Consider the following 144,179-nt stretch of genomic DNA (forward strand, 5'->3'; position numbering starts at 1 on the left):
GGACCAAATTTCTTCCTTCTGCACTGTAGATTCTATGATTCTATGACTGCAACGGTTCAAGAAGGCAGCTCACCATCACCTTCTAATGGACAACTAGGAATGTGCAATAAATACTGGCGACTCCCACAACCCGTAAATAAATTTTAAAACACATATCCCCATTAAAACGGACGCTAAGGATTCTCTTCCCTGCTCTCTGTTGATTTATTATGTGCAATAACAGAGGTGGAGACCATAAGTTGGACTTCTTTTTCAGATGTAAGTATCTCTGACAAGGTCAGCATTTGTTGACCATTTCCTAATTGCCCTTGAACTGAGGGACTTGCTCGGCCATTTCAGAGGGCAGTTCAGAGTCAACATCATCGCTGTGGGGATGGAGCCACTGTGTAAAATTGAGCAGGGTATCAAAGACTATCCATCATCCCTGATGGACGGGCCCAGCGAAAGATTTGACCCCCCCCCCCCCCCCCCATGAGTTTGTATTTCAGCCAATCATGTGCAAGTGGGTTTCGCCTCACTTGCCTTAAAAACAGCTTTTGAAACAAAGAGAGAAGGTTCTGGGTTCAAGTCGCTCTCTCTGAGATTGGAGCACAGAATCCAGGCTGACATTCCCAGTACAGCACAAAGGAGTGCTGCACTGTCAGAGGCGCATGTGGTGATATACTTCACTGTAAATACACAAGAGGTTAATGTAAATACATTAGAACTAATGGCCTCCTTCTGCACTGTAGATTCTATGATCCCCATTAAAATGATGCTTAGAATTCTCTTCCCTGCTCTCTGTTGATTTATTATGTGCAGTAATAGAGGTGGAGACCATCAGTTGGACTTCTTTTTCAGATGTAAGTATCTCTGACAAGGTCAGCATTTGTTAACCATTTCCTAATTGCCCTTGAACTGAGGAACTTGCTCGGCCATTTCAGAGGGCAGTTCAGAGTCCACCTTATCGCTGAGGGGATGGAGCCACATGTTGGCCAGACCAGGTGGAGACGGCAGATTTCCTTCCTGAAAGGAGCTCGGTGAAAGATGGGTTTTTACAACAATCGATGATGGTGTCAGCCGTGCTGATGATGAAATTATTTAAATTTTTGGTTACTTGAGGTTTATAGAATTAACATAACTAAAATGATTGATCAATGTTCATGGGATAATTTTCTATTTCAAATGGGCTATGATGGGAGGCTGAAATTTCTCTGAATATATCGAGATTCTATTAATGAAAAGATACAAACTAATACCACTTTTTTTTGTTTGAAATAGAATCGCTGAAGAACATCCTACTTAGTGAACTGAAAACTACCTACGGCCTTTTTTCCACTATTAATCAGGAGATGAAATACCTTCAGTATCAAATTCCAAAATAATGTTATGCAGTGAAATTCTTGGTGACCTATTTAGTTGCTTGTAAATGAGAGTCACTCTTTATACACTGTAATAACAACCCTTTTGTCAATCTCTGCCTAAAAGCTCTGTCTGCAATGTTACACATTCCTATACTGTTTCAATCCCTAATAAATGTACTGAATGCAACTTGTGAAAGCCGCATTATTAACTTGCATTGTAAACATACTCATTGTGTTTAAGGCTGTTCATCAAATGTCCCATTTGTCATTGCCTTTAGACCAGAAACTTGGTTGAATTATATCTCTGGTCTATCAAGTGGTATATAATTTTTTCCTATCACTGCTATAGATTATAAGGAAAGGCCTTATCTCAAAAGGACTGCAATCTATAGAATCATAGAATTTACAGTGCAGAACGTGGCCATTCGGCCCAACAAGTCTGCACCGGCCCTTGGAAAGAGCACCCTACTTAAGCCCACACCTCCATCTTATCCCCATAACCCAGTAACCCCACCTAACCTTTTTGGGAACTAAAGGCAATTTAGCATGTTCAATCCACCTAACCTGCACATCTTTGGACTGTGGGAGGAAACCAGAGCACCCGGAGGAAACCCACGCAGACACGGAGAGAGCGTGCCGACTCCACAGAGACAGTGACCCAAGCCGGGAATCAAACCCAGGTCCCTGGCACTGTGAAGCAATAGTGCTAACCACTGTGCTACCGTGCCGCCCTAACGACCCATCGCTCATTGAATCTAGACGGAGAAATCTTTGTCTGTTCGTTCTGCTTCAAAATATTTTAAACAGTATGACTAGAAAAGCACTGAGACACACACACATTGGAATGAGAGGGTTCCAGTGAACAGAATGTGGAAAGAACTTTAACCACGTACACAGCCTGAAATAACATCACACCATTCACCGCGAGGTATATGAGGAAAGATTGAACAGTTTTGGCCTATACTCTCGACCGTTTAGAAGAATGTGGGGAGATCTAATTAAGGTATACAAGATGCGAAAAGATATGGATACAGTAGACGTGGAGCGGATGTTTCCTCTATTGGGCATTCTAAAATGAGAGGTTATAATCTGAGATTTAACAAATTTCAAACAGATTTGAGGAATAAACTACTTCTCCCAAAGGTCTATGAATCTGTGGAATTTGCTACCCCAGAGTGCGTTGGATGCTGGGAATGAGTAAATTTAAGGAGGAGTTAGACAGATTTCTAATTGGTAATGTGTTGAATGGTTGTGGCGAACGGGCAGGACGGGGGAGTTGAATGGCAAGAACAAGCTAGAGATGCTGAATGGCCTCCTCCTGTGCTCTTTACCTTGGGCTCGATTCTCCGTTCTGAGGACTAAGTACTCCCCCTGGAGTTGAATCGCAGGAACTGCATGTTCCCACTGGGAGAAACGACCAGGATAAATTCAGGTCAGGCAGATGGGCCAGCACATTGCCCACGTGCAGCCCGAGCCATTGTTTTTCCTCAATGCCACCTGATTCGCTGGGCTCGGGATGCACATCAATAGCAGAACAAGCTGGAGCTGCTTGTAGGCACTGCACTCACCACAGTCTGTCATTCCAGCCAAGGAGATGGCTGCACAATGACCTTTCCCAAGCTTCCGGAAGTTGGAGATTGACCGAAAGCTGGATGTTATTGAGGAGAGGATGGACAGAGGGAGGGAGGTAGAAGATGGGAAATTATAGGCCGGTTAGGCTGACTGCGGTCGTTGGTAAGATTTTAGAATCCGTTATTAAAGATGGGATTGTGGAGTACTTGGAAGTGCATAATAAAATAGGACCGAGTCAGCATGGCTTCGTCAAGGGGAAGTCATGTCTGACAAATCTGTTAGAGATCTTTGAGAAGTTTTGTGAGGGCCACAAAGAATCCAGCATGAGTTGAAGTATAGAAAGAAATAACATTACTTTACAACAACATATATATACACAACAGCAGCAGCAGCAATTTCCCCTGCTGCTCACTCTCCTCGAGCCGGTTCCAAACTGGCCAGCTCTATTTATGCAGGGAATCTGCTAATGATTTCTCCGCTCCCCATTGGGAAGCTCATACTCCCAAAGGACTGTGGGATTGTCATTAGTCCCCAGCCAGTGGTAAGCAGGCAGGTTATAACAAGGAGGTATCAAGGAAGTTAGACAAAGGAGAACCAGTGGACGTGATTTATTTAGATTTCCAGAAGGCTTTTGACAAGGTGCCGCATAGGAGACTGTTAAATAAGTTAAGACCCCATGGCGTTAAGGGTAAGATCCTGGCATGGATAGAGGGTTGGCTGACTGGCAGAAGGCAGAGTGGGGATAAAGGGGTCTTTTTGAGGATGGCAGCCGGTGACTAGTTGTGTGCCTCAGGGGTCTGTGCTGGGACCACAACTTTTCACAATATACATTAATGATCTGGAGGAAGGAACTGAAGGCACTGTTGCTAACTTTGCAGATGATACAAAGATCTGCAGAGGGAAAGGTAGTATTGAGGAAGCAGGCAGGCTGCAGAAGGACTTGGACAGGTTAGGAGAGTGGGCAAAGAAGTAGCAGATTGAATACAATAAGGAAAAGTGTGAGAATGTGCACTTTGGATGGAGATGTGGATGCTTAGGGCGCGATTCTCCGCAAATGTGGAGAGTCGTGAAGGCTGCCGTGAAACCGGCCATGTTTCACAGCAGCCTCCGCGCCCCCTCCCGGGACCCGATTCAGCTCCCCGATCGGGGCTAGCCCCGTGAACTCCGGCATCGCGGGCTTAACATCTTTAAACCAGAAATCCAACATTTTAATTTGCTTCCAGGCAGTAACATTTTGATTGCCTGTTGGAGTAATAGCCGATAGGTCACTTCTAATCTCTATATTGTTGGGTCAGTACGGCAATGTAGTGATTCCCATTATTATGGCCATCTATGTGGAATTTCTCACGACATGTTCACCTTCCCTTCTCTAGATCTTAAATTGGGCGATTATTGCTGTGAATCGGGCGATTATTGCTATGAAACAGGAAATCTACAAATAAATTGTTAAAGCTGCTCCTTGTTCCACTTGCAGTTACTTGCAAAACACAAACGATCCATGCTACATCTGGCAAAGTGGGTTAATTAATCTGAACATATCTGACAATTCCAAACTTAAAGTTTTTAATTCCCAATGAAAAATAAAACTACATCTTCAGCTGTTAACTAGCAAGGAATCATTCTCTGCTGGTTTGAAAAAGGGTGGAGTCAGAGGTCTCAACCGGACGTCACCACCCTTCTTTTGTTTCAACAAGAAACATGATCAGTGAGGCATCTCATTGGACTGCAAATGTTCTCTACAGCTCGAGTTTGGGAACCCCCGCCGGGTCGGAGAATCGCCCGGGGCCGGCGTCAATCCCGCCCCCGCCGTGTCCCGAATTCTCCACCACCAGAGATTCAGTGGGGGCGGGAATCGCGCCAGTCGGCGGGTCCCTCCGCGGCGATTCTCCGGCCCACGATGGGCCAAAGTCTCGCTACTGTCAACCCTCTCCCGCCGGTGTGGGTCAAACCACCTACCTTACCGGCGGGAGCAGGCGGTGCGGGCGGGCGCCGGGATCCTGGGAGGGAGCGCGGGCCGATCTGACCCCGGGGGGGTGCCCCCACGGTGGCCTGGCCCGCGATCGTAGCCCACGGTCGGCGGGCAGGCCTGTGCCGTGGGGCACTCTTTTTCTTCCACCTTCGCCATGGTCTTCACCATGGCAGAGGAGGAAGAGACCCCCTCCCTGGGCATACGCCAGGATGACGTCAGCAACCACTGATGCTCCAGCGCATGCGCAGACTTACGCCAGCCGGCGAAGTCCTATCGGCCCCGGCTGGCATGGCGCCAAAGGCCGTTTGCGCCAGCCGGCGGAGCATGAACCACTCTGGCGCGGGCCTAGCCCCTGAATGTGAGGGCTTGGCCCCTAAATGTGCAGAGACATCCGCACCTTTGGGGCGGCCCGACGCCGGAAGGGGTCACGCCACTCCAACATGCCGGGATCCCCCGCCCCGCCGGGTAGGGGAGAATCCCGGCCAAGAAATGAATAATATAGCATCTGGTCAAATTTTGTTTGTTTTGAATGATTTGTAAGTTACAATGACACGGGTGAAGCCAGTTGAGTACCCACACTTACAGGAGGGAACACAATAAGGCACACAGCAGTAGGACATCAAATGCCCAGACAATCTCAGACTCAAGGTCGAGAAACCAATGTTATTTGTTAATAAGCAGCAAATTTAACTGACCAAGTTGTGTATTCGTAGTCAGGTTCCTTAAGACCAGAAGACATTGGAGCAGAATTGGGCCATTCGGCCCATCGAGTCTGCTTCGCCATTCAATTATGGCTGATATTTTTTTCATCCCCATTCTCCTGCCTCTCTAACCATAACCCCTGATCCCCTTATTAATCAAGAACCTATCTATCTCTGTCTTACAGACATTCAGTGATTTGGCCTCCACAGCCTCATGAGGCAGAGTTCCACAGATTCTCTACTTTCTGGCTGAAGAAATTCCTCCTCATCTCTGTTTTGAACGATTATCTCTTTAGTCTGAGATGGTGTCCTCTGCTTCCAGTTTTTCCTACAAGTGGAAACATCCTCTCCACGTCCATTCTGTCCAGGCCTCGCAGTATCCTGTAAATTTCAATAATATCCCCTCATCCTTCTAAACTCCAATGTACAGACGAGCACAGAACTGTTCCTCATACAACAAGCTCTTCATTCCAGGGATCATTCTTGTGAACTTCCTCTGGACCCTTTCCAAGGCCTGCATATCTTTCCTTAGATACTGGGCACAAACCTGCACGCAATACTCCAAATGGGGTCTGACCAGAGGCTTATACAGCCTCAGAAGTACATCCCTGGTCTTGTATTCTAGCCCTCTCGACATGAATGCTAACATTGCATTTGCCTTCCTAACTGCCGACTGAACCTGCACGTTGACCTGAAGAGAATCGTGAACAAGGACTCCCAAGTCACTTTGTGCTTTGGATTTTCTAAGCATTTCCCCATTTAGAAGACAGTCTATGCCTCCATTTCTCCTTCCAAATGCATAACCTCTCACTTTTCCACATTGCATTCGATCTGCCATTTCTTTGCCCACTCTCCTAACCTGTCCAAGTCCTTCTGCAACCCACCTGCTTCCTCAATACTACCGATCCCTCTACAGATCTCTGCATCATCTGCAAACTTAGCAACAGTGCCTTCAATTCCTTTCTCCAGATCATTAATATATATTGTAAAAAGTTGTGCTCCCAGCACCGACCCCAGAGGCACACCACTAGTCACCGGCTACCATTCTGAAAAAGGCTCCTTTCTCAACATTCTCTGCCTTCTGCCAGTCAGCCAATCCTCTACCCATGTCAGTATCTTACCCTTAACACCATGGGCTCTTCACTTATTTAACAGTCTCCTATGCGGCACCTTGTCAAAGGTCTTCTGGAAATATAACTAAATCACGTCCACTGATTTTACTTTGTCTAACTTCCTTCTTATTTCCTCAAAGAACTCTAATAGATTTGTCAGACATTCCGGGCGCGATTCTCCCAACGGGAGACTGAGTGCCGACGCCGGAGAGAAACCCAGAGTGTTTCACTCCAGCGTCGGAGGCCGCTCCTCGCACTCTATTCCCCCCCCCCCTCCCCCGGGGCTAGGAGCGGCGGTTCGTGAATCCCGAACGCCCGGCCTTGACGCTTGCGTCAAAGCGGCGCACCAGGAATGACGCGGCCGGCTGCGCCGAAGTGACGTCAGCCACTCATGCACAGGTTGGCCGGCTCCAACCCGCGCATGCGCGGTTGCCGTCTTCCCCTCCGCTGCCTCCGCAAGACATGGCGGCTTGATCTTGCGGGGCGGCGGAGGGAAAAGAGTGCGTCTCTTAGAGACACCAGCCCGACGATCGGTGGGCACCGATCGCGGGCCAGTCACCTCATGAGCACGCCCGTGGTGCCCGATCCTCCCTCCGCCCCCCACAGGCCCCACACTTACCTGTTGCGCGCTGTTCACGACGGCAGCGACCAGGTGTGGTTTACGCCGGCGTGAACCGGTCAGGTTCGTCATGCCGCTCGGCTCATCCGGGCCGGAGAATTGCCGGTCGCCGTGAAAAACGGCGAGCGACGATTCTCCGAGCGGCCTGTCGAAAAACGCAACACGCCATTTTTGGGGGGTGTGGGAGAATCATGGGGGGTCCCAGGGTGGCGTGTCGTGATTCGCACGGCCCTCCCGTGATCCTCCCATGCGGCGTGGGGAGCGGAGAATCCCGGCCTACCTGCCCTTGATGAAGCCGTGCTGACTCAGTCCTATTTTACCATGCACTTCCAAGTACTCCACGTTCTCATCCTTAATAACGGACTATAAAATCTTACCAATGACCGAAGTCAGGCTAACCAGCCTATAATTTGCTGACTCCTGCCTCCTTCCCTTCTTAAACAGTGATGTTATATTAACCACTTTCCAGTCCTCTGGGATCCTTCCTGCCTCCAGTGATTCTTGAAAGATCACCACCAATGCCTCCAGAATCTCCTCGCCCTGGGGTGTAGTCCATCCGGTCCAGGTGACTTCAGACCTTTCAGTTTCCCCAGAACCTTCTCCTTAGTAATGGTCACTGTGCTCACCTCTGCCCCCTGGTTCTCCTGGAGTTCTGGCATCCCACTGGTGTCTTCCACCCTGAAGACTGATACAAAGTAACTGTTCAGTTCATCTGCCATTTCTTTGTTACTTATTATTACTTATCCAGCCACATTTTCCAGTGGTCCAATGTCTATTTGTGTCTCTCTCTTACCTTTTATATGTTGAAAAAAACTCTTCCCACCTTTCTTTATATTACTAGCTAACTTGCGCTCATACTTCATCTTCTCCCCCCTTATTGCTTTTTTAGTTGTCCCACGCTCGCTTTAAAGGGCTGTCCAATCCTCTGGCTTCCCACTAATCCTTGCCACTTTGTATGCTATTTCTTTAGCCTTTATGCCGTCCTTGACATCCCTCATCAGCCATGGATGCCTTGTCCTCCCCTTTGCATGTTTCCTCCTCTTTGGGATGAATTTCTGCTGTGCTTCCCGAATAACCCCCAAAAACCCCTGCCATTGCTGTTCCACTGTCTTCCCTGCTAGGCTCCTTTTCCAATAAACTCTGGCCAGCTCCTCCCTCATGTCTTTGTAGTTACCCTTATTTAATTGTAATACTGTTACATCTGATTGCAGCTTCTCCCTCTCAAACTGCAGAGTAAATTCTATCATATTGTGGTGACTGCTCCCTAAGGATTCCTTCACCTTAAGTTCCCTACTCAAGTCTGCCTCATTATACATCACCAAATCCAGAATTTTTTTTTATAAATTTTTTTTATTGTGTTTTCATATTTTATATATGACAAATTACAAATTATTAGAGAGAAAAAAGAAAGAAAACACAAAAATTTAGCATGAATATTTACAGGTAAGCATCTTCATAACAACAATTGTGGCCGCCCCCTTTAGCCAACATACATATTTTACATTCCCCAATATGGCCGAGGCACATGTTTATAGGCATTTATTTATAGTTTGGTTTTGGGCCTTGGCTTGCCAGCAAACCCCCATAACGAGCCCGTAACCCCCCCCCCCCTCCCCCCCCCCCCTCCGGCTACCCTCCCCCGATTCCCGTCCATTTTCCCCTGATTCTTGGCCACCCGACTATTCTTCCTCTTGTACGTTGGCCACAAACAGGTCCCGGAACAGTTGCATGAATGGCTCCCACGTTCTGTGGAAGCCGTCTTCCGACCCTCGGATGGCGAATTTGATTTTCTCCATTTGGAGAGATTCCGAGAGGTCGGACAGCCAGTCTGCAGCTCTGGGCGGTGCTGCTGACCGCCAGCCAAACAGGATTCTACGGCGGGCGATCAGGGAGGCAAAGGCAAGGGCGTCCGCCCTCCTCCCCAGGAATAGATCTGGCTGGTCTGAAACCCCGAAGACCGCCACTATCGGGCATGGCTCCACCCTCACCCCCACCACTTTGGACATAGCCTCGAAGAAGGCTGTCCAGTACTCCACAAGTCTGGGGCAAGACCAGAACATATGGGCGTGGTTGGCCGGGCCTCTTTGGCACCGCTCGCATCTGTCCTCCACCTCCGGGAAGAACCTACTCATACGGGTTCTCGTTAAGTGGGCTCTATGTACCACTTTTAGTTGCGTCAGGCTGAGCCTTGCGCACGTGGAGGTGGAGTTGACCCTATGCAGTGCTTCGCTCCAGAGTCCCCACCCTATCTCCATCCCCAGGTCGTCCTCCCATTTCCTTCTTGTTGCGTCCAGTACGGTGTCGTCCCTATCTACCAGTCGGCCATACATGTCACTACAGTTCCCTTTCTCTAGGATACTTGCGTCCAGTAGGTCTTCCAGTAGTGTCTGTCGTGGCGGTTGTGGGTACGTCCTCGTCTCCTTTCGTAGGAAGTTTTTGAGCTGCAGGTACCGTAGCTCGTTCCCCCCAGCTAGCTGAAATTTCTCCGTCAGTTCGTCCAGTGTTGCGATCCTGTCGTCCGTGTATAGGTCCCTGACTGTCAGTGTGCCCCCGTCCTGCCTCCACCTTTTGAAGGTGGCGTCAGTCAGTGCTGGTTTGAACCTATGGTTGCTGCAGATGGGAGCCTTGTCCGACATTTTGTACAGGCCAAATTGCTGCCGCAGTTGGTTCCAGGATTGGAGGGTGGCTGTCACTACTGGGCTGCTGGAGTGTTTTTTGGGTGGGGATGGGAGTGCTGCCGTGGCGAGGGCCCGGAGGGAGGTTCCCATGCAGGAGGCCTCCTCCGCTCGCACCCACTCGGCTTCTGGCTCCTGGTCCATCCCCTTACTCGCTCGGCTGTTGCCGCCCAGTGGTAGAATTGTAGATTCGGGAGGGCTAGCCCCCCCTGGATTTTGTTTTTTGTAGGACCTTCTTTGGGATCCTAGCATTTTTACCCCCCCATACGAACGCCATGATAAGTTTGTCCAGCGCTTTGAAAAAGGCCTTGGGGATGTAGATCGGAATGGATCTAAACAGGAAGAGGAACCTGGGCAGTACGTTCATTTTGATTGTCTGGACTCTCCCCACGAGGGAGAGCGGGAGTGTGTTCCATCTTTGCAGGTCCTTTTTAACTTCCTCCGTCAGGCTGGTGAGGTTCCATTTGTGGATCCCTTTCCAGACATGGGCTATTTGGATCCCCAGGTAGCAGAATTTATGTCGGGCTTGTTTGAACGGCAGCCCCTTTAGTGCTGCCCCCCCCCCCCCCCCCCCTTGCGGGTGTACTGGGAAGATCTCGCTTTTGCTCATGTTGAGTTTGTAGCCCGAGAAGGCTCCAAACTCTTTCAGGAGCGCGATGATTCCGTCCAGGCTGCTTTGTGGGTCCGAGATATAGAGGAGCAGATCATCGGCATAGAGTGAGACTCTGTGCTCTCTACCTCCCCTTCGGATCCCCCTCCAATTTTTTGCTGCCCTGAGCGCGATTGCTAGCGGTTCGACTGCTAGTGCGAACAGCAGCGGGGACAGTGGGCATCCTTGTCTGGTGCCCCTGTGCAGCTGGAAGTATTGGGAGTTGGTATTGTTGGTCCGTACACTCGCCATGCGAGCGTTGTATAGGAGCTTTACCCAAGCGGTGAACCCTGTTCCCAGCCCGAACCGCTCCAGTACCTCTATGAGGTATTTCCATTCGACTCTGTCGAAGGCCTTTTCTGCGTCCAGGGAGACGATCACCTCTTGTGTTCTCTCCCCGGAGGGGGTCATTATCACATTCAGCAGGCGCCTGATGTTCGCGGTAAGCTGTCTACCTTTGACAAAGCCCGTCTGGTCCACTGTGACCACCTCAGGTACACAGTCTTTTAGCCTTTTGGCTAGGATTTTGGCCAGTATTTTGGCGTCTGCGTTCAGCAGAGATATGGGTCTGTATGACCCACATTCCGTTGGGTCTTTGTCTTTCTTAGTTATCAGCGAGATTGAGGCCTGTGCTAACGTGGGTGGCAGTGTGCCCCTAGCTAGCGAGTCTGTGAACATCTCCCGCAGGTGCGGGGCCAGCGCTGTCGCGAATTTTTTGTAGAAGTCCGCCGGGAATCCGTCCGGTCCCGGCGCCTTCCCCGTCTGCATGGAGCTAATGCTCTCCATGATCTCTCCCAGTGCTAGTGGTGCTTCCAGATCCCGTTTTCTGCCCTCTCCCACGACTGGTATGTCCAGTCCATCAAGAAACCGGTTCATCCCAGCCTTCCCCGTTGGGGGCTCTGAGGTGTACAGCTCTTGGTAGAAGGCCTTGAAGGTTTCATTAATCCTCTCTGGTTCTGTTTCCCACGTGCCTCTGGTACCTCTGATTTGCGCAATTTCTCTGCTGGCTGCCTGCTTTCTCAGCTGGTGTGCCAACAGGCGGCTGGCTTTGTCTCCGTGTTCGTACAGGGCCCCGCGTGCCTGGCGGAGTTGGTGTACTGCTTTCCTGGTGGAGAGCAGGTCAAAGTTCCTTTGTAATTCTTTTCTCTCCGCCAGGAGCTCTACGGTCGGGGCCTCGGAGTATTTACGGTCTACCTCCAGTATGGAGTCGACCAGCTTCTGCCTAGCCACCCTTTCCTCCCTATCTCTTTGTGCTTTGTAGGCAATGATTTCCCCTCTTAGTACGGCCTTAAGCGCTTCCCAGAACGTGGAGGATGAGGCCTCCCCGTTTTGGTTGTTCTCCGTGTACTCCGCTATGGCCCGCGCTATCCTTTCGCTGAAGGCCTTGTCAGCTAGTAAGGCACCGTCCAACCTCCATGTGGGGCGCTGGGCCCTTCCCATCTCCAGCCCCACGTCCATGTAGTGTGGGGCGTGGTCTGATATCACAATTGCGGAGTATTCCACCTTGTCTATCCCTGGAAGCACCGTTTTCCCCACCACAAAGAAGTCAATTCTGGTGTACACGTTGTGTACTGGGGAGAAGAAAGAGAATTCTTTCTCCCCCGGGTGGGCGAATCTCCAGGAGTCCACTGCTCCCATCTGCTCCATATAGTGACTGAGTTCCCTTGCCATGTTTGAGGTTTTCCCCGTTCTGGGGTTTGATCTGTCCGTCTTTGGATCCTGTACACAGTTGAAGTCCCCCCCCATGATTGGTCAGTGCGTCGCTATGTCCGGGATTTCTGCCATGGTCTTTTGGATGAAGCTCGTGTCGTCCCAGTTGGGCGCGTACACGTTGACTAGAACTACCGGCGCCCCATCCAGGGCCCCGCTGACCATGACATACCGCCCCCCTGGGTCTGTAACCGTCTTTGTCGCCCTAAACATTGTCCTCTTGCCAATCAGGATCGCCACCCCCCTGGCCCTTGTCCCATAACAGGAATGATAGGTTTGTCCCACCCAGCCCTTTCTTACCCGCAGTTGGTCCTGCCCCCTCAGGTGCGTCTCTTGGAGGAAGACTATGTCGGCCCTCATGTTTCTGAGGTGGGTGAGGACTCTGGATCTCTTCACTGGGCTGTTAAGTCCCCTTACGTTCCAGGTGACTATCCTGGTGGGGGGCTTCTGCCCCCTCGCTCCTGTGGGATTAACCATATTTGTCCGGTGGACGCGCCCCTGCCCTCTGGGGTTTCCCTTTGTTAGGGGGCCGTCCAGGATGGCCGCTATCACTGCTCTCCCCATGCGGTCGGGTCTCTGCGCTCCGGGGTTTCCCCTTGTCCTGGGGGCACCCGCCATGGCCGCCCACTGTGTGCCCGCCACGCGGGTAGTCCCCTGCACTCTGGGGGGCCTCTTCGCTCACAGACCGTACTGGGTGGGTGCTTGCAGCGGTTCCCTGTTTCGGGCCCTTGGTTGTGGCACTTTGTGGCCCTGTTCCTTTTCTGGCCTCTTTTGTCCCTTTGTCCCTGCATTTCCCCTCCCTGGTCTCTCGCACCCCGAGTGCCCCCCCCCCCCGCTCTCTCCCTTTTCCCCCCTCCCCTGCGTACCCCTCCTTTGCCCCTCTATCCCCTATTCCTGTCCCCATTTGCTCTCCCGTCTTTGATGGGTGATCCCCCCCCTCCCCTGCCTGGCGCCTTCCCCCCTGTTGGGGGTGCGCTGCGGCCCTGCTTTGTTGCGTGCCCCCGTCGCTAGCTTTCCTGCTAGCGCAGTGGCTCCCCTCTCGGAGGTTGCTGTCTCGCTTCTCCTCTCCCTTCTCCAATACTCCCGTTCCCTCGTGCTGGGGCGTGGCCTCCCACCTGGAGCGGTCCCTTGGGCAGTGGGTTGTTTTTTGTTCTTTGTGTTCCTGCCGGGGGGGAAGGGGCTGGCTTTGCCTCGCCCCTCCCCACCCCCCCGTCGGCATGTCGTTTCTCCTTGCCATGGGCCCCTCGTCCCTACCTCCCATGGCGTTTTTCCAGCCCGTGCTCCTCGACGAACCTATTCGCCTCAGCAGGGGCTGTAAATAAATATTCCTTGTTTTGGTATGTGACCCAGAGTTTTGCTGGGTACAGCATACCAAAACGTACTTTGTTCTTGTAGAGAGCTGCTTTCGCTCTGTTGAACTCCGCCCGTCTCTTAGCTATGTCCGATCCAAGATCCTCGTAGACTCGGATGGCGTGCCCGTTCCATTTGCAGGCTCTATTTTCCTTGGCCCAGCGCAGGATTGTCTCCCTATCCCGGTACCGGTGCAGTTTGGCTATGACTGCTCTCGGTTGTTCCCCTGTCTTGGGCTTTGGGCGCAGTAACCGATGGGCTCTGTCCACTTCCGGTGGGGTGGGAAAAGTGTCCCCCCCCCACTAAGGAGCCCAGCATCGCAGCCACGAATGCTGTGGGGTTTCCGCCCTCGATCCCCTCTGGCAGGCCCATTATCCTAAAATTTTGCCTTCACGAGCTGTTCTCCTGGTCGTCTACCCTGCCCTTCAGGCTCCCCTGTGTTGCACCCAGTCTCGCCACTTCCCTCTCCAGGGCCGTGACCCGGTCGCTCATGTCGGTCGCTGCTTTCTCCAGCTCTTTAATGGTTGCCTCATGGGCTACCAGTTTCTCCCCTTGGGCATCCACTTTCTCCTCCAATCTGGTCAGAGCCTGCTGCACCCCTGACATGGCCCTGGTCACTGCTGCCTGTGCTGCGGCCTCTCCGTCCGCTTTCAACTCTGCCTTGATTGCCTGCAGCTGCTCCCTCACCACCTCGGCAAAGGCTGCCTTCCAATTCACGCCCCCCTCTAACCCCAGGGGAGAGGGTACCTGTCTGTCCAGCTCTTTTTAATGCGGCGATACATCCTTCCCGCCGCTTCGTGTGCTGATTCGTTCGCCCGAGCTGGCTTGCCCTTTGCCCCGTCTACTTCTGGTGCCCCCTTTCTCTTGGCTCCCTTCTGGCATTTCTTTCTCCCCCTTCCCTTTCATCTTTTCTTCTCCCCTTGTTTTTCTTTTCCCCCCTTTTCCGCACCCTATTTTTATTTTATTTATTATTATTCTTTTTTAAAATTTATTTTTCCCCCCCCCTTCTTTCCTTAACCACTCTATTTTATTTATTTATTTCTTAATTATTTTCTATCCTCCTCCCCGCTTTTATGCAACTCCTCTCCGATGGGCTTACTTTTGCTGGGAGCGAGTGTAAAAAGAGAGAGAATAGTATATACTCCCCCCTTTCTCTTTACCAGTTTTCTTTTGGGTTTTTTTTTTAAAACAGAAATATAAGTCTTTTTTTTTGTTTCCTCTCCCCCTTCCTTTCTCCTCACTCACCCAGGAGAGAGAGAGCGGCTTTTGCCCAGTCCCTTTGTTCTTGCCACGTGGTGGTCGCTGCCGTTGGGGGGGGGGGGGGCGGTGGTCGCTGCCGGTTGGGGGGGGGGTTGGTCGCTGCCGGTTGGGGGGGGGGGGGGGGTCGCTGCCGGTTGGGGGGGGGGGGTCGTCCCCGCTGCTGCACTTTGCACCCCGCGACCTCCTGGTCGCTGCCTCCGGCTTGGCCACCCCTTCGGTCCTGCACCGCTCCTGGCCTGCGTTGGGGGGGGGGAGGGAGGGAGGGAGGGCCTGCCGCTGCCGCACCGCTCCTGGCCTGCGTTGGGGAGGGGGGGGGGGGAGGGCCTGCCGCTGCCGCACCGCTCCTGGCCTGCGTTGGGGAGGGGGGGGGAGGGCCTGCCGCTGCCGCACCGCTCCTGGCCTGCGTTGGGGGGGGGGAGGGCCTGCCGCTGCCGCACCGCTCCTGGCCTGCGTTGGGGAGGGGGGGGGAGGGCCTGCCGCTGCCGCACCGCTCCTGGCCTGCGTTGGGGGGGGGGAGGGCCTGCCGCTGCCGCACCGCTCCTGGCCTGCGTTGGGGGGGGGGGGGAGAGCCTGCCGCTGCCGCACCGCTCCTGGCCTGCGTTGGGGGGGGGGAGGGCCTGCCGCTGCCGCACCGCTCCTGGCCTGCGTGGGGGGGGGGGGGAACGGTTGGACCTGCCGCCGTCAAGCCCCGCCGCTGCCGCCAAGCCCCGCTGTCGCCGCCGCTGCCGCCATCAAGCCCCGCCGCTGCCGCCAAGCCCCGCTGTCGCCGCCGCTGCCGCCATCAAGCCCCGCCGCTGCCGCCAAGCCCCGCTGTCGCCGTCGCTGCCGCCGAGCCCCTCTGCCGTCGCCGCTGCCGCCACCAAGCCCCGTCGCCGTCGCCGCCGCCGCCGCCACCAAGCCCCGCCGCTGCCGCCAAGCCCCGCTGTCGCCGAGCCCCTCTGCCGTCGCCGCCGCCGCCACCAAGCCCCGCCGCCGTCGCCGCCGATGATCCTCCGCCGACCGGCCTGCCCGGGGGGGTCCCTTCCCTGCTCTCTGCCGCTTGCGGGAGCCCCTCTCCCTGCGACCGCTTCGCTCGCCGGCCGGAAGTCGAAATACCAAATCCAGAATTGACTGTTCCCTAGTTGGCTCTGTCACAAGCTGCTCCAAAAAAACATCTCATAGACATTCCACAAATTACCCTTCTTGGGATCCACTAGCAACCTGATTTTCCCAGGCCACCTGCATATTGAAGTCCCCCATGATTATTGTAATATTGCCTATTTTACATGCCTTTTCTATCTCCTGATGTATTTTCTGCCCCACATCCTGATGACTGCTCGAGGGCCTGTACATAACTCCCATCAGGGTCTTTTTACCTTTGCGATTCCTCAACTCTACCCACAGAGATTCTATGCCTTCTTATCCAATATCATTCCTTGCTATCGATTTACTTCATTCCTTATTCACAATGCAACCCTTTGCCCATCTGCCTTTCCTTTCGATAGGACACATATCCTTGTACATTTAGATCCCAGCCCTGATCCCCTTGCAGCCACGTCTCTGTGATGCCCACAACATTGTACCGGACAATTTCAATATTCACAACAAACTTATTTACCTTGTTCCATATACTGCGCACATTTAGTTCCGGTGTAACAGAATCAGGCCCACAACCTCAAGCAAATAGAAATGATAAGGTTGTAAGGTTTGAGAATAATAGGACGGCTTTGGCCCGTACAGGAGAATGGCGACGGATAAAACCTACCACCGGGTGAAGACCTGGACCTTTTCCTTTAAATTTTCAGATGCCAACCTACCCCAAGCACAGTTGCTGTGTGGATTTGTGTGGCCATCCGGAGCCCTGGAATGGCTGTGGATACCCAAGAATGAGGATCTGCCACTGGATTTGTAACAAATCAGGAAGAGCGTAATTACATGAACTCTGGGGCTTTGTATAATTTCATCGAGAGGATATATATCCCAGCGGCCAAAGACTGGACATATTCAATGCATTGCTTCAGGTACACCTGGGTATAGACAGGATGTGCAGACACTGTCCTACTGATACACGGGTCAGCTGTGTCAGACGGGTGGAGGCAAGGAAAACTGATGGGTGTATTTTTGGAATAATTTCCTCCCCCTTCGACGCCACATCGCATAGTGACATCCCCCCCAACCCGGGGAATTGCCATGCCCTCCGACCATTAATAATAATACTAATAATCTTTATTGTCACAAATAGGCTTACATTTACACTGCAATGAAGTTACTGTGAAAAGCCCCTAGTCACCACATTCCGGCGCCTGTTCAGGTACACAGCGGGAGAATTCAGAATGTCCAATTCCCCTAGCAGCGCGTCTTTCGGGACTTGTGGGAGACAACCGGAGCACCCGGAGGAAATCCACGCAGACACGGGGAGAACGTGCAGACTCCGCATAGACAGTGACTCAAACCGGGAATCCAACCTGGGATCCTGGCGCAGTGAAGCCATAGAGCTACCCACTGTGCTACCGTGCTGCCTGGACTGTACTTTTTAATGAAGGTGAAATGGTTTATGATAATGTTGAACATGAAATTGTGTCTATTTTATCAATTTCTGGGAATACAAATGCTAAATTATCGTGCAGAGCAGGCAATAAATATGTATAGTGTATGCAGTAAGGTTGTGATGCAGCAGGCTGCCGATGCCATGGATGCCACTAGATGGAGGACAGGAGCAGCTTCATAGAACAAAGAAGGGAATAGTTAATGATGCTGTTCCCGGATTTAACACCGAGACCTCCGTAAAAGAGTGTTAAATAAAAGGGTGGAATTACTTCAAGGGGTGATGAAAGAACTTTTAGAGTAGGCAGAGAAAATTGAGGAGGATCAGGCCAATCTGGGAGAGGAGGGTATGGGAATACAATTCGAATGAATCGCAATATTAGAAGCTCGTGCCAAAACAATTAATCACCTCATCAATAGGGAAAAGGAAGATGCCGGAAAGCTCAGGCAGTGACTGTTCTGTCAGGCATATGGCATATGGATTGTGGGATAGATAGGACTCAACCTCGATCAGACCTGAATGGGGGAGGTGCCAGACTGGATAGACAGCCCACACCAGGCTCAGTTAGCCTAACGAAAGGGGACACTGGATAATTACATTCTGAAGGGGCTCACCAGGGTATACCCAGTGATCCTAGACTGCGAAATGGACAAAATGACCCGCAGTGCCCAATCCCACAATCAAACCTTTGCTGTATGCCTTTACGACCAGTCACCATAAGACAAGCTCGCGTCATTCAGGTAAGGTGCAGATGTACCGGAATCATTAAAGCCACCGATCAACTCCATGTCCACCTACAGGATTATGAGGAAACAGAGCAGGCCCCCATCTCACATTTCGCTGAAGTGTTGAGGGAACGAAGACTCAGGGTGGGTCAGTCTGTTAATTGCAGATAAAAATTAAAATACTGGAATAGGATACCGAAATGGAATTTCAAAACCAGAGTTTGTGGCAGAAGATGGGGGATTGGGGGGGTGAATCATAGAATTGTCATAGAATTTGCAGTGCAGAAGGAGGCCATTCGGCCCATCAAGTCTGCACCGGCCCTTACAAAGAGCACCCTACTGAAGCCCACGTATCTACCCTATCCCCGTAACCCCCACTTAACATTTTTTGGACACTAAGGGCAATTTAGCATGGCCAATCCACCTCACCCCTCACATCTTTGGACTGTGGGAGGAAACCGGAGCACCCGGAGGAAACACACACAGACACGGGGAGAAAGAGAAAACTCCACACAGACAGTGACCCAGTGGGGAATCAAACCTGGGATCCTGGCGCTGTGAAGCAACAGTGCTAACCACTGTGCTACCGTGCTGCCCTGAATGTCCACATCTTCCCCTGGATTCGGGTAGTATCACACAGACAGGATGGGTACAGTTGATCCTGGCACTAACATGGGGCATAATTTCCTGTCGAGCGTGGAGACAATATGTACGACAAAAGGGAATAAAAACCAGAGCTAAAGCAAATTGGTTAAATTTGTCTGTCAAAACGACAGGTTAATTTGGACCATATTAATTTGATCTAAACATTTAGAAGGCCTGACATCACATGACTGGGAAGCACGTTTGAGGTAGGGATTGCAGGGCGATATCAAACACAAATAAGTGAGGGACAGAATGGGGTTGTTCAGGAAATTTGGGGTATTTCCGGGTATAAATTAAATTTAGGGAACAGTCAATATTTTGTGGTATCTCCTCCAGGTGCAGGGGTGGGAGGTGGAGGGTTACCATTTTAGTTAGTTGAGGGTGCAGGTGGCACAGGACAGGGCACGACTTTGTAAACTTAATTTCACAAGCCTGGAGGGAAGTGTGGTGGAGATTTGGGGCGAGGGCATCGTCTCCCCTTGTCGCTGGCATGTCAGGTGCAGGCAGTAAAAATGAACATTCTGCCATGGTTCCTGCTTCTGTCCCAGTGTCTGCCGGTCTTTATGACAAAGTCATTCTTTCGAGGGGTGGACAGGCTGGTCTCGTCGTTTGTGTGGGCAGGAAAGGTAACCAGGATAAGGAAGGCAGCGCTCCAAAGGGGGCAACAGTCAGGGGGGGGTTTGGCCCTTCTGAACTTGTTGCTCTATTACTGGGCGGCAAATGCGGAGAAGGTGAGGGGCTGGAGTAGTGAGACAGAGACTTTGTGGGTGTGATAGAGGCAGGTTCGTGTAAAGGGTCAGGGTTGTGGGTGAAGTACTCGGGTAGTCCTGTGGTGGGAGCCACAGTGAAGATTTGGGGGCAATTCCGACAGCACTTCAAGTCGAGGGAAGGTTCGAGGCCGATAAGAGGGAATCATGGGTTTGAGCCAGGGAGGAGGGACATGCGTTTCCGGGCATGGGAGGAGAAAGGGATGAAAGAGATGAAGGTTCTGTTTTTAGAGGGGCGGTTGGCAAGCTTGCAGGGTTCGGGCTGAAGTTTGGCTCCACTCCAGCATGTGGAGGTCTTCAGCTAGATGCAGATTCGGAATTTAACAAGAAAGGTGCGTGAGGTGTTCCCTGTTCTTCTGCCAAAAGTGCCACCGGATTTTTAACACACCTGAGATGTCAGAGAGAGAGAGACAGCTCCTCTGATGGTGCAGCACTCCCTCAGCGCCAATGTTTTCTCCAATCTCTCTTTCTTGCCTGCAGCCTCTTTGTTGCTGTGTGAGGAACATTTCTGATTGCTGCACCCAGGTAGCTGAGAACAAGCGTTACTCAGCAATTCACTGGACACCAGCAGACATACAGGAGATCCAAAAGAAATCTATTGACTCTCAGTGGATGATGCAAAGATTAAATACCCTTCAGATTTAGATTTAGATTTATTGTCATGTGTAACGAGGTGCAGTGAAAAGTATTGTTCTGCATAGAGTCCAGGAAGATCGTTTTTCATAGGACATATGATAAATACAGTGTAAACACATAAACATTGGGTGAAGCATACAAAGTGCAGTGCTGCAACAGTGAAAAAAACCTGGGTCTAAATCCAGCTCAAATTTCCTGACGAAAGGTCGCCCTCTGCTGATAGTTAGAGTCAAACTGAGACAGGTCTTTCTGCCATTCTCTTTTTTGGATTTGGATTTGTTTATTGTCACATGTACCAAGGTATGGTGAAAAGTATTGTTCTGCGAGAAACTCAAACAGATCATTTAGTACATGAAAATAAAAGAAAAGAAAAAGAAAATAGATAATAGGGCACCACAAGGTACACAATGTAACTATTTAGACACCAGCGTCGGGTGAAGCATACAGGGGTGTAGTATTAATCAGGTCAGTCCATAAGAGGGTCGTTTAGGAGTCTGGTAACAGCAGGGAAGAAGTTGTTTTTGAGTCTGTTTGCGTGTTCTCAGACTTTTGTATCTCCTGCCCGATGGAAGAAGTTGGAAGAGTGAGTAAGCTGGGTTGGAGGGGCCTTTGATTATGCTGCCCGCTTCTCCACGCAGTGGGAAGTGTAGACAGAGTCAATGAATGGGAGGCAGGTTCCTGTGATGCACTGGGCTGTGTTCACGACTCTCTGAAGTTTCTTGCGGTTTTGGGCCGAGCAGTTGCCATACCAGGCTGTGATGCAGCCCGATAGGATACTTTCTATGGTGCATCTGTAAAAGTTGGTAATAGTCAGTGTGGACATGCCGAATTTCCTTAGATTCATGAGGAAGTATAGGCACTGCTGTGTTTTCTTGGTGGTAGTGTCGATGTGGGTGGACCAGGACAGATTTTTGGTGATGTGCACCCCTAGGAATTTGAAACTGTTAACCATCTCCACCTCGGCCCCGTTGAAGCTGACAGGGGTGTGTACAGTACTTTGCTTCCTGAAGTCAATGACCAGCTCATTCGTTTTGCTGGCATTGAGGGAGAGATTGTTGTCACTGCGCCACTCCACTAGGTTCTCCATCTCCCTCCTGTATTCTGGCTCATCGTTGTTCGAGATCTGACCCACTATGGTCATCAGCAAACTTGTAGATGGAGTTGGAACCAAATTTCGCCATGTAGTTGTGAGTGTACAGGGAGTATATGTGTAAACATTCAGCCCATACTGTTTATACTTCAGCTCTGTGGAAGGATGACTGGTGCAGAAACATGTTTAGCTGCTGAAGTGATGGGGATCTTTCTAAGCTGCAGAGTTAAAGCAGTTGTTGAGTGGTGTAGAGAAAGCGTACTCTCTCCATAATTAGATGGTGGTCTCTGAGGACAGAGGTCAATTTGGATGGCTCTACCAAGGAGCTAGCAGGGCCACAATGTACCGAACGGCCTCCTTCTGCACCTTCATCACTCAATAATCCACCTGACCTGGCCATATTCAATAGAAGGAGCATTTAAATAGCATCTAATCCATGATACCTACTCCCTGTGTTTGTTCAGCAGTGAAGTTTGGAGGGAGCTTTACCCTGTATATAATCCATGTTGTTACCCTAACCTCAGCCTCATCAATAATGCCTTGCTAAGAAACAATAAGGTATTGACGATGGAGTTTCACTCTGTATCTAATCCATTCAGACTGTGAATGGATAATGCTCATTGCTGACACTTTGTGGAAAAAGCTTCTGCTCCCAGCATGAACACTCAAACCCCACCCAAAATCTGGAGATAACCAGAGAATATTAGACGTCTGTCAAACCAGTCATAATAATCTTCAGGTTTTGAGGTCCGATGGCGGCCATGGAGTGAGTGGACTCAAATTTGGCAGCTCCCCTCTCCAAGCGAATTTGGATCTTTTCGCCGTTGACAGGGTGGAAGTCTGGATGGAAAAAGATTCAGGAGTGACAGGAAAGAGTGAGACTCTACTGGTGTGGCTGCTGAATGGATCCATGGAGCAGAAGTGGGTCGAGAAGAAGGGATCTGGTGGAGCAGGAGAATCTTTGTGCGCCGCAGGTCAAGATGGCAGAGTGCAAAGGGCTTGTCCTGCCCAGTGGGCGACAGAGCAACTGTGGGCTTATTGAACGAGAACTTCAGCCAGTAGAGGAGGGAAGTCCATTAGGACCTAGTCTGGGTGGCAGAGCCGCTGAAAGTGGGGACTGACCGTGTGGAGCAGAGGCTAGGGTCCCAGGGCCAGGCGATCCAGAAGGTGGAGGAGACAGTGGGGGTGCATGTGGAGCAACTCGCCTCGTTGGTGGCCAAGATGTTGAAAAGGTTGATGGGGGAGGGGGCCTTCGACCAACCCCTGGATGTCAACCAAGCACGCAAGGCGCTGATGAGGAGGCCACAGGTGGGCGAGCCACCAAGGGCAATGGTGGTGCACCGTTTCCTGGACAAGGAAATGATTTTGAGATGGGCGAGGCAGACGAGGAGGCGCACCTGGGAAGGGAACGAGCTGCGGGTGTACCAAGACCTGGGCGCAGAACTAGCGAAGAGGAGGGCCGGGTTTAACCACGTCAAGGTTGACTTCTTTAAGAAAGGGGTGAAATTTGGGGTGATGTACCCGGCCTGCCTCTGGGTCACCTTCCAGAATCGGGAATATTAATTTGGAACTCCAGAAGAAGCGACGGAATTTTTGAGGGACAATGGGCTGGCAGGAGAGGGAGGATATTGAACATTTGAGGAGGTGATTTTCTCCTTTGAAATGTTTTGTTGAGCTTGGTGGCGAGATGATTGGGGAGAGTCAGGGGTGAGTGCACCTTTTTTTCCTGTTCCTTACCTTGTTTCTTAGAGATGCGAGGGGGGGAGGGGAATCAGCGGAAGTGTGGGAGGATTGGAATTCTTGGGCGGAGGGGGCTGCCAGGCTAGCTGGGTGGGCTTGTTAACAGGAGCGCGGGGGGAGGGGGGGGGGGGGTTGGTCAGGTAGTTCCTGCAGGGGGTGGGGGGTTGTTATGTTGATGGGAGGGGGGCTGCTGACAAGGGAGTGGTTGTTATGGTGTAACAGGAAAGGGAGTGATGACAGTGGACATCTGAGTGTGGGACAGGAGGGTCGCGGGACATGGGCCAGGGGCTGATCCAAAAAGGGATATGGTTGATCGGCAGGTCTGGGGGGTGATGGGGTACCCCCCCCAACCAGGCTGGACACGTGGAATGCGAGAGGGCTGAATGGGTCAGTCAAACGGTCAGGCCTGTTCACGCGCTTGAGGAGCTTGAAGGCAGACGTGGCTTTTTTACAAGAGGCGCATTTAAAGACAGGGGATCTGACAATGCTGAGGAAAAGATGGGTAGGGTAAGGTTCCCACTCGGGACTAGACATAAAGTTAAAGGGGGTGGCGGTGTTGGTGAATAAATAGGTGACATTCATGGTGGGGAGCATTGCGGCAGATTCAGAAGGTATGTGATGGTGAGTGGGAAGCTGGAGGGGATGCCATTGGGGTTCTGGTGCCCCAAACTAGGAGTTTGAGACAGATGCTGGAGGAGATTCATGATCTGGACTAGCATTGGTTGATGATGGATGTGGATTTTAACAGTCATTGAGCCAAGCTTGGACCGATTGTACCCGAGGTCGTGGTAGGTGACGGCGGTGGCTAAGGAGCTGAAGGGGATTATGGAGCACATGGGGCAAGGGCGGGGGGTGAGGGGGGCATTGTGTGTGGGGGGGGGGGCGGGAGGGGGGGTAGGATGGACACCTGGAGGTTTGGGAGGCCAAGAGCGAAGCAGTTTTTGTACGATTATCATGTGCACCAGGTGTACTCCCGGATTGGCTTTTTTGTGCTGGACAAGACGTTGGTGGCGGGGGTGGTCGATTCGGAGTATTCGCCGATTGTAGTTTCAGACCACACGCCGCACTGGGTGGATTTGTGTGGACTGTGACCCCCCGCAGGGTCGGAGAATCGGCCGGGGCCGGTGAAAATTCCCCCCCCCCGCCGTGGCTGGAATTCTCCGCCACCCAGGAATTGGCGGGGGCGGGAATCGCGCCGCGCCGATCGGCGAGCCCCCTGCGGCGATTCTCCGGCCCGCCATGGGCCGAAGTCCCACCGCTGAGAGGCTTCTCCCGCCGCCTTGGTTTGAACCACCTCTGGTGGTGGCGGGATCGGTGGCGCGAACGTGCCCCTTGGGTTCCTGGGGGGGGCCACGGGGCAATCGGACCCCGGGGGGTGCCCCCACAGTGGCCAGGCCCGCGATCATGGCCCACCGATTGGCGGGCGGGCCAGTGCCATGGGGCACTCTTTTTCTTCCGCGCCGCCACGGCCTCCACCATGGCGGAGGTGGAAGAGAACCCCCCTACCGCGCATGCGCCGGTGGTGACGTCAGCGCTAGCTAACTCACCGGCGCTTGCGCGAACCGGCGAAGGCCTTTCGGCCAGCCCCAACGCCGGATGCGGGCATCAAAGGCTGTTGGCGCCGGTTTTGGCGCCACTCTGCTACGCCGGGACCCCCCGCCCCACCGGGTAGGAGAGAATCCCGTCCCTGATAAGTGATGTTAAATGGAAATGGAGGAGCTGGGGAGGGGTAGTTGGAGGCCGGGATATGGGAGGAAGCTCTGCGGAGGGTGAATGCATCCTTGTAATGTGCAAGGCTCAGCCTTATCCAGTTTAAGATAGTTCAGAGGGGGCACATGACGGCGGCCAGGATGGGTAGGTTTTTTGAGAGGGTAGAGGGTCCACATGTTCTGGACAGGGGCTCTTTTAGCACACTGGGCTAAATCGCTGTCTTTTAAAGCAGACCAAGGCAGGCCAGCAGCACCGTTCAATTCCTGTACCAGCCTCCCGAACAGGCGCCGGAATGTGACGACCAGGGGCTTTTCACAATAACTTCATTGAAGTCTACTTGTGACAATAAGCAATTTTCATTTCATTTCATTTTTCACATGTCCAAAACTGAAGTGGTCTGGCATGGGTTTGCGAGTGTAATACAAAGAACAAACAAAGAACAAAGAAGAATACAGCACAGGAACAGGCCCTTCGGCCCTCCAATCCTGCGTTAACCACATGTCCTATCTAGACCAACCGCCTGTATCCTTCTATACCCAGTCTGTTCATGTGCATATCCTGATAAGTCTTAAAGGTCACTGATGTATCTGCCTCAACCACCTCACTTGGCAGTACATTCCAGGCCACTACCGCCCTCTGTGTAAAAAACATCCCCCACACATCTCCGCTGAACCTTTCTCCCCTCACCTTGAACTTGTGCCCCCTTATAATTGTAATTTCCACCCTGGGAAAACGTATCCAACTGTTCACCCTATTTATACCCTTCATAACTTTATAAACTTCTATCAGATCGCCCCTCAGCGTCTGTCTCTCGAGGGAGAACAATCCCAGTTTATTCAATATCTCCTCATAGCTAATACCCTCTATACCAGGCAACATCCAGGTAAACCTTTTCTGTATTCTCGCTAAAGCTTCCACGTCCTTCTGGTAGTGCGGTGACTAGAATTGGATACAATATTCCAAATGTGGCCTAACCAACATTCTATATAACTGTAACATAATTTTCAAGCTTTTATACTCGATACCCCGTCCTGTGAAGGCAAGCATGCCATATGTTTTCTTTACCACCATTTCCACCTGTGCTGCCACTTTTAAGGATCTGTGGACCTGCACGCCCACATCTCTCTGTGTCTCTGTGCTCCTGATGATTCTGCCATTTATTATATAGTTCCCACCAGAATTGGATCTACCAAAACGCATCTCCTCGCATTTTTCCGGGTTAAATTCCATCTGCCAATTTTCCGCCAAATTTTGAAGCCTATCTTCTCTGACAATCTTCATCACTGTCCGCAACTCTGAAAATCTTAATATCATCCGCAAACTTGCTAATCAGACCCTCTACGTTTTCTTCCAAGTCGTTTATATATATTACAAACAGCAGAGGTCCCAGTACTAATCTCTGCGGAACACCATTAGTTACAGACCATCATTCGGAAAAACACACTTCCACTTCTACCCTCTGTCTTCTATGCCCAAGTAGGAAGTTTTACAACACCAGGTTAAAGTCCAACAGGTTTGTTTCGAATCAGGTGGAAGGAGCAGTGCTCCGAAAGCTGGAGATTCGAAACAAACCTGTTGGACTTTAACCTTCTTGCCTTTTCTTACCCTTTATGTGAACCACAAGCTGTTTCTTATATTGACCAAATGACCACACAGCCAGTATATTAGCTCAATAACAGTTTATTAGTAACACAAGACTTGTATCTCTATGCAATATATACACGTGGCTACGTACTAAACTACACCTAACGACTAAGATGAGCTTTGCTTAACTTCGAGTGGCTGGCACTGAGCAAGATAAGGCCTTTATCCGGGTCCATGTGGTCGCTTGGAAGTTGTTGGGTTCGTCTCAGCTGGGCTCGTCCTTCAGGGATGGTCGCAGGTCCTTGAACTTGGTTGTTCTGCTGCAGTTGGTCGCTCACAGGTCGGTCCCAAAAGAGACAGATCTCGAGCGCGCAGGGCTTTTTATCCTTTGTCTCTTTCTAGCCCTTTTGGGCGGTCCTTACTCCAGGTCCAATGGATCGATAAGGTTTTCAATCACCCTCATCGATCTCAGCCAATTAGGGGGCGGGTACCTCGATAGCTGGGCGGGTCCCAGCTATCATTGTCCCAGGCATGTGGGCCTTTCCAAATAAGGGAGGGTGGCGCCAGTTAGTCTGCTACTGGTGTTACTCCTTGATTCAAACTCTATTGTCCTGGGAGAAATGGTGATCGACTCTTAATGGATACAAGTTTCAGCCAAGTCTGGTTTCTTTGCGTAATACACAGAGGCTGTGTACCTGTCTGTGTCCCAAATTGACCACAATTCCCATGGTCCTTTGCAGATGGCCATTTTACATGGCTACAACCTGGTGTGTAAGACTTCGTACTCTGCTCACCCCAGTCCAATGCTGGCATCTCCACACCATGGCTTCTATGGCCAAGCCTGAATCCAGTTCTGAATCCATCCATCTAGTTCACCCCTGATCCCATGAGATTTAATCATTTGCACCAGCCTGCCATGAGGGACCTTATCAAATTCTTTACTAAAGTACATGCAGGCAACAACCCTTTCCTCATCAATCGTTTTTGTCACCTCCTCAAAAAACTCAATTAAACTATTGAGATATGACTTCCCTCATACAAAACGATACTATCTGTCGCTAATAAGACGATTCCCTTCCAAATGAGCATAGATACTTGGCTGGATTCTCCGACCATCTGCACCGGAATCGCGCCCGGCGCGGGGGCGGTGAATAGCCATTCATGCCAGTAATCTGGCACGACGGTGCTTCCACGATACTCCGCGGAACCAGCAGGCGCGAGCGGGGGCCGTTGAAAGCAGACCCCGCGGCAATTCTCCGAGTGCCCGCCAAGTCCCGCCGGCGTGGTTCACATGTGCTCCCACCTGGTGGGACCTCGCCGTTCTGGCTGTGGGGGCTGTCCTGGTGGGGGGGGGCAGGGGGATCCGACTCCAGGGGGGCGTCCACGGTGGCGAGGCCCACGATCAGGGGCTACCGATCGGCGGCCGTGCCCATTCCGGGGGGGGGGCCTATATTCCTCTGCACTGGGCCCCAATAGGGCTCCGCCATGGTGTGTGGGGGCAAGTGCGAAGATGGCCACCGCGCGCATGCACGGACCCGTGACTGGTCGCCGTATGTCTGCGCGGCCGTGGGGTTGTAACAGCAGGGCCCCGCTGGCAGCCAGAGCTGTGGGACGCATGCCGGGGCTCTGCTCGCTCCCATGAAAATGGAGAATCAACACGGACCTTCGAGGAAAAAGTCCAGAGGGATTCTCGCCCGTTTTCCAGCAGGCATGGGGACCACAATCTCACCCACAATCTCTGGGCATTTCTTCCAACAATTTCACTATCACTGACGTCATGCTCACTGGTCTATAATCACCCGGAATAACCTTGCAAACCTTCTTAAATAACGGTACAACATTGGCTATCCTCCAATCCTCTGGGATATCACCTGTGGCCAATGAGGACACAAAGATTTCTGTTAGAGGCCCAGTGATTTGTCTACCCTAATGCTCTTTAACACACCTAACACTTCCTCCCTCTTATTAACGACCTGCTCTAAAGTGTTCACACATCCCTCTGAGACACCACCAATCAACGTGTCCCTCTTCTTTGTGAATACCGATGCAAGATACTTATTAAGAATCTCACCTGCTTCCTTTGGTTCTATACAAATTTCCCTTCTTTGTCCTTGAGTGGACCAACTCTTTCTCTAGCTACCCTCTTGTTCCTAATATACAGATATAATTCCTTGGGATTCTCCTTAATCTTGCCTGCCAAAGACATTTTATGAACCCTTTTTGCCCTCCTAACTCCCTACTTGAGCTCTTTTGGAATTTCCTTGTATTAGAACATAGAACATAGAACAGTACAGCACAGAACAGGCCCTTCAGCCCTCGATATTGTGCCGAGCAATGATCACCCTACTCAAACCCACGTATCCACCCTATACTCGTAACCCAACAACCCCCCCTTAACCTTACTTTTTAAGGACACTACGGGCAATTTAGTATGGCCAATCCACCTAACCCGCACATCTTTGGACTGTGGGAGGAAACCGGAGCACCCGGAGGAAACCCACGCACACATGGGGAGGACGGCAGACTCCGCACAGACAGTGACCCAGCCGGGAATCGAACCTGGGACCCTGGAGCTGTGAAGCATTTATGCTAACCACCATGCTACCGTGCTGCCCTCAAGTGCTTCATCTGTTTTTAAAGGAAGCACTATTCCTCAAGTGCTTCATCTGTTTTTAGTTGCCTGCACCTCACAAATACATCTTTTTTTCTTTTTGACTAAACTCGCAATTTCCCTGGTCGTCCATGGTTCCTGAATCCTGCCTTTCCTGCCTTTCCTTTTCATCGGCACATCCCTGTCCTGCACTCCCATCAACTGCTCATTAAAAGACTCCCTCACGCCAAATGGGGATTTACCCTCAAACAGCCTCTCCCAAATAACAGCCTCCAAATCCTGCCTAATATGGTTGTAGTTAGCCTCCCCCCAATTTAACACCTTAACCCCAGGACAACACTCGTCCTTTTCCAGGGGTATCCGAAAGCTTACGGAATTGTGGTCACTGTTCACCACATGTTCTCCCACAACAACGTTGATGACCTGGCCGGGCTCGTTCCCTAGTACTCGGTCCAGTATATCCCCCTCTCTAGTCGAACTATCCACATATTGTTCCAAAAAACTTTCTTGGGCACACTTAACAAATTCTTCACCATCCAGACCCCAAGCCCTGAGGGATTTCCAGGCAAATATGAGGAAAATTAAAGTCTCCCACTAAAACAACGCTATTATTTCTACATCAATCCAGAATCTGCTTACATATCTGTTCCTCAACTTCCCGTGGGCTGTTGGGAGGCCTGTAGTACACCCCCATCATAGTGACTGCCCCCTTCCCATTTCTGAGCTCTACCACAGTGTCTCGTTACTTGATTCATCCATGGTGTCTTCCCTCTGCACAGCTGTAATATGTGCTCGAACCAATATTGCAACTTCCAACACCTCTTTTACCTTCCTACCTGTCTTGCCTAAAACACCTATATCATGTTGGATGTCCCCTGGATAAAGGGAAACCCCGGAGCGCAGTGGGTCAACCTCCTGGGGAGGACAGTGACAGCGGCCATTTTGGATGGCACCCTAACATAGGGAAACCCCGGAGGACAGGGTTACGTTCACCAGGTAACTATTGATCACCCACAGGAGTGCGGGGGGACAAACCAAAAACACCCGGATAGTCACCTGGAATGTTAGGGGACTTAACGGCCCAGTGAAAAGATCCAGAGTCTTCACCCACCTGAAAAACATGAAAGCAGACATAGTCTTCCTCTAAGAGACGCACCTGAGGGAAAAAGACCAACTGCTGGTAAGGAAGGGCTGGGTGGGTCAAACCCGCCATGCCTGCTATGGGACGAGGGCCGGGGAGGGGGGTAACCATTTTGTTAAATAAGAGGATGAAGTTCAGAAAGACAAAGACAGTTACGGACCCAGGGGGGCCGTATATCCGAATTCACCAAAACAGGAACGACCTCCAACGTGGCAAAAGAACTCGGTCTATTTATGGAACAGATGGGACAGTGGACCCATGGCAATTCTTATATCCGAAGAGGAGGCAGAGAGCAAAGTCTCACTCTATGTGAATGATCTGTTCCTCCACATATTGGTCAAGTAAATCATCCATATCCACTCCAGGAATTCCTCCTCTACGGCATTGTGGCTAATTTGATTTGCCCAATCTATGTGCAGATTAAAATCACCCATGATCACCGATATTCCCTTCGTGTATGCATCTCTAATTTCATGTTTAATGCCATTCCCAACATCACCACTGCAGTTTGGGGGTCTATATATGACACCCACTAATGTTTTTTGCTCCTTGGTATTTCACAACTCTACCCATACAGACTTCACATTGTCAGAGCTAATATCCTTTCTCAATACTGTGGAAATTTCCTCTTAACTAGCAGGGCCACACCACCACCTTTTCTTTTATGCCTGTCCTTCCTAAATACTGAGAAACCTGAGACATTCAGTTCCAATCCCTGGTCACCCTACAGCCATGTCTCTGTAATCCCAGTTATATCGTACCCATTTAAATCTATCTGTGTGATTAGTTCATCCATTTTATTGCAAATGCTCCGTGCATTAAGGTACAGAGCCTTTTAGTTTGTCTTTTTCACAATTTTTGTCTTGCTCCCAATATTTTTCTATTTCGCTCTGTTTGAATTTCGTCCTTGGTTTCTCCACTTATCGTTTTTCTACCTTTTGTTTTTGTCCTTGCTCCCTCTTTCTCTGGTTCCTTGCATAGGTCCCCCCCCCCCCCCCCGGGCATATTAGTTTAAACCCTCCCCAACTGCTCTAGCAAATAGCACCCCCCCCCCCCCCCCCCCCCCCCCCCCGAGGACATCAGACCCAGTCCTGCCCAGGTGTAACCCATCCAGTTTATACAGGCCCCACCTCCCCCAGAACCGGTCCCAATGCCCCAGGAATCTGAAACCCTCCCCCTGACACCACCTCTTCATCCCACTTGGAGAATTCCATAATTCCACATTCCAGTTGGGAAGCTGCATTGAAATGAAATGAAAATCGCTTATTGTCACGAGTAGCCTTCAAATGAAGTTACTGTGAAAAGCCCCTAGTCGCCACATTCCAGCGCCTGTTCGGGGAGGCTGTTACGGGAATCGAACCGTGCTGCTGGCTTGCCATGGTCTGCTTTCAAAGCCAGTGATTAGCCCTGTGAGCTAAACAGCCCCTTTGGCAACGTATTGGCAACATATGTGGATCAGAGAATTGTATTGCATCCCTGTGTCCATCGTGCTGGGCCCTGCTCTTCCAAGTGGACAGTGTGAGAACTCTAGAAGTGACCTGGATGTCAGTAAGGTGTTCTAAAGGGAGTGTTGGAAGGATGACCGAGATGGGTCAGAACATGCAGGAGACAGCGAAGAACCTCTCCACTGGTAGGAGATGCCAGGACCAGAGGACCCAGATTTAAAACAATTTGCACACAAGCAAATCAGAGGAGAGATAGAGAATGGTACATTTCGATAGCAAGTTGTTGTGATCCAGAATGTACTGACTGTAAGGCTGGTAGAAGTCGATTCGATAGTAACTTTTAACGGGAATTGAGTAAATACTTGAAAAGGAAAGAAAATGCAGAGCTATGGGGAGAGACTCGAGGTTTTGGGGCTATTTGAATAACTTTGACAAATGGACTGAATGGCTCCGATGTGGTGTGTTTTTCTGAGTGACTTTCCTCATCTGTACTTCTGATCTTGGCAAAACTTCTTCTGAGGCGCTGTCGAGAAATAAATTCTTCATTAGCAGAGTGGCATGAAAGATGGTTTCACTCACTACCATTAAAATTCAGTGACTGATGCCTTTCTAAAAGTTTATTAAAGGTCTTTAAACACGTCACAAAATAGTTCAGTTGATAGGGCTTTGTTGCGTTGGAATACATAATTAGTATGAAATTTGCAGTATGCTTTCAAACATATTCCGTCTGCTCTGCAATTCTAAGAAAAACGGAAGGCCAATCTGAAATGTAATTAAATAATCAAAGAGCAGAACAGTCATCAAATGAGGACCTGCTGCTACGTTAATGGTGAAAACTGTCTCGGTTTCATCCAAGTTCTCTATCTCTAGAGGCGCTGCTGTGGGACAAGAACGGCGTCAGTTACTGTCACACTGACTGAAAATGGGGCAAAGGCAGGGTGTGGGCACATTGGCGCAGTGGTTAGCACCTCTGCCTCATGGCGGGGAGGACCCGGGTTCGATCCTGGCCTTGAGTCACTGTCTGTGTGGAGTTTGCACATTCTCCCGGTGTCTGCGTGGGTCTCACCCCCACAACGCAAAAATGTGCAGGGCAGGTGGATTTTTAATTGGAAAAAAAATAATTGGGTACACTAAATTTACTTTTTAAAAAGAAAATGGGGGAAAGGAGCAAATTGTAACGGGTGGGAAACACCAGAAGGGAGCTACCACCAGAGACTCAATGTTAACCATCTCCCCTCCTCTATTTCATGTCAGCTTTGCTCCAATCACGCGGAATGTCTTGTCACAGCCCCGGCCAGACGCTGTGAGGTCTCCAAAAGCTGGTCTGCCCAGTCCCAGTCGGTTGCATCCGAGCACCGAATCAAACAAGGTCGTAAACAAAACAGGGAAATCTGTGCCGAGAGAGAAGCAGAATGAACGTTTCATGGCAATGGTCCTTCCTGTCTGAATAAGTCCCATTTACAACAGTCAATCATTCTTTTTGAGGAGGTATGCACTGTCCCGCGAGTACGTTGTTTCAAATTGCTTGTGTGCAAAGAAGTGCCTCCCCTGTGTGTGTGTGTGTGAGTGAGTGAGGGCTGTGAACAGCCAGTCTCGCCCTTCTCGCCTCTCCTCTGTGCTTTATTCCTGGAAAGGGTCCGTTTTGTGGAAGACAACGTTTACTTTGCTTCACTCGCTCAAGTATTTGTCCAGCGAAATGTTTACTCCCCCAGTTTATTAGCAGATGTTAGGAAACATCGGTGACAGGGCGAATTAAGTGAAATTAGAGAAATCATCTGGCTGTCTGGTTTAAATCAAACCTCCCAAGACTGATGTGCAGGCTTCCCGTGAGTTGCAGGGTAATTCATTTATTTTCTGCCTAAACGGATTGAGACTGTGATGTTATCCATTCTGGGAGCTGAATAATATCCGAGTTATAATCTCCTGATTAACTTTTTGTACAGGCTGGCGTCCAGCAATACAATGGATCCAGGTCCTTTCATACTGCTCATGAATCCAAGTACACGAGTATTTTGCTTTGCTCACTTACCTACCCCGCTGTGTGTGCGTGTCTTTCTCTCTGTGTTAGGAGCCTCCTCCCGCCATCTCTGTGAAGTGATATTCCTGACACTTGCAAATAAACTCAGGGTAACGTGAATAAAGATCATCTGGAGATATACTGTATTTTTTTTTAAGTTTCATTGGAAAAAGTAAAGCATAATTTACAGAATGTATCTTCCCGTTGCCCCGTGTGTCCTTTATGAAGTTATCCTGTATGATAATATTGCAATTATTAAATTCTTGTTGCTGTTTATGGCCGATCAGTTTAGCCCTGGTGGGGTTGGGGAAGCTTTTCGAACCAATCAATCGTCACTTAAAAGGAAAACGAACCAGGGTTTGTTTAGGCTAAATGACGTGTACCTAACTTGTTTTGAGTTTTTAACAATATGGTTAACAGATAGGGTTGTTGAGGGTGATGCAGTTGATGGAGGGTTGTTGAGGGTGATGCAGTTGATGGAGGGTTGTTGAGGGTGATGCAGTTGATGGAGGGTTGCTGAGGGTGATGCAGTTGATGGAGGTTGTTGAGGGTGATGCAGTTGATGGAGGGTTGCTGAGGGTGATGCAGTTGATGGAGGGTTGTTGAGGGTGATGCAGTTGATGGAGGGTTGCTGAGGGTGATGCAGTTGATGGAGGGTTGTTGAGGGTGATGCAGTTGATGGAGGGTTGTTGAGGGTGATGCAGTTGATGGAGGGTTGTTGAGGGTGATGCAGTTGATGGAGGGTTGTTGAGGGTGATGCAGTTGATGGAGGGTTGCTGAGGGTGATGCAGTTGATGGAGGGTTGTTGAGGGTGATGCAGTTGATGGAGGGTTGCTGAGGGTGATGCAGTTGATGGAGGGTTGTTGAGGGTGATGCAGTTGATGGAGGGTTGCTGAGGGTGATGCAGTTGATGGAGGGTTGTTGAGGGTGATGCAGTTGATGGAGGGTTGCTGAGGGTGATACAGTTGATGGAGGTTGTTGAGGGTGATGCAGTTGATGGAGGGTTGCTGAGGGTGATGCAGTTGATGGAGGGTTGTTGAGGTTGATGCAGTTGATGGAGGGTTGTTGAGGGTGATGCAGTTGATGGAGGGTTGCTGAGGGTGATGCAGTTGATGGAGGGTTGTTGAGGGTGATGCAGTTGATGGAGGGTTGGTGAGGGTGATGCAGTTGATGGAGGGTTGCTGAGGGTGATGCAGTTGATGGAGGGTTGTTGTGGGTGATGCAGTTGATGGAGGGTTGTTGAGGGTGATGCAGTTGATGGAGGGTTGTTGAGGGTGATGCAGTTGATGGAGGGTTGTTGAGGGTGATGCAGTTGATGGAGGGTTGCTGAGGGTGATGCAGTTGATGGAGGTTGTTGAGGGTGATGCAGTTGATGGAGGGTTGCTGAGGGTGATGCAGTTGATGGAGGGTTGTTGAGGGTGATACAGTTGATGGAGGGTTGTTGAGGGTGATACAGTTGATGGGGGGTTGTTGAGGGTGATGCAGTTGATGGAGGGTTGTTGAGGGTGATACAGTTGATGGAGGGTTGTTGAGGGTGATGCAGTTGATGGAGGGTTGTTGTGGGTGATGCAGTTGATGGAGGGTTGTTGTGGGTGATGCAGTTGATGGAGGGTTTTTGAGGGTGATGCAGTTGATGGAGGGTTGTTGAGGGTGATGCAGTTGATGGAGGGTTGTTGAGGGTGATGCAGTTGATGGAGGGTTGCTGAGGGTGATGCAGTTGATGGAGGGTTGCTGAGGGTGATGCAGTTGATGGAGGGTTGTTGAGGGTGATGCAGTTGATGGAGGGTTGTTGAGGGTGATGCAGTTGATGGAGGGTTGCTGAGGGTGATGCAGTTGATGGAGGGTTGTTGAGGGTGATGCAGTTGATGGAGGGTTGTTGAGGGTGATGCAGTTGATGGAGGGTTGCTGAGGGTGATGCAGTTGATGGAGGTTGTTGAGGGTGATGCAGTTGATGGAGGGTTGCTGAGGGTGATGCAGTTGATGGAGGGTTGTTGAGGGTGATGCAGTTGATGGAGGGTTGCTGAGGGTGATGCAGTTGATGGAGGGTTGTTGAGGGTGATGCAGTTGATGGAGGGTTGTTGAGGGTGATGCAGTTGATGGAGGGTTGTTGAGGGTGATGCAGTTGATGGAGGGTTGTTGAGGGTGATGCAGTTGATGGAGGGTTGCTGAGGGTGATGCAGTTGATGGAGGGTTGTTGAGGGTGATGCAGTTGATGGAGGGTTGCTGAGGGTGATGCAGTTGATGGAGGGTTGTTGAGGGTGATGCAGTTGATGGAGGGTTGCTGAGGGTGATGCAGTTGATGGAGGGTTGTTGAGGGTGATGCAGTTGATGGAGGGTTGCTGAGGGTGATACAGTTGATGGAGGTTGTTGAGGGTGATGCAGTTGATGGAGGGTTGCTGAGGGTGATGCAGTTGATGGAGGGTTGTTGAGGTTGATGCAGTTGATGGAGGGTTGTTGAGGGTGATGCAGTTGATGGAGGGTTGCTGAGGGTGATGCAGTTGATGGAGGGTTGTTGAGGGTGATGCAGTTGATGGAGGGTTGGTGAGGGTGATGCAGTTGATGGAGGGTTGCTGAGGGTGATGCAGTTGATGGAGGGTTGTTGTGGGTGATGCAGTTGATGGAGGGTTGTTGAGGGTGATGCAGTTGATGGAGGGTTGTTGAGGGTGATGCAGTTGATGGAGGGTTGTTGAGGGTGATGCAGTTGATGGAGGGTTGCTGAGGGTGATGCAGTTGATGGAGGTTGTTGAGGGTGATGCAGTTGATGGAGGGTTGCTGAGGGTGATGCAGTTGATGGAGGGTTGTTGAGGGTGATACAGTTGATGGAGGGTTGTTGAGGGTGATACAGTTGATGGGGGGTTGTTGAGGGTGATGCAGTTGATGGAGGGTTGTTGAGGGTGATACAGTTGATGGAGGGTTGTTGAGGGTGATGCAGTTGATGGAGGGTTGTTGTGGGTGATGCAGTTGATGGAGGGTTGTTGTGGGTGATGCAGTTGATGGAGGGTTTTTGAGGGTGATGCAGTTGATGGAGGGTTGTTGAGGGTGATGCAGTTGATGGAGGGTTGTTGAGGGTGATGCAGTTGATGGAGGGTTGCTGAGGGTGATGCAGTTGATGGAGGGTTGCTGAGGGTGATGCAGTTGATGGAGGGTTGTTGAGGGTGATGCAGTTGATGGAGGGTTGTTGAGGGTGATGCAGTTGATGGAGGGTTGCTGAGGGTGATGCAGTTGATGGAGGGTTGCTGAGGGGGATGCAGTTGATGGAGGGTTGCTGAGGGTGATGCAGTTGATGGAGGGTTGTTGAGGGTGATGCAGTTGATGGAGGGTTGCTGAGGGTGATGCAGTTGATGGAGGGTTGCTGAGGGTGATGCAGTTGATGGAGGGTTGCTGATGGTGATGCAGTTGATGGAGGGTTGTTGAGGGTGATGCAGTTGATGGAGGGTTGTTGAGGGTGATGCAGTTGATGGAGGGTTGTTGAGGGTGATGCAGTTGATGGAGGGTTGTTGAGGGTGATGCAGTTGATGGAGGGTTGCTGAGGGTGATGCAGTTGATGGAGGTTGTTGAGGGTGATGCAGTTGATGGAGGGTTGCTGAGGGTGATGCAGTTGATGGAGGGTTGTTGAGGGTGATGCAGTTGATGGAGGGTTGCTGAGGGTGATGCAGTTGATGGAGGGTTGTTGAGGGTGATGCAGTTGATGGAGGGTTGTTGAGGGTGATGCAGTTGATGGAGGGTTGCTGAGGGTGATGCAGTTGATGGAGGGTTGCTGAGGGGGATGCAGTTGATGGAGGGTTGCTGAGGGTGATGCAGTTGATGGAGGGTTGTTGAGGGTGATGCAGTTGATGGAGGGTTGCTGAGGGTGATGCAGTTGATGGAGGGTTGCTGAGGGTGATGCAGTTGATGGAGGGTTGCTGATGGTGATGCAGTTGATGGAGGGTTGTTGAGGGTGATGCAGTTGATGGAGGGTTGCTGAGGGTGATGCAGTTGATGGAGGGTTGTTGAGGGTGATGCAGTTGATGGAGGGTTGTTGAGGGTGATGCAGTTGATGGAGGGTTGCTGAGGGTGATGCAGTTGATGGAGGTTGTTGAGGGTGATGCAGTTGATGGAGGTTTGCTGAGGGTGATGCAGTTGATGGAGGGTTGTTGAGGGTGATACAGTTGATGGAGGGTTGTTGAGGGTGATGCAGTTGATGGAGGGTTGTTGAGGGTGATGCAGTTGATGGAGGGTTGTTGAGGGTGATGCAGTTGATGGAGGGTTGCTGAGGGTGATGCAGTTGATGGAGGGTTATTGAGGGTGATGCAGTTGATGTGATGTGCATGGGCTTCCAAAAGGCATTTGATAAAGTGCCACATAACAAACTTATGAACAAAGCTATAGGATGGAATGAAGGGACAGGAGGGACTTGGATGTGAGATTGCCTGAAAGGAAACACAGAAGGGTTGTTTTTCAGACAGGATGAAGGTTTGTGGTGGAATTCCCCAGGGGCCAATGTAAAGACCCTTACCCCGAATTGCAATAAAAGATGTAGACCGTGGTGCGCAAGGCACAATTTCAAAATTAGTGAATGACTTAAAACTTGGCAGTTATGTCCAGATGATAGTGATAAAATTTCAAAAGGACATAGACTGGCTGGTATACTGGACAGGCACGTGGCAGATTACATTTCATGCAGACAAGTGTGAAGTCATTCAGTGGTTGGGAAGACCAGGGAGAGGCAAGTGAAATCATTAGGTACAAGTCGAAAGGGCAGAAGCAGAGACACCTGGGGCATATGTGCACAAGTGATTGGAATTAGCAGGACTGGTTGAGAGCACAATTTATTCTTGGGCTTTATAACTAAAGGGGTAAAAAGCAATTGAGTTCTCGTGAACTTGTACAAATCTTTGGTGTGTGAAGGGGAAGCAGAGAGAGTAAAATGAAAGGGGACAAGCAAAAGAGGAGAGGAGTGAAAGAGAAGGGGGAGAGGGTTACATGGGCACACTGTGTAGTAGGCTGCAAGCCATAATTTGCAGAGGAAAGTTATATCTGTGTTGTTGTGAATGTGTGTCAGCATATAAATATGTTTTGTAATTGATTACATTTGAGTGTGTGACTATTATATGTTCAAGCAAAAGAATGTGGAAATTGAGCAGATTTTTGGTGTTTTCGACATCACCTTAAGTCATTGTCCTCCCTCCTGCACTCCTGACATTTCCCACTCGATAAACTCATTAATGGTCACCTTTTACTGTCATGCAGGTCTTGATTCAATCGCCTCTAAAAGTACATCATCTTGTCAGAATTATGGTGGAGTTTCAATCCAGATAACGTGCTCAAATCTGGTTTGGGACCAAAACATCTTTTGATTCAAGAGGTCCAAAGCTTCACTTACGAAATGTGCAGGATGAAAATTATTTACTGTCCCCAGCAGTTGCAAAAGCTGGTAAGTCATAACCATATCATGATCAAAATGTGCAATTGCGCATTAGGAAGGAATGATGACCTTAAGACGTCCCAAGCTCATCACTGCAGTTACAGCAATCTGAGCGAATGCAATGCACAGTCAGTTCCAGTCCCACATAAGTGAATTAATAAATAAGTCATGTTTCCCTGAGATTGTTAACCCTCGACTGCTCCAATGAGTTACGATGCCAGATTTATAAGTAAAACATTAACAAACTGTTTATTAACAATAAGAGGAAAAACCATATATATATGAATAACAGGACAACGGTCAATAGTCTATCATTCTACCTAAACCCAAAGCCTTGTCCACCCATTCACCCAGACACACATGAGACTGACATGGTATGGGTACGAGAGGATTTTAATAGATGAAAATTAAAGGAAAAGGTTTTAGATGACTGTTTGCTGCTTCCATTCTTCGACCACTGGATGGGGTTGCCATAGTTCCAGGTCTGTGCAATTCTGCTCTTGTGCCACCAGGTGGAGCCTCTGCCTCCTGAGATACTACTGGGATTTAAGTCGGAAACTTTGCAGGACTTTGGTTTGACTGATTTTTGTGCTCACATTCGGGCTGTATTGTGAAGGATGTTCTTGCTTTAAGCTTCAATTTGAGCTCTTCCAAGCTCCTGAGACAAGTTAGAATGTTACCGACCTGAGGAATAAAATCCAGAAATCTCTTTTACAGTTTGCTGCCTGTGTCTTTTAAAACAAGAGAGGCGTCACTGTCACAGTGAGAATAAAGCCTTCAAGCTGCATCATGGTTGAACTCATCTGAGAACTGAGAACAAAATGGAGCTCCAGATGACCCGCTTTTCTTCTGGAAGATTCGTAAAGGCTCTGCTAAACACAAGCAACAACAAAAGGAGATAGTTAAGAATTTCAGCTTCACTGATTGGCTGCTTGCCAAGCATATCAAACTGACATCATGATCTCTGTCGCAGAACCTAAAGGGGAAGTCCAGACTAGTCATCTAACCAGAGGGATTTCAGTCTGTCCAAAGTCTGTAATTAAATCAGAAATTCCAAATGGTGCAGCTACAAACCAGAAGGCAGGCAGCAGGGCAGCACTATCCACACAGTGTAGTTGCTGTCGCAGTGCACAGGAGTACAGCAGTCACAGAATTGTCCCACAAACAGAAATATTACATTAATTATCATCTGGGACATATTTGAATGTTGGCACATGTTCTGGTTGTCTACAGCAGTGGTTCAGGAATTCCCTTTCACATTTTGCCATCACTGATTGAAAGGGATGAGGTTGAGGGTAAATCAAGTCAAAATGTCTGATTGCAAGGGTGTTTACTAAAACAATTGAAGTATATTGGTAAATCCATTATATGGTAAATCCAATGGGAACATGACAGGGGTGCCCATTGTCCCTGCTCCTATTCACCCGGCTATCAAACCACTGACAATCACCCCCAGAATGGTGAAAAATTGGAAGGGGATCCAAAGAGCAGGCAGAGAGCACAGAATCTCACTCTATGTGGATGACCTGCTTCTCTATGTCCCAGACCCCAAAGCAACATGGTGAGACACTGAAGCTCCTGAAGGATTTTGGAGCCTTCTGGGACTTCAAATTGTACTTGAGCAAAAGAGAAATTTTCCCAGGGAAGCCACAGAGGAGAGGGACAGAGCTGAGGGACTGCTGTTTAAACAAACCAAAAACAAATTCCGCTACCTTTACATTAACATACTTTTAGTTTGAATGGTGAGTTACATGTGTCATACCCATGAGTAGTATTTTACAGAAGGTAATCGGGGTGCGGTTCTCGTTTATACAAGAGGAGAAAAAGAGATGCTGGAAATCTGAAATATAAACAGAAAAATTTTACAAATACTCAGCAAGTCTGGCAGATGCTGGTTTTATTCCAAATCTTTTTATTGCGATATTTTAAACTGTTATAATGTCTGCCACTCATTCACATATATCAATTCCATATAATTATAATAATCTTTACTGGTGTCACAAGTAGACTTACATTAACACTGCAATGAAGTTAGTACATGAACCTTTCAATTAGATTCGAGCTAAGCCATCAGGTGACCATTATTCTCCATGTAAACCATTCACATTGGAGTCAGCTGTACCCCTCCCATGCAGCAATTATTGTCAGAAAATGGATGAGGCAACCATTGCAAATTCCCGGAGGTTAAATTCAGTCTGTTATGAAGTTTAGTTTAGATGGTCACTAACCCTGAGACGTCATGCCTAACATCATGAGGACTGTAGTGCTTGAAGAAGAAAGCTCATCGCCACCCTTCTAAAGGGCAATTAGGGATTGGTAATAACTGACAGCCACACCTCCATCTTGAAAGTTGTTTTTTTTAAATCATGCTGGGTATCTAATATTCTAAAGAGAAGAATTGCTGTGAGTTTGTCGTCTGGAAATAAATTCTCAAAAATCCACATTTTATTAGATGTCATCTGAATTCCGCAATTAGATTCCTGAAATGACTCAATCCCGGGTGTGCAAAATTCTCAATAGGATCTGCGTATTATCCACCCGTTTAAAACAATAATGGTCCAGAACAAGTTGAACTAATGCTGTAAATAACTAGATCAATGAGTACATGATTGGGACTTAATAAACATAAGCAAATATGTGACTAACATTTAATCTCTGTGCCAACAGCAGGAATAAATGTTGACATTTCCCCATGATATGTTTCTAGGTGTCTTTCTTTCAATGTCACTGATACCAAAAAATCTCGCGTTTAATTCCAAGTGTGTCATATGTGCTCCCAGTGGGGGGAAAGGGGAAAATTAAAGACCTATCTTTCAATTTTTATTTATTACCGGAACATTATTCAATGTGGGTCATCAGTATTTAGGTCCATTTCGGTTTGATGACCTCGGGTGACTCAAGTAATAATGGCAACACAAGGCTGCTTCTGTCTGCTTCCCTTGCGTAAGCGAAATCTGAAGCCAATTCTTAAGAGAAAAGGAAACATCTTGTTGTATTCGATTGTTAGCATAAAATAAACACTACATACAAAGCGAATCTTCTGTGTGTAACTTGTGGGTGAACATGTTGGTAAAAGAGCAAAAGGCATGTTGGACGAATTGGCAGTGGTTATATCACAAACTCTCAAGTGTGGTGGGGGCCCTGAGTTCACATCCACATGGAGTATGTGATCTATCAAAGCTGCTATTGCGAGTGGGAATCAAGGCGGCTTGTTATTATTGACCCAAACCTCTCACATTAACTGTAGCAGATTGTAAACTGATTAGAATTCTTCATCAGATTGATACTTCCTATTCATTCCCAGGTATCCATTGTTCAAATGTACTTTTGGTAGGTCAGCGCCTGCAAGTCACGCACCCAGTCATCAATGAATTTTATTGAATTACAGTTACAAACAACTCTCGGGTATCCAAAGTGTGCGACGCAAAGTCCATTCATTTCATTTTCAGCATGTTCGGATGGATCAGCTGTTCGACCTTCAATTCATCTGAATCCCTCAGTTCAATTCCAACCTCGAACTCGCTCTTACGTGTGAATTATTCTGCACACAAATTATCTGAACTCCTTGAACAGCTTAATGTCGTCTAATCCTTCCACTATTAATAAAGCATGAGGAACAATATATGTCTTGCACCTTTCAAATCCCAAGTCTAAGTTTGTTTTTAATATTTAAAGAACAGGAACCCCCACTCGATTGCAGCCTGGAACTCGCAACTCAAGTGTTAATTATATTGGATACAAACCCTTTCAACGCTTTGGGTAGATTCTAGTCTGTTTTGCACTCTCCATATCCATTATTACACAGGTAACTTGGTGAATCTCTCTATTAGATTACATTGGGTAACCCACACAAGATATCGACCTGTCTTTACTAAACACAGAAATTGAATACTTTAGACCATTGACAAACCATCTAATTGTACCGCAGATAAATTACACCGAAGCGATTTTCAATCGAGGTTAGTTATCCCGTTAATCAGCTTTATCTTTATTTAATGGTACAAAAAAGTATAATTTGAAGGATAATGTCATCCTTGATAAGGTCATAGTGCATCCATCTAATATATTCCACCCAATCTGAGACAGACAATAAATGGTCGAGGTCATATCATTTGCATCGAATACTTTTAAACTGAAGGAGGGGGAAGAGATACAATTATCAACTCTAAATATGCATAAATTCAACAGGCCGGGACATGTTCCATTCCTGGGATTATTTTATTTGAGTACTTTTACCTGTAATTTAATGAAACCGCTGTGCAGACGAGTTACTCATGTGTAAATGCATTCAGAGAAGGGATGGAGGATTTACATTCGATGAAGACACTGGAGAATCTGGGATTGTTCTTCTTAAATCAGAGATTAATATGAGGTTCAATAGTGGCCTTCAAATTCCGGAGGATTTTTTATGAGAGTGGAGAAGCTGTTTTCAGTAACAGAGGAGTGGGTAACAAACAAACACAGATTGCAGAGTATTTGTAAAGGAGCCAGGGGTGAGCCGAGTTTTCTATTCTGTGAGTGAGTGAGAGTGGTGATGAATGCAGTGGCTTGAAAGGCGTGTGTAGATGAAGATTGGTCATTGTATTTCCTGGGTGAGGTAGGCAGCAGCAGCGAGATCTGGCTGTAGTGTTGGCCACACGCTACAGGCACCTCCTTCACCTAATTGTTAAACCGCTTCTGACCACTCGCTTCCATTCCCCAGGCAATGCCGATGACGTCTTTGTGCATGTATTTATGTCCTTTTTTGGAACTGAAACCGGGCTCTATGTTGATGAGCGACTGGTCCTGGAGTATAAAAGCAGAAGTTGCTGGGTGAGTGTCAGAGTTGCAGCCGAGGGGCTTGGGGAGAACCAACGGATCTGGAATTCCCAAACAGAGACAGTGAGAGATACTAATACACTCAGAGCCAGTCAGACAGAGAGAGAGGGAGAGAGAGATATTGGGAAACAGATTCTCAGAGCGTTTCTCCACTTCAGCACCAAGGACAGCGGCTCACGCCAACTCAACGTCAAGCTTCACACACCCATCTGGTAAGGTTTTCAAATCAATTATTTGTTATTGAACCTGTTCTGGGAGGATGCAAAACGCATGGTGTTAAACAGTGCATTTTCTCATGTATTTCCATGCTATAGGACGATGGTATAGTTGTTTGTAATGATTTGCCTGGATAATAAGTTAGAATTTCTCATAGTTGGCATCCTGGTCCAGTTTTGACATTAAACCGGTTTGCAGGAAAGATTGCAGTGTGGAATATTTTCCTGCCTCATAGATCCTGCAGTTTCCTTCTTGGTATTGGGTGTGAATCCAGATCAGTAACCCTTCAGCAGGGTGAGGGACCAGTTAAAGACTGTTGTGAATGGATTTATTGAGTAATGCGTTACTATCTTGGATTTCAGGATCTCACACGATGGTGATCAGGTTCAGCTCCCATTTCGTGACACTTTTCATTCTACTTAATGTCCTCTACCAACGAGGATCGGGATTCCCGTCGCTTGGAACATACTCAAATTTGAGGTAAGCTCCTCCCCCCTTTCCCTGGAGACTGCGCAATATTTTGGGAACAGGACACCCCTCTGGTAACAGATCAGGACATGTTATGAGAAGTCCCAAACCAATATATATACATTTGTAATGCGGTTTCAGCTGTCATAACACCAACACACACATACAATATTGTGTATGGGGGTCTATCAGCAATCTGTTAAATACACTGGTATTTTGCATTTGCGATACACAAATATGGTCCACAGAATCCCTCAGGAAACTGAGACCAGTTCAACTTCATTGTTTAACAAGAGCTGGTGGAATGTGAAGGCGGGGGGAGGAGGAGATCACAATTTCAGATGACTGGGGTTGAATTTTAAGCCACCGCATTAGGCACAATGAGAGGATTAATAATGAATGTGCACAGGTTGAGGGAGTGAGCTGCCCCATGAAGTGATTGAGGTAAAGACCATGGACGGTCTTGGAAAACGTTGAGGAGGGAGCATGGGACAGCATGACATAGGGACCGGGCTGGGAAGAGGGGCACACACATTGACCAGTTGGAACATAAAGCCTGTTGCTGTGTTATAAACTCTACACCATTCTGTCTGAACCCAAACTCACTGCAGGTGACACAGCCAACTCCTGTGTGAACTGGGATCAATTTGCCAAGCATGTGGAATGAGGAACGACTGTGAGGTGGTATCCCCATATATAACGTTATCCATGGAAAACACTGGATCGTAACGTTTATGAACTCCTTCACTGTAGCGGGGAGGCGGGGGAGGACATGGCTCGTCCAAAGATGTGCGGGTTACGTGGATTGGTTATGCTAAATAGCCCCTTGATGTTCAGGGATGTGCAGGCTGGTTTATGGGATAGGGTGGGTTGGTGGGGAGTGTGGACCTGAGTAAGGAACTCCTTCGGAGAGTCGTGCAGACTCGATGGGCCGAATGGATATCTTCTGCCCTGTACGTTTCGAAGATTCTCTGATATGGGCTGGGTGGTGTGTGTACACTGATGCAGATTGAGGAAACACAGTGAAAAATCCATTGGACACATAGCGACAGAGAACAATTGTTCTTCATTGTGTACACACACTCTTTAATATCAGTTGATTTGGCTTTGTGTTGTGATGCTGCTTATTTGGTTTAATACAACATATACTGCGCCCTTTGAGGTTATATGGATAGTGTGTGTGTGAGGATAGTGTGGGTTTGACTGGTTTGTGTTCTACATGGCTATACTCGACTTCCAGTTGAAATTATGTTGTCCATGGCACCATAAAAGCTGACCATGGTTAGATTGATTCTGTTTACTTTTAACTCCTAGACTGGGAAATGTTGGGTTGGATGGACAGTCCGATGAGGATCAGTCACAATCACCAGGAAAAGCCGATAGTGACATTTACCAAAGCCCCTTCTCTGACAGTGACCAGCTCTATTACCAATTGTCTCAGGCCATCCCAAGGTGAGTGACTCCCATCACCATCATGACCAGCAGCCTCCAAAAATACAGCTTATTCAATAAAATGCAGCTTATTCAGCTGGTCTAGTATTAAAATCTACATAAGACCATAGTGGTGTAGTGATATTGTCAAGAAACCAATAGTCCAGAGATCCAGGTTAATGGGCGGAGGATCGGGTTTGAACACTGCAGCTATGAAATTTGAATTAAATAAAAATCTGGAATTAAAGGGCCCAATGATGACCATGATACCATTGAGGATTGTTGTAAAAACCCATTTGGTTCACTAATGCCTTTTGGGGAAGAGAATCTGCTGTCCTTACCTAGCCTGGCCAACATCTGACTCTAGATCCACAGAAGCGTGGTTGATTTAAAATTGCCTAGTAAGGCACTCAGCTGAAGGGCAATTAGGGACAGACAACAAATGCTGGCCTTGCCAGTGTCACTCACATCCCATGAAAAAATGGTGATAGGAGGCGAAGGAGTCCATCGAGCCTCTTTCACCTTCCTCACTCTTCAATACGTTTATGGCTGATCTGAGTGTGCCAGTAACTTTGTTTTCCTGTCTAAACCCTTGGCGCCCTTGTCAATAAAAACCTGCCTTATTCAGCCTTGAATATTCAGCCTTGAGAGAAAAATCCTCATCCCCTCTTCAATGGAAGACCCTTATTTTAAACATAGAAAATAGGAGCAGGAGTAAGCCATTCGGCCCTTCGACCCTGCTCCGCCATTCATTATGATGATGGTTGATCATCCAGCTCAGCAACCTCTTTCTACCTCCCCCCCCCCCCCCCCAATATCCTTTGATCCCGTCAGCCCCAAGTGCTCCATCTAACTGCTTCTTGAAAACCTACCATGTTTTGGCCTCAGTTGCTTTCTGCAGCAGACAATCCCACAGCTCTCCGTTCTCTGGGTAAAGAAATTTCTCCTCATCTCAGTCCTAAATTGTTTACCCTGTATCCTCAGACTGTGATCCCTGGTTCTGGACTCCTCCACCATCAGGAACCTTGGCTGGTCCTGTTAGAATTGTATAGGTTTCTATGAGATCCCCCCCCCCCCCTCGTTCTTTTAATTCCAGTGAATATAATCCTAACCAACTCAGTCTCTCCTCATTCATGTGTCTGGCCATCCCAGGAATCAGTCTGGTAAACCTTTGCTGCACTTCCTCCAAAGCAAGAACATCCTTCGTCTGTTAAGGAGACCAAAACGGCACACAATGTTTCTGATATGGGCTTACCAAGGCCCTGTATAATTGCAGCAAGACATCCCTGTTCCTGTATCTGAATCCTCTCACTATCATCAGCGACTGATGTACAAGGACACCCAGGTCTCAAAGCACATTCCCCTCTCCCAATTTATGATCATTCAGATAACAATCTTCCTTCCCATTTTTGCCATCAAAGTGGATAACCTCACATTTATCCAGATTATACTGCATCTTCCATAATTTGCCCACTCAATCAACTTGTCCAAATCACACTGAAGGATCTCTGCATCCTCCTCCCAGCTCACCATCCCACTCACAGATTACCATCCCACTCACAGCTCACCATCCCACTCACAGCTCACCATCCCACTCACAGCTCACCCTCCCACTCACAGCTCACCCTCCCACTCACAGCTCACCCTCCCACTCACAGCTCACCCTCCCACTCACAGCTCACCATCCCACTCAGCTCACCATCCCACTCACAGCTCACCCTCCCACTCACAGCTCACCCTCCCACTCACAGCTCACCATCCCACTCACAGCTCACCCTCCCACCCCCTGGGGACCAGGGTTCGAATCCCCCCAGGGCAGGTGATGAAATATGAATGAAATTTTTAAAATCTGGAATTAAAAGCCTAATGATTAAATCCTTGCTGTAAAAACCCATCCAGTTCACTGATGTCCTTTAGGGAAGGAAATCTGCCATCAATACTTGGTCTAGACTACATGTGACTCCAGACGCACAGCAATGTGGTTTACACTTAAATCCTTCAGGAATGGGCAATAAATCCTGAGCATTCCCGTGACCCAAGAACAAATAAAAAAAATATACACTAATCTCTTCTGTGGGACTTTGTTAAAGGCCTTCTTAATACCCAAATATACCACATCCACTCGTTCCCCCTCATCAACTCTACTAGCTACATCCTCGAAGATTGTAGTAGCTTTGACAAGCATGATTTCCCTTTCATACATCCACGCTGACTCTGTCCAATTCTGCCACTGTTTTCCAAGTGCTCTGCTATAAAATCTTTGTAAGAAGTCTTACAACACCAGGTTAAAGTCCAACAGGTTTGTTTCAAACACGAGCTTTCGGAGCACGGCTCCTTCTTCAGGTGAAGAAGGAGCCGTGCTCCGAAAGCTCGTGTTTGAAACAAACCTGTTGGACTTTAACCTGGTGTTGTAAGACTTCTTACTGTGCTCACCCCAGTCCAACGCCGGCATCTCCACATCATAAAATCTTTGATAATGGATTCTAGAATATTCCCCACCACCTCCGGAAGGCTTACAGATCTATACTTCCCTGTCTTCTCTCTATCTCCCTTTTTAAATAGTAGGGTTGCATTTTCTACTCTCCTATCTGTAAGAATGTGAAAACGTTGTCTGAGCTAAAGGTCTGGATAAATCCGTGCCGCCCGCCGCAAAATCACCATGGACAAAACGTGGACAATGGAAAGGTTTATTGGCCTCGGGCGGGTTGCCAGGGAGACACGGCCGCAGAATCCCACCCAATATTTCTCCTCAATATTGAATTAATTTCCTCTTTAACCAGTAATGCAACCCCACTACCTTATCCCATTTGTCAGTGCTTCTTAAATACTGAATACCCCTGGATGTTCAATTCCGACCCCTGGTCACCTTGCAGCCAAGTTTCTGTAATCCCAACTATATCCTACCTGTTTGCACAATTAGTTCATTCATTTTATTGTCCATGCTCTGCAAACTAAGGAACAAAGCCATAAGGCTTGTCTTTTTAACATTTCTTCCGCTGTCACATCATTCGGCGTAGTAGCCCTTGTTACTCTCCCCATCACTTTTCTTATTCCCCATTTTGTATTTTGTTCTTGTCCGCATTTCTCCCTCCTTTCACTCCTTACATAGGTTCCCATCCCACTTTCGTTTAAACTGTAACAGTGTTTCAACCCTACCACACCATGAGAGAAAACATTCTCTCAGCCTCTATATCGAGCCCTCTCAGAATCTCTCCTGTTTCAGTAAGGTCACACCTCATTCTTCGAAGCTCTGAGCGTAGACCCAACATGCTCCATCTTTCCTCATTAGACAGCCCCTGCATCCCAGGTCCACCTAAGATAAAACACCTCATGCCCATATTATTGATTGTCTGACTGCTCGGATGCTGCACGAGAAAGCAGGTTGACAGTGTTTTTTTCTTAATTCTTTCTTGGGATGTGTCTGTGGGCATCACTGGCTAGCAAGGCCAGCATTTGTAGCCCCCACATCCTAAATTGGCCCTGAACTGAATGTTTTGTCAGCCACTTCGGAGAGCAGTTAGACGTCATTAACATTACTGTGGATCTGTAGTCATGTGTAGGCCAGATCAGGCACAGAGGGCAGATTCCCTTCCCCGAAGGCCCACTGGGGTTGTCTGATAATCAATGATAATTTTATAGTTTCTAAGCTAGCTTTTAATTCCAGATTTATGAATCAAATTTAACTTTGATCAGTTACCCTGGTGGAATTTGAAACCGTGTCCTCAGATCATTAACTAGCCTGGGTCTCTGGATTACTAGCCCACAAACTACGTCACCATTTTCCCCTGAGTTTTTGTTTTTGGTTATGAATGTTTTAATAAACAGCCAGGTTAAAGGGGGGGGGGGGGGGGGGGGGGGGGGGGGGGGGGGGGAGAGGTTAATGTATGGGAGCGAGACTAGGAAATACCTTGTTTCAGAAGTAAGAATTCTATTAGGTTTGTTGGACATGACCTTCCCTGCACAAAACCGTGCTGCCGATCACTAATAAGTCTATTTTCTTCCAAATGTGAATAGATCCTATCCCTCAGTATCAGTTGGCTGGACAACAGGAGACAGAGAGTAGTGGTGGAAGGGAGTGTTTCAAAATGGAGATGGAGTTCAATCCAGGCAAATGCGAGCTGGTGCATTTTGGAAGATCTAACTCAAGAGCAGACTATATGGTCAATGGAAGAGTCCTGGGGAAAATTGGTGTCCAGAGAGATCTGGGAGTTCATGTCCATTGTACCCTGAAGGTGGCAACGCAGGTTGATAGAGTGGTCAAGAAGGCATACAGCATGCTGGCCTTCATCGGACAGGGTATTGAGTACAAGAGTCAGCAGGTCATGTTACAATTGTATCGGACTTTGGTTAGGCCACATTTGGAATACTGCGTGCAGTTCTGGTCGCCACATTACCAGAAGGATGTGGATGCTTTAGAGAGGGTGCAGAGGAGGTTCACCAGGATGTTACCTGGTATGGAGGGTGCTAGCTATGAAGAAAGGTTGAGTAGATTAGGATTGTTTTCATTGGAAAGACGGAGGTTGAGGGGAGATCTGATTGAGGTCTACAAAATTATGAGAGGTATGGACAGGGTGGATAGCAACAAGCATTTTCCAAGAGTGCGGGTGTCAATTACAAGGGGTCACGATTTCAAGGTGAGAGGGGGAAAGTTTAAGGGAGATGTGCGTGGAAAGTTTTTTACGCAGAGGGTGGTGGGTGCCTGGAATGCTTTGCCAGCAGAGTTGGTAGAGGCGGGTACGATAGCATCATTTAAGATGCATCTGGACAGATATATGAATGGGTGGGGAACAGAGAGAAGTAGACCTTGGAAAATAGGCAACAGGTTTAGATAAAGGATCTGGATCGGCGCAGGCTGGGAGGGTCGAAGGGCCTGTTCCTGTGTGGTAATTTTCTTTTTTGTTTGTTCTTGTTCACCCCGCACCCAACCCACTCATTCATCTGAACTCCAGCAAGAACAATCCCAACCTAGTCAATCTCTCCTCAGACATCAGCGCTGCCATCCCTGGAATCAGTCTTGTAAACATTCGCTGCACTCCCTTGAGAGCAAGAACATTCGTCCTCAGAGAAGGAGACCAAAACTGCACACATTGCTCTAGGTGTGGCTTCACCAAGGTCCTGTATAATTGCAACAACACATCCCTGCTCCTGTACTTGAAATCTCTCGCAATGAAGGCGAACATACCATTTGCATTGACGTTTACCTTTTGATTTTGACTTTAACCTGGTGCTGTGAGATTTCTTACTGTGCCCGCCCCAGTCCAGGTGTGCCAACCCCAGTCCAGCTGTGCCCACCCCAGTCCAGTGTCGGCATCTCCACATCATTGTTTCAGAGGCTGAGTCAATCGTCACTCATAAACTTTCAGACTTCCATAATTGTCAATTCCTTTTGTAAATGTCCCAAGCCCCATTGATTCAAGCTGTTGTATGTTTATTCCTTTCATCCAGAACAACAAGACACGCAGATGGACTTTTCACCAGTGAGTACAGCAAACTGCTGGACCAATTATCTGCTCGAAAATATCTGGAATCACTGATAGGAAAGAGAGTCAGGTATGTGGACACACTGCGGGCACGGGGCAGCGACTCAGAATTGAGGGCGGGGAGCCACATAAGGCACTATCATTTGACCAATTGGGTTTGTTCAACACTTTCCGTCTGTGCATATCAAAGTAACAGCCAGACCATTAACCACAACTCACAGTGGAAAGTCCAAAGTTTAAAAGTATCGAGTAGAGGGAATGCACTGCATTTTAACATCCGGAATATAGTGGAAAATCAGGTTCTTTCCTTTTCCAGTAGGTTCGGACCCGGCTGCTCTTTGGCAGCTATCCCAGACTGCGAAAAAGGAAATGTGTCTCTGTAAATAAGGGACTGCTAAACACTGTTCAGTTATTGTCCCCTCCACTAAATCCTGTGTTTTTAAATCCTGTGTTTATCCTCATGCAATATTGCAGGACGGCCAGTGCAGAGTGGAAGCCTTCCTCTTTTCCCATTGTAATGGTTTAATGTCTTCTTTAATTTCTTTATAAAGAATTGTTTTTGCTCAACATGTTCAAGGGGAAAGTTAACAGAGGAGGTCAAAATTGAGGGGATTTGTGTAAATATAGGGGAAGAAACTATTGGAGAGAGTGCTTGCTAATTAGAAAACTAAGAGGCAATTTTCATTCTTTATCCACTGGAGTTTAAAATAATGAGAAGATGTATTTGAAACATAGAGGATGCTGAGGGGGTTTGACAGGGTGAATGCTGAGAGGATGTTTCCCCTTGTTGGGGAGATGAGAACAATTTAAAAAGGAGGACGGGTTATTTCTGGGCTTCATTGTAGTATAATGATTAGCACTGTTGCTCACAGCACCAGGGCCCCAGCTCGATTCCCAGCTTGGGTCACAGTCTGTGCGGAGTCTGTACATTCTCCCTGTGTCTGCGTGGGTTTCCTCTGGCTGCTCCAGTTTCCTCCCACATGTCCCGAAAGATATGCTGTTAGGTGAATTGGGCATTCTGAATTCTCCCTGTGTCCCCAAACAGGCGCTGGAATTTGGCGACTAGGGGCTTTTCACAGTAACTTTATTGCAGTGTTAATGTAAGCCTACTTGTGACAATAATAACGATTATTATTTTTTAACACCATTATTCTTTCTCGGTGATGAGGGGTGGGGGGAAGGGGGGGGTCATGAGTCTATGGAATTCTTCTCCCCAGAGTCTGGTGGAGGCAGGGTCACATGGTATGTTTAAGGCTGAATTAGATAGAGTCTTGATTGACAAGAGAGCTGAAGGGTATGGGGGGTGGGGTGAGGGGAGGGGGGCGGAGATGGAGGCAGATAAGGAGGTACAGCTGAGGCCACAACCTTATCTTATCAAATGGCTGAACAAGTTCAAGTGGTTGAATAGCAGGAGTTACGGGTTATTTTCTTTTATACAAAATGTATTCCTGATCTGGGTCATACTGTGTGAAAGGGTACATCGGTACATAGATACATAGAAGATATGAGCAGGAGGAGGCCTTTTAGCCCTTCTAGCCTGCTCCGCCATTCTCGATCATGGCTGATCATGATCATGGCTGATAAAAAAGCTATAAAGAAGAGTAAGATAGAGTATGAGAGTAAACTTGCTCAGAATATAGAAACAGACAGCAAAAGTTTTTACAAATATATAAAGCAAAAAAGAGTGGCTAAGATAAATATTGGTCCTTTAGAGGATGAGAAGGGAGTTTTAATAATGGGAGATGAGAAAATGGCTGAGGAACTGAACAGGTATTTTGGGTCGGTCTTCACAGTGGAAGACACAACTAACATGCCAGTGACTGATAGAAATGAGGTTATGACAGGTGGTGACCTTGAGAGGATTGTTATCACTAAGGAGGTAGTGATGGGCAAGCTAATGGGGCTAAAGGTAGACAAGCCTCCTGGCCCTGATGGAATGCATCCCAGAGTGCTAAAAGAGATGGCTAGGGAAATTGCAGATGCACTAATGATGATTTACCAAAATTCACTAGACTCTGGGGTGGTCCTGGTGGATTGGAAATTAGCAAACGTGACACTACTGTTTAAAAAAAGGAGGTAGGCAGAGAGCAGGAAATTATAGGCCAGTGAGCTTAACTTCGGTAGTAGGGAAGATGCCGGAATCTATCATCAAGGAAGAAATAGCGAGGCATCTGGATAGAAATTGTCCCATTGGGCAGACGCAGCATGGGTTCATAAAGGGCAGGTTGTGCCTAAATAATTTAGTGGAATTCTTTGAGGACATTACCAGTGCAGTAGATAACGGGGAGCCAATGGATGTGGTATATCTGGATTTCCAGAAAGCTTTTGACAGGGTGCCACACAAAAGGCTGCTGCATAAGATAAAGATGCATGGCATTAAGGGTAAAGTAGTAGCATGGATAGAGGATTGGTTAATTAATAGAAAGCAAAGAGTGGGGATTAATGGATGCTTCTCTGGTTGGCGATCAGTAGCTAGTGGTGTCCCTCAGGGATCCGTGTTGGGCCCACAATTGTTCACAATCTACATAGATGATTTAGAGTTGAGGACCAAGGGCAATGTGTCCAAGTTTGCAGATGACACTAAGATGAGTGGTAAAGCGAAAAGTGCAGAGGATACTGGAAGTCTGCAGAGGGATTTGGATAGGTTAAGTGAATGGGCTAGGGTCTGGCAAATGGAATGCAATGATGACAAATGTGAGGTTATCCATTTTGGTAGGAATAACAGCAAACGGTATTATATTTAAACAATAAAATATTAAAGCATGCTGCTGTGCAGAGAGACCTGGGTGTGCTAGTGCATGAGTCACAGAATGTTGGTTTATAGTGCAACAGGTGATTAAGAAGGCAAATGGAATTTTGTCCTTTATTGCTAGAGGGATGGAGTTTAAGTCTGGGGAGGTTATGCTGCAATTGTATAAGGTGTTAGTGAGGCCACACCTGGAGTATTGTGTTCAGTTTTCATCTCCTTACTTGAGAAAGGACGTACTGGCACTGGAGGGTGTACAGAGGAGATTCACGAGGTTAATCCCAGAGCTGAAGGGGTTGGATTACGAGAAGAGGTTGAGTTGACTGGGACTGTACTCGTTGGAATTTAGAAGGATGAGGGGGGATCTTATAGAAACATTTAAAATTATGAAGGGAATAGATAGGATAGATGAGGGCAGGTTGTTTCCACTGGTGGGTGAAAGCAGAACTAGGGGGCATAGCCTCAAAATAAGGGGAAGTAGATTTAGGACTGAATTTAGGAGGAACTCTTCACCCAAAGGGTTGTGAATCTATGGAATTCCTTGCCCAGTGAAGCAGTTGAGGCTCCTTCATTAAATGTTTTTAAGGTAAAGATAGATAGTTTTTTGAAGAATAAAGGGATTAAGGGTTATGGTGTTCGGGCCGGAAAGTGGAGCTGAGTCCACAAAAGATCAGCCATGATCTCATTGAATGGCGGAGCAGGCTCGAGGGGCCAGATGGCCTACTCCTGCTCCTAGTTCTTATGTTCTTATGATCATCCAACTCAATAGCCTAATCCTGCTTTCTCCCCATAGCCTTTGATCCCATTCTCCCCAAGTGCTATATCCAGCCGCCTCTTGAATATAGTTAAAGTTTTAGCATCAACTACTTCCCGTGGTAATGAATTCCACAGGCTCACCACTCTTTGTATGAAGAAATGTCTCCTTATCTCTGTCCGAAATGGCTATTCCTGAATCCTCAGACTGTGACCCCTGATTCTGGGAACATCCATCATTGGCAACATCTTCCCTGCATCTACCCTGTCTAGTTCTGTTAGAATTTTATAAGTCTCTATGAGATCCCCACTCATTCTTCTGAACTCCAGCGAGAACAATCCCAACCTAGTCAATCTCTCCTCATATGACAGACCCACCTTCCCTGGAGTCAGTCTGGTAAACCTTCGCTGCACTCCCTCGAGAGCAAGAACATCCTTCCTCAGAGAAGGAGACCAAAACTGCACACAATACTCCAAGTGTGGCCTCACCAAGGCTCCTGTACAATTGCAGTAACACATCCCTGCTTCTATACCCGAAACCTCTTGCAATGAAGGCCAACATACCTTTAACCTTCTTTACCGCCTGTTGCACCTGCATGCTTATCTTCAGCTAATGGTGCACAAGGACATACAGGTCCCGCTGCACACTCCCCTCTCCCAATTTACTACCATTCAGGTAGTAATCTGCCTTCCTGGTTTTGCTTCCAAAGTGAATAACCTCACACTTATCCAAATTATACTGCATCTGCCATTGATTTGCCCATTCGCCTAACCTGTCCAGATATTGCTGTGGGATCTCTCCATCCTCATCACAATTCACCTTCCCACCTAATTTGGTATCATCTGCAAACTTTGAGATGAATGAAGCAGATTAAATAGCAATTTTCAATAAGGTTGGGGGAGAGGGGAAGAGTTACAGGGGTATGGGGATGGGGTGGGACTAACTTCATGGCTCTCCCAAAGAGCTGGCATTTATACAATGGGCCAAATGGTCTCCTCCTGTGTTCTATGACCAGGGGCGGTGGTGTAGGAATCTTCAATATACTTCCTGTTAGTATGGTTAGCTGAAATGGAAGGGTTGGAACACATTAATGGTTTCTCAGAGCATTTGAGATTTGAGAGGTGCAAAGTATATGATCTGTCTCCAGGGTGGGGGAGGTTTCAGTGGGGGCTTTGAATCTTTAACTCTGCATGGCCTGGCTAAGTTAGACTGAAGATGTTATTTTTGGTGACCAATAGTGCCTCGAATGAAAACATTCCAGTCAAACGTCACTCTGATGCTGTTTTCACGGACAACTACAGCCGGATTCGGAAACAGATGGCGGTGAAAAAATACATCAACAGTTTATTGGCTGGCAAGAGAAGGTACTGTAACTAAATCTGGACCAATGGCAGGGTATTTAAGGCCTCGTAAGATTAGTTTAATACTGCTACTATTGCATTTCCATGCAAATTACCTTCTGAGTGCACAGCAGCATAGTAGGTGTACCCACACCTCGAGGACCGCAGCGGGTTCAAGAAGACAGCTCACCACCACATTCCAAAGGGCAAATAGGGATGGGCAATAAATGCTGGCCTAACCAGCAACGCCCACATCCCACAAACTAATTTTTTTTAAATCTAAAATTGCATTGAAATGCAACACTCAAACCCAAGCAGTTCACGTGGGATGTTATCCTCCCACAAACCATATCCAACCCCATACTCCTTAACCTTTAACTGTTCCCATAGTCTCTGCTTCTATCACTTACTCTGGTGCTACATTCTGCAGCGAGGCAATACAAGCTTCATCTCTGTCCAAAGCTTCTTGATTTTAATCAGATATCAGGCATGACTCCATCAGTGGCGACTATGTTTCTATGTAACCTGTATTGCCTGAGTCAGAAGACCGAATTTCAGACCCACTCCAGCTCTTGAGCTGACACTTCAGTGCAACAACTTATACTTATATGGCACCTTTCGTGTAGCACAGTGCTGAAGAGAAGCTGTGTTGCCAGAGAAGCCTTTTGGAATTAAGATCTTGTTTGCTCTTGGGAGGATGTAAAAAAAAATAAAAAAATCTCATGACCCGATCCAAGATGATTCGGGGAGCTCTCTGAATGTCTTGGCCAATATTCCTCCTTCAACCAACATCCATTTATCTCATTGCTGATGAGAATCGGTTGCCATGTATTTCCCTTCATTACAATTCGCTTCAAAAATACTTTTAAATCAATTCATGGGACATGTGCATTGCAGGCTGGGCCAGCATTGATTGCTCAACTCTTAATTGCCCTTGAAGGGGCAGCAACCACGTTGCTGTGCATCTGGAATCACATGTAGGCCAGGCAAGGAAAGGATGGCAGATTTCCTTCCCTGAAGGATATTAGTGACCACATAGGCTTTTACGACAATCGACAATGGTTCTATGGTCGTTATTAGACTTTTTAAATTCCAATTTCACCATCTGCAGTGGCGAGATTTGAACCCATTACTCTGGGTTTCTGGTTTAGTAGCCCAGTGACAAAACCACTATGCCACCGCCTCCCCATAAATTGTCTGTGAAGTGTTTTGAGAGTTTGTGAAAAATGTTACATATGAATACATGTTCTTTCTAGTCATTTGTATGTACAGATCAATTGCAATATGCTTTCTTATGATTCCTGTACCGACCAATAACATTTAAAAAACCTTCCAGTTAATAGTTGAATGGATAGGGTGGCACAGTGGGGCAATGGTTAGCACTGCTGCCTCACAGCACTGAGGTGCCAGGTTCAATCCCGGCCTGGGTCACTGTCCATGTGGTGTTTGCACATTCTCCCAGTGTCTGCATGGGTCTCACGCCCACAACCCAAAAAGATGTGCAGTGTCGGTGGATTAGCCATGCTAAAATAGCCCCTTAATTGGAAAGAAATAATTGGATACTCTAAATTTATTTTTAACAAATAGTTGAAAGGATGACAGATGATTTCATGTTTAAAAACCTTGACTGTAACGTACAAATTAAATGATTTAATGCAACATTGACCAAACATTATTTTGTAGACAACTTGTACGTTAAACTATACAACAGACATTTTGCCATTTCATTTTAACATAACTGAAAAACCCATTTTCAGAGGTATAATTTACACTGTCTCTTAAATTGTCATTCAATTTTCTCTGCACGCAGTGATTCTTCACTCCCCAGGACTTGCTTCTGCTTGGTTCCTTTTCCAGCCTGGTAGCTTTTAACCCAGAAATGCCTTTCACAGTGAATTTTTTTTTCATGGTGACCGGCTAAGTGAATCTTCCAGCCTGATTTCAAATACTCATGGGTTTGGTCTTTTCAGGCACAGCATGAACTCCGAATCACATTCCTGCATGGTAAACCATAGGACCTGCTGCCCTTTTCCCCCTCTCCCAAATCTTGGTGGGAAGACCATGCCGCTGAGTTTTTCAGGAGCATCATAAAAGCCAGCCCCCACCACCCCCCTCCTTTCAAAATCCACCTCCATGGCCATGTGAACCACATGGGAATTGTTTCCAAGTAGAAATGCTGATCAACTATTCTTGAAACACAACTCTCTTTTATCTTGTAAGTAAATGGACATTTTACGAGCCAACATTCTCAACACTTTCTCAGGACTTTGGAGGCAGCAGTCTAATCACTGTAAACACAGATGCTGCTGTCATTGTTTCAAAGTTCCTTCTTTCCAGCAAAATAACCCAGGCCTCCCTTTAATCTTCAATAATCTTGTCACCCAGGCCTGTTGTCAGCTAGACTTTAGAACAAGTCACATGACTCCTTCATTTTGCCCTAAATTAAAGAGACAGCCCCATAAACCTCATCATTTTCACATTTATAAGAATACTGAAGACACTGAAGCCTTGAGGTCCAGGTGGCCCTCCTCAGACCAACTCCGTTCCCAAAATATGCAGAAGAAATCATAGCTAAATAGTGCGTGTTCCAGCAGCATTTTTGCTACTTTTCAGAAGTGGCTTATTGATTGAGTAAAAATTTGAATATTATTTTGTCATTTGATAGTGCAGTGAATCGGATCAATTTCTGTATTGCATTTTTTCATCTGGATTTCCATTTTGAGTTGATTTCGGCATCGTGTTGTTTCACTGTGCTTCAAGAGTTAAAAATAACTAATCCAGTCATGCAAATTATCAGCAGCATCATTATTCAAGTGTGGTCAACCTCTTTCTAATCTGTCAACAGCCAAGAGGACCTAAACCCGGCCAATCTCTCAGACACACCGCCAATTGTTGACAATTATGACAGTGTGACGGTTGATGAAGTGTTGAGCCAGCTTCCTGCATTGGTAGGTATAGATGAATCCATCAGGCTGTGTGACTTGGAGGGCATTTTTAGCAGGTCAGCTGCCATGAACTATTGGTCACATACCCATTTTCATAAAATGATCAATTTAATACAGACAGTACAGGATGGCAAAGGAAGTAGTCTGGTTGGAACATAGAACATTACAGCGCAGTACAGACCCTTCGGCCCTCGATGTTGCGCCGACCTGTGAAACTCCTCTAAAGCCCATCTACACTATTCCCTTATCATCCATATGTCTATCCAATGACCATTTGAATGCACTGAGTGTTGGCGAGTCCACTACTGTTACAGGCAGGGCATTCCACGCCCTTACTCTCTGAGTAAAGAACCTACCTCTGACATCTGTCCTGTATCTATCTCCCCTCAATTTAAAGCAATGTCCCCTCGTGCTAGACATCACCGTCCGAGGAAAAAGACTCTCAGTGTCCACCCTATCTAATCCTCTGATCATCTTGTATGCCTCAATTAAGTCACCTCTTAATCTTCTCTCTAACGAAAACAACCTTAAGTCCCTCAGCCTTCCCTCAAAGATCTTCCCTCCATACCAGGCAGCATTCTGGTAAATCTCCTCTGCACCCTTTCCAATGCTTCCACATCCTTACTATAATGCAGCGACCAGAATTGCACACAGTACTCCAAATGCGGCCGCACCAGAGTTTTGTACAGCTGCAACATGACCTCACGGCTCTGAAACTTTATCCCTCTACCAATAAAAGCTAACACACCGTATGCCTTCTTAACAATCCTCTCAACTTGAGTGGCAACTTTCAGGGATCTATGTACATGGACACCGAGATCTCTCTGCTCATCCACACTACCAAGAATCTTCCCATTAGCCCAGTACTCTGTCTTCCTGCTATTCCTTCCAAAACGAATCACCTCACACTTTTCTGCATTAAATTCCATTTGCCACCTCTCAGCCCAGCGCTGCAGCTTCTTAATGTCCGTCTGTAACTTGTAGCCTCCTTCCGCACTGTCCACAATTCCACCGACTTTAGTGTAACCTGTAAATGTAATCACCCATCCTTCTACACCCTCCTCCAGGTCATTTATAAAAATGACAAACAGCAGTGGTCCCAAATCAGATCCTTGTAGTACACCACTAGTAACTGGACTCCAGTCTGAACATTTCCCATCACCCTTTGTCTTCTTACAGCTAGCCAATTTCTGATCCAAACTGCTAAATCACCCTGAAACCTATGCCTCCGTATTTTCTGCAATAGCCTACCGTGGGGAACCTTATCAAACGCTTTACTGGATTGGATTGGATTGGATTGGATTTGTTTATTGTCACGTGTACTGAGGTACAGTGAAAAGTATTTTTCTGAAATATTTTACTATTTTACTGAAATCCATATACACCACATCAACAGCTTTACCCTCATCCACCTGTTTGGTCACCTTCCAAAAAGAACTCAATAAGGTTTGTGAGGCACAACCTACCCTTCACAAAACTAGACTATCTCTAATCAAATTATTCATTTCCTGATGATTATACATCCTATCTCTTATAAACCTTTCCAATACTTTGCCCACAGCAGAAGTAAGGCTCACTGGTCTATAGTTACCGGGGTTGTCTCTACTCCCCTTCTTGAACAAGGGGACAACATTTGCTATCCTCCAGTCTTCTGGCACTATTCCTGTAGACAAAGGTGACTTAAAGATCAAAGCCAAAGGCTCAGCAATCTCCTCCGTATCTTCCCAGAGAAACCGAGGATAAATCCCATCCGGCCCAGGGGACTTATCTATTTTCATACTTTCCAGAATTGCTAACACCTCCTCCTTATGAACCTCAAGCCCTTCGAGGTTAGATATTTTGTAACTTCAACAAAGTAGTTAATGGTTAGATCTGAATAGACTTGTAAAGGGAAAAAATGATTTAAAACCTGTCTGATTACCTTAATGATCTGACTTGTTCACTGATGTTCTTTGAAGAAGGAAATGGACCATCCATGCGCAGGCTGCTTTCTGGTTGCATAAATGTAATTGGCTCACTGCAGTGGGTTAGCAAATTTTCAAAACACGGGTTCAAGAAGAAGGTCCAGCAGCATTGTCTGAAGACAGTGGGAGATGGGAAGCAAATACTAACCTTGCCAGCAATACCTGGATCCCAAGAATCGACCAAAAAGATAACCGTTCCATTCATTCAAATTGATTTGCAATGTGTGACAGTGTATCTGGAAGGTAGAGCTCTCTGTTCCTGAGGCTGAAACTGTGAAAATAACAATACTTTACTACAGATGTTAGAGGCCTATTGTAGATGTAAGGGCAAATTCACCGACCTTGTGTGTCCAGCTGTGAGTTATTTGAAAAGGAATGAGTCCCAGTTAGGGACATAGTAGTTCATCATTTACTTGTTGATATATGCGCTCTGAATGCAGTTCTTTGCTGTGAATAAAGCCATATAGAGCTGCCTCTGGAATGGCAGAGTCCACTTTATTGCTGTGGGGATGGAGCCACATGTTGGCCAAACCAGGTGGAGACGGCAGATTTCCTTCCTGAAAGGAGCTCGGTGAAAGATGGGTTTTTACAACAATCGATGATGGTCTCAGCCATGCTGAAGATGAAATTATTTAAAATTTTTGTTACTTGAGTTTTATAGAATTCATATAACTAAAATGACTGATCAATGTTCATGGGATAATTTTCTATTTCAAATGGGCTATGATGGGAGGCTGAAATTTCTCTGCATATATCCAGACTCTACGACTGAAAAGATACTCACAAACTAATACCACTTTTTTTTGTTTGAAATAGAATCGCTGAAGAACATCCTACTTAGTGAACTGAAAACTACCTACGGCCTTTTTTCCACTATTAATCAGGAGTGAAATACCTTCAGTGTCAAATTCCAAAAATAATATATTATGCAGTGAAAGTCTTGATGACCTAGTTAGTTGCTTGTCAATGAGAGTCACTCTTTATACACTGTAAATAACATCCCTTTTGTCAATCTCTGCCTAAAAGCTCTGTCTGCAATGTTACACATTCCTATACTGTCTCAACCCCTAATAAATGTACTGAATGCAACATGTGAAAGCCACATTATTAACTTGCATTGTAAACATTCTCATTGTGTTCAAGGCTTTTCATCAAATGTCCCATTTGTCATTGCCTTTAGACCAGAAACATGGCTGAATTATTTCTCTGGTCTATCAAGTTGTATATAATTTTTCCTATCACTGCAAAAGATTATAAGGCACGGCGTTATCTCAAAAGAACTACAATCTATAGAATTATAGAATTTACAGTGCAGAACGTGGCCATTCGGCCCAACGAGTCTGCATCAGCCCTTGGAAAGAGCACCCTACTTAAGTCCACACCTCCACCTTATCCTCGTAACCCAGTAACCCCACCTAACCTTTTTGGGCACTAAGGGAGAATTTAGCATGTTCAATCCACCTAACCGGCACATCTTTGGACTGTGGAAGGAAACCAGAGCACCCAGAGGAAACCCACGCAGACACGGAGAGAGCATGCCGACTCCACAGAGACAGTGACCCAAGCCGGGAATCAAACCCAGGTCCCTGGCACTGTGAAGCAACAGTGCTAACCACTGTGCTACCATGCCGCCCTAACGACCCATCGCTCATTGAATCTAGACGGAGAAATCTTTGACTGTCGGTCTGCTTCAAAATATTTTAAACAGTATGACTAGAAAAGCACTGAGACACACACACATTGGAATGAGAGGGTTCCAGCGAACAGACTGTGGAAAGAACTTTAACCACTTCCACAGCCTGAAATAACATCACACCATTCACCGCGAGGTATATGAGGAAAGATTGAATAGTTTCGACCTATACTCACGACCGTTTAGAAGAATGTGGGGAGATCTAATTAAGGTATACAAGATGCTAAAAGATATGGGTACAGTAGACATGGAGCGGATGCTTCCTCTTGTGGGCATTCTAAAATTAGAGGTAATAATTTTAGAATTAGCAAATTTAAAACAGATTTGAGGAATAAACTACTTCTCCCAAAGGTCTGTGAATCTGTGGAATTTCCTACCCCAGAGGCGTTGGATGCTGGGAAGTGAGTAAATTTAAGGAGGAGTTAGACAGATTTCTAATTGGTAATGGGTTGAAGGGTTGTGGAGAATGGGCAGGACGGGGGAGTTGAGACCAGGATGGGATCAGTCATGATCATATTGAGGGTGTTAGGCTCAGGAGGCGAAATTACCTACTCCCACTCCTTGGTCATGTGTTTTGGGGAGGAGATGCTCTAGCTGATTTTGCAATCCAGCTCTTGGTCTGATACATTGCAGGGAGCAGATGAGGAACATATCAGCCAATCAGGGGCTGGTTTAGCTCACTCAGCTAAATCGCTGGCTTTTAAAGCAGACCAAGCAGGCCAGCAGCACGGTTCAATTCCTGTACCAGCCTTCCCGGACAGGCGCCGGAATATGGCGACTAGGGGCTTTTCACAGTAACTTCATTGAAGCCTACTCGTGACAATAAGCGATTTTCATTTTTCATTTCATTTTCATGATAGAATGGCTGAGCAGACTCGATGGGCTGAATGGCCTTATTCTGCTCCTATATCTTCTGATCATCTGACTTAGTGAAGTGTTTAAGGTGACCAGAGTATCTGAAAGGATGGGGAGATGTAAACCATTATCTCAGGTGGAGGAGACCAGAACAAAGGGGCACAGAATGAAAATTCGGGGCAGGCTGTACTTGCTTCACATTGTAGAAGCCTGGAAAACATTTCTCCGAAAACCAGAGATTGGGGTCAAATGAAAATTACAAAACTGAGATTGCTCGATTTTTATTAGGCAAGGCTATTGAGGATTACAGAATGAAGTTGGGGAAATTGAGTTTACAATACAGATCGATTTGCTGTGATCCAGTTGAATGGCAAGAACAAGTTAGAGATGCTGAATGGCCTCCTCCTGTACTATTTACCTTGGGCTACATTCTCCATTCTGAGGACTAAGTACTCCACCCGGAGTTGAATCGCAGGAACTGCGTGTTCCCACTGGGAGAAACGACCAGGATAAATTCAGGTCAGGGAGATGGGCCAGCACATTGCCCACGTGCAGCCCGAGCCATTGTTTTTCCTCACTGCCATCTGATTCGCTGGGCTCGGAATGCACATCAATAGCAGAACAAGCTGGAGCTGCTTGTAGGCACTGCACTCGCCACAGACTGTCATTCCAGCCAAGGAGATGGCTGCACAAAGACCTTTCCCAAGCTTCCGGAAGTTGGAGATTGACCGAAAGCTGGATGTTATTGAGGGGAGGATGGACAGAGGGAGGGAGGTAGAAGATGGGAAATTATAGGCCGGTTAGGCTGACTGCGGTCGTTGGTAAGATTTTAGAAACCATTATTAAAGATGAGATTGTGGAGTACTTGGAAGTACTTGGGAGTTCTTTGAGGAGTTTTGTGAGGGTCACGAAGAATCCAGCACGAGTTGAAGTATAGAAAGAAATAACATTTCTTTGCAACAACATATACACAACAGCAGCAGCAGCAGCAACTTCCCTTGCTGCTCACTCTCCTCGAGCCGGTTCCAAACTGGCCAGCTTTAATTATGTAGGGAATCTGCTAATGATTTCTCCGCCCCTCATTGGGGAAGCTCATACTCCCAAAGGACTGTGGGATGCTATTAGTCGCCAGCCAGTGGTAAGCAGGCAGTTTATAACATCCTTCCCCCCCCAAAGTCCAAGGTATCCATCGGAGGCCCTGGCGAAGGAGGGTGTCGGACTCGTTTTGCCGCAGGCCGGACACCATTTGCACAAGGCGCTGGATGGGGCGGCGTGTAACGAGACGGAGAACGACGCTTCCGTGATGAACGGCGTAATGGTTGTTCATCCACGGCCCGTGGACACAACGATTCCCCCTCTGAGGCGTCCTATGTCTCCATCTCTGAGTAGGAGTCTGCTACCTCCGTCATCTCGGTGTATTTATCTCCACACGGTTCTGCAACGACCTGCGCAGACTTTGAGTGAGGCACCGGAGGAAGATTGTGAGGAATACCTTCCATTGTGTCTGGTCTCTGTGGCTGTAGAAATTAGCTCCTGGGGCAGGGAATCTTTGGAAGGGATGGTATTTTGTACCGAACGTGGTCTACATGCTTGCGCTGGTGACAACCATGGGCTTGCACCTGGTAAGAGATAGGGCCCGTTTGGCGAAAGATTACGCCAGGGACCCACTGGGCACCACCAGCAAAATTCCAAACGAACACTGGGTCACCGGGCACAAACTGCCAAATCGGCCGATGCCGAGAAAAACCATGTCCCTGCTGTTCTTGTGTGCGGCGCACTTTTACGCCAAAGATCATGCTAAGGCGGGTGCGAAGTCTCCGGCCCATTATGAGTTCTGCGGGAGCTACCCCAGTCACCGCTTGTGGTGTGGTCCTATATGAAAACAAAAAACGAGCCAGTCGTGCCCATCGACCCGGAAGACTGCTTCTTTCGGCCTCGTTTGAATGTCAGCACTGCGCGCTCCGCCAACCCATTGGAAGCCGGGTGGTATGGAGCGGTGCGGATATGGCGTTTGCCGTTCATCTTCATGAACCTCGCAAACTCCTCACTTGTGAACGGAGTGCCATTGTCCGTGACCAGCACCTCGGGGAGGCCATGTATACTGAATGACAAACGCATCTTATCGATTGTTGCGCAGGACGTTGTGCCTACCATCTTGTGCACCTCTAGCCATTTAGACTGGGCATCGATTAATAGAAGGAACATGGATCCTTGAAAAGGGCCGGCGAAATCCACATGCAAGCGCGCCCAAGGCTGCCCTGGCCATTCCCAGTGATGTAGGGGCAGGCGGAAGCTTCTGATACTCCTGGCAAATGGAGCAGTTTTGGTCCACCTTCTCAATGTCGGTGTCAAGGCCTGGCCACCAGATATAACTCCGGCCCAACATTTTCATTTTGGTCACACCTGGATGCCCATTGTGCAAGTCTCTCAGTATCAGCTCCTGTCCTTTTTCCGGGACAATCACATGCGTCCCCCACAAAAGGATGCCGTCTTCCACGCTGAATTCTGACAGCTTGGAGGAAAATGCCCGCAACTCGCCTGGGAGCTGTGTATGCTGCCCACCATACAGGACTATGTGCTGAACCTTTGACAGGACTGGCTCCGTCTGGGTCCACTCACGGATCTGTGATGCCGTGACAGGCAAGGTGTCCATAAAACTTAGGGTTGCAACCACCTCACCGATCGTGGGGGTCGGCATGGGGCCAGTCGATAAAGGCAATTGGCTCAGTGCGTCGGCATTCCCTATCTGGGTTCCTGGTTTGTGCTCCAGAGAATACTCGTATGCAGCGAGCAACAAAGCCCAGCGCTGGATCCGTGCGGAAGCAATGGGCGGTATTGGCTTATCTTCTCTGAAAAGTCCCAGCAGAGGCTTATGATCAGTCATGATAGTGAAGTGGCGGCCATAATCGTACTGGTGGAAGCGTTTCACCGCAAAGACCACTGCCAGGCCCTCCTTCTTGATCTGCGTTACTTTTTTTCCGCTGCAGTCAATGTGCGGGAGGCGAAAGCTATCGGCCGCTCAGCCCCGTTCTCCGTTTTGTGGGACAGGACGGCCCCAATACCATACGGGGATGCATCACATGTGACGAGCAAAGGCTTTCCAGGATCATAGTGGGTTAGTATCCCAGACAAAGACAATTGTTGTTTTACCCGCCGGAAAGCGGTTTCTTGTGGCTGACCCCAATCCCAGGTGTGATTCTTCTTTTGCTGAAGGTGCAACGGGGCCAGCGTAGTTGCCAGATGGGGAGGAACTTCCCGTAATAGATTACGAGGCCGAGAAATGAACGAAGATGCGAAGTGTCAGTCGGGGCGGGGGCCTGTCGGGGGCGCGCACCTTCTCTACGATGGGGTGCAAACCTTCGCTGTCCACCCAATAACCCAGGTAGACTACTTCCTTCGCCTGAAAGACGCACTTTGTGCAACGTAAACAAAATCCAGCCTCTGAAAAGCGCCGAAGGACAGCCTCCAAATTTTCCAAATGTTCCTGCTCTGATGTCCCTGTAATCAAAACATCATCCAAGTAAACAGCAACACGCGGTAAACCTCTCAAAATGCCCTCAATAACGTGTTGAAAAATTGTGCAGGCAGAGGATACTCCAAAGGGCAAACGTGTTTATTCATAATGGCCCCAGTGTGTATTAATTGTTACATATGGCCAGGAGGCAGGGTCCAGCTCCAACTGTAGGTAGGCATGACTCGTATCTAACTTTGTGAACGAGAGTCCGCCTGCAAGCTTCACGTAGAGATCCTCTATGAGAGGCATTGGGTATCGGTCGAGTCGGGAAGCCGTATTCACTGTACGTTTATAGTTGCCGCACAAGAAAACTGTGGTATCTGGCTTAATTACAGGTACAATTGGTGCTGCCCAATCAGCGAAACGGACAGGCCTGATAATGCCCAAAGTCACCAAACAAGTGAGCTCCCCTTCTACCTTCTCGAGCAAGGCATAAGGCACCGGGCGCGCCCGGAAATAGCGCGGCATTGCTCCTGGTTCGACTTGGATACGTGCTACAGCCCCTTTTATTTTCCCCAAACCAGGCTGGAATACATCTGGGTATCGTCCTAGCACCTCAGTTAACCCTCCAGAAACTGTTTGGAGGATGTGCTGCCTCTGCAGCCGCAAGTGGCGCAACCAGTCCCGACCCAACAGGCTGGGCCCATGGCCGCGCACCACAATAAGTGGGAAACGTCCCTCCTGGCGTCCATAAACAACAGGGGTCATCGTAGTTCCTGCAATGTCCAATGGTTGCCCCATGTAGGTGGCCAACATGGCCTGTGTGTTGGTTAATGTAAGGGTCTGTATACCCTGCTTGATGCGGTCGAATGTCCTCTGGGTGATCACGGAGACCGCTGCGCCAGTGTCCAACTCCATCTCAAGCGGCTGATCATTGGCCCGTACTGTCAACTTAATGGGGGCCACACAGGGAGCTGCCACACAATGCAGCTGCAGGCAGTCATCCTCCGTCTCCACGTCCTCGGGAGTAGTCGCCGCAGGTTCATCCAAATGAAAGGTACGGCCTCTCGGCTGGCCCCAGTTTCTGTTGGAATGACGGCGCCTCTGGCGTCCCCAGGACCGGCATCCGTCACGCGGTCGGCGCCCACACGTCTGACACGGACATGGCTCCTCATCCATTGGTTCTGGAGAAGGCTCCCTTCGGGGAGGAATGACCGATGGCCACTGGCATCGATCCGGACGTCGCCTCGTCCAAGATACAGCAGGGGTGCAGGAGGACGCTTTCGGACGGAAGGGGTTGCGCCCCAAGGCATGCAACTCCATTCCCTGTAGCTCCTGCACTCCCCGTTCTGCGCTCTCTCGGGGCAATACTATTTGAATGGCCTGTTGAAAAGTCAATGTTGGTTCGGCTAACAACTTCCTCTGGGTGGCCGCATTGTTAATACCTCAAACCAAACGGGCGCGTAACATTTCTGACAAGGTCTCACCATAGTCACAGTACTCCGCAATCCTGCGTAGCCTGGATAGAAAGTCGGCATGGGATTCTCCTGGGGTCCTCTCAGCGGTATTAAACCAGTAACGTTGGACTATCGTGGATGGGATTGGGTTAAAATGTTGCCCCACTAAGTTCACAAGTTCATCAAATGTTTTGGTGTCTGACGCAGCTGGGTACATAAGGCTCCTAATCACCCCAAACGTATGCGGGCCGCAGGGGTTGAGCAAAATGACCACCTGGCACTCGTTTTCGGTGATGTTGTTTGCCCGGATATAGTAATGCATCTATTGTGCGTACTGGTTCCAGCTTTCCAGCGCAGCATCAAAAACATCCAAACATCCACACACAGGCATGGTGTGATAGAAAACAACTTCCAACCTGTATCCAACAAAAATCCATGGAGGTGGCTTCAGCAGTGTAGACAGCTATTCACTTTAAACCTCGTCGCCAGTTTTGTGAGGGCCACGAAGAATCCAGCACGAGTTGAAGGATAGAAAGAAATAACATTTATTTACAACAACATACACAACAGCAGCAGTAACTTCCCTTGCTGCTCACTCTCCTCTAGCCGGTTCCAAACTGGCCAGCTTTATTTATGCAGGGAATCTGCTAATGATTTCTCTGCCCCCTCATTGGGGAAGCTCATACTCCCAAAGGACTGTGGGATTGCCATTAGTCCCCAGCCAGTGGTAAGCAGGCAGGTTATAACAAGGAGGTATCGAGGAAGTTAGACAAAGGAGAACCAATGGACGTGATTTATTTAGATTTCCAGAAGGCCTTTGACAAGGTGCCGCATAGGAGACTGTTAAATAAGTTAAGACCCCATGGCGTTAAGGGTAAGATCCTGGCATGGATAGAGGATTGGCTGACTGGCAGAAGGCAGAGTGGGGATAAAGGGGTCTTTTTGAGGATGGCAGCCGGTGACTAGTGGTGTGCCTCAGGGGTCGGAGCTGGGACCACAACTTTTCACAATATACATTAATGACCTGGAAGAAGGAACTGAAGGCACTGTTGCTAAGTTTGCAGATGATACAAAGATCTGTAGAGGGACAGGTAGTATTGAGGAAGCAAGGGGGCTGCAGAAGGACTTGGACAGGTTAGGAGAGTGGGCAAAGAAGTGGCAGATTGAATACAATATGGAAAAGTGTGAGGATGTGCACTTTGGATGGAGATGTGGAGGCATAGACTGTCTTCTAAATAGGAAGATGCTTAGGAAATCAGAAGCACAAAGGGACTTGGGAGTCCTTGTACATGATTCTCTTAAGGTTAATGTGCAGGTTCAGTCGGCAGTTAGGATGGCAAATGCAATGTTAGCATTCATGTCTCGAGGGCTAGAATACAAGACCTGGGATGTACTTCTCAGGTTGTATCAGGCTCTGGCCAGACCCCATTTATGTATTGTGAGCAGTTTTTGGCCCCGTATCTAAGGAAGGATGTGCTGGCCTTGGAAAGGGTCCAGAGGAGGTTCACAAGAATGATCCCTGGAATGAAGAGCTTGTTGTATGAAGATTGGTTGAGGTCTGTGGGTCTGTACTCGTTGGAGCTTAGAAGGATGAGAGGGATCATCCTTCTCATTATTGAAACTTACAGGCCTGGATAGAGTGGATGTGGAGAGAATGTTTCCACTTGTAGGAAAAACTAGAAGCAGAGGACACCATCTCAGACTAAAGAGATGATCCTTTAAAACAGAGATGAGGAGGAATTTCTTCAGCCAGAAGGTGGTGAATCTGTGGAACTCTTTGCCGCAGAAGGCTGTGGAGGCCAAATCACTGAGTGTCTATAAGACAGAGATAGATAGGTTCTTGAATAATGAGGGGATCAGGGGTTATGGGGAGAAGGCAGGAGAATGGGGATGAGAAAAATATCAGCCATGTTTGAATGGCGGAGCAGACTCAATGAACGAGTGGCCTAATTCTGCTCCTATATCTTATGGTCTCTTCCCCAGGGTGGGGTGGAGGCTCACGCGTGCCCTTATCAGCAGTTCCTGGGGTGAGGTGGCGAGGGTGTCAGTGCTGCCAGCATCATCAGGTGGACAGGCAATGCTGAAAGGAGATGGACCATGTCCTTAGGGCAGCGCAGGTGAGTCATCACCTCTGTGCCCTTGGCATCGCTCCCGTCCCTCACTCCTCACATCACCCCGCAATCACCTGGAGGACAACAATACCCCACCTGCGTGTATTTCCCTTACAACCCACCCACCCTCCACGTATCCTCAACACCTGCATTGGCCTCTTCAGCCAGGAGCCTTGCACACACATGCCATCAGTTACACGCAACCCCGTAAAACGTACCTCCCAGTGTCTCACTGTGTCCTTTCCAGGATAAGGCGGCCCATAAACACCAGAAACAGCAGAAAACTGGAGGGAACATCCCAGATACTTGGCCCACACTCCCTCAGAGGAAAAGGCCCCACAAGAGGCGGGAGAGGCCGAGGAGAGGGCAGTGGCTGTGATGGAGCTCGGCACCAATATTTACAGATTTGTGCTCCAGCCCCAATCACTAAACTGTGTCCTGAACCCATGTCAACATAACTCGTGTCTAACTTTCTGACCTTACGGGCCCTAACACCACATCTAGCTGGATCCCTATATGGTACAGTAGGAGTGGAGGCTGCCTACTGTCATTTCCACCCTGTCACCTGGGTCCCTGTTGGTCTTCTTGGGTGACCGGGCCTGGATGGGCCTGGCTGATGCTCAGGTGTCCCAGGTAATGTGGTGCTGCGCTGTTCTGCCCGCTGCCCACTAGATGTACCAGGGACAGGAGGAGTAGTCCATGGTGCTGCAATGTTCTGGCACCTCCACTGCGGGAGTCACCCGCACGGGTCCCCTCACCTCCTCATCCCTTGGGGAGCCTGATGACCAGTGGGCTACTCCATGGGATGGGGGTGCGAGCGGAGTTATCCCCTGAGGCCCCCCGCCACCCAGTGCTGCCAGTCCTGGAGGCCCGCTCTGGTCTCGACCAAGGTCTGCATACTTGTGGCCATGGAACACATGGAGTGGACTGTGCCACATCACCCATTGACTGTGTCACCACATTTCGGACCTGTGTCACATCAGCCAGTGACTGTGCCATCTCCCTCTGGGAGTGGGCCACCTCCCTCTGTGCCTGGGCCACGCTGGCCAGCACCTGGGCAATGCCGGCAGCGTTCCCAGTCATAACCGGTTGTGACTGGGCCGCACTCAGGAGTGCCACTGAAATTTCCAGGTGGCTCTGGCACGTGGCTGCCTGTGAGTCAACAACCCTGTCCTGGACCTCAGCCAGCACCTGCACAGAATGCCCCAGGTCTTGGACATGCTGATCCATGGTCAAAACCCTCACCCCCATTGCGTCAACCGCGGCCGCCACCCATGCGGCGTTGGTGTGGTTGGCATGCAATTCAGCACCATATCCTGCCCCTGCATGCAGTTGAACTCCTCCAACTGTACTTACTGGAGGCTCACCGACAACCCCTCATGTGGTCCCTGCTCTGCAACTGCATCTCCATTATAGATGGGACTATCCTTTCCAGAACCCCGAAACCCATCTGGGCGGCAGCTAGTTCCTGGGGTCGGCCCACCCTCCGACCCTCTGCCCCCTCCGGTGTTCCTCCCTCCACCTGTTGTACCGGATCAGCTGTGTGGTGAACACCAGATAGTGTCCCAGGAGCCTCTTCACTAAAGTGCCCGACCAAGGTGAGTGTCTCTGGGATGGTGGAGGGTGTTGGAGAGACAGCTGTGATGGGAAATCTGTGTCATCCCTGGACACGAGCTCCGGGGTGAGCTGGGTCTCTTATCGAGGGCCGCGTCCGAGCTGCTCTCATCATCGCTGCTTGGCTCACGGGGGTGGGGCTCCAGCTGTGGTACTGGCTGGGGGTGGGGATACCAGATGGACCCGAGCCAACACCAGCAGGCCCTGCAAGAAACAAGGCAAGATGCAGGAATATATTGCGGGCCGGGGATGGTGTGAGGGTGAGGGTGGTGGTGAGATAGAGGTGGTGGTGAGCGTGGGGGTAGTGGTAAGGATGGTGTGAGAGTGACCGGGGTAGTGGTGAGGGTGGACACAGTGGTAAGGGTGGTGTGGGGTGAGGGTAGGGGTGGTGGTGAGGGTGGGGGCAGTGGTGAGGGTGGTGGTGAGGGTGGTGTGGGGGTGAGGGTGGTGTGGGGGTGAGGGTGGTGTGGGGGTGAGGGTGGTTGTGAGGGTGGGGGTGGTGGTGAGGGTGGGGGTGGTGGTGAGAGTGGTGTGGGGGTGAGGGTGGTGTGGGGGTGAGGGTGGTAGTGAGGGTGAGGGGGTGGTGAGGGTGGTGTGGGGGTGAGGGTGGTAGTGAGGGTGGGGTTTGGTGTTGACACACGCATCACGGGGAAGCGTAACTCAGCGTGGTTTCACTTCCTGAGTTCAGGTTCAGTCGACCAGGCTAGATGGAATTGAGGTTCAAAAGGAGGAGGTGTTAGCAATTTTGGAAAATGTTAAAATAGATAAGTCCCCTGGGCCAGATGGGATTTATCCTAGGATTCTCTGGGAAGCCAGGGAGGAGATTGCAGAGCCTTTGTCCTTGATCTTTATGTCATCTTTGTCGACAGGGATAGTGCCCGAAGACTGGAGGATAGCAAATGTTGTCCCCTTGTTCAAGAAGGGGAGTAGAGACAACCCTGGTAATTATAGACCTGTGAGCCTTACTTCGGTTGTGGGTAAAATGTTGGAAAAGTTTATAAGAGATAGGGTTTATAATCATCTTGAAAAGAACAAGTTGATTAGCGATAGTCAACACGGTTTTGTGAAGGGTAGGTCAAGCCACACAAACCTTATTGAGTTTTTTGAGAAGGTGACCAAACAGGTGGATGAGGGTAAAGCGGTTGATGTGGTGTATATGGATTTCAGTAAGGCGTTTGATAATGTTCCCCATGGTAGGCTATGGCAGAAAATAAGGAAGTATGGGATTGACGGTGATTTAGCGGTTTGGATCAGTAATTGGCTAGCTGAAAGAAGACAGAGGGTGGTGGTTGATGGCAAATGTTCATCCTGGAGTTCAGTTACTAGTGGTGTACCGCAAGGATCTGTTTTGGGGCCACTGCTGTTTGTCATTTTTATAAATGACCTGGAAGAGGGTGTAGAAGGATGGGTTAGTAAATTTGCAGATGACACGAAGGTCGGTGGAGTTGTGGATAGTGCTGAAGGATGTTATAGGATACAGAGGGACATAGATAAGCTGCAGAGCTGGGCTGAGAGGTGGCAGATGGAGTTTAATGCGGAAAAGTGTGAGGTGGTTCACTTTGGAAGGAGTAACAGGAATGCAGAGTACTGGGCTAATGGCAAGATTCTTGGTAGTGTAGATGAACAGAGATCTCGGCATCCAGGTACATAAACCCCTGAAAGTTGCCACCCAGGTTAATAGGGCTGTTAAGAAGGCATATGGTGTGCTAGCCTTTATCAGCAGGGGGATTGAGTTTCGGAGCCACAAGGTCATGCTGCAGCTGTACATAACTCTGGTGCGGCCGCACCTGGAGTACTGCGTGCAGTTCTGGTCACCACATTATAGGAAGGATGTGGAAGCTTTGGAAAGGGTTCAGAGGAGATTTACTAGGATGTTGCCTGGTATGGAGGGAAGGTCTTATGAGGAAAGCCTCAGGGACTTGAGGTTGTTTTCGTTAGAGAGGAGAAGGCTGAGAGGTGACTTAATAGAGACATATCAGATAGTCCGAGGGTTAGATAGGGTGGACAGTGAGAGTCTTTTTCCTCGGATGGTGATGACCAACACGAGGGGACATAGCTTTAAATTGAGGGGTGATAGATATAGGACAGATGTCAGAGGCAGTTTCTTTACTCAGAGAGTAGTAGGGGTGTGGAACGCCCTGCCTGCAACAGTAGTAGACTCGCCAACTTTAAGGGCATTTAAGTGGTCACTGGATAGACATATGGATGAAAATGGAATAGTGTAGGTCAGATAGGCTTCAGATGGTTTCACAGGACGGCGCAACATCGAGGGCCGAAGGGCCCATACTGCGCTGTAGTGATCTATGTTCTATGTTCTATGTTCCTCATCTCCGGTCGATCTCCAACCCGGCGACCTCCCTTTCATTCATTTAAATTGTGCCATTCATGAGCTCAGGGAATCCCAACCAGCTTTCCAGCCAATAACGCACTTTTGAAGTGTGGTCACTGGTGTAATATAGGAAATGCAGAATCCAGATCAAGCACAGCAAGCTCCCAAAGAACACAGCCTATGGACTGTGATGCAGTCACTGATCAGTGTCTGGTTTTAATCTTGGCAGTGAGAAATGTACCCGGGAAACTCGTTCACCGTCAACATCCACCGAGAGCATCAAAACAGGCCGACTGCATTTTGGTGAATATCTTATCAGAGGAATGGCAATGCTGACCATTCCGATTTCAATCACTACCGCACTCCAACATTAACTAAGATTTCATGCTCAAAACCTTGAACTGGGTTTGGTTTGGTCATGAGAGTATTGTCAACTATACCAGCAGGTATAAGAACCACACTGAGTCAGTACCATCATGCTCACAGTTAACTTCCACAATAAAGGATATTCACTGAGTGGAAAGCAACATTTTAGCCACACAAATGCCAGACAAAGATCACTTCCAGCAAGAGAGAGTCGAACCACCCCTATTGCCGTAATAATGTACAAATCCTGGGGGTTGTCACAATTCACCAGAAATCATCGACACCAGGCACAGCTGCAGTTACTATAGGCAGAGGCTGTGAATTCTGCGGTGAGTAACTCACCCCCTGACTCCCAACAGATTGTCCACCATCTACAAGGCACAAGTCAGGAGTGTGATGGAATACTGCCCACTGCCTGGGTGAGTGCAGCTCAAACAACATTCAAAAACCTTGGGGCGAAATTCTCCGCAACGGCCGATGCGGGAGTGAAACCCGGAGTGTTTCACTCCAGCATCGGAGACCGCTCCTCACCCCCTATTCTCCGCCACACCCCCCCCCCCCCTCACCCCCCCCCGGTGGGGCTAGGAGCGGCATTGCGGGAACCTCGGCTGCCGGGCCATGACGCTTCCGTCAAAGCGGCGCGTCGAGAATGACGTGGCCGGCGGTGCCTAAGTGACCTCAGCCGCGCATGCGCAGGTTGGCCGGCTCCAACCAGCGCAAGCGCGGTTGCCGTCTTCCCCTCCGCTGCCCCGCAAGACGTGGCGGCTTGATCTTGCGGGGCGGTGAAGGGGAAAGTGTGCGTCACTTAGAGATGCCGGCCCGACGATCGGTGGGCACCGATCGCGGGCCAGTCCCCTCCTGAGCACGTCCGTGGTGCTCGATCCCCTCTCCGACCCCCACCCACAGCCCCCACACTTACCTGTCGAGTGTTGTTCATGTTGGCAGCGACCAGTTGTGGTTGCCGCCGGCAAAAAAAAACACAGTAATGATATGTATAATGCCAGTGTAGTAAAGGGTTTGCATCTGAAACTATGTGTAAATCAAACACTAGATGGCGTTACTAATTCATTGCAGACAGTCAGCATCTCGAGGAATTCTGGGAGAAGATGTTGATAAGTGGAGTGTGAATTGATTGTAGAGATATAGCACGAGGTTAAGTCATAGTGCAGTTTATTAGTTAGAATAACGATTACTGTACTACAGATTCAGTATTATTAGTTTAGTATCTGTTACGCAGTAAAGTGTGTGAACCTAATCAAGTTTAGTCATGTAAAATGAATTTGTTTCAATTCAAACTTCTTGGGCGTGATTCTTCGGAACCCGGTGGGGCGGGAAACTCCGGCGCCAAGGAGTGGCGTGAACCACTCCGGCTTCGGGCCACCCTGACGGTGCGGAATCCTCTGCACCTTCTGGGGCTAGGCCGGCGCTGGACTGGTTTGCTCCGTGCTGACCAGTGTGGAAGGGGCTTGGCACCATCCCACCGGCACCGAGGGGCCTCTGCCGGCCGGCGCGAGTTGGTGCATGCACGGGAGTGCCACCGTGTGCTGGTTTCATCCCAGCGCATGCGCGGGGGGGGTGGGGGGGGTCATCTCCGCGCATGCCATCGTGGACTGTTACACCAGCGGAGGAATAGGGTGCCCCCATGGCACAGGCCCGCCCGCGGATCAGTGGGCTCTTATCGTGGGCCAGGCCATAATGGGGGGCACACCCCGGGGCCAAATCCCCCCGCATCCCCCGAGGACCCCGGAGGCTGCCCACGGAGCCAGGTCCCGCCGCTAAGTACCTGTTGTAACCTACGCCGGCTGGATCGGCCGAAAACGGGCAGCCACTCGGCCCATTGTGGACCAGATAATCGCTGGGGGCCTCCCGCCAGGGGCTGCTGAGCGGCGCGGCGTGATTCCCGACCCAATAAATCCCCGGCGCCGGAGAATTCGGCAGCTGGAGGGGGCGGGATTCACACCGCCCCCCAGCGATTCTCTGATCCAGTTGGAGAATCCCGCCCCTTATTTTTATATTCTTTGTCACCACTACATATCTGAGTATTTTGCAGGAAAAGGCAAGGAATATAACAACCACCACCTGATAAACTGAAAAGGAATTAACAAATCTTTCTTTTCAAAAGCTATCGACCTAGATCCATGTTTACCAATGATTCCAGGGTATTTATGATAAATATGAGGAATTTTAATCTGGAAACAAATTCACACATGTCAGGATAAGATAATATTAATTTGATGGGGTTGCTTGGAAGTTGGAATAGTTGAAATACATGTGACCAATCCGGTGCTGGATTGGCCCAGGGTTAAACTGTCAGGTTCAAAGCGATATCCATGTTACAACTGGTGAAATGCAGAAGGAATAATTCTGAAATTGTGGAAATCAGTGTCAAGGAGAGATGGGCAAATAAAATAGGTCACTGACCATGTTTCTTGTTGAAACAAAAGAAGGGTGGTGACGTCCGGTTCAGACCTCTGACTCCACCCTTTTTCAGACCAGCAGAGAATGATTCTTTGCTTGTTCACAGCTGAAGATGAAGATTCCCAAATTTTCCATTGGGAATTACAAATTTTAAGTTTGGAATTGTCAGATATGTTCAGATTAATTAACCCACTTTGCCAGAAGTAGCATGGATCGTTTGTGTTTTGCAAGTAACTGCAAGTGGAACAAGGTTTGGACAATTTTAAAGCTTTAACAATTTATTTGTAGGATTTCTGTTTCACAGCAATAATCGCCCGATTCACAGCAATAATCGTGAGAAATTCCACAGAGATGGCCATAATAATGGGAATCACTACATTGCCGTACTGACCCAACAATATAGAGATTAGAAGTGACCTATAATCTATTACTCCAACAGGCAATCAAAATGTTACTGCCTGGAAGCAAATAAAATGTTGGATTTCTGGTTTAAAGATGTTATGAAGGCATCTCATTGGACTGCAAATGTTCTCCACAGCTCAAGTTTGGGATGGCCAGCCCCCTGCGGCGATTCTCCGGCACTCGATGGGCCGATATCCTGCCACTGTCAACCCTCTCCCGGGCGTGGATCAAACCACCTACCTGACCGGCGGGAGCAGGCAGCGCGGGCGGGCGCCGGGGTCCTGGGGAGGGGGGGGGGCCGCATGGCGATCTGATCCCGGGGGGTGCCCCCACGGTGGCCTGGCCCGCGATCGGGGACCACCGATCGGCTGACAGGCCTGTGCCATGGGGGCACTCTTTATCTTCCACCTTCGCCATGGTCTTCGCCATAGCGGAGGAGGAAGAGACCCCCTCCCCCGTGCATGCGCCATGACGCCAGCAACCGCTGATGCTCCAGCGCATGCGTGGACTTTGCCGGCCGCGAAGTCCTTTCGGCCCCGGCTGGCGTGGCGCTAAAGGCCGTTCGTGCCAGCTGGCGGAGCGGGAACCACACCGGCGCGGGCCTAGCCCCTCAATGTGAGGGCTTGGCCCCTAAAGGTGCGGAGACGTCCGCATGTTTGGGGCGGCCCGACGCCGGAGCGGGTCACGCCACTCCACCACGCCCACCCCCCGCCCCGCCGGGTAGGGGAGAATCCCGGCCAAGAAATGAATAATATAGCATCTGGTCAAATTTTGTTTGTTTTGAATGATTTGTAAGTTACAATGACACGGGTGAAGCCAGTTGAGTACCCACACTTACAGGAGGGAACACAATAAGGCACACAGCAGTAGGACATCAAATGCCCAGACAATCTCAGACTCAAGGTCGAGAAACCAATGTTATTTGTTAATAAGCAGCAACTTTAACTGACCAAGTTGTGTATTGAGTAGAGAATTAAAGTTTTGTTTGTAGTACCTGCTGTTCAGAAGGAAGATGTTGGTGGGTAGGATATGGCTTATATAAATGTGGTTAACTAAACAGGCACATTACGGTCAGGTTCCATAAGACCATAAGACATCGGAGCAGAATTGGGCCACTCGGCCCATCGAGTCTGCTCCGCCATTCAATCATGTCTGATATTTTTTTCATCCCCATTCTCCTGCCTTCTAACCATCACCCCAGATCCCCTTGACAAAGGTCTTCTGGAAATATAATTAAATCATGTCCACTGGTTCTCCTTTGTCTAACTTCTTTGTTACTTCCTCAAACAATTCTAACAAATTTGTCAGACATGACCTGCTGAAGCCGTGTTGACTCAGTCCTGTTTTACCATGCAGTTCCAAGTACTCCACAATCTCATCCTTAATAATGGACTCTAAAACCTTACCAATGACCGAAGTCAGGCTAAACAGCCTATAATTTCCTGTCTTCTGCTTCCTTCCCTTCTTAAACAGTGGTGTTACATTCGCCACCTTCCAGTCCTCTGGGACCCTCCCTGCCTCCAGTGATTCCTGAAAGATCAACACCAATGCCTCCACAATCTCCTCAGCTATTTCTTTTAGGACCCTGGGGTGTAGTCCATCCGGTCCATGTCGATTTATCCACCTTCAGACCTTTCAGTTTCCCCAGAACCATCTCCTTAGTGATGGCCATTGTACTCACCTCTACCCCCTGGTTCTCCTGGAGCTCTGGCATCCCACTGTGTCTTCCACCGTGAAGACTGATACAAAGTAACTGTTCAGTTCATCTGCCACTTCTTTGTTACCTATTATTACTTATCCAGCCACATTTTCCAGTGGTCCAATGTCTATTTGTGCCTCTCTCTTACCTTTTATATATTGAAAAAGACTCTTCTGGTCTTCTTTTATATTACTAACTAGTTTGCACTCATACTTCATCTTCTCCCCCCTTATTACTTTTTTAGTTGTCCTCTGCCCTCTTTAAAAGTCTTTCCAATCCTCTGGCTTCCCAAAATCCTCACCACTTTGTATGCTTTTTCTTTAGTTTTTATGCTGTCCTTGACATCCCGCGTTAGCCATGGATGCCTTGTCCTCCCCTTAGCATATTTCTTCCTCCTTGGGATGAATTTCTGTTGTGCCTCCCTAATAACAGTATGCTGTCCTTTCGGGAACAGTGACCACAATTCAGTAAATTTTAAAGTGCTGGTGGACAAGGATAAGAGTTGTCCTAGGGTGAATGTGCTAAATTGGGGGAAGGCTAATTGTAACAATATTCGGTGGGAACCGAAGAACCTAGATTGGGGGCGGATGTTTGAGGTTAAATCAACATCTGAATGTGGGAGGCTTTCAAATGTCAGCTGAAAGGAATTCAGGAAGGGCATGTTCCTGTGCAGAAGAAGGATGAATACGGCAAATTTCGGGAACTTTGGATAACGAGAAATATTGTAGGCCTCGTCAAAAAGAAAATGGAGGCATTTGTCAGGGCTAGAAGGCTGGGAACAGACAAAGCCTGGGTGGAATATAAGGAAAGCAGGAAGGAACTTAAGCAAGGAGTCAGGAAGGCGAGAAGAGGTCACGAAAAGTAATTGGCAAATTGAGTTAAGGAAAATCCCAAGGCTTTTTACACATACATAAAAAGCAAGAGGGTAGCCAGGGAAAGGGTTGGCCCACTGAAGGATAGGCAAGGGAATCTATGTGTGGAACCAAAGGAAATGGGCGAGGTACTAAATGAATACTTTGCATCAGTATTCACCAAGGAGAAGGAATTGGTGAATGTTGAATCTGGAGAAGGGTGTGTAGATAGCCTGGGTCACATTGAGATCCAAAAAGACGAGGTGTTGGGCACCTTGAAAAATATTAAGTTAGATTACGCCCCAGGGCCGGATGTGATCTACTCCAGAATACTGAAGGAGGCTAGAGAGGAAATTGCTGAGGCCTTGACAGTAAAACCCTCAAGAGTATTGAAAGTCAGAGAGATCTAGGTGTACAGGTCCACAGGTCACTTAAAGGGGCAACACAGGTGGAGCAGGCAATCTCGAAGGCATATGGCATGCTTGCCTTCATTGGCTGGGGCATTGAGTATAAGAATTGGGAAGTCATGTTGCAGCTGTATAGAACCTTAGTTAGGCCACACTAGGAGTATAGTGTTCAATTCTGGTCACCACACTACCAGAAGGATGTGGAGGCTTTAGAGAGGGTGCAGAAGAGATTTACCAGGATGTTGCCTTGTACGGAGGGCATTAGCTATGAATAAACTCGGTTGTTATCATTGGAACGACGGAGGTTGATGCGTGACCTGATAGAGGTCGACAAAATTATGAGGGGCATAGACAGAGTGGATAGTCAGAGGCTTTGCCCCAGGGTAGAGGGGTCAATTACTAGGGGGCATAGGTTTAAGGTGCGAGGGGCAAGGTTTAGAGGAGATGTACGAGGCATGTTTTGTACACAGAGGGTAGTGGGTACCTGGAACTCGCTGCCGGAGGAGGTGGTGGAAGCAGGGACGATAATGACGTTTAAGGGGCATCTTGACAAATACATGAATAGGATGGGAATAGAGGGATACGGACCCAGGAAGTGTGGAAGATTTTAGTTTAGACGGGCAGCTTGGTCGGCACGGGCTTGGAGGGCCGAAGGGCCTGTTCCTGTTCAGTACTTTTCTTTGTTCTTTGTTCTAACCCCCAAAAACTCCTGCCATTGCTGTTCCACTGTCTTCCCTGCTCGGCTCCTTTTCCAATCAGCTCTGACCAGCTCCTCCCTCATGTCTTTGTAGTTACCCTTATTTAATTGTAATACCGTTACATCTGATTGCAGCTTCTCCCTCTCAAACTGCAGGGTAAATTCTATCATATTGTTGTCACTTCTCCCTCAGGGTTCCTTCACCTTAAGTTCCCTACTCAAGTCTGCCTCATTATGCAAAGCTGGGGATTCGAAACAAACCTGTTGGACTTTAACCTTGTTGCCTTTTCTTACCCTTTATGTGAACCTCAAGCTGTTTCTTATATTGACCAAATGAGCACACAACCAGTATATTAGCTCAAAAATAGTTTATTAATAATACACGTGGCTACGTACTAAACTGCACCTAACGACTAAGCGACTAAGAATACCTTTACTTAACTTCGAGTGACGGGCACTGAGCGAGATGAGGCCTTTATCCGGGTCCATGTGGTCGGTTTGGAAGTTGTTGGGTTTGGCTCAGCTGGGCTCATCCTTCAGGGATGGTCGCTGGTCCTTGAACGTGATTGTTCTGCTGCAGTTGGTCGCTCACAGGTCGGTCCCAAAAGAGACAGATCTCGAGCGCGCAGGGCTTTTTGTCCTTTGTCTCTTTGTAGCCCTTTTGGGCGGTCCTTACTCCAGGTCCAATGGATCGATAGGGTTTTCAATCACTCTCATAGATCTCAGCCAATTAGGGGGCGAGTACCTCGATAGCTGGGCAGGTCCCAGCTATCATTGTCCCAGGCATGTGGGCCTTTCCAAATGAGGGGGGCTGGCGCCGGTTAGTCTCTTACTGTTGTTACTCCTTGATTCAAACTATTGTCCTGGAAGAAATCGTGATCGACTCTTAATGGATACAAGTTTCAGCCAAGTCTGGTTTCTTTGCACAATACACAGAGGCTGTGTACCTGTCTGTGTCCCAAACTGACCACAACTCCCATGGTCCTTTGCAGATGGCCTTTTTATATTGCTACCACCTGGTGTGTAAGACTCCGTACTATGCTCACCCAGGTCCAATGCTGGCATCTCCACACCATGGTTTCGATGGCCAAGCCTGAATCCAGTTCTGAATCCATCCATCTAGTTCACCCCGATCCCATGAGATTTAATCATTTGCACCGGCCTGCCATGAGGGACCTTATCAAATTCTTTACTAAAGTCCATGCAGGCAACAACCCTTTCCTCGTCAATCATTTTTGTCACCTCCTCAAAAAACACAATTACATGATTGAGATATGACCTCCCTCATACAAAACGATGCTATCTATCGCTAATAAGATGATTCCCTTCCAAATGTGCATAAATCCTGGGCTGGGTTCTCCGACCCTCCGTGTCAGAATCGCGCCCGGCACGGGGATGAGAACAGCCGTTCATGCCGGAAATCTGGCACGACAGTGCTTCCGCGATACTCCGCGGAACCGGCAGGCGCGCGCAGGTGATGCGGCGCAAGTCGGGGGCCGTTGAAAGCAGACCCCGCAGCAAATATCTGAGCTCAAAGGGCTGAATGCCCGCCAAATCCTGCCGGCGTGGTTCACATGTGCTCCCACCTGGTTCTGGCTGTGGCAGCCGTCCTGGTGGGGGGGCAGGGGGATCTGAATCTGGGGGAAGTCCACGGTGGCCAGGCCCGCGATCAGGGGCTACCGATCGGCGGCCGCGCTCATTCCGGGAGGGGCCTCCACGCTGAGCCCCTGTAGGGCTCCGCCATGTTGTGTGGGGGCCAGTGCGAAGATGTCCACCGCGCCCATGCACGGACCCGTGACCAGTCGCCGTACGTCTGCGCGGCCGTGGGGTTGTAACAACAGGGCCCCGCTGGCAGCCAGAGCTGTGGGACGCATGCCGGGGCTCTGCTCGCTCCCATGAAAATGGAGAATCAACACGGACCTTCGAGGAAAAAGTCCAGAGGGATTCTCGCCCATTTTCCAGCAGGCATGGGGACCACAATCTCACCCACAATCTCTGGGAATGTTTTCCAACAATTTCACTATCACTGACGTCATGCTCACTGGTCTATAATCACCCGGAATAACCTTGCAAACCTTCTTAAATAACGGTACAACATTGGCTATCCTCCAATCCTCTGGGATATCACCTGTGGCCAATGAGGACACAAAGATTTCTGTTGGAAGCCCAGCGATTTGTCCATCCTAATGCTCTTTAACACACCTAACACCTCCTCCCTCTTATTAACGACCTGCTCTAAAGTGTTCACACATCCCTCTGAGACACCACCAATCAACGTGTCCCTCTTCTTTGTGAATACTGATGCAAAATACTCTTTAAGAATCTCACCTGCTTCCTTTGGTTCTATACAAATTTCCCTCCTTTGTCCTTGAGTGGACCAACTCTTTCTCTAGCTACCCTCTTGTTCCTAATATACAGATATAATTCCTTGGGATTCTCATTAATCTTGCCTGCCAAGGACATTTTATGAACCCTTTTTGCCCTCCTAACTCCCTACTTGAGCACTTTTGGAATTTCCTTGTATTCCTCAAGTGCTTCATCTGTTTTTAGTTGCCTGCACCTCACGAATGCATCTTTTTTCTTTTTGACTAGACTCGCAATTTCCCTGGTCATCCATGGTTCCTGAATCTTGTCTTTCCTGCCTTTCCTTTCTTCTGGAAGATTCGTAAAGGCTCTGCTAAACACAAGCTACAACAAAAGGAGGTAGTTAGGAATTTCAGCTTCACTGATTGGCTGTTTTTCAAGCATATCAAACTGACATCATGATTTCTGCCGCAGAATCTAAAGGGGAAGTCCAGAGGAGTCATCTAACCAGAGAGATTTCAGTCTGTCCAAAGTCTGTAATTAAATCAGAAATTCCAAATGGTGCAGCTACAAACCAGAAGGCAGGCAGCAGGGCAGCACTATCCACAAAGTGTAGTTGCTGTCGCAATGCAGAGGAGTACAGAAGTCACAGAATTGTCCCATAAACAGAAATATGACATTAATTATCATCTGGGACATATTTGAATGATGGCACGTGTTCTGGTTGTCTATAGCAGTGGTTCAGGAATTCCCTTTCACATTTTGCCATCACTGATTGAAAGGGATGAGGTTGAGGGTAAATCAAGTCAAAAAGTCTGATGGCAAAGGTGTTTATTCAAATACTATTCGGAGGGGCGACATTCAGGTGGATGTCATTCAGCTCCCTCATCCAACCTGATATATAACTAAAACAATTGAAGTATATTGGTAAATCCATTATATGGTAAATCCAATGGAACATGACAGGGATGCCCATTGTCCCTGCTCCTATTCACCCTGGCTATCAAACCACTGACAATCACCCCCAGAATGGTTAAAAATTGGAAGGGGATCCAAAGAGCAGGCAGAAAGCACAGAATCTCACTCTATGTGGATGACCTGCTTCTCTATGTCCCAGACCCCAAAGCAACATGGTGAGACACTGAAGTTCCTGAAGAATTTTGGAGCCTACTGGGATGTGCGGGTTAGGTGGATTGGCCATGCTAAATTGCCCGTAGTGTAAGGTTAATGGGGGGATTGTTGGGTTATGGGTATATGGGTTTAAGTAGGGTGATCATTGTTCGGCACAACATCGAGGGCCGAAGGGCCTGTTCTGTGCTGTACTGTTCTATGTTCTATGTCCTATATTAGATGTCATCTGAATTCCGCAATCAGATTCCTGAAATGACTCAATCCCGGATGTGCAAAATTCTCAATAGGATCTGAGTATTATCCACCTATTTGAAACAAAAATGGTCCAGAACAAGTTGAACTAATGCTGTAAATAGTTACATCAATGAGTACATGATTGGGACTTAGTAAACATAAGCAAATATGTGACTAACATTTAATCGCTGTGCCAACAGCAGGAATAAATGTTGACATTTGCCCATGATATGTTTCTAGGTGTCTTTCTTTCAATGTGGGCAGCAGGGTTGCATGGTGGTTAGCATAAATGCTTCACAGCTCCAGGGTCCCGGGTGCTCCGGTTTCCTCCCACAGTCCAAAGATGTGCGGGTAAGGTGGATTGGCTATACTAAATTGCCCGTAGTGTCCTAATAAAAGTAAGGTTAAGGGGGGGGGGGGGGGTTGTTGGGTTACAGGTATAGGGTGGATACATGGATTTGAGTAGGGTGATTATGGCTCGGCACAACATTGAGGGCCGAAGGGCCTGTTCTGTGCTGTACTGTTCTATGTTCTATGTTCTATGTCACTGATACTAAAGATCTCGCGTTTAATTCCAAGTGTGTCATATGTGCTCCCAGTGGGGGGAAAGGGGAAAATTAAAGACCTATCTTTCACATTTTATTTATTACCGGAACATTATTCAATGTGGGTCACCAGTATTTAGGTCAATTTCGGTTTGATGACCTCGGGTGACTCAAGTAATAATGGCAACACAAGGCTGCTTCTGTCTGCTTCCCTTGCATAAGCGAAATCTGAAGCCAATTCTTAAGAGAAAAGGAAACATCTTGTTGTATTCGATTGTTAACATAAAAGAAACACGACATACAAAGCGAATCTTCTGTGTGTGACTTGTGGGTGAACATGTTGGTAAAAGAGCAAAAGGCATGTTGGACGAATTGGCAGTGGTTATATCGCAAACTCTCAAGTGTGGTGGGGGCCCTGAGTTCACATCCACATGGAGTATGTGATCTATCAAAGCTGCTATTGCGAGTGGGAATCAAGGCGGCTTGTTATTATTGACCCAAACCTCTCACATTAACTGTAGCAGATTGTAAACTGATTAGAATTCTTTATCAGATTGATACTTCCTATTCATTCCCAGGTATCCATTGTTCAAATGTACTTTTGGTAGGTCAGCGCCTGCCAGTCACGCACCCAGTCATCAATGGATTGAATATTTTTATTGAATTACAGTTACAAACCACTCTCGGGTATCCAAAGTGTGCGACGCAAAGTCCATTCATTTAATTTTCAGCATGTTCGGATGGATCTGCTATTCGACCTTTAATTCATCAGAATCCCTCAGTTCAATTCCAACCTGGAACTCGCTCTTACGTGTGAATTATTCTGCCCACAAATTCTCTGAACTCCTTGAACAGCTTAATGTCGTCTAATCCTTCCACTATTAATAGTGGCCTTCAAATTCCGGAGGATTTTTTTTTATGAGAGTGGAGAAGCTGTTTTCAGTAACAGAGGAGTGGGTAACAAACAAACAAAGATTGCAGAGTATTTGTAAAGGAGCCAGGGGGTGAGCCGAGTTTTCTATTCTGTGAGTGAGTGAGAGTGGTGATGAATGCAGTGGCTTGAAAGGCGTGTGTAGATGAAGATTGGTCATTGTATTTCCTGGGTGAAGTAGGCAGCAGCAGCGAGATCTGGCTGTAGTGTTGGCCACACGCTACAGGCACCTCCTTCACCTAATTGTTAAACCGCTTCTGACCACTCGCTTCCATTCCCCAGGCAATGCCGATGACGTCTTTGTGCATGTATTTATGCCCTTTTTTGGAACTGAAACCTGGCTCTGTGTTGATGAGCGACTGGTCGTGAAGTATAAAAGCAGAAGTTACTGAGTGAGTGTCAGAGTTGCAGCCGAGGGGCTTGGGGAGAACCAACGGATCTGGAATTCCCGAACAGAGACAGTGAGAGATCCCAATACACTCAGAGTCAAGCCGACAGAGAGAGAGAGATATTGGGAAAAAGATCCTCAGAGCGGTTCTCCACTTTAGCATCAAGGACAGCGGCTCAGCCAACTCAAAGTCAAGCTTCACACACCCATCTGGTTTTCAAATCAAATCAATGGGCAGCACGGTAGCATAGTGGTTAACACAGTTGCTTCACAGCTCCAGGGTCCCAGGTTCGATTCCGGCTTGGGTCACTGTCTGTGCGGAGTCTGCACATCCTCCCCGTGTGCGTGGGTTTCCTCCGGGTGCTCCGGTTTCTTCCCACTGTCCAAAGATGTGCAGGTTAGGTGGATTGGCCATGATAAATTGCCCTTAGTGTCCAAAATTGCCCTTAATGTTGGGTGGAGTTACTGGGTTATGGGGACAGGGTGGAGGTGTTGACCTTGGGCAGGGTGCTCTTTCCAGAAGCCGGTGCAGACTCGATGGGCTGAATGGCCGCCCCCTGCACTGTAAATTCTATGAAAAAAAATCAATTATTTGTTATTGAACCTGTTCTGGGAGGATGCAACACGCATGGTGTTAAACAGTGCATTTTCTCATGCATTTCCATGCTATAGGACGATGGTATAGTTATTTGTAATGATTTGCCTGGATAATAAGTTGGAATTTTTCATAGTTGGCATCCTGGTCCAGTTTTGACATTAAACCGGTTTGCAGGAAAGATTACAGTGTGGAAACTTTTCCCACCTCAAGATCCTCCAGTTTCCTTCTTGGTATTGGTTGTGAATCCAGATCAGAAACCCTTCAGCAGGGTGAGGGACCAGTTAAAGACTGTTGTGAATGGATTTATTGAGTAATGCGTTCCTATCTTGGGTTTCAGGATCGCACACGATGGTGATCAGATTCAGCTCCCATTTCGTGACACTTTTCATTCTACTTAATGTCCTCTACTCCCGAGGATCGGGATTCCCGTCGCTTGGAACATACTCAAATTTGAGGTAAGCTCCTCCCCCCCCCCCCTTCCCTGGAGACTGCGCAATATTTTGGGAACAGGACACCCCTCTTGTAACAGATCAGGACATGTTATGAGAAGTCCCAAACCAATATATATACGTTTGTAATGCAGTGTTAGCTGTCATAACACCAACACACAAATACAACATTGTGTATGGGGATTTTTCACCAATCTGTTAAATACACTGGTACTTTGCATTTGTGACACACAAATATGGTCCATAGACACCCTCAGGAAACTGAGACCAGTTGAACTTCATTGTTTACCAAGAGCTGGTGGAATGTGAAGGCGGGGGGAGGAGGAGATCACAATTTCAGATGATTGGGGTTGAATTTTAAGCCACCGCATTAGGCAGAGTGAGAGTGTTAATAATGAATGTGCACAGGTTGAGGGAGTGAGCTGCCCCATTAAGTGGTTGAGGTGAAGACCATGGACGGTCTTGGAAAACGTGCAGGAGGGAGCATGGGACAGAATGACATGGGGACCGGGCTGGGAGGAGGGGCACAAACATTGACCAGTTGGAACATAAAGCCTGTTGCTGTGTTATAAACTCTACACCATTCTGTCTGAACCAAAACTCACTGCAGATGACACAGCCGACTCCTGTGTGAACTGGGGTGAATTTACCAAGCATGTGGAATGAGGAACGAATGTGAGGTGGTCTCCCCACCCTGTGGTGGGTTACCCGAGTCCTTAGCTGCTACCTAACGTTATCCATGTAAACAGCTGGATCATAACGTTTATCACCTCCTTCACTGTAGCAGGAGTAGAGGACACGGCTCTGCACTGGAGGATTCTATGATATCGGCTGGGTGGGATGATCCTATCTAGGTATAAGCATGTGGAATGAGGAACGAATGTGAGGTGATCTCCCCATATATAACGTTATCCATGGAAAACACTGGGTCGTAACGTTTATCAACTCCTTCACTGTAGCGGGGTGGGTGGGCGGGGGAGGACATGGCTCTCCAAAGATGTGCGGGTTACTTGGATTGGTTATGCTAAATAGCCCCTTGGTGTTCAGGGATGTGCAGGCTGGTTAATGGGATAGGGTGGGTTGGTGGGGAGAGTCGACCTAAGTAAGGAACTCCATCAGAGAGTCGTGCAGAATCGATGGGCCGAATGGATATGTTCTGCCCTGTACGTTTCGAAGATTCTCTGATATGTGCTGGCTGGTGTGATCCCACGGAGGTATACTGATACAGATTGAGCAAACACAGTGAAAAACCTATTGGACACATAACAACAGAGATCAATTGTTCTTCATTGTGTACACACACCCTTTAATATCAGTTGATTTGGCTTTGTGTTGTGATGTTGCTTATTTGGTTTAATACAACTTATACTGTGCCCTTTGAGGTTATATGGATAGTGTGTGTGTGAGGATAGTGTGGGTTTGACTGGTTTGTGTTCTGCATGGCTATACTCGACTTCCAGTTGAAATTATGTTGTTGATGGCTCTGTAGAATCTGACTATGATTAGATTGATACTGTTGACTTTTACCTCCTAGACTGGGAAATGCTGTTGCATTGGATGGAGAGTCCAACGAGGATCAGTTACAATCACCAGTAAAAACCGACAGTGACATGAACCAAAGCCCCTTGAGGTCAGTGACTCCCATCACCATGATGACCAGCAGCATCAAACATCATTCACCTGAAAAATACAGTGCAGTTTATTAGAACATAGAACATTACAGTGCAGTACAGGCACTTCGGCCCTTGATGTTGCGCCGTCCTGTGAAACCCCTCTAAAGTCCCTCTACACTATTCCCTTATCGTCCATATGTCTATCCAATGACCATTTGAATGCGTTTAGTGTTGGCGAGTCCACTACCGTTGCAGGCAGGGCATTCCACGCCCTTACTACTCTCTGAGTAAAGAACCTACCTCTGACTTCTGTCCTATATCTATCTCCCCTCAATTTAAAGCTATGTCCCCTCATGCTGGACATCACCATCTGAGGGAAATGGCTCTCACTGTCCACCCTATCTAATCCTCTGATTATCTTGTATGCCTCAATTAAGTCACATCTTAACCTTCTTCTCTCTAACGAAAACAGACTCAAGTCCTTCAGCCTTTCCTCATATGATCTTCCCTCCATACCAGGCAACATTCTTGTAAATCTCCTCTGAACCCTTCCCAATGCTTCCACATCCTTCTTTTAACCAGAACTGTACACAATACTCCAAATACGGCTGCACCAGAGTTTTGTACAACTGCAACATGACCTCATGGCTCCGAAACTCAATTCCCCTACCAATAAAATACACCATACGCCTTCTTAACAACCCTCTCAACCTGGGTGGCAACTTTCAGGGATCTATGGACATGGACACCGAGATCTCTCTGCTCGTCCACACTACCAAAAATCTTCCCATTAGCCCAGTACTCTGTCTTCCTTTATTCCTTCCAAAATGAATCACCTCACACTTTTCTGCATTAAACTCCATTTGCCACCTCTCAGACCATCGCAGGAGCTTTTCTATTTTTTTATAAATGATCTGGAGGAGGGCGTAGAAAGATGGGTGAGTAAATTTGCTTCTAGGTTAGATATTTTGTAACTTCAACAAAGTAGTTAATGGTTAGGTCTGAATAGACTTTTACAGGGACAAAATGATTTAAAACCTGTCTGATTGCCTTAATGATCTGACTTGTTCACTGATGTTCTTTGGAGAAGGAAATGGACCATCCATGCGCAGGCTGCTTTCTGGTTGCATAAATGTAATTGGCTCACTGCAGTGGGTTAGCAAACTTTCAAAACACGGGTTTTCCATTTGCCAACTGTCAGCCCAGCTCTGCAGCTGATCTATGTCCCTCTGTAACTTGTAACATCCTTCTGCACTGTCCACAACTCCAGTGTCATCTGCAAATTTACACATCCATCCCTCTACGCCCTCCTCCAGGTCATTTATAAAAATGACAAACAGCAGCGGCCCCAAAACAGATCCTTGTGTCACATCACTAGTAACTGGACAGCAGTCAGAGCATTTCCCATCAACCACCACCCTTTGTCTTCTATCAGCTAGCCAATTTCTGATCCAAACTGCTAAATCATTGAACTGGTCTAGTGTTCAAATCTAAGTAAGACTGCAGTGATATCATCAAGAAACCAATGATCCAGAGATCCAGGTTAATGGGCGGAGGACCCAGGTTTGAACCCACCACTGCCGATGAGAAATTTGAATTAAGTAAAAATCTGGAATTAAAGGGCCCAATGGTGACCATGAAACCATTGGGGATTGTTTTAAAAACCCATTTGGTTCACTGTTGCCTTTTGGGAAGAGAATCTGCCGTCCTTACCTAGTCTGGCCAACATCTGACTCTAGATCCACAGAAGTGTGGTTGATTTTAAATTGCTTAGTAAGGAACTCAGCTGAAGGGCAACAGACAACAAATGCTGGCCTTGCCAGTGTCACTCACATCCCATGAAAAAATGGAGATAGGAGGCGAAGGAGTCCATCGAGCCTCTTTCACCTTCCTATCTCTTCAATATGTTTATGGCTGATCCCTTGGCTCTCTTGTCAATAAAACCTGTCTTATTCAGCCTTGAATATATTCAATGACCAGCCTTCACTGATGTCTGGGGAAGAGCAAATCCATAAACAATGGTCTCCTGAGAGAGAGAAAAATCCTCATCCCCTCCTCAATGGATGATCCTTATTTTAAACATAGAAAATAGGAGCAGGAGTAAGCCATTCGGCCCTTTGACCCTGCTCTGCCATTCATTATGATGATGGCTGATCATCCAACTCAGTAAACTCTTCCCACTTTCTCCCCATATCCTTTGATCCCGTCAGCCCCAAGTGCACCATCTAACAGCTTCTTGAAAACCTACCATGTTTTGGCCTCAGTTGCTTTCTGCCGCAGACAATCCCACAGCTCTCCATTCTCTAGGGAAATAAATTTCTCCTCATCTCAGTCCTAAATTATTTACCCTGTATCCCCAGACTATGACCCCTGGTTCTGGACTCCTCCACTATCGGGAACCCTGGCTGGTCCTGTTAGAATTGTATAGGTTTCTATGAGAAACCCCCCCCCCCCCTCACCCCGTTCTTTTAATTCCAGTGAATATAATCCTAACCAACTCAGTCTCTCCTCATTCATGTGTCTGGCCATCCCAGGAATCAGTCTGGTAAACCTTTGCTGCACTCCCTTCAAAGCAAGAACATCCTTCGTCTGTTAAGGAGACCAAAACTGCACACAATGTTTCTGATATGGGCTTACCAAGGCCCTGTATAATTGAAGCAAGACATCCCTGTTCCTGTATTTGAATCATCTCGCTATCATCAGCGACTGATGTACAAGGACACCCAGGTCTCAAAGAACATTCCCCTCTCCCAATTTATGGTCATTCAGATAACAATCTTCCTTCCCATTTTTGCCATCAAAGTGGATAACCTCACATTTATCCAGATCATACAGCATCTTCCATAATTTGCCCACTCAATCAACTTCTCCAAATCACACTCCTCCTCCCAGCTCACCCTCCCACTCACAGCTCACCATCCCACTCACAGCTCACCCTCCCACTCACAGCTCACCATCCCACTCACAGCTCACCCTCCCACTCACAGCTCACCCTCCCACTCACAGCTCACCCTCCCACCCCTAGGGACCAGGGTTTGAATCCCCCCCGGGCAGGTGATGAAATTTAAAAATCTGGAATTAAAAGCCTAATGATGAAATCCTTGCTGTAAAAACCCATCCGGTTCACTGATGTCCTTTAGGGAAGGAAATCTGCCATCCATACTTGATTTAGACTACATGTGACTTCAGACGCACAGCAATGTGGTTTACACTTAAATCCTTCAGGAATGGGCAATAAATCCTGAGCATTCCCGTGACCCAAGAACAAATAAAAAAAATATACACTAATCTCTTCTGTGGGACTTTGTTAAAGGCCTTCTTAATACCCAAATATACCACATCCACTCGTCCCCCCTCATCAACTCTACTAGCTACATCCTCGAAGATTGTAGTAGCTTTGAGAAGAATGATTTCCCTTTCATACATCCACGCTGACTCTGTCCAATTCTGCCACTGTTTTCCAAGTGCTCTGCTATAAAATCTTTGATAATGTATTCTAGAATATTCCCCACCACCTCCGGCAGGCTTTCAGATCTATACTTCCCTGTCTTCTCTCTATCTCCCTTTTTAAATAGTAGGGTTGCATTTTCTACTCTCCTATCTGTAAGAATGTGAAAACGTTGTCTGAGCTAAAGGTCTGGATAAATCCGTCCCGCCCGCCGCAAAATCACAAAGGGGCTGGTTTAGCTCACCAGGCTAAATCGCTGGCTTTTAAAGCAGACCAAGCAGGCCAGCAGCACGGTTCGATTCCCGTACCAGCCTCCCCGGACAGGCGCCGGACTGTGGCGACTAGGGGCTTTTCACAGTAATTTCATTGAAGCCTACTCGTGACAATAAGCGATTTTCATTTCATTTTTCATTTCAAAATCACCATGGACAAAACGTGGACAATGGAAAGGTTTATTGGCCTCGGGCGGGTTGCCAGGGAGTCAAGGCCGCAGAATCCCACCCAATCTTTCTCCTCAATATTAAATTAATTTCCTCTTTAACCAGTAATGCAACCCCACTACCTTTTCCCATTTGTCAGTGCTTCTTAAATACTGAATACCCCTGGATGTTCAATTCCAACCCCTGGTCACCTTGCAGCCAAGTTTCTGTAATCCCAACTATATCCTACCTGTTTGCACAATTAGTTCATTCACTTTATTGTCCATGCTCTGCAAACTAAGGAACAAAGCCATAAGGCTTGTCTTTTTAACATTTCTTCCGCTGTCCCATTATTCGGCGTAGTGGCCCTTGTTACTCTCCCCATCACTTTTTTTATTCCCCATTTTGTATTTTGTTCTTGTCCGCATTTCTCCCTCCTTTGACTCCTTACGTAGGTTCCCATCCCTCTTTCGTTCAATCTGTAAGTGCTTCAAACCTACCACACCATGAGAGAAAACATTCTCTCAGCCTCTATCCTATCGAGCCCCCTCAGAATCTCTCCTGTTTCAGTAAGGTCACACCTCATTCTTCGAAGCTCTGAGCGTAGATACAACATGCTCCATCTTCCCTCATTAGACAGCCCCTGCATCCCAGGTCCACCTAAGAAAAGCACCTCATGCCCATATTATTGATTGTCTGACTGCTCGAAGGCCGCACGAGAAAGCAGGTTGACAGTGTTTTTTTCTTAATTCTTTCTTGGGGTGTGTGTGTGGGCATCACTGGCTAGCAAGGCCAGCATTTGTAGCCCCCACATCCTAAATTGGCCCTGAACTGAATGTTTTGTCAGCCACTTCGGAGAGCAGTTAGGCGTCAATAACATTACTGTGGATCTGTAGTCATGCGTAGGCCAGATCAGGCACCGAGGGCAGATTCCCTTCCATGAAGGCCCACTGGGGTTGTCTGATAATCAATGATAATTTTATAGTTTCTAAGCTAGCTTTTAATTCCAGATTTATTAATCAAATTTAACTTTGATCAGTTACCCTGGTGGAATTTGAAACCGTGTACTCAGATCATTAACTAGTCTGGGTCTCTGGATTACTAGCCCAGAAACTACGTCACCATTTTCCCCAAGTTTTTGTTTTTGGTTGTGAATGTTTTAATAAACAACCAGGTGAAAGGGGAGGAGGGTGGGGTTAATGTATGGGGGCGAGACTAGGAAATGCCTTGTTTCAGAAGTAAGAAGTCTCACAATACCAGTGTTGGAACCAACAATTCTACGGTCACATGCTTGTAGGATTAGAAACAAGCGGTTTTAATATACTTACAACAGAGCCAGCCTGTTAGCCGTTGAGCGTTCGGTGAACTGGCTGGCTGACCCTGTGGCACGGATCTTTATACAGCAGCTCCAGTGGGAGGACTCCTGGGCGGAGCAAAGGGAGGAGCCCAGTACAAACTCTCGAGTACTACCAGAGCTACTCCCCTGGTGGTCAGGTAGTGCAACTGCACTTACAATATTGATGCATATATATACAGATTATAATACCGTGTGAATTCTCATTCACCACAACCAGGTTAAAGTTCAACAGGTTTGAAATCACAAGCTTTCGGAGCACTGCTCCTTCACCTGATGAAAAAGCAGAGTTCCGAAAGTTCATGGTTTCAAATAAATCTGTTGGAAACATAGAAGATAGGAACAGGAGGAGGCCATTTGGCCCTTCAAGCCTACTCCGCCATTCGTCACGATCATGGCTGATCGTGCAACTCAATAGCCTAAACCTGCATTCTCCCCATACCCTTCATCCCATTCGCCTCAAGTGCCATATCTGGCCGCCTCTTGAATGTATTCAATGTTTTAGCCTCAACTACTTCCTGTGGTAATGAATTGCACAGCCTCACCACTCTTTGGGTAAAGAAATGTCTACTCATCCCTGTCCTAAATGGTCTACCCTGATTCCTCAGGCTGTTTCCCCTGGTTCCGGACATATTTGGAATCGGGAACATCCTCCCTGCATCCACCATATCGAGTCCTGTTAGAATTTCATAAATCTCTGAGATTCCCCACCCCCCACCCACCCCGCTCATTTGCCTGAACTCCAGCAAGAGCAATCCTAACCTAGTCAACCTCTCTCATACATCAGCCCTGCCATCCCTGGAATCAGTCTGGTAAACCTTCGCTGCACTCCCTCGAGAGCAAGAACATTCTTCCTCAGAGAAGGAGACCAAAACTGCACACAATACTCTAGGTGTAGCCTCACCAAGGCCCTGTATAATTGTAACAACACATCCCTGCTCCTGTACTCAAAATCTCTCGCAATGAAGGCCAACATACCATTTGCATTTGCGTTTACCTTTTGATTTTGGCTTTAACCTGGTGCTGTGAGACTTCTTACTGTGCCCACCCCAGTCCAGCTGTGCCCATCCTAGTCCAGTGCCGGCATCTCCATGTCATTGTTTCAGCGGCTGAGTCAATCGTCATGCGTAATCTTACAGACTTCCATAATTGTCAATTCCTTTTGTAAATGTTCCAAGCCCCATTGATTCAAGCTGTTGTGTGTTTATTCCTTTCATCCAGAACAACAAGACACGCAGATGGACTTTTCAACAGTAAGTACAGAAAACTGCTGGCCAAATTAGCTGCTCGAAAATATCTGGAATCACTGATCGGAAAGGAAGCCGGGTATGTGGACACACTGCGGGCACGGGGCAGCGGCTCAGAATTGAGGGCGGGGAGCCACATAAGGCACTATCATTTGACCAATTGGGTTTGTTCGACACTTTCCGTCTGTGCATATCAAAGTAACAGCCAGACCATTAACCACAACTGACAGTGGAAATTCCAAAGTTTAAAAGTATCGAGTAGAGGGAATGCACTGCATTTTAACATCCGGAATATAGTGGAAAATCAGGTTCTTTAATTTTCCAGTAGGTTCGGACCCGGATGCTCTTTGGCAGCTATCCCAGACTGCGAAAAAGGAAATGTGTCTCTGTAAATAAGGGACTGCTAAACACTGTTCAGTTATTGTCCCCTCCACTAAATCCTGTGTTTTTAAATCCTGTGTTTTTCCTCATGCAATATTGCAGGACGGCCAGTGCAGAGTGGAAGCCTTCCTCTTTTCCCATTGTAATGGTTTAATGTCTTCTTTAGTTTCTTTATAAAGAATTGTTTTTGCTCAACATGTTCAAGTGGAAAGTTAGCAGAGGAGGTCAAAATTGAGGAGATTTGTGTAAATATAGGGGAAGAAACTATCGGTGAGAGTGCTTGCTAATTAGAAAACTAAGAGGCAATTTTCATTCTTTATCCACTGGAGTTTAAAATAATGAGAAGATGTATTTGAAACATAGAAGATGCTGAGAGGATTTGACAGGGTGAATGCTGAGAAGATGTTTCCCCTTGTTGGGGAGATTAGAACAATTTAAAAAGGAGGACGGGTTATTTCTGGGCTTCATTGTAGTATAGTGATTAGCACTGTTGCTCACAGCACCAGGGCCCCGGCTCGATTCCCAGCTTGGGTCACAGTCTGTGCGGAGTCTGCACATTCTCCCTGTGTCTGCGTGGGTTTCCTCTGGCTGCTCCAGTTTCCTCCCACATGTCCCGAAAGATATGCTGTTAGGTGAATTGGGCATTCTGAATTCTCCCTGTGTCCCCAAAAAGGCGCTGGAATGTGGCGACTAGGGGCTTTTCACAGTAACTTTATTGCAGTGTTAATGTAAGCCTACTTGTGACAATAATAACGATTATTATTTTTTAACACCATTATTCTTTCTTGGAGGTGGGGGATGGGGGGATGTCATGAGTCTGTGGTATTCTCCTCCCCAGAGTCTGGTGGAGGCAGGGTCACTGGATAGGTTTAAGACTGAGTTAGGTCAAGTCTTGATTGACAAGAGAGCTAAAGGGTATGGGGGCGGTGGGAGGGGAGGGGAGAGTGGAGAGGGAGGCAGATAAGGAAGTACAGCTGAGGCCACAACCTTATCTTCTCAAATGGCTGAACATTTTGAAGTGGTTGAATAGGAGGAGTTATGGATTATTTTCTTTTATACAAAATGTTTTCCTGTTCTGGGTCATACTGTGTGAAAGGGTACATAGGTACATTGGTACATAGAAGATAGGAGCAGGAGGAGGCCTTTTGGCCCTTCGAGCCTGCTCCGCCATTCTCGATCAGGGCTGATCATCCAACTCAATAGCTTTCTCCCCATAGCCTTTGATCCCATTCTCTCCAAGTGCAATATCAATCCGCCTCTTGAATATGTTTAAAATTTTAGCATCAACTATTTCCTGTGGTAATGAATTCCACAGGCTCATCACTCTTTGTGTGAAGAAATGTCTCCTTATCTTTGTCCGAAATGGTTATTCCTGAATCCTCAGACTGTGACCCCTGATTCTGGACACATCCACCACCGGTAACATCTTCCCTGCATCTACCCCGTCTAGTCCTGTTAGAATTTTATAAGTTTCTATGAGATACCCACTCATTCTTCTGACCTCCAGCAAGAACAATCCCAACCTGTTCAACCTTTCCTCATATGACAGTCCCGCCATCCCTGGAATCAGTCTGGTAAACCTTCGCTGCACTCCCTCGAGAGCAAGAACATCCTTTCTCAGAGAAGGAGACGAAAACTGCACACAATACTCCAAGTGTGGCCTCACCAAGGCCCTGTTCAATTGCAGCAACATGTCCCTGCTTCTATACTCAAAACCTCTCGCAATGAAGGCCAACATACCATTAGCCTTCTTTACCACCTGCTGCACCTGCATGCTTACCTTCAGCGACTGGTGCACAAGGACACCCAGGTCCCGCTACACACTCCCCTCTCTCAATTTACAACCATTCAGGTAGTAATCTGCCTTCCTGTTTTAGCTTCCAAAGTGAATAACCTCACAATTATCCAAATTATACTGCATCTGCCATTGATTTGCCCATTCGCCTAACCTGTCCAGATCTTGCTGTGGGATCCCTGCATCCTCATCACAATTCACGTTCCCACCTAATTTGGTATCACCTGCAAACTTTGAGATGAATGAAGCAGATTAAATAGCAATTTTCAATAAGGTTGAGGGAGAGGGGAAGAGTTACAGGGGTATGGGAATGGGGTGGGACTAACTTCATGGCTCTTCCATTTATACAATGGGCCAAATGGTCTCCTCCTGTGTTCTGTGACCAGGGGCGGTGGTGTAGGAATCTTCAATATACTTCCTGTTAGTATGGTTAGCTGAAATGGAACGGTTGGAACACATTAATGGTTTCTCAGAGCATTTGAGATTTGAGAGGACGAATGTATATAACCTGTTATCAGGATGGATTGAGGTTTCAATGTGGGAGTTATGAATCTTTAACTCTGCATGGCCTGGCTAAGTTAGACTGAAGATGTTATTATTGGTGACCAATAGTGCCTCGAATGGAAACATTACAGTCAAACGTGACTCTGATGCTGTTTTCATGGACAACTACAGCCGGATTCGGAAACAGATGGCGGTGAAAAAATAGCTTAACAGTTTATCGGCTGGCAAGAAAAGGTACTGTAACTAAATCTGGACCAATGGCAGAGTATTTAAGACCTTGTAAGATTAGTTTAATACTGCTACTATTGCGTTTCCATGCAAATTACTTACTGAGTGCACAGCAGCATAGTAGGTGTACCCACACCTCGAGGACCGCAGCGGGTTCAAGAAGACAGCTCACCACCACATTCCAAAGGGCAAATAGGGATGGGCAATAAATGCTGGCCTAACCAATATTCCTCCTTCAACCAACATCCATTTATCTCATTGCTGATGAGAATCAGTAGCCATGTATTTCCCTTCATTACAATTCGCTTCAAAAATACTTTTAAATCAATTCATGGGACATGTGCATTGCAGGCTGGGCCAGCATTGATTGCTCAACTCTTAATTGCCCTTGAAGGGGCAGCAACCACGTTTCTGTGCATCTGGAATCACATGTAGGCCAGACCAGGAAAGGACGGCATATTACCTTCCCTAAAGGATATTAGTGACCACATGGGCTTTTACGACAATCGACAATGGTTCTATGGTCATTATGAGACTTTTTAAATTCCAATTTCACCATCTGCAGTGGTGGGATTGGAACCCAGGTCCCCAGAGCATTACTTTGGGTTTCTGGTTTAGTAGCCCAATGGGGCAATGGTTAGCACTGCTGCCTCACAGCACTGAGGTGCCAGGTTCAATCCCGGCCTGGGTCACTGTCCAGGTGGTGTTTGCACATTCTCCCAGTGTCTGCATGGGTCTCACCCCCACAACCCAAAAAGATGTGCAGTGTAGGTGGATTAGCCATGCTAAAATAGCCCCTTAATTGGAAATAAATAATTGGATACTCTAAATTTATTTTTAACAAATAGTTGAAAGGGTGACAGATGATTTCATGTTTAAAAACCTTGACTGTAGCGTACAAATTAAATGATTTAATGCAACATTGACAAAACATTATTTTGTAGACCACTTGTACGTTAAACTACAGAACAGATATTTTGCCTTTTCATTTTAACATAACTGAAAAACCCATTTGAGAGGTATAATTTACACTGTCTCTTAAATTGTCATTCAATTTTCTCTGCACGCAGTGATCATTCACTCCCCAGGACTTGCTTCTGCTTGGTTCCTTTTCCAGCCTGGTAGCTTTTAACCCAGAAACGCCTTTCAGAGTGAGATTTTTTTTTCATGGTAATCGGCTAAGTGAATCTTCCAGTCTGATTTCATATACTCATGGGTTTGGTCTTTTCAGGCACAGCATGAACTCCAAATCACATTCCTGCATGGTAAACCATAGGACCTGCTGCCCTTTTCCCCCTCTCCCAAATCTTGGTGGGAAGACCATGCCGCTGAGTTTTTCAGGAGCATCTTAAAAGCCACGCCCCCCCCCCCCCCTTTCAAAATCCACCTCCATGGCCATGTGAACCACATGGGAATTGTCTCCAAGTAGAAATGCTGATCAACTATTCTTGAAACACAACTCTCTTTTATCTTGTAAGTAAATGGACAGTTTACGAGCCAACATTCTCAACACTTTCTCAGGACTTTGGAGGCAGCAGTCTAATCACTGTAAAGACAGATGCTGCTGTCATTGTTTCAAAGTGCCTTCTTTCCAGCAAAATAACCCAGGCCTCCCTTTAATCTTTAACAATCTTGTCACCCAGGCCTGTTGTCAGGTAGACCTTAGAACAAGTCACATGACTCCTTCATTTTTCACTAAATTAAAGAGACAGCCCCATAAACCTCATCATTTTCACATTTATAAGAATACTGAAGACACTGAAGCCTTGAGGTCCAGATGGCCCTCCTCAGACCAACACCATTCCCAAAATGTGCAGAAGAAATCGCAGCTAAATAGTGCGTGTTCCAGCAGCATTTTTGCTACTTTTCAGAAGTGGCTTATTGATTGAGTAAAAATTTGAATATTATTTTGTCATTTGATAGTGCAGTGAAACGGACCAATTTCTGTATTGCATTTTTTCATCTGGATTTCCATTTTGGCCAATCTCTCAGAAACACCGCCAATTGTTGACAATTATTTTTTTTTTTAAATTTAGATTACCCAATTATTTTTTCCAATTAAGGGGCAATTTAGCTTGGCCAATCCACCTACTCTGCACATTTTTATGTTGTGGGGGCGAAACCCACGCAGACACGGGGAGAATGTGCAAACTCCACACGGATAGTCACCCAGAGCCGGGATCGAACCTGGGACCTCAGCGCCGTGAGGCGGTTGTGCTAACCACTAGGCCACCGTGCTGCCTTTGTTGACAATTAAGAGAGTGTGTCGGTTGATGAAGTGTTGAGCCAGCTTCCAGCATTGGTAGATATAGATGAATCCATCCAGCTGTGTGACTTGGAGGGCATTTTTAGCAGGTCAGCTGCCATGAACTATTGGTCACATACCCATTTTCATAAAATGATCAAGTTAACATAGACAGTACAGTATGGAAAAGGAAGTAGTCTGGTTGGAACATAGAACATTACAGCGCAGTACAGGCCCTTCGGCCCTCGATGTTGCACCGACCTGTCAAACCACTCTAAAGCCCATCTACACTATTCCCTTATCGTCCATTTGTCTATCCAATGACCATTTGAATGCGTTTAGTGTTGGCGAGTCCACTACTGTTGCTGGCAGGGCATTCCACGCCCTTACTACTCTCTGAGTAAAGAACCTACCTCTGACATCTCTCCTATATCTATCTCCCCTCAAGTTAGAGCTATGTCCGCTTGTGCTGGACATCACCATCCGAGGAAAAAGGCTTTCACTGTCCACCCTATCTAATCCTCTGATCATCTTGTATGCCTCAATTAAGTCACCTCTTAATCTTCTTCTCTCTAACGAAAACAGCCTTAAGTCCCTCAGCCTTCCCTCATAAGATCTTCCCTCCATACCAGGCAACATTCTGGTAAATCTCCTCTGCACAGTTTCCAATGCTTCCTATAATGCACACAATACTCCAAATGCGGCCGCACCAGAGTTTTGTAAAACTGCAACATGACCTCATGTCTCCAAAACTCAATCCCCTACCAATAAAAGCTAACACATCGTACACCTTCTTAACAACCCTCTCAACCTGGGTGGCAACTTTCAGGGATCTATGTACATGGACACCGAGATCTCACTGCTCATCCACACTACCTAGAATCTTCCCATTAGCCCAGTACTCTGTCTTCCTGTTATTCCTTCCAAAATGAATCACCTCACACTTTTCTGCATTAAACTCCATTTGCCACCTCTCAGACCATCGCAGGAGCTTTTCTATTTTTTTATAAATGATCTGGAGGAGGGCGTAGAAAGATGGGTGAGTAAATTTGCTTCTAGGTTAGATATTTTGTAACTTCAACAAAGTAGTTAATGGTTAGGTCTGAATAGACTTTTACAGGGACAAAATGATTTAAAACCTGTCTGATTGCCTTAATGATCTGACTTGTTCACTGATGTTCTTTGGAGAAGGAAATGGACCATCCATGCGCAGGCTGCTTTCTGGTTGCATAAATGTAATTGGCTCACTGCAGTGGGTTAGCAAACTTTCAAAACACGGGTTCAAGAAAAAGGTCCAGCAGCATTGTCTGAAGACAGTGGGAAATGGGAAGCAAATGCTAACCTTGCCGGCAATACCTGCATCCCAAGAATCGACCAAAAAGATAACCGTTCCATTCATTCAAATTGATTTGCAATGTGTGACGGTGTATCTGGAAGGTAGAGCTCTCTGTTCCTAAGGCTGAAACTGTGAAAATAACAATATTTTACCATAGATGTTAGAGGCCTATTGTAGATGTAAGGGCAAATTCACCGACCTTGTGTGTCCAGCTGTGAGTTATTTGAAAAGGAATGAGTCCCAGTTAGGGACATAGTAGTTCAGCATTTACTTGTTGATATATGCGCTCTGAATGCAGTTCTTTGCTGTGAATAAAGCCATATAGAGCTGCCCTTGGAATGGCAGAGTCCACTTTATTGCTGTGGGGATGGAGCCACATGTTGGCCAGACCAGGTGGAGACGGCAGATTTCCTTCCTGAAAGGAGCTCGGTGAAAGATGGGTTTTTACAACAATCGATGATGGTGTCAGCCGTGCTGATGATGAAATTATTTAAATTTGTGGTTACTTGAGGTTTATAGAATTAATATAACTAAAATGACTGATCAATGTTCATGGGATAATTTTCTATTTCAAATGGGCTATGATGGGAGGCTGAAATTTCTCTGAATATATCGAGACTTTATTAATGAAACGATACTCACAAACTAATACCACTTTTTTTTGTTTGAAATAGAAACCCTCAAGAACATCCTACTTCGTGAACTGAAAACTACCCACGGCCTTTTTTCCACTATTAATCAGGAGTGAAATACCTTCAGTGTCAAATTCCAAAATAACGTTATGCAGTGAAAGTCTTGGTGACCTATTTAGTTGATTGTAAATGAGAGTCTCTCTTTATACACTGTAAATAACACCCCTTTTGTCAATCTCTGCCTAAAAGCTCTGCCTGCAATGTTACACATTCCTATACTGTCTCAACCCCTAATAAATGTACTGAATGCAACTTGTGAAAGCCACATTATTACCTTGCATTGTAAACATACTCATTGTGTTCAAGGCTGTTCATCAAATGTCCCATTTGTCATTGTCTTTAGACCAGAAACTTGGTTGAATTATATCTCTGGTCTATCAAGTGGTATATAATTTTTCCTATCGCTGCTAAAGATTATAAGGGAAGGCCTTATCTCAAAAGGACTGCAATCTATAGATTGCAAGGGAAGATTTTCTCACAAAGGGACTGGAATCTATAGAAGGAAATTAAATGCCGTCTTGTATATAAGTCTGATATCGCAATCAGTTCTGGGCACTGACCAGGAAGGATATATTGACTTTGGAGAGAGTGCAGTGTCGATCTACCAGAATGATATAGGGGTTAAAGGAATGAGGAAAGGTTGCTCAGGCAGGGTATATAGTCCCAGGATTTTAGATGATTAAGGGGTGATCTAACTGAAGTGTTCTGTTTGAGTGCATCTTCAAACATTAACACACTTTTTTCCCTTTTTGAACCGTGTTCTGAATGATCCTTCCTTGGTCAACAAGTCCTGGTGTTGGACTTGAACCTGGAGCTGAGCCACAAGGACTTACTGAAGTGTTTAAGGTGATCAGAGTATCTGAAAGGATGGGGAGACATAAACCATTACCTCAGGTGGAGGAGACCAGAACAAAGGGGCACAGAATGAAAATTTGGGCCAGGCTATACTTGCTTCACCTAGTAGAAGCCTGGAAAACATTTCCCCGAAATCCAGAGATTGGGGTCAAATGAAAATTACAAAACTGAGATTGCTCGATTTTTATTAGGCAAGGCTATTGAGGATTACAGAATGAAGTTGGGGGAATTGAGTTTACAATACAGATAGATTTGCTGTGATCCAGTTGAATGGCAAGAACAAGTTAGAGATGCTGAATAGCCTCCACCTGTACTATTTACCTTGGGCTAGATTCTCCGTTCTGAGAACTAAGTACTCCCCCTGGAGTTGAATCGCAGGAACTGCGTGTTCCCACTGGGAGAAACGACCAGGATAAATTCAGGTCAGGCAGATGGGCCAGCACATTGCCCACGTGCAGCCCAAGCCATTGTATTTCCTCACTGCCATCTGATTCGCTGGGCTCGGGATGCACATCAATAGCAGAACAAGCTGGAGCTGCTTGTAGGCACTGCACTCACCACAGTCTGTCATTCCAGCCAAGGAGATGGCTGCACAAAGACCTTTCCCAAGCTTCCGGAAGTTGGAGATTGACAGAAATCTGGATATTATTGAGGGAAGGATGCACATCCTCTTCCCCAGGGTGGGCCAGAGGCTCCATCTCCTGGGGTGAGGTGGCAGAGGGTGGCAGTGCTGCCAGCATCACCAGGAGGACAGGCAATGCTGAAAGGAGATGGACCATGTCCTTAGAGCAGCGCAGATGAGTCACCACCTCTGTGCCCTTGGCATCGCTCCCGTCCCTCACTCCTCACATCACCCCGCAATCACCTGGAGGCCAACAGCATCCCACCTGCCTGTACTTCCCTTACAATCCACCCTCCACGAATCCTCAACACTTGTTTTGTCCTCTTTAGCATGAGCCTTGCACACACATGCCACCAGCTACACACAACCCCATAAAACTCGCTCGTCTAGGTGCCACACACTGTTGGCATCACCTGCATCTCAAGGCAGCTGGAATACTAGACAGTGGTACGGGATCATAAAGACACGACTTTGTCAAATAATGAGGAGCAGCTGACATCATCTCACAGCGAGTTGGCATCCTCCAGGTGGTACTGCCAACCCAGGGCCAATACCCTCTGGTGATGCTGGGATGAGCTTGGGAAGGGTGGTGGTGGTGGGAAGGATTGGAATGCTGGGGGAAGGTGGAGTGAAGGGCTGAGGGAGGGGAAGGGGTGTGAAGCTCAGGGAAGGTGGATTCTGTGTGAGGTGGTGGGAGGGAGGGGTGAAATTGAACCGAGGGGGGATAGTTGGGACAGGGTGTTGGATCAACGGAGGCCTGGCCTCCTAGTTGGTAAATCAAGAGTTGGTAAGGTTGTCCCGTGTGCAGCAGGCCTGGATCACACCTTAGATGGCCTGCCGTGCCAGCTCAGGCTTCACACTCAGATCCTCCTGGACACCATCATCGTCCTCCTCGTCAGATGAGGCCTGTCATTCTTCCGTCTCCTCCAGCATATCGCCCCCTTGCTACCCCATGTTATGAAGTGTGTGGCAGGTCACCACAATGCTGAAAACCATCTGGGAGTTATATTGGAGAGGCTGATGAGAGTGGTCCACGTATTGGAGGCACATTTTGAGCTCAATGACGCTCCTGGTGCTGCATGGCCATCGTTATAATGATTCACTGCCTCGGTCTGGGGCTTCCGCACAGACGTCATTATCCATGAACTCAGCGGGTAATCCTCAGCCCCAAAGAGCCAACGCTTCACCCGAGGGAGTGCCTTGAAGGTGTAGGGAAGTGACGAAGGTGCCAGGATGTGAGTGTCGTGCACGTTGCCTGGCTACTGGATGCAGATGTGCATGATGTGCACCTGCTGTTCGCTCACCAACTACACATTTAGGGAGTGGAACCCCTTCCTATTGATGACGGGCACCCCATGTGAAACGGGTGCTCAGAGGGCGACATGGGTGCCATCGATGTGGTTCTGGACCTGGTTCAGTTTGAAGATGATGTAGTCTGGTACCCAGACGTATGGGGCATCCGTAACAGTCCAGACACACCTGCGCACAGACATTTGAGAGATCTCAGACAAGTCCCCGCTTCAAACCTGGAAATACCCAGAACTATAAAGGTTCAGGGTGACTGTCACCTTGACAGCCAGTGGGAGCAAATGTCCTCCTCCATATCCCACGGTGCAATGTGTGCCATCATCAGGGGCATGCGGCACACGGACTCCCTGGGATTTTCACAGTAACTTCATTGCAGTGTTCATGTAAGACTACTTGTGTCAATAATAATAAAGATTAAGGTGAGCCAGAGTTGGGATTGACACACATGATCCGGCAGCCTCTCGAAGGACAGGTGCCAACGGTCTGCACGTGGCCGAATGTGGTGCCTCCTTCGCACCACCTCCTCGACCTGTTGGATGGCTGGCACTTGAGCTTCACCGACTGCCCCTGTTCCTCTGGGCAGAATCTTCTTGTGCAGAGTCCTTCCTGCGCTGGGCCCTGTCCCTCCAGCCTCCCTGCATCCACAACAGAAACAGCGGACAAATAGCGAGAAAACACTGCTGGTTGTAATCTGTAATCCATGGCCTCTGAGATGTGAGGGGGGAGAGATAGAGAATGTCAGCAAGATGAGGATTCCCTTGACCATCCAAGTTTCGCATGTTACATGGTCACCCTGAGTTGTCATGCTGCACTACCCTTAACATCTCCCAGAGCCCTCCACGTGCACCCCCTCTCCCCAACCTCATTGCTATGATGTAGTCCACACTGCACTCCTGCCCCATTAGTGATTGGCACCCAGGCTGTGATGTGGGGAACCTCTAACCTCACCACTCATCCCTGCCAACAGGGGTACCGGTGGCTGCTGCAACCCATGTTTGTGATTTGGCCCCTCTCCTGTGCCTACTGTGGGTCTCTGTGAGTGAACCTTGCACAATCCCACCAGAGGTTGGCAGCTGGTTGTGTGATGCAGGTGTTTACATTGTGCAGCCATTCATCTCCATGCTAAGAGCCTGGTGTGTGGGCAGGTACAAAAGACGGGTTTGCTGGGGCCTTAGCTTCAGTGTTACGTGGAGCTTGGATTTAACACACAGATTGTGAAAGGGAGCTGATCGCGGGCGCTAGCTGGTGGCGGGGTGCGAAACAGTGGTTGGGGGGTGGGGTGGGGGGGGGGGGGGGTGATGGATGGGATCGGGGTGAGGTAGACAAGCTGGGCTTGGAGATATCTCGTGACCACAGGGGTGGGCTAGCGAACAGTGTCACTGGTGAGGTTTTACTCTGAAAGGGGCCATGTGTCAGGGAAGGTTCCAGCGGCTACGGCCCTTTGTTTGCAGTGAGCTCTGCTAATCCCCTGCTTCCTCTGCTGAGGGGCTGCGTTTCTGAGGAATGCCAACGCCTGGTGGGCCAGTCATTGAGCCTGGCCACTTCCATCCCATTGGTTATACTGCCAGGATATGAAGGTGCCCAGATGGGTTACCACATGACCAGGAGCACTCAGAGCATTAGCAGGACCCTGGAAGCAGTCAGGGGCCTGTCAGTTGCAGCTTGGGGGGTGTGTTTGAATCGATTTGTGCAGCAGTGAGGCTCTGTCAGAGCAGGGTACCCCAAGTCTACACACTTACCACCAAGTGGCTCCCACCAATCCCTGAGGTCCAGGCATGCACCCGGCAAACCCAAAAACTTGCCGAGGTTTTCTAGCCTCCTTGCTCCCCCTTAATGGCCGTGTCGCCTGGGTCCCAATCGGAAATACTTGCACCAATTCACTCCCGCGTGACTCCCGGCTGAGGGGGCCTATTTAAATCTGCCCAAATTGGTTTGATGCCACTGGTGTGGGGCTTGTAGCTCACTTCTGTAAAGCAATTGTGCTATCCACAATGCTACCGTGCTGCCTTAGTACCCCTGTCCTGTACACTAACTAAGAATCATCACCAAGCTTTATCTCATTCTCTATACCATTGCACAGTGACATTTTAAAACACACTTATTGGTCCAGACCATTCTCAAAGTAGTGAGTTGCCACGGTTTTAACCATTGGGAGTCTGTACTCATTCCCATATATGGGGGAAAGTGATTCACTTTGAATCTCTATATTATGGTCTGTCAACCCTGAATGCCTGTCTTCAGTACACATCATCGAGATTTAAATTTAATATTATGGTTGCCATTTTATGGCTGCAACAGTAGCTAATTTAGCAGGTGGGGGGCCTGATCCGCACCATAGTTCTGGCCACTTCAACATTAATCAGGGCAGGTACTGAAATGGGTTTTCAATGCCTATCTCAGTGCCCAAGAAAGCACAACAGCGCCTATACTTCCTCAGGACACTAAGGAAATTTGGCATGTCCACATTGACTCTTACCAACTTTTACAGATGCACCATACATCTTTTCTGGCTGCATCACAGCCTGGTATGGCAACTGCTTGGCCCAGGACTGCAAGAAACTTCAGAAAATCGTGAACACAGCCCAGTCCATCACACAAACCTGCCTCCCATCCATTGACTCTGTCTGCACCTCCCGCTGCCTCGGGAAAGTGGGAAGGACAAACAATCGAAGATCCCTCCTACCCGGGTTCTTCACTTTTCCAACCTCTTCCATTGGGCAGGAGATACAAAAATCTGAGAACATGCACTAACAGATTCAAAAACAGCAACTCCTGAATGACCCTCTTATGGACTGAACTGATATCTCCACACATCTTCTCTACTGAGTAGTACTACACTTCTGTATGCTTCACCCGATGCCTGTGTCTATATATTTACATTGTGTATTTATCGTGTGTCCTCCGTTTTTTTCATGTATGGAACGATCTGTCTGGTCTGTACGCAGAACAATACTTTTCACTGTACCTCCGTACACGTGATAGATAGATAGATAGAGAAATACAGCACAGAACAGGCCCTTCGGCCCACGATGTTGTGCTGAACTTTTGTCCTAGGTTAATCATAGAATTTTGGACACTAAGGGCAATTTATCATGGCCAATCCACCCAACCTGCACATCTTTGGACTGTGGGAGGAAACCGGAGTACCCAGAGGAAATCCACGCACACACGGGGAGGATGTGCAGACTCCACACAGACAGTGACCCAAGTCGAAATCGAACTTGGGACCCTGGAGCTGTGCAGCAATTGTGCTATCCACAATGCTACCGTGCTGCCCTTAAGAAGAAATTAATCTACACTCCATTATTTTACCCTAATCCATGTACCTATCCAATAGCCACTTGAAGGTCCCTAACGTTTCCGACTCAACTACTTCCACAGGCAGTGCATTCCATGCCCCCACTACTCTCTGGGTAAAGAACCTACCCCTGACATCCCCCCTATATCTTCCACCATTTACCTTGAATTTATGTCCCCTTGTAATGGTTTGTTCCACCCGGGGAAAAAGTCTCTGACTGTCTACTCTATCTATTCCCCTGATCATCTTATAAACCTCTATCAAGTCGCCCCTCATCCTTCTCCGTTCTAATGAGAAAAGGCCTAGCACCCTCAACCTTTCCTCGTAAGACCTACTCTCCATTCCAGGCAACATCCTGGCAAATCTCCTTTGCACCTTTTCCAAAGCTTCCACATCCTTCCTAAAATGAGGTGACCAGAACTGCACACAGTACTCCAAATGTGGCCTGACCAAGGTTTTGTACAGCTGCATCATCACCTCACGGCTCTTAAATTCAATCCCTCTGCTAATGAACGCTAGCACACCAAAGGCCTTCTTCACAGCTCTATCCACTTGAGTGGCAACTTTCAAAGATCTATGAACATAGACCCCAAGATCTCTCTGCTCCTCTACATTGCCAAGAACCCTACCGTTAACCCTGTATTCCGCATTCATATTTGTCCTTCCAAAATGGACAACTTCACACTTGTCAGGGTTAAACTCCATCTGCCACTTCTCAGCCCAGCTCTGCATCCTATCTATGTCTCTTTGAAGCCGACAACAGCCCTCCTCACTATCCACAACTCCACCAATCTTCGTATCATCTGTAAATTTACTGACCCACCCTTCAACTCCCTCATCCAAGTCGTTAATGAAAATCACAAACAGCAGAGGACCCAGAACTGATCCCTGCGGTACGCCACTGGTAACTGGGCTCCAGGCTGAATATTTGCCATCCACCACCACTCTCTGCCTTCTATCGGTTAGCCAGTTCGTTATCGAACTGGCCAAATTTCCCACTATCCCATGCCTCCTTACTTTCTGCATAAGCCCACCATGGGGAACCTTTTCAAATGCCTTACTAAAATCCATGTACACTACATCCACTGCTTTACCTTCATCCACATGCTTGGTCCCCTCCTCAAAGAAGTCAATAAGACTTGTAAGGCAAGACCTAACCCTCATAAATCCGTGCTGACTATCCCTAATGAAGCAGTGTCTCCAATTTCAAATCCAGATTGGTGAATTTGTTAATGCTGGTCGGAGCTCATGATGCACATGTCCAACTCACGAACTGTTCACGGCTCCATCTGAGGCTGCTCCAGAAAATGTCTAAAATTACCCAATTGGAAATAGCAGAAGATTATGTCTAATTGATGCCCCATTGATAATGGGAATTTCTCAACTAATTCAATTATCTTGCTACACAATCATTAATAAATATCAAAATCTCATCTGGGTCAGATAGGCAAACATTTCAACCACACATCCCTAATTATCATGAAGTCCTAACCGGTTGCTGTGTTGGCAGAATGATTCTCTGACAATCCATTTCACCTTACATGCTGATGTGCATGATACAAACCTGAAATGAAAATTGTCCTCAGTTACTTTCTATCAAGTGGATTGTTACGCAGTTCCAAAACTAAAGATTAATTTAAATTGTGCCATTCATGAGCTCAGGGAATCCCAACCAGCTTTCCAGCCAATAACGCACTTTTGAAGTGTGGTCACTGATGTAATATAGGAAATGCAGCATCCAGATCAAGCACAGCAAGCTCCCAAAGAGCACAGCCTATGGACTGTGATGCAGTCACTGATCAGTGTCTGGTTTTAATCTTGGCAGTGAGAAATGTACCCGGGAAACTCGTTCACCGTCAACATCCACCGAGAGCATCAAAACAGGCCGACTGCATTTTGGTGAATATCTTATCAGAGGAATGGCAATGCTGACCATTCCGATTTCACTCACTACCGCACTCCAACATTAACTAAGATTTCATGCTCAAAACCTTGAACTGGGTTTGGTTTGGTCATGAGAGTATTGTCAACTGTACCAACAGGTATAAGAACCACACTGAGTCAGTACCATCATGCTCACAGTTAACTTCCACAATAAAGGATATTCACTGAGTGGAAAGCAACATTTTAGCCACACAAATGCCAGACAAAGATCACTTCCAGCAAGAGAGAGTCGAACCACCCCTATTGCCGTAATAATGTACATATCCTGAGGGTTGGAGGGGAGGGTGTCAAAATTCACCAGAAATCATCTACACCAGGCACAGCTGTAGTTACTATAGTCAGAGGCTGTGAATTCTGCGGTGAGTAACTCACCCCCTGACTTCCAACAGATTGTCCACCATCTACAAGGCTCAAGTCAGGAGTGTGATGGAATACTCCCCACTGCCTGGGTGAGTGCAGCTCAAACAACATTCAAAAACATTGGGGTGAAATTCTCTGCAAGACGGTTGGTACAGATATCCCGGAGGGATATAGGGTTGGTACAGATATCCTGGAGGGATATAGGGTTGGTGCAGATATTCTGGAGGGATATAGGGTTGGTGCAGATATCCTGGAGGGATATAGGGTTGGTACAGATATCTCGGAGGGATATAGGGTTGGTACAGATATCCTGGAGGGATATAGGGTTGGTGCAGATATTCTGGAGGGATATAGGCTTGGGACAGATATCCTGGAGGGATATAGGGTTGGTGCAGATATTCTGGAGGGATATAGGCTTGGGACAGATATCCTGGAGGGATATAGGGTTGGTGCAGATATCCTGGAGGGATATAGGGTTGGTGCAGATATCCTGGAGGGATATAGGGTTGGTACAGATATCCCGGAGGGATATAGGGTTCGTGCAGATATCCTGGAGCATTAAAGGGTTGTGTCCTTGGTCGTGCACTCAGAGCCTGCGCGGACCAGCTGGCAGATGTGTTTGCGGACATCTTTAACCTCTCCCTACTCCGCTCCGAGGTCTCCACCTGCTTCAAGAAGACCACCATCATACCGGTGACAAAGAAGCACCAGGCTACGTGCCTCAATGACGACTTTCCAGTGGCCCTGACAATAATCGTAGTGAAGTGCTTCGAGAGGTTGTTCATGAAGCGAATCACCTCCATACTCCCAGAACGCCTTGATCCACTGCAATTCGCATACCGCCGTAACCAGTCCACAGCAGACGCCATCTCCCTGGCCTTACACTCATCCCTAGAGCATCTCAACAACAAGGGACTCCTACACCAGACTCCTATTTATTGACTACAGCTCCGACTTCAACACCATAATCCCAGCCAAGCTCATATCAAAGCTCCAAATCCTAGGACTTGGCTCCCCACTCTACAACTGGATCCTCGACTTTCTGACCCACAGACCACAATCAGTAAGAATGAACACCAACACCTCCTCCACAATACTGGGGCCCCGCAAGGCTGTGTACTCAGCACACTAAGATACTCCCTGTACACACACAACTGCGTGGCAAAATTTGGTTCCAACTCTCCCTTCTACACGTTTGCTGGCGACACGACCATAGTCGGCCGGATCTCGAATAACAATGAGTCAGAATACAGGAGGGAGATAGAGAACCCAGTAGAGTGGTGCAATGGCATCAATCTCTCCCTCAATGCCAGCAAAACTAAAGAGCTGGTCATTGACTTCAGGAAGCAAAGTACTGTACACACCTCTGTCAGCTTCAACGGGGCCGTGGTGGAGATGGTTAACAGTTTCAAATTCCAAGGGGTGCACATCACCAAAAATCTGTCCTGGTCCACCCACGTTGATGCTACCATCAAGAAAGCAGAACAGCGCCTATACTTCCTCAAGAAACTAAGGCTATTCGGCATGTCCACATTAACTCTTCCCAACTTTTACAGATGCACCATAGAAAGCATCTGGCTGCATCACAGCCTGGTATGGCAACTGCTCGGCCCAAGACCGCAAGAAACTTCAGGGACTTGTGAACACAGCCCAGTCCATCACACAAACCTGCCTCCCATCCATTGACTCCATCTACACCTCCTGCTGCCTGTTGAAAGCAGGCAGCATAATCAAAGTCCCCTCCCACCCGGCTTACTCACTCTTCCAACTTCTTCCATCGGGCAGGAGATACAAAAGTCTGAGAACATGCACGAACAGATTCAAAAACAACTTCATCCCCGCTTTTATGACCCTCTTATGGACTGACCCGATTAATACTGCACTCCTGTATGCTTTACCAGATGCCGGTGTCTAGGTATTTACATTGTGTACCTTGTGTTGCCTCGTTATGTGTTTTTTTTTTCTTTTCTTTTCAGTTAATGGTCTGTTTGAGCTGCTCGCAGAAGAAACTTTTCACTGTACCTCGGTGCACGTGACAATAAACAAAATCCAATTACAGAAATAAGAAATGAAGGGATTTGGAAACAAAGATGAGAATTTTAAAATTGAGCAATTGCCGGACAGGAATCAACTTAGATCAGCAAGCACAAGGGTGATAGGTCAAGTGGACATGGCACAAGTTAGGAAACAGGAAACATAATTTTGGATGAGCTCAAGTTAATGGACTTCAGAAGACAGGAGGCAGACCAGGCCTGTTCTGGAATACTCAAGTTAGTGGTAACAAAGGCACATTTCTGATTGTATCACTTTCTCGGAGTATTCAAGAATGGGCTGTCGGTTCCAGCATAGCCCGTGATACCCTCATCCCAAAAGTTTAGAGACAGCTGGGATATAATTTCCCCTCCACTACCTTGCTGTTGTTCTGGGAACAGATTATTGAATTCACACGATTGCTGACTCTTATTAGATGAAAATCGTGCAGTAAGTGGGGCAAATATGCTCTGGTCGATGTGTTTCATGGAGCGGTTATATTCAACTCAAGCTGATTCTCCTCCCAGTCATCGGAACTGTGAAGGGAAAGCAAAACGTCAAAGAAATAATGTCTATATCTTTTACAAATCCACTGGGGCAATTAAGATTTGTCATCCAACATAATTGGAGTGATCATTTACTCCACTGTTTCTCCCCAGACAAAACACGTTTCCAATTATCTGACTTTCAGAAAGGGCAGAGTCATGATGATGGGAATTAAATGACCATTAGCTTGACATCTGTAGCAGAAAAAAATATTGGAACTTACTGTAAGGAAGGGAGAGTCAAGGGGTTCTGACAATAGTGGAGTTAATGAGTCTGAACTAATGAAGCTTCACTTAAGATCTGAAAATATATCTATCTGTAACAAGCCTACTAGGTGAAAGGAATTGATGGTGGATCTGACAAGAACTGAAATTGGAAATTCCTAAGTGGGTTTGGAAACTGTAAATTGGAGAAGGGCTTAGTGACTTAACAAGAAACAGGGTTCAATTACCGGGGCTGATGTTTCGAATCTGACAGCTCTTCTGAGGTCTGGCCCTGGGATGGCAACTATATAAAACCGTTAGTACTGAGTTGAGTCATAAGTCATGGGTAACTATGCAAGAAAGAACAATGTTCCAAATAAGAGATAGCTGGAAGAGTGAGGGGCGCGATTCTCCGGACTCACGACGGTTCGGAGAATAGCGGGCGTCGGAAATTTTTACGGCGACGCTGTTCCGACGCCCTCCCGCTATTCTCCGAACCCCGCAAAATGTCGGAGTCGCCATTCCCGACAAACGCCTCCTTCCCGCCCCCGACACGACCAGAATCGCCACTGATAGCCCCCCCCGCTATTCACCAGCCCAGATGGGCCGAAGTCCCGACGTCATGGCGCCCTGTTTGCACGTCGTGAAATACACCTGCTTTTTAAATTCGTCAACCAGTCGGCCTGGCTGACGACTGCTTGGAGGAGGTTAGCGCACCGCTCAGCGCACCGCTCAGCGCACCGCTCGAGTCTGTCCACAACGGGGAAGGCATCCCTGAGAACGGGAGGGGGGTCCAGAGCGGGGGCAGTGGGGGAGACGGGGGAGGCAGTGGGTGAGACGGAGGGGGCAGTGGGTGAGACGGAGGGGGCAGTGGGTGAGACGGAGGGGGGCAGTGGGTGAGACGGAGGGGGCAGTGGGTGAGACGGAGGGAGCAGTGGGGGAGACGGAGGGGGCAGTGGGTGAGACGGAGGGGGCAGTGGGTGAGACGGAGGGGGCAGTGGGGGAGGCAGTGGGTGAGACGGGGGAGGCAGTGGGGGAGGCAGTGGGGGAGACGGAGGGGGGGGGGTTAGGTAGAGAGTGAGCCGTCCAACCCCGGTTACAAAATGTCTGCCAGCGTGCCATGGCTGCCGGTCACGAGGACACGGCCGCTGGTTGCCCTGTGGCTTCCGGACACAGGCCACTGACGCACCCGTGAGGAGGCCATAGTTTACTGGCCGTTGGATGCAGAAAGTGACCAGGGGTTAGGCTGCCCGCGTGTCAGCAGCGCGACCAGGCCACCGGGACACACAGGTATCCCATGGCAGGCGGCTGCCGAGGTGTCGACTAACCTCCGTCTAACATTTCCCGTTTCTCTGCCCCCCACCACCCTTCTGTAGGTTAGCACAATGTCTGTGAACAGAACGGCTATGTTCAGCGCAGTGGTTGGGGCCGCTGCACTGCATTTGGAGATGGAGCAGCGTCCACAGCCACAACCCGCAGTGGATGCAGGGCCAGCTGCAGCAGCAGAGGGAAGGGCCGAGGAGTTGCCAGTCGTCGAGCAGCATGGGGGGGAGGAGGAGGAGGAGGAGAGAGTGAGGGTGCAGCCACAGCGCCAGAGGCGACGACCAAAGCCGAGGGTGTACCGGGTCCAAGTCTCTTTCCGAACAATGACGGACATCACCTGCAGGAGGAGACTCCGGCTGAGTAGGCAGACGGTGATACATATCTGCCAACTCCTGTCGCACCTAGCCCCACGTGGAACGGGGGGAGGACACGCGATCCCGGTTGCCATCAAGGTGACGGTCGCTCTTAACGTCTATGCGACCGGCTCCATCCAGTCTCCGAGCGGGGACCTCTCCGGGATCTCCCAGTCATCGGTGCACAGGTGCATCCGGGATGTGACCGATGCCCTCTATGCCATCGCGGACCGCTACATCACCTTTCCCGAGGACCAAGCAAGTCAAGACTCACGAGCTCGTGGATTTGCCAACGTGGCCAGGATACCGATGGTGCAGGGGGTAATCGATTGTGTTCACGTCCCCATGCGCCCGCCTGCAGGGGACAGGGAGGTGTTCACAAACAGGAGGGGGACATACTCCATGAATATCCAGGTGGTATGCGACCCCCACATGAGGATCATGAACGTCTGTGCAAGGTTCCCAGGGAGTGTGCATGACTCCTACATACTGGCGCAGTCGTTCATCCCTGCGATGTTTGAGGGACGTCCCCCCCCCGGCTGATGGGCTGGTTGCTAGGCAACAGGGGTTATCCGCTGAGGTCTTGGCTGATGACGCCTATACGGAGGCCTCAGACCAATACGGAAACCCGATACATCGAGGCCCATGCAGCAACCAGGGGTGTGGTGGAGCGTTGCCTTGGCCTCCTGAAGATGAGATTCAGGTGCCTGGACCGCTCCGGAGGGGCCCTGCAGTACCAGGCCGAAAGGGTCGCTCGCATTGTTGTGGTCTGCTGTGCGCTGCACAACATCGCGATGCAGAGGGGAGATGACCTGCTGCAGGAGGCGGAGGGAGAAGCCAGTGGCAGTGGTGCCAGAACAGAGGAGGAGGAGGAGGAGGAGGAGGAGGAGGAGGAGGCTGGTGGAGTGGCGGGCGCAGCACGCAGACACGACCCAGGTGCTGGCGATGTCCAGGAGGCGGCACGACAGACCCGGTGAGGACGGCGGGCACGCGACGCCTTGGTGGCAGCACGGTTCACGCATCGCATGTGACGTCCCTGCTGAACACCAAACCACCACCTGCATCGATCGTCGTGCAGAGGGTCAACACACAACTTCCACCACCACAAACCCCCCCACCCCCTCTCAGTGTACACTGCTCCACTTCGACATCACCCTTACCACTGGGTACAGACGGAATGGCACAACATTGATGGCTGTGTCAGCGGGTGTGATCAGTGCCATGTGGAATGATGACAGCCCGCTCTGCGAAGAGCTGTGAGCTCAGAATCGTTAGAGAGAGTCTGGCCCATGGCAATAGCTGAACCATCCACCTTGATGGCCGTTGAGATCGTCACGGACACTCCATCACGTGCCCGCGTGGGCTAGCTGTGGGAGGGGGTAGGGGCAGGGACTGCACACCCGGCACCGAGGTTTCACCACTTGTCAACCCCAGCGACACTCGGTCACCATCACGATTCCTGTGGCTGTGGAACAATCACACGGTATTACAAGTAAGGTGGAACAGTGCGTTTAATGTTAACAATTATTTACAGGTGCCCTAGCCCCTACAACTAAACTGTGCCCTTCACCCATGCCAACTTACTCAGTGTCTATCTTACTTGCCTTACGGGCCCTAACACTACGTCTAAGTGATTCCCCAGATGATACAGCAGGAGTGGAGGAGGATTGCTGCGAATCGCCCCCCTCGACTCGTTTCTCCTTGGCAAAGCGTTTCCTGGTGCGACCCGGCCTTGATGGGCCAGGCTGCTCTGCGGGCGTCTCGGGTGACATTGTGCCACCCTGTTCTGCCTGCTGCCCACCCGATGCACCAGGGATGGGACGGGTGGAGGCCGAGAATTCCGGGACGTCCCGTGATGGCCTTAATGGGATGGACCCCGAAACCTCCTCCTCCTCGGGGAGCCCGGTGGCCCCCGGGCCTCTCTTTGGGACAGAGGTGCGAGCGGGGAGGTGCCCCGTCGCACCACCGACACCTGGCGCTGCCAGTCCTGGAGGCCTGCAACGGTATCCACCAGGATCCGAATGTTTGCAGGGACGGAGTCCAGGGAGTTAGACATTCCCGCCAGGGACTGTGCGATCTCAACCTGTGTGTGCACGACGCCATCCAGCACATGTGTCAGGCGGTTGATGCTCTCGGCGACTGACTGCTGCGACTGGCCAATGACCTGCTGAGACTCGGCCAAGGCCCGCAGGGCGCCGGCAATGTCGTTTTGGCTCTGGCACATTGCTGCCTGTGAGAGGGCAACCCTGTCCAGGGCCGAGGATGACGCGTGCATATTAACCCCAATGCCTTGCATAACCTGACCCATTGCCTCCGCCGCGGATGCCACCCGTGCGGTGTCGGACTGGGTCTGTGCCATGAGCGGCACCACTCCCTGCTCTTGGACGCGGTTCGACTCCTCTAACAGCGTCTGCAGAGCCAGGAAGGCAGCCCTCTTCCCGTCATTGTTTCCCTGGGTTTCTTGAGGCACGGCTGTGCGGGTGGGTTGAGAAACTCCAGGAACTCAGAACACGTTTGGGAGCCAGCTGCATCCTGGGCCTGGTCTGGCCTCCGCCAGTCGCCCCTCGGCTGCTCCGACCTCCACCTGCTGTACCTGCTCAGCTGTGATGTGCCAACCAGACTGTGACCCAGGAGACTCATCACTAAATAGGCCCGCCGGGGTGTGTGTCTCTGGGATGATGGATGTGGTGGGAGATAGCAGTGCCGCAAGCCCGAGGTTTTCAGTGTTTAGGCCCTCCTCAATGGTGTGGGGCCGCTCAGAGTCCGGAGGGTTATCCCTGGCCATTTCTGGTGGTTGTGGTCTCGCAACCCTCTGGGCGTCCTGGTCCGCAGATTGGGTTGGGGAGGATGGGGCTGCCCGCTGATCGGGCACCCTCTGTTGTGCAGCCCCGGGTGAGGTGGCGGCAGATTCCTGTCTCCGTCTGGAGGCAGACGGCCCTGGTCGTTCGGCATCACGTCCTAGGGAAGAGAATGAGACGGGTTATTTAGATTTGCTCGGCAGGCCGCTGGACGGTCCCAGTGGGCAGCCTGTGAAGGGACAGAGGATGGGGGAGGTGTCCCAGTGGGCAGGGTGTGTGAAGGGACAGGGGATGGGGGAGGGGGTGTTTGTCATGCAGGGTTGTCTCACTTGCTGCAGATCCGCCAACCTCGCATAGCGCGACATCCCGGGTAGCAGACCCCCCAACAAGGTCCAGGGCCCTCTGCTCAAAGGTGGTGAGGGGGTGCAGGTTGGGCGAACCCCCTCCAGTCTTGTGCCGCTCACGGTGGTTGTGAGCGGACTTGGCCTGTTGGGGGAGGGAACATAGGGGCCTCACGGTAGCATGGTGGTTAGCATCAATGCTTCACAGCTCCAGGATCCCAGGTTCGATTCCCGGCTGGGTCACTGTCTGTGTGGAGTCTGCACGTCCTCCCCGTGTGCGCGTGGGTTTCCTCCGGGTGCTCCGGTTTCCTCCCACAGTCCAAAGATGTGTGGGTTAGGTGGATTGGCCATGCTAAATTGCCCATAGTGTAAGGTTAATGGGGGGATTGTTGGGTTACGGGTATACGGGTTACGTGGGTTTAAGTGGGGTGATCATTGTTCGGCACAACATCGAGGGCCGAAGGGCCTGTTCTGTGCTGTACTGTTCTATTCTATTCTATTCTATAGGTAGATCATTACAAAACGGCAGGTATCAGCATGCCGTTCAGATACTGGCACAGTTTGGGGGGTCAAGTTGTCATAAGACGATTGCATCTCTCCTCGGGGCCATAGCGCTGGGTCTGTGAGAACTTTGTGAACCATCCTCAAATAACTCTGCCCCAATCCCCCCCCCCCCCCCCCCCCCCCGTGCCGGGGGGGGGGGAGGTGGGTGATTAAGTTAAGGGGGATGGATGGTTGTGACCAGGGGGCACCTTCTTGGCACTTACCCTGGCAGCCCTGGTGAGGTCGTGTAGCTTCTTCCGGCACTGCTCAGCTGAGCGAGGGGCCTGCCCCACAGCACTAACGGCAGCACCCACCTCATGCCAGGCCTGGCGTACCGCGCTGGCAGGTTGGCGATGCCCTCTCCGCGGGCAGATGATGGCCCTCCTCTGCTCAACGGCATCGAGCAGCGCCTCCACGTCAGCCTCCACAAACCGAGGAGCAGCTCTCCTCGCCTCCGACATCCTGACCGACAGATTCTGTGGTCGCCCGCGCCTTTTTACGGCGTCACGTGGGCGTGATCGTGTCGTCGCCGCGTTCCGTCGTCATCACGCACGTGATTGACGCGGCCGCGTTACTAGCCCATTTCCCGGAAGTGAATACGTCGTGAAATGGAGCCTTCGCGACCGTCGTAAAACGCGCCCGATTTTTACGACGGTTTTACGATTTTCCGCGAGTGCGGAGAATCTCGCCCGAGATTCCTGTCTTGATGAAACACAGGGAGAATGCCAACTTTTCCTATTTAAATGATGATATGTTAAGTCATCGCTTAACTTCAACTTAGAAGGATCTAAGTCCCAGGACAGAAACTTCTTTACTCATCAACCTAATGAATTTAGGTTTTAAATGTCCTGCACGTGCCCCCATCCTCCAACCGGACAAGCTGGGTGAAGAATCAAAGTGAAAGAAGACGTTTGTGCGCATAGTTCCAGACTCCACAGCCTAGAGTTCATTATCTGAATCGACGTTTGCCATACAATACCCATGTAGCGCTGTGTTGTTGAAATCTTTCAGATAAGAAGTTAAACCAAAGCTGGATCAGCCGTCTGAAATTGATGTAAAAGATTTCGGAATGCTCTTCGAAGAAGGACAAAAGAGTGCTCCCCAGTGTGTGGGCCTAATATTTATTCCTCAACCAATATCACCAAAATGGATCATTTTGTAGTTATCACATTGCTACTTGTGGGATCTTGCCTTGCACAAATTGTCTGCTGTCCTTACCGCCATTAAACTAGTGACTACGCTTCAAAATTACTTCCTTGGGTGAAAAGCAATGAATGAAGTTGCTGAGGGGCAATGTCATGATCCCAGCTATTGTTAATACTGGACAAGTCAAATCCCAGGGTGAAACTTGACTTGATAGATACCAACTCCTAACTCTTGAGGAAAGTTACCAAACAAACTGTTGTGTCTTCATATTTGTTCCTAGCTGGAGCAAGGTGACTTTAAGAGTCCCATCACGTGCTATATTGATGATGTCAGTGGCCGTTGGGTATGGGCAAACTTATGTACAGCCTGTAGAGTGAACATCTTTTCAATAAAGCTCTTGTTTGTTTATACCTCCGTGGTCTGCATGCCTGTCCTTTAAAAATACCACAAAGAAAACTGGAGATGAGGAGGTCGGAGCCACGCTGGGAGATTCCAGGGGACATCCCTGGAGTCCCAGGGCAGCACGGTAGCACAGTGGTTAGCACTGTGGCTTCACAGCTTCAGGGTCCCAGGTTCGATTCCTGGCTTGGGTCATTGACTGTGCGGAGTCTGCACGTTCTTCCCGTGTCTGCGTGGGTTTCCTCCGGGTGCTCCGGTTTCCTCCCACCGTCCAAAGATGCGCAGATTATGTGGATTGGCCATGATAAATTGCCCTTAGTGTCCAAAAAGTTACTGGGATAGGGTGGAAATGTGGGCTTAAGTGGAGTGGTCTTTCCAAGGGTTGGTGCAGACTCAATGGGCCAAATGGCCTCCTTCTGCATTGTAAATTCTGTGTCTATGTCATTATCCCTATAATGAGATGGTAGGGCCACTTCTCACCTGAACTTTTGGTCAGCGGTGAGAGGTTCAGGCCCCATCAATGTAACCAACAAGTAGGTGAATCAATCACACAGTTCATAGCTATTTTGAAGAAATTAGCTGAATACTGTGTATTTGGGGATGTCTTGAATGACACCATGGGAGACAGATGAGTCTGTGGGTCAATAAGCAAAACTATCCAAAAAAGGCTGCTGACAGAAAGCAATTTAAATCTAATGAAGGCTTTAGAAGTTGCGATCTCTATGGAATTAGAGCCTGCTAATACCAGAAACACTGTGGAAGACAGTACCCCAATAGAGGACACTCCAACCTCCGAACACCACATCAACCCTGTTTGGGACAACTGTGGACGACATCCAAACGAAACCAAAAACATCAGATGTTGCAGTCAATACAAAAATGCAAACACCTGAGAGTCTCCGACAACCACAAATCGATGTCCTCCGAAACATCTAACTTAGCCATTGTTGTGTTTATTAATTGTTCATATTGTAAATTTTGATTGTTAATGTTATATTGTGTTTCATTGCAGGAACCTCGAATGTAAGGGGGGAGGAAAGTATTGTGTATTCATGTTTGCTCCTAGTTGGAACAAGGGGCAGGATTCTCCGACCCCCCCGCCGGGTCGGAGAATTGCCCGGGGCTGGCGTCAATCCCACCGCCGCCGTGTCCCGAATTCTCCGCCCCCCGAGATTCGGCAGGGGCGGGAATCGCGCCGCGCTGGTCGGCAATTCTGCGGCCCGCGATGAGCCGAAGTCACGCCGCTGACAGGCCTCTCCCGCCTACCTGACCGGCAGGATTGGCGGCGCGGGCGGCCGCTGGAGTCATGGGCGGGGGGGGGCGCGGGGCGATCTGACCCTGGGGGGTGCCCCCATGGTGGCCTGGCCCGCGATCAGGACCCACCGATCGGCCGGCGGGCCTGTGCCGTTGGGGCACTCTTTTTCTTCTGCCTTCGCCGTGGTCTTCACCATGGCGGAGGCGGAACAGACCCCCTCTCCTGCCCATGCGTGGTTTGACATCAGCAGCAGCTGACGCTCCGGTGCATGCGCGGACTTACGCCAGCCGGCGAAGTCCTTTCGGCCCTGGCTGGCGTGGCGCCAAAGGCCGTTCACGCCAGCTGGCAGAGCAGGAACCATTCCGGCGCGGGCCTAGCCCCTCAATGTGAGGGCTTGGCCCCTAAAGGTGCCTCAAAGTGACATCACCCCAGAAAAATCTTTACAGACGCATAAACCAGTGAAAAGATATCACCAGCTTGACACTGAACCTGCTCACTTGGAACTGACACAGTTGCAAATGGTTTTGTTATGGTGAGTTCCGAAGCATCCACTTGATGCTTCTCACCTGCCTCATAGCTCGCCGAGACAACACTGCATTTTAAACTCATATCTCTTCAACTGCACATCCCTAACCTCAGTTTACCTGTAGCACCTCTGCTAAACTGATCGTTTACGGAATCCTCGAACAATTATTCAGTTAATTACTATCCCAACAGCCTCGTAGTGTTTCTGAAATGAAACTAAATGAAATGAAATGACCAGAGAGTTAAAATTCGTGCCCTCTCTCTGACACACATTGAATTCTCTCCCTCTCAATTTATGTCTTTTCTATACGTCAGTGTCCCAGGAGCGAATCAGGGGTAAAAAATGTTCTATTGTGTGTTCTTCCTCCCCACAATCAAGATATTTTTAATCTACTTCATTAACTTTGCGGGTTGCAAATTTCATTAAAAATGTTTATTTTAATGGTCACAGAGGAGTCCAAGTCGTGAACATAAAGAAAAACTATTTGTTGTTTGAAGTAACTATCGACGCAACATTCAGGTCCCAGCTGGGACTACTCCAGCCCGGCTCCTATCTGGACCCATTTTTATGGTCGATTTCAATACTCTATTGATACGGGCCCCACTTCCCATTGGGGAAACTCGGATTCCACGAGGTTTAGGAGGAGGATAATTAGCCATCCCGTAGGTCTTGTGCAGGTTATAACATATATATATATACAAACCAACAAAAGGGACCTGCCCTTTTAATCAGGAGTCTATGCAAACTCCAGGCACCAAGACTCTCACACAACCTTCTGGAGACTGAAACCATTTTACCTTTCTTAAAATAATAATAAACTTTATTAGTGTCACAAGTAGGCTTACATTAACACTGCAGTGAAGTTACTGTTAAAAGCCCCTAGTCACCACATTCAGGCGCCTGTTCGGGTTCACAGAGGGCGAATTCAGAATGTCCAATTCGTCTTCCGGGACTTGTGGGAGGAAACCGGAGCACACGGAGGAAACCCACGCAGACACAGGGAGAGCGGGCAGACTCTGCACAGACAGTGACCCAAGCCAGGAATCGAACCTGGGACCCTGGCGCTGTGAAGTAACAGTGCTACCCACAGTGCTACTGTGCCGCCCTTACAAACATGCTCAGCTTAAACATTATCAATTGTTCACAATAATAATAAACTTTAACACTGGCTCAGGCAAAATAGTGCAATGGGGTCTTTCATTTCCACCAAAGAGGGCAGACAGAGTCTCGGTTTAATGTTTCATCCAAAAGGCAACACCTCTTGCAGTGCAACACTCTGTCAGTACTACATCGGGAAGGACAGTCGAGATTTGCTGCGTTTCCCTGGAGTACGGTGTGACTTGAAGGAATGAACGCTTCCAAGCTATGTCAAGGCTGATAGATGAATGGATAGGAGGCAGCACAGATTTCCCTGTTTGGAATATACAGCACCTGTCATCTCTTTGATGATACAAAGAATCAGAGGCAAAAACAATGTAATAATGCCTTAAAAAAGAAATATGTTACATGGGACTAAACCCTCTAACACAGCCATTAATCAAATAATGGGGCAGTGTATGACCCCCAGCTGGTATCAAATGTTCAGTAATTTAATCTACCAGATGCTTATCAATGGGCTATTTGAAGAGGGAATTTTGCAATATACCATCCTGCCAGGTACATTTGAATTATTACATTTGCCTTCTGACACTCTCAATTTACACCATTCTAGTCATGGCAGCAAGCCCTGCGTGAGTTTATAAATGAGAATCAAAAGTTTGTTTTCAAATTCCGCTTCACATTATCAGCACTGTGACCTTCACTCAGTTTCTTCGATAGTTTCCTGATATCTCGAGTTTAAGTTTTCAAAATGTCTTCATTAGTTTCCCTTCCTCCCTCCCTGGAGTTTTTTCGAGACAAATTTAGAATACCCAATTCTTTTCTTCCAATTAAGGGGCAATTTAGCGTGGCCAATCCACCTACCCTGCACATCTTTGGGTTGTGGGGGGTGAGACCCCCGGAGACACGGGGAGAATGTGCAAACTCCACACGGACAGTGATCAAACCTGGGACCTCGGCGCTGTGAGGCAGCAGGGCTAACCCACTGCGCCACCGTGCCGCCCTCTCCCGAGAGTTTTTAAAAGTCTTTTCTGTCCTTTTACTCTATTTCACCCACCTTATTTCTTCCCGTGACAGTTTTTCATTTGTCCAGTTTTCCTTCCCCTTCCCTCCTCACAGTGTGGACACAAGCCAGGTCACATGACAGCTCCATGGCTTACACATGTTGCATTAAAATTGACCTAAAGTTTGGCCACAGAAGGGGTAGATTACCAGATATGTGGGGCGGGATTCTCCCGCAATCAGCGAATTGGCACGATGCCGGGTCCAAGGACAACTTCGGCATCGGGCCAACTGGAAGCTGCGGAATCCTCTGTACCTCCGGGAGCTAGGCCGGCGGCGGCGTGGTGGGCGCCACGCCAACCGGCGTCGAAGGGCTGGCGCGAGTTACCACATGCGCAAAACCGCCGGCGTGATTCCGCGCGTGCGCAGACCGGCCGGGTATTCTTGCGCATGTGTAGGGGTGTCTTCTCCGCGCCAGCCATGGCGGAGCCCTACAGAGTCTGGCGCGGAAGGAAGGAGTGCCCCCACGGCACAGGCCCGTCCGCAGATCGGTGGGCCCCGATCGCGGGCCAGGCCAACATGGGGGCCCCTACCCGGGCCGGATCCCCCCACGGCCCCCACCTCGAGGACCGCACCAGCCGGCCTATCAGCCAGGTCCTGCCGTGTGGAACAATGCCCATTTCACGCTGGCGGGACTAGCTGAAACAGACGGATGCTCGGCCCATCGGGGCACTGCCAACGGCCCCCGACCGGCATGGCGTGGTCCCCGCCCCCACCTGAAACACGTCGGAGCGGCGGGGTGGGATTCATGCCACCCCTCGGGGATTCTCCAACCCGGTGGGGGGGGGGGGGGGGGGGGGGGGGAATCCCGCCCAAGATATTGGCCGGAAGTTTCTGCATGATTCCTGGTAGCGGGAATCTCTGTTCCCGCCGGCAGTACACCCCCACCTCTGCAGCATGGGGTGGTTTGAATGGGAAATCCTATGGAACAGCGGCAGGAGTAAAGAATCCCACCACCAGCAAACAGCACAGGAACTCTCTGTCTGCACTAACAGCAATTGTGGGGTGGATTCACAACAGAAAAACCCGGCCCATCTTCCCAAAGGAAGAATTACCTTTGCTTCCCGGCCCAAAGGAGAATTACCTTTGCATCCGGGTACCAAATTTCAGAAAGGATATATTGGCCTTGGAGGGAGTCAGTGCAGTTTCCATAGAATTCCTTCAATGCAGAAAGAGGCAATTCAACCCATGAAGTATGCACCGTCCCTCTGTAACAGCACTATACCTAGGCCCACCCCTCTGCTCGATCCCCGTAACCCATCTTTGGACACTAAGGGGCAATTTATCATGGACAATCCACCTAACCTGCACATCTTTGGACTGGTGGAGGAAACTGGAGCACCCGGAGGAAATCCACGCAGACACGGGGAGCAAATGCAGACTCCACACAGGCAGTGACCCAAGCCGGGAATCAAACCTGGGACCCTGGAGCTGTGAAGTAGCAGTGCTAACCACTGTGCCACCATATCGCCCTCATTCGAATAATACTGGGGGTTCAGGGAGTTAGATTATGAGGACAGGTTACAGAAGTTACGTTTGTATTCCCTTGGCTAGAGAAGATTTAAGGATGATCTAATTTAAAATATTTAAAACACTCAATAAGGGATAAAGGAAGAAACTGTTTCCTTTGGTGGGATCTGCCAGAACAAGGGGGAGCAAAAACTATATTTAAGCCATCCAGGGGTGATCTGAGAAAGCACCCATTCCCAGAAAGAGGAGTGGAAATCTGAAAAACAGGAAACTAGGGAGTCTGGGAATCAATTGTAAATTCCAAAACAAAGAACGATGGATTACACAGAGTGCTGGAAAAAAACTCAGCAGGTCTGACAGCGTCCAGAGGGAGGGCGAAAACAGAGATCACATGTTTCCCCAGATTTCTCTGTTTTTTGCTTCAGATTCCGGCATCCGTCTGGTTATTTTAGTGTTTTGTTATTTAAGTGATAGATCTTTATTAGGTTAGGGCAGTAATAGAAACAATGCGGATTCATGGAGATATGATACAGACCAAGCGTGGTTGAACTGAATGGGGATCAGGCCCAAGGGACTTAATGGCCTCTTGTACCTACCTTCCCTCGAAAGACTCCCCTGATCTTCTCTCGGGGGGTTGCCGGGAGGGGGTGCAATGGGAGAGTAGGGGGAATCACTCACTCCACCCCCCCCCCCCCCCCCCCCCTCCCCCCCCACCCCCGCACTTCCACAAACAAAAAAAAACACTGAATGACTACTGATATAGGGAAAATGGGATTCGGACACAAAACTGTCTTTAGCTGGCCATCACCGTTGGACTACTTGTCTCTTTACAATTTGCTACCTCAACAAGATCATTTCCCGCGATGTCTAATGTGACCATAGGATCCACTTGAATCCCACAGCATTTCCCTGCAGACTCTGAAAGGACATTGAGGCATAAAAACTGAGCACAGCTATGCCTTTCCTGTTACTGTGTGTCACTATTATTAATTGTTTCTGTCAAAATCCAACTTTATCCTGTTAATTATAATGATTAATGCTCGATTGAAGAGGTACGCCATCACACAGCCCTATTCACAAAGGAGAATAAATCAAACAAACAGGCCCAAAGGTATCTTCCGCAGATAGGGACAGACGCTGCACAATCTCTTTCGGTGTACGTCACTATAACATGAAACCTGCAGGACAACAGGGTCGATGGAAATCCAGCTAGCTGGCTCCCGGAAGAGCACATTCCTGCCTGCTCGGAGGCCACTCTGCTTTCCCAGGAGCAAAGGGTTCAGGATATTTGAAATATATAGTTGTTCCTTTACTCTTGCGCAGGCTCTAAACTCGCTCCCTAACAGCATCCTGGGTGTCCCCTCACCACATGGATCTGCAGCAGATCAAGAACATGGGGCAGGATTCTCCGACCCCCCGCCGGGTGGGAGAATCGTCGGCGTGAATCCTGCCCCTGCCGTCCTCCTAATTATCCCGCCCCCCAAAAACCTGCCCGCCTCGGAGAATGGTGGGGCCCGGCGTGACTCAATGGGCGCCGAGGCTTCCCGAAATCTCCGGCCCATGATGGGCCGAAGTCCCACCCATCTGTTGCCGGTCTCGCTAGTGTAAATTGGAGTAGGTCCCTTACCGGCGGGACCTGGCAGCGCGAACGGGCTCCGGAGTTCTTGGGGGGGGCGCGGGGGGATCTGGCCCCAGAAGTGCCCCCACGGTGGCCTGGCCCCCGATCGGGGCCCACCGATCCGCAGGCGGGCTTGTGCCATGGGGGCACTCTATCCTTCCGCACTGGAGGCCGTGGTCCTCCACCATTCCTGGTACGGAAGCGAAGCCCTCTGCGCATGCGTGGGGATGACGCCAGCATGTGCTGGCGCTCCCGCGCATGTGCCAACTCACGCCGGCCAGCGGAGGCCCTTTGGCGCTGGTTGGGGTGGCGCCAAGCCCCTTTGCCGCCGGCAAGCAGGGCGCAAACCACTCCGGGGCGGGCCTAGCCCCTGAAGGTGCGGAGGATTCTGCACCTTTGGGGCGGCCTGGTGCCAGAGTGGTTCACGCCACTCCGTCCCGCCGGGACCCCCCACCCAGCCGGGTAAGGGTATATCCCGCCCATGGTTCCCCATCACCTTCTCAAGGGCAATTAGGGATGCGCAAAACATGTTGGGTTTGGAGGTGACGACCACATTCCATGAAAGAATAAAGACATTGCTCCCAGGCCCATTGAATGCTGTTGTTCCTGATCATGGAGTAGATCAGAAGTACCACGCGCATTCAGGCCCTCTGTCTTGCTCTTCCCAAATTATCACCGTGTCTCAAACCTTCCTTTCCCCTCCAAGGTCCGGGCAGCTCCTAAATCCATCTTTCCCAGAACTCCAAGTTTGAATCCATCCAATCAGGGTTTGGCCTGCCACGTTATCAGTACAGCTCTGAGGGGGAAAAAAAACACAAATGGCATCCAATATGTCTGTGACTTGAAACTTTCAATCCTCAACTGTCTTGTTCAACTGGAGCCTTTGTCATGATTGACCACACCATTCTCCTCCAACAATGCTCCACCATCCAGATGGGTAGAATTGCGCTTGTCTGGTTCAAGCTAATCATAAAAAGTCAATCACCATCAATAACTTGACTTCCCATACCCGCATTGTACTATTGGTGTCTCACAAGGATCCATACTTGTTCCCTTCCTCGTTCGTGTGTACAAGGTGATCCTCAGCAACATTACCACCACCAGGGGCTGGTTTAGTTCACTGAGCTAAATCGCTGGCTTTTAAAGCAGACCAAGCAGGCCAGCAGCACGGTTCAATTCCTGTACCAGCCTCCCCGGACAGGCGCCAGAATGTGGCGACTAGGGGTTTTTCACAGTAACTTCATTGAAGCCTACTTGTGACAATAAGCGATTTTCATTTCATTATTTGAAAGCACAATGTTATTTTTCACACCGACACTGGCGAGACCCATCTCTAACTCATCACCAGCCTCTTGGCTCCTCCACTGTTGCCGAAATATCAGACTGCATATCTGACATCTTGTACTGGATGAGCAGAAATATCCTCCAATTATAATAATAATAATCTTTATTGTCACAAGTAGGCTTACATCAACACTACAATGACGTTACTGTGAAAAGCCCTGCGTCGCCACGTTCCGGCACCTATTCGGGTTACACAGAGGGGGAATTCAGAATGTCCAATTCACCTAACAGCACGTCTTTCGGGTCTTGTGGGAGGAAAGTGGAGCACCCGGAGGAAACCCACGCAGACACGGGGAGATCATGCAGACTCCACACAGACAGTGGCCCAAACTGGGAATCGAACCTGGTACCCTGCCGCTGTGAAGCAACCGTGCTAACCACTGTGCTACCAGAAGCCATTCTTTGAACCCCAGTGCAAACTTTGTTCCCTAGACACTGAAACCATCCCTCTCCCTGATAGCTGTCTGAACCACGCTGTTTCCAACCTTGTTGTGATGTTTGATCCTGAGGTTGGTGGTATTCTGACCACATATCTAAGGTCAGTTATTTCCACCTCTGTAACATTGCCTGACTCTGTCTCTGGCTGCACTCATCTGTCGCTGAAACCCTCATCTCATGCTTTTGTTACCTCTGGACTTGACTATTACAATACATTCCTGGCTGCCCTCCCCCCATACAACTATTGTAAACTGAGGCCACGCAAAAACTTTGCTGCCCTTGTACTCGCTCGCATCAATTCCTGTTCACCCATCAACCCTGTGCCCATTAACTTACTCAGCATCCAGTGAAACAAGACCTCACTTTTTAAATGATCTTCCTTGTTTTCAGATCCCCACACGGCCGTGCCCCTACCTAACTCCGTAAGCTCCTCAACCGTACAACCCAAGATATCTGTGCAGCTTTCATTCCAATTATAATCACATTGCCATTGGTGACCAATTCTTCAGCTGTCTGGGCCCCAAACTCTGGAACTTCCTCCCTGAACTTTTCCAACTCTCAACCTTGCTTACCTCTATTCAGATGTCCACTAAAGCTTCCCTCTTTGAACAAACATTTGATCACCTTTTCTGCTATCCCTTGATGTGTCTTGGTGCTTTATAACCACTTCTCTGAAGCATTTCAGGCTGCTCTAGAACATTATTGAATTGTTCCTGTTGTGTATTAGGATGTGTTTGCGCCAAAACTATGTCGCAAATTAACAGGAATCAACCCAAAGTGTGGAATAATACCAGAATGCACGTGTTTTATTGGGTCCTTTCTGCTATTAAAATTATCCAAATATTTAATTATTTTTTTCAAAAATATACTTTATTCGTATAATATCTAAAATACATCACAAAACATTTCAAATTGTCATTACAGGAAAGTGCGATAATGTTCAGCTTTACTCCCATTGAGCATGTTGCACTTTGAGGTGTCTCAGTACAATTATATTTACCATATACCCTCATGGGCAAACTTACAGCCGAGGGGTTCGACGTGGTTAACGGCCCCTCAGTGTACCATGGCTGGAAGGCCTTCCACACTGGTTTTCTCCCATTGTACCCTTGGAGCTGCTGCCTCAAGGTTAAGTGCGTCCCTCAGTCCTAGGCTTTGGAACATGCCAGTCTGTAACACTCAGTCGGGGACAACTCTTTGCTCTGATAGACCAACAAGTTTCAGGCAGACCAAAGAGCTTCTTTTACCGAGTTGATGATCCTCCAGCAGCCGTGGATGTTTGTCTCAGTTTGTGTCCCTAGGAACAGCCCATAGAGCACAGAGTCCAATGTTGTGCTGGTCAGGTGGATTGGACATGATACATTGCCCATTAATGTCCAGAGATATGCAGGTTATATTGTGAGGTTATAGGGATAGGGCGGGGTTGATGGGAGGAGTGGCATGGGTAGAGTGCTGATTCGAAGGGTCGGCGCAGACTCAATGGACCGATGGACTGTAGGGTTCTGTGATTCTCTGAGTCCTGCAGCTCGGCACTGCTTGGGATGAACATCGAGAACAACCCTTTGCAAAGTCACGTCCAAAGTTTTTAATGTTTGTTGGCTTTTCATGAAAGTGACCATTTAATGTTTGGGCTATTTATAGGCCACTCAGTGAATGCTCGGTCTGATGTGAATTGCCTTGGGGTTAGCGTGGGCGGGCAGTCTGTAAACCAAAGATAGAAATGTCAAAATGCTTATTTCATTGAAGAGTCACCACACTGCGTACATGGGAAAGGTGAATTAGTGGGCGGGATTCTCCGTTTCAAAAACTCTGGGCTGGATTCTCCATTTGGGAGGCGAAAGGCGCGATTCAACTAATTGGGCACAAAGTCCCCGAGCGAGCACGTTTAGTTGCATGCTTCCCGGTGCTCACAGCGCCTAGACACATGTGGCTGCACAATGCGACTCGGGTTGTATTCGGGGCCTGGGCGGGGAGCGCGCAGCCGAGGTCGCACATAGCCCTGTTTTGTACACTGGGGAGGTCCGCCCGTCGGAACTCCGCAGTGTAGCGAGGATCAGGTGCCATTTTTAAATGGCGTCCCAGTCTCTGAAGTCCCTGAAGAAACCACCCCCCCCCCAGCCCAAACACACTATGGGAAGGTCCCGGCACCACCCCCCCCCCCCCCCCCCCCCCCCCCAGCCCGAACACACTATGGGAAGGTCCCGGCACTACACCCCCAACCCCCACACAGGGCAACCCTGGCCCAATCGCAGAAGCACAAAAAAATACCAGGTTGGCACCTTGTCAATACCAATATGGCACCCTGGCAGTGCCCATTCCAGCTGGAAGTCGTACATAGGTTCATAGGCACCTGGGTAGTGTCAGGCTGGCACTAGGTGGCACAGCCAAGGTTCTGGGCTGGCACTGCCCGGGTGCCCAGGTGACACCAGCAGTGCCAGGGCACCACCCTGCCCAAAGGACATGCAGCTGGGGGTATCTGATCCCCTGGGGTGACTCCCACAACTGCCGTTCCATTTGGTCCCCATTCGTGGCGACCAGTGCCGAACGACGCTCACATGAGGCCTCTGAGGCAAAGGGGAAAGACCCCAACGCCTCAGGTACTTCAGGAATCTTCACAGTAAAGTGAAACGAGCTGCCTCAGTCTAATATGCAGGTTTGCCAAAACGTGACCCTGCCCACAATGGGTGGGATTTACATTGCAACGTTCCGCGAGATGGCGTTGGATCTCGCGAGACATTGTGAGCTGGGTAGATCCTGGAAGCTGGATCTCCTAGTTTCTATTGGCCATGGTGCGCCGCGACGAGCTGCTTTACGGGCCCAGCACAGCATGGCCTTTGTGTTCAGTCGAGACTGAATTGCGTGAGTTTCGTGGTCCCGTTGGAGGCGCCATAGCCCCAGAACAATTCAGGAGAAGCTAATGGCCAGCATCAGATTCACTGGGGCTGAATTAGGCCCTGGAGAGCTTGACAAACTGGAGCTGTATATAAGCACTTCACTCCCCACACAATTTCATACCAGACAAGAAGATGGTCCCTCAGAGAGCTGCCCCCCCTCCCCCCAGTTTGCAGGTGCAGTGTTTGAGAGGATGCTGGATGTGGTGGAGGAGAGGTGGGACACCCTGTTCTTTGGGTGGACAGCAGACTACCGGCCGTTGACGTCAGCCAGGCCTGGGCGAAGGTGGCACTGGCAGTGAGCCTCATGGGCCTCACCAGGCAGACGTGTCTTCAGCGCCGCAAAAAGATGAACAACCTCTTTAGATCAACCCGGGTGAGTCACCATCTCTGTGCCCTGGCCTCTCTCCTGTCCCTCACTCATCATACAGGGAGAGGGCAGAGAGCGCTATTCTAATAATCTTTTCAGATAATCTTTATTAGTGTCACACATACGCTTCCATTAACACAGCAATGAAGTTACTGCGAAAAGCCACACTCCGGCACCTGTTTGGGTACGCTGAGAGGAACTCAGAATGTCCAATTAGGAGCTGCTGGCGAAGGGGTTCGGAGTGGACCCCGAAAACAATCTGATCCCGGATCATGGAATCGGAAGTGGAGCCATAGTTGCAGGACTGCGCGAGGATGCGGAGATGAGTTAAAAAGGACTGAAAAGGTTCATCCTTACACTGAAGCCTCTGCTGGAACACGTAGTGTTCAAAGCTCTCATTGACTTCGATGTCACAGTGGCTGGCGAACTACAGCAGGACTGTTTTAAACTTTGTCTTGTCCTCGTCTTCAGCAAAGGTGAGGGAGTTGAAAATGTGGAGAGAGTGGTCCCCGGCTGTAGAAAGGAAGAGAGCGATCTTCCTGGCATCCGATGCGGCTTCGAGGTCGGTGGCTTCATGATACAGCTGGAACTTCTACTTGAAAATCTTCCAGTTTGCCCCGATGTTGCTGGTGATGCGGAGCTGTCCATGTTACCGGATGGCTGATCACTGGTCAAGGTAGGTCCGTCAAACTTGAGCATAACTCACTGTTACCATGATGTGCTGGGTAAGCTGGGTCTATGAGGACTGCGTTTACTGCACTGGTGTGAGAGACAGGCTTCCAACACTTGAAGAAATGCAACTCGATTTTATTGAACACTTAACTATAATACATTCTTTAACTGTGGGTTGAGACTATGCTGACTTGACTGGAGACCTGAGGCTAACCTGACCAGACTAACTGACTACCACATGGCGTTTGCACTGGCTGCTGCTCACGAGCTCTGACTGTCTCAGAGGCTGGATCCCGAGAGAGCGGGAAAACTTGTGCCCTCTGGCTTTATAGTGGTCGTGTCCTGTTTGGTGATTGGCTGCTGTGTTCTGTGTGTTCACTGGTCATCCTGTGTGTCAATCACTGCCTGTCTGCACTCCATCATATACATGGATGTATATTATGACACACATCACACATGCTGTGGCACATCATGTGGAAGTACGAGTGCCCGAGGGAGCAGATAGTCAGAGGGTTGCCCAGACCCGTAAATTAGCTGTAGCCAGAGAGGTCTCGCGCTTCTGGAGAGAATGATCCCAAAGACCATAAGATCATAAGACATAGGAGCAGAGTTAGGCCACTCGGCCCATCGAGTCTACTCCGCCTTTCAATCATGGCTGATAATTTTCTCATCCCCATTCTCCTGCCTTCTCCCCATAACCCTTATTGATCAAAAACCTATCTATCTCTGTCTTAAAGACACTCAGTAATTTGGCCTCCACAGCCTTCTGCGGCAAAGAATTCCACAGATTCACCACCCTCTGGCTGAAGAAATTCCTCCTCATCTCTGTTTTAAAGAGTCGCCCCTTTAGTCTGAGATAATGTCCTCTGCTTCTAGTTTTTCCTACAAGTGGAAACATCCTCTCCACGTTCACTCTATCCAGGCCAGGCAGTATCCTGTAAGTTTCAATAAGATCCCCTCTCATCCTTTTAAACTCCAACGAGTAGAGACCCAGAGTCCTCAACCGTTCCTCATAAGAAAAGCTCTTCATTCCAGGGATCATTCTTGTGAACCTCCTCTGGACCCTTTCTAAGGGCAACACATCCTTCCTTAGATATGGGGCCCCAAACTGCTCACAATACTCCAAATGGGGTCTGACCAGAGCCTTATATAGCCTCAGACGTACATCCCTGGTCTTGTATTCTAGCCCTCTTGACATGAATGCTAAAATTGCATTTGCCTTCCTAATTGACGACTGAACCTGCACGTTAACCTTAAGACAATTGTGAACAAGGACTCCCAAGTCCCTCTGTGCTTCTGATTTCCTCAGCATTTCCCCATTCTCCATTCCTCCTTCCAAAGTGCATAACCTCACACTTTTCCACATTGTATTCCATCTGCCACTTCTTTTCCCACTCTCCTAGCCTGTCCAAATCCTTCTGCAGCCCCCTTGCTTCCTCAATACTACCTGTCCCTCTACAGATCTTTGTATCATTTGCAAATGTAGCAACAATGCCTTCAGTTCCTTCCTCCAGACTATTTATGTATATTGTGAAATATTGTGGTCCCAGCATAGACCCCTGAGGTACACCACTAGTCACCTGCTGCCATCCTGAAAAAGATCCCTTTATCCCCACTCTCTGCCTTCTGCCAGTCAGCCAATCCTCTATCCATGCCAGGATCTTAATCTTAACTCCATGGGCTCTTAACTTATTTAACAGTCTCCTATGCGGCACCTTGTCAAAGGCCTTCTGGAAATCTAAATAAATCACGTCCACTGGTTCTCCTTTGTCTAACTTCCTTGTTACTTCCTCAAAGAACTCTAACAGATTTGTTTGACATGACCTCCCCTTGGCGAAGCTGTGCTGACTCAGTCCTATTTTACCATGCACTTCCACTTACTCCGATGATCTCATCTTTGATAATGGACTATAAAATCTTACCAATGACCGAAGTCAGGCTAACTGGCCTATAATTTCCCACCTTCTGCCTCCTTCCCTTCTTATACAGTGATGTTACATGAGCCATTTTCCAGTCCTCTGGGACCCTTCCTGTCTCCAGTGATTCCTGAAAGATCACCACGAATGCCTCCACAATCTCCTCAGCTATCTCTTTTTGAACTGTGGGGTGTACTCCATCCGGTCCCGGTGACTTAGCCACCTTCAGACCTTTCAGTTTCCCCAGAACCTTCTCCTTAATAATGGTCACTGCACTCTCCTCTGCCCCCTGATTCTCCTGGAGCTCTGGCATCCCACTGATGTCTTCCACCGTGAAGACAGATGCAAAGTAACTATTCAGTTCAATCTGCCATTTCTTTGTTTCCTATTATTACTTCTCCAGCCACAGATTCCACTGGTCCAATGTCTATTTGTGCCTCTCTTTTACCTTTTAAATATTGAAAAAACGCTTCCTATCTTCCTTTATATTACTAGCTAGCTTGCACACATATTTCATCTTCTCCCTCTTTATTTGACCATAAGACCATAAGATATAGGAGCAGAATTATGCCATTGACCCATCAAGTCTGCTCCGTCATTCAATCATGGCTGATATTTTCTCATCCCCATTCTCCTGCCATCTCCCCATAATCCCTGATTCCGTTATTAATCAAGAACCTATCTATCTCTATCTTAAAAATACTCTGGTTTGCTTTTTTAGTTGTCCTCTGCTCGCTTTTAAAGGCTTCCCAATCTCTGGCTTCCCACTAATCCTCTCCACTTTGTATGCTTTTTCGTTAGGTTTTATGCTGTCATTGACTTCCCTCATCTGCCATAAATGCCTTGTCCTCCCCTTGGCATGTATCCTCCTCCTTGGGATGAATTTCTGTTGTGCCTCCCGAATAACCCCCAAAAAACCCCTGCCATTGCTGTTCCACTGTCTTCCCTGCTTGGCTCCTTTTCCAATCAACTCTGGCTATCTCCTCCCTCATGTCTTTGTAGTTACCCTTATTTAATTGTGATACCGTTACATCTGATTGCAGCTTCTCCCTCTCAAACTGCAGGGTGAATTCTATCATATTGTGGTCACTGCTCCCTAAGGGTTCCTTCACCTTAAGGTCGCTAATCAAGTCTCCCTCATTACACATCACAAAATCCAGAATTGCCTGTTCCCTAGTGGGCTCTGCCACAAGCTGCTCCAAAAAAACATCTTTTAGACATTCCACAAATTCCATTTCTTGGGATCCACGACCAACCTGATTTTTCCAGTCCACCTGCATATTGATGTCCCCCATGATTATTGTAACATTGCCCTTTTTACATGCTTTCTCGATCTCCTGATTTATTTTCTGCCCCACATCTTGATGACTGTTCAGGGACCTGTACATAACTCCCATCAGGGTCTTTTTACCTTTGCGATTCCTCAACTCTACCCACAGAGACTCTATGCCTTCTGATCCCATATCGCTCCTTGCTATCGATTTAACTTCATTCCTTACGAACAATGCAACCCCTCCCCCTTTTCCCATCTGCCTGTCCTTTCGATAGGACACATATCCTTGTACATTTAGATCCCAGCCCTGATCCCCTTGCAGCCACGTCTCTGTGATGCCCACAACATCGTACCGGCCAATTTCAGTGTGCACCACAAGCTCATTTACCTTGTTCCGTATACTGCGCGCATTAAGGTACAACACCCTCAGTCCTTCATTGTCCACCTCCCTTCTCACACTTGTCACCTTTCTTGCTCTGCCTGAGGGTGCTGTTGTCCTTTTATTTTGGTTCTCTCTTTCCCCTTCAGTTATTTCACCTTCTAAGCTCACATTCTAGTTCCCAACCCCCTGCCATACTAGTTTAAATGCTCCCGAGTGACACTAGCAAACCTCCCAGCCAAGATATTGTTGCCCCTCCAGTTTAGGTGCAACCCGTCTTCTTGTACAGGTTCCACCTGCCCCGGAAAATATCCCACTGGTCTAGAACCCTGAAACCCTCCCTCCTACACCACCAGTTTAGCCAAGTGTTTAGCTGCACTATCCTCCTATTTCTCATGGCACAATCCCAGAGGGACGTGGCACATTCTCAGAGGGACATGGCCCAGTCCCAGAGACACATGGCCCAGTCCCAGAGACACATGGCCCAGTCCCAGAGACACATGGCACAATCCCAGAGGGGCGTGGCACATTCTCAGAGGGACATGGTGTGGTGAATTATACTGCATTGTAATTCACACTGTATTGCATTGCGTTGTATTATGTCCCGTGGGCTCTGTATGTGAGCCATTGTGTGGCTCTGCCCATAGGGGGAGATGAGGAGCTTGTATAGGGCTCCACCCTTGGCTCCTCCCATGGCTCCTCCCACTACCGGAAGTATAAAGTGCTGCAGCCGTAAGCCTGCTCTCAGTTCCTCTGGTCACAGGCTGGCTCAGTTGTAAGACTATTAAAACCCCAGTTTACTTCCAATCGTGTCTCTCGTGAATTGATGGTCACATCAATTTAATAGTCTTAGAAAACTTGAAGAAAACTACTATGGAATCAGCCCTCAAACCTGATCGACTAGAACTCGACCCGCAGGCTGCAGAGGCGAAGGAAATCTTCCTACACTGGCTTCGATGTTTCAAGGCCTACCTGGCTGAATCAAGCACATCCGAGGCTACAGAGGAGCAGAAACTCAGCCTACTGCATGCACGGGTGAGCCATCGTATCTCTACGCAACTCAATTGTCGACTGTACGTGCGGCCGATTAACGAGGTCTACGCGCGGTACATTTTCGCGACCCGCCGCCAGCGCCCCGCAGTCGCTAGAAGACTTTCTGTGCGATATAAAAGCCCTTGCTCGGGATTGCAATTTTCAGGCTGTAACAGCCTCCCAGCATATGGAACTCGCTGTACGTGATGTATACGTTGCAGGACTCAGGTCTAACTATGTGCACCAGCGATTGCTTAAAAAAGGGGCCCAGTACTTGGAGGACACTGTAGAGTTAGCTACGACTATGGAGGTCACGTTCCGCAGTCTGAACTCATTCCCCACGGACCAAGCGACCCCATCGTGGGCCCCCGACCAGCGACTGCCCCAGGCCTGCGCCGCACGGTCACCCGCCCACTATGGAGCGCCAGCGTGCCATTTTTGTGGCCAGCCCCAACACCCACGACAGCACTGCCCGGCCCGCAACGCGACCTGCAGCAGCTGCGGTCACAAAGGACACTATGCCCGAGTATGCCTGGCAAAATCAAAAACTCCAAACTCCCCCGCAGCCCAGAGCACTCGCCTCCCAAACTCACAGGCCCACAGGCCCCGTAATGCCGCAGCGTGTCTGCCGAATCCGCCTCCACCCGACATGTGTGAATCATGGGGGCCGCCATCTTGGCCATCAACCGAACCGAACCTCGACGACTACGACCTCAGCGGACAGTCATCACGGGGCCACTCCAGCACAGCTGATCGAGCCGCTGACTACCCGCAACTCAACGCAGTCACGTTGGACCAGTCGCGTCCGAAGCGCGGACAGTCATCACGGGGTCACTCCAGCACAGCTGATCGAGCCGCCGACTACCGGCAACTCAACGCAGTCACGTTGGACCAGTCACGTACGAAGCACGTCCAGAGCTCGATAATGTCCATTAAAATCAATGGGTACAGGACACCGTGCGTCTTCGACTCCGGGAGCACCGAGAGCTTCATACATCCTGACCTGGTAAGACGCTGTTCGCTCCCTATCTTACCTGCACGGCAAACTATCTCCCTCGCCTCGGGCTCACACTCAATCCACATACAAGGGCGCACCGTCACGACCCTAACGATTCAGGGTGCCAGCTACTCTAATTTCCAGCTGTACGTACTCCCCGAACTCTGAGCCCCACTCTTACTTGGACTCGATTTCCAATGTAATCTCAAGAGCCTCACACTCAGCTTCGGCGGACCCCTACCTCCACTCACTATCTGCAGTCTAGCGACACTAAAAATCGACCCCCCTCCACTCTTCGCTAACCTCACTCCGGACTGCAAACCCGTAGTCACTCGCAGCAGGCGGTATAGCCTGCAGGACAGGGTATTTATTAGAGCCGAAGTCCAGCGGCTCCTACATGAGGGAGTCATAAAGGCCAGTAACAGCCACCGGAGAGCTCAGGTGGTGGTCGTCAAGACCGGGGAAAAGTTCCAAATGGTGGTTGATTATAGCCAAGCCATTAACCGGTTCACGCACCTCGTTGCGTACCCCTCCCCAGAATTGCAGACATGGTTAATCAGATCGCCCAGTACCACATCTTCTCCACGGTGGATCTGAAGTCTGCATACCACCAGCTCCCAATCTGCCCGGAGGACTGCCACTATACGGCGTTCGAGGCAGATGACCGCCTCTTCCATTTCCTCCGGGTCCCCTTTGGCGTCACGAATGGGGTCTCGGTGTTCCAACGAATAATGGACCGAATGGTGGACCAGTACGGGCTGCGGGCCACGTTTCCGTACTTGGAAAATGTCTGCGGCCATGAACAGCAGGATCACGACACTAACCTCCACCGATTTCTCCAAACCGCCCAGAAACTCAATCTCACCTATAATACGGAGAAATGCGATTTCCGCACTACCAGACTAGCCATCCTCGGCTATGTTGTGGAAAACGGAGTCCTGGGCCCTGACCCGGACCGTATGCGCCCCCTCTTACAACTCCCTCTCCCTCATTGTCCCAGGGCCCTCAAGAGGTGCCTGGGATTTTTCTCTTATTACGCCCAGTGGGTCCCCCAGTATGCGGACAAAGCCCGCCCACTATTTAAGACCACACTCTTCCCACTGTCGGCTGAGGCCCGCCAGGCCTTCAACTGCATTAAGGAGCACATCGCCAAAGCCGCCATGTGGGTGCTGGATGAATCCGTCCCCTTTCAAGTGGAGAGCGACGCCGCAGATGTTGCTCTCGCCGCCACTCTGAATCAGGCAGGGAGACCAGTCACCTTCTTCTCCCGAACCCTCTCCGCTTCGGAACTTTGACACTCCCTCAGTCGTAAAGGAAGCTCAAACCATTGTGGAAGCCGTACGGCACTGGAGGCACTACCTCGCAGGTAGGAGGTTTACCCTCATTACCAACTAAAGATCGGTTGCCTTCATGTTTGACAACTCGCAAAGGGGCAAAATTAAAAATGATAAAATCTTGCGGTGGAGGATCGAACTCTCCACCTATAATTACGATATCATATATCGGCCGGGGAAGCTCAACGTGCCCCCAGATGCCCTGTCCCGCGGCACGTGCGCCAGTGCACAAAACGACCGACCTGAAGGCTATCCACAATGACCTCTGCCACCCGGGGGTCACCCGGCTCGCCCACTACGTCAAAGCCTGAAATCTGCCTTTCTCCACCAAGGAGGTCAAAGCCATCACCAGGGATTGCCCGATCTGCGAGGAGTGCAAACTGCACTTCTATAGACCAGACAAGGCCCACCTGGTAAACACCTGAGCATCGATTTCAAAGGGCCAGTCCCCTCGACCAATCGAAATGTGTACTTTCTGAACGTCATCGATGAGTTCTCCCGCTTCTCCTTTGCCACCTCATGTCCCGATATGACCTCCCACACAGTCATCAGAGCCCTGCACAGTGTCTTCAACCTGTTCGGTTTCCCCAGCTCCGTACACAGCGACCGGGGTGCGTCCTTTATGAGCGACGAGCTGCGTCAGTACCTGCTCGACAAGGGCATCGCCTCGAGCAGGACTACCAGCTACAACCCCAGGGAGAACGGACAGGCGGAGAGGAAGAACGCGACGGTCTGGAAGACCGTCCTACTGACCCTCCGGTCCAGGAAGCTCCCGACCTCCCACTGGCAGGAGGACCTCCCCAACACGCTCCATGCAATCAGGTCCCTCCTATGCACCCCCACCAACCAGAACCCTCATGAACGACTATTTGTTTTCTCTAGGGGCACGACCACAGGGGCTTCGCTCCCATCCTGGTTGAGGACACCGGGCCCGGTTCTCCTCCGGAAGCACGTCCGAACACACAAAACAGACCCGCTAGTAGAGAGAGTGCTACTGCTTCATTTGAACCCCCAATACGCCTTCATGAATACCCCGACGGCCGTCAGGACACCGTTTCCCTCCGGCAACTGCCGCCTGCAGGATCCACCACTACCACGGCCGAGATATCCCTCACACTACACCCCACCCAACCCCCCACGCCCTGCGCCCCCACGTCTATAAGTTCCCTGTCCACGCTTGGCGCTCCCGCGCCTGTAGGTTCACTGCCCCCCCCCCCTCGCCCATCGCACCGGTCAGGTATGAAACTCGGACCGAAACACACCTGGAGTCCACCCTCATACCCACACCGATCGTCACCACCCAGACACTCGATGAGGCTGCAACCCCGGTGCTCCGCCGATCCCAAAGGACGACTCGGCCACCGGACCGGCTCAACTTGTAGACCCGTCATCCCCGCCGGACTTGATTTTTTAACAGGGGGTGAATGTGGTGAATTATACTGCATTGTAATTCACACTGTATTGCATTGCATTGTATTATGTCCTTGTGGGCTCTGTATGTGAGCCGTTGCGCGGCTCTGCCCATAGGGGGAGATGAGGAGCTTGTACAGGGCTCCACCCTTGGCTCCGCCCATGGCTCCACCCATGGCCCCTCCCTCTACCGGAGTTATAAAGTGCTGCAGCCGTGAGCCCGCTCTCAGTTCCTCTGCTCGCAGGCAGGCTTAGTTGTAAGACTATTAAAACCAGTTTACTTCCAATCGTGTCTCTAGTGAATTGATGGTCACATCACATGGCACAGTCTCAGAGGGACATGGCAGAGCCCCAGAGGGACGTGGCACAGTCCCAGAGACGCATGGCCCAGTCCCAGAGGGACGTGGCACAGTCTCAGAGGGACATGGCACAGTTTCAGAGACACATGGCTCAGTCCCAGAGGGACGTGGCACAGTCCCAGAGGGACGTGGCACAGTCTCAGAGACACATGGCCCAGTCCCAGAGACACATGGCCCAGTCCCAGAGACATGTGGCAGTCTCAGAGGGACATGGCACATAGAACATAGAACATTACAGCGCAGTACAGGCCCTTCAGCCCTCGATGTTGCGCCGACCTATGAAACCACTCTAAAGCCCATCTACACTATTCCCTTATCCATATGTTTATCCAATGACCATTTAAATGTCCTTAATGTTGGCGAGTCCATTACTGTTGCAGGCAGGGCATTCCACGTCCTTATTACTCTCTGAGTAAAGAGCCTACCTCTGACATCTGTCCTATATCTATCTCCCTTCAATTTAAAGCTATGTCCCCCCGGGCTAGCCATCACCTTCCGAGGAAAAAGGCTCTCACTGTCCACCCTATCTAATCCTCTGATCGTCTTGTATGCCTCAATTAAGTCACCTCTTAACCTTCTTCTCTCCAACGAAAATAGTCTTAAGTCCCTCAGCCTTTCCTCATAAATCTTCCCTCCATACCAGGCAACATCCTGGTAAATCTCCTCTGTACCCTTTCCAATGCTTCCACATCCTTCCAATAATGCGGTGACCAGAACTGCACGCAATACTCCAAATGCGGCCGCACCAGAGTTTTGTACACCTGCAACATGACCTCATGGCTCCAAAACCCAATCCCTCTACCAATAAAAGCTAACACACCGTACGCCTTCTTAACAACCCTATCAACCTGGGTGGCAACTTTCAGGGATCTATGTACATGGACAACGAGATCTCTCTGCTCATCCACACTACCAAGAATCTTACCATTAGCCCAGTACTCTGTCTTCCTGTTATTCCTTCCAAAATGAATCACCTCACACTTTTCTGCATTAAACTCCATTTTCCACCTCTCAGCCCAGCTCTGCAGCTTATCTATGTCCCTCTGTAACCTGCAACATCCTTCTGCACTGTCTACAACTCCACCGATCTTAGTGTCATCTGCAAATTTACTCACCCATCCTTCTACGCCCTCCTCCAGGTCATTTATAAAAATGACAAACAGCAGTGGCCCCAAAACAGATCCTTAGTGGTACAGCACTAGAAACTGAACTCCAGACTGAACATTTCCCATCAACCACCACCCTCTGTCTTCTTACAGCTAGCCAATTTCTGATTCAAACTGCTAAATAACCCTGAATCCCGTGCCTC

At 48.7% G+C, this 144,179-nt stretch overlaps 2 protein-coding genes across 7 annotated transcripts; both read left to right on the top strand.

Annotated features, from left to right (window-relative positions):
• The first annotated feature begins 32,921 nt into the window (after positions 1-32,921).
• On the top strand, positions 32,922-62,250 carry LOC119976410 (VIP peptides-like). 3 transcript variants are annotated; one of them, XM_038816944.1, is made up of 8 exons: positions 32,922-33,066; positions 38,825-39,008; positions 44,396-44,513; positions 45,816-45,953; positions 51,378-51,482; positions 56,151-56,276; positions 59,098-59,200; positions 61,978-62,250. In XM_038816944.1, exons 3-8 carry the CDS (start codon positions 44,407-44,409, stop codon positions 61,984-61,986), a joined length of 588 nt encoding a protein of 195 aa, XP_038672872.1. In that variant the 5' UTR covers positions 32,922-33,066; positions 38,825-39,008; positions 44,396-44,406; the 3' UTR covers positions 61,987-62,250. The 3 variants fall into 3 exon arrangements, with proteins under 3 accessions (XP_038672872.1, XP_038672865.1, XP_038672879.1); XM_038816937.1 differs by lacking the exons at positions 32,922-33,066; positions 38,825-39,008 and adding an exon at positions 43,699-44,029; XM_038816951.1 differs by lacking the exons at positions 32,922-33,066; positions 38,825-39,008; positions 59,098-59,200 and adding an exon at positions 43,748-44,029.
• A 15,383-nt stretch (positions 62,251-77,633) lies between these two features.
• LOC119976428 (VIP peptides-like) lies at positions 77,634-103,571 on the top strand. 4 transcript variants are annotated; one of them, XM_038816969.1, is made up of 6 exons: positions 77,634-77,708; positions 87,983-88,100; positions 89,629-89,724; positions 96,150-96,254; positions 98,964-99,089; positions 103,339-103,571. In XM_038816969.1, the coding sequence occupies exons 2-5, from the start codon at positions 87,994-87,996 to the stop codon at positions 99,058-99,060; spliced, it is 405 nt and encodes a 134-aa protein (XP_038672897.1). In that variant the 5' UTR covers positions 77,634-77,708; positions 87,983-87,993; the 3' UTR covers positions 99,061-99,089; positions 103,339-103,571. The 4 variants fall into 4 exon arrangements, with proteins under 4 accessions (XP_038672897.1, XP_038672903.1, XP_038672892.1 ...); XM_038816975.1 differs by lacking the exon at positions 77,634-77,708 and adding an exon at positions 86,631-86,732; XM_038816964.1 differs by lacking the exon at positions 77,634-77,708 and adding an exon at positions 87,001-87,051.
• Positions 103,572-144,179: the final 40,608 nt, after the last annotated feature.

This window comes from Scyliorhinus canicula, chromosome 1 (genome assembly GCF_902713615.1).
Source record: "Scyliorhinus canicula chromosome 1, sScyCan1.1, whole genome shotgun sequence".
NCBI classification, from domain to species: Eukaryota; Metazoa; Chordata; class Chondrichthyes; order Carcharhiniformes; family Scyliorhinidae; genus Scyliorhinus; species Scyliorhinus canicula.

What these genes read in the sequence shown, in the direction of transcription:
- LOC119976428 (XM_038816969.1), top strand. Translation starts at nt 87,994, where the DNA reads ATGGTGATCAGATTCAGCTCCCATTTCGTGACACTTTTCATTCTACTT. An exon ending in GGAACATACTCAAATTTGAG is followed by an intron (nt 88,101 to 89,628) that starts GTAAGCTCCTCC and finishes TTTACCTCCTAG; the next exon opens with ACTGGGAAATGCTGTTGCAT. An exon ending in ATGAACCAAAGCCCCTTGAG is followed by an intron (nt 89,725 to 96,149) that starts GTCAGTGACTCC and finishes CCTTTCATCCAG; the next exon opens with AACAACAAGACACGCAGATG.
- LOC119976410 (XM_038816944.1), top strand. Translation starts at nt 44,407, where the DNA reads ATGGTGATCAGGTTCAGCTCCCATTTCGTGACACTTTTCATTCTACTT. An exon ending in TTGTCTCAGGCCATCCCAAG is followed by an intron (nt 45,954 to 51,377) that starts GTGAGTGACTCC and finishes CCTTTCATCCAG; the next exon opens with AACAACAAGACACGCAGATG. An exon ending in TTATTGGCTGGCAAGAGAAG is followed by an intron (nt 56,277 to 59,097) that starts GTACTGTAACTA and finishes ATCTGTCAACAG; the next exon opens with CCAAGAGGACCTAAACCCGG.